General features: G+C 41.0%; 10 protein-coding genes and 13 non-coding genes across 34 annotated transcripts; 20 read left to right on the top strand and 3 right to left on the bottom strand.

Annotated features, from left to right (window-relative positions):
* Nucleotides 1-16,814: 16,814 nt before the first annotated feature.
* On the bottom strand, nucleotides 16,815-23,367 carry mtfr1l (mitochondrial fission regulator 1-like). Of its 2 annotated transcripts, none has more exons than XM_034575977.1 (8): nucleotides 23,232-23,367; nucleotides 21,673-21,794; nucleotides 21,435-21,542; nucleotides 21,235-21,344; nucleotides 20,769-20,980; nucleotides 19,932-20,304; nucleotides 19,362-19,523; nucleotides 16,815-19,191 (listed from the first exon to the last, which is right to left on the bottom strand). In XM_034575977.1, exons 2-7 carry the CDS (start codon nucleotides 21,685-21,687, stop codon nucleotides 19,406-19,408), a joined length of 936 nt encoding a protein of 311 aa, XP_034431868.1. In that variant the 5' UTR covers nucleotides 21,688-21,794; nucleotides 23,232-23,367; the 3' UTR covers nucleotides 16,815-19,191; nucleotides 19,362-19,405. The 2 variants fall into 2 exon arrangements, with proteins under 2 accessions (XP_034431868.1, XP_034431869.1); XM_034575978.1 differs by having other exon boundaries at nucleotides 18,971-19,191; nucleotides 21,435-21,521; nucleotides 23,232-23,351.
* Nucleotides 23,368-24,238: 871 nt separating this feature from the next.
* Nucleotides 24,239-38,898, top strand: si:ch211-15d5.11 (oxidation resistance protein 1). 6 transcript variants are annotated; one of them, XM_034575968.1, is made up of 16 exons: nucleotides 24,239-24,378; nucleotides 25,492-25,700; nucleotides 27,279-27,475; nucleotides 27,753-27,832; nucleotides 30,028-30,138; nucleotides 30,611-30,796; nucleotides 33,116-33,247; nucleotides 33,323-33,507; nucleotides 33,822-34,171; nucleotides 34,261-34,420; nucleotides 35,379-35,577; nucleotides 35,761-35,877; nucleotides 36,229-36,381; nucleotides 36,551-36,646; nucleotides 36,795-36,868; nucleotides 37,673-38,898. In XM_034575968.1, the coding sequence occupies exons 2-16, from the start codon at nucleotides 25,600-25,602 to the stop codon at nucleotides 37,806-37,808; spliced, it is 2,277 nt and encodes a 758-aa protein (XP_034431859.1). In that variant the 5' UTR covers nucleotides 24,239-24,378; nucleotides 25,492-25,599; the 3' UTR covers nucleotides 37,809-38,898. The 6 variants fall into 6 exon arrangements, with proteins under 6 accessions (XP_034431859.1, XP_034431860.1, XP_034431857.1 ...); XM_034575969.1 differs by having other exon boundaries at nucleotides 25,470-25,700; nucleotides 30,614-30,796; XM_034575966.1 differs by having other exon boundaries at nucleotides 25,470-25,700.
* Nucleotides 38,366-46,727, bottom strand: selenon (selenoprotein N). 3 transcript variants are annotated; one of them, XM_034575973.1, is made up of 13 exons: nucleotides 46,608-46,720; nucleotides 46,296-46,504; nucleotides 44,525-44,642; nucleotides 44,277-44,407; nucleotides 43,337-43,549; nucleotides 43,129-43,253; nucleotides 42,775-42,912; nucleotides 42,614-42,695; nucleotides 42,142-42,330; nucleotides 41,943-42,048; nucleotides 41,113-41,225; nucleotides 40,911-41,012; nucleotides 38,366-40,532 (listed from the first exon to the last, which is right to left on the bottom strand). In XM_034575973.1, the coding sequence occupies exons 2-13, from the start codon at nucleotides 46,482-46,484 to the stop codon at nucleotides 40,365-40,367; spliced, it is 1,674 nt and encodes a 557-aa protein (XP_034431864.1). In that variant the 5' UTR covers nucleotides 46,485-46,504; nucleotides 46,608-46,720; the 3' UTR covers nucleotides 38,366-40,364. The 3 variants fall into 3 exon arrangements, with proteins under 3 accessions (XP_034431864.1, XP_034431865.1, XP_034431863.1); XM_034575974.1 differs by having other exon boundaries at nucleotides 46,612-46,720; XM_034575972.1 differs by having other exon boundaries at nucleotides 46,296-46,727.
* A 1,875-nt stretch (nucleotides 46,728-48,602) lies between these two features.
* znf593 (zinc finger protein 593) lies at nucleotides 48,603-50,383 on the bottom strand. 3 transcript variants are annotated; one of them, XM_034575980.1, is made up of 4 exons: nucleotides 50,298-50,383; nucleotides 49,739-49,953; nucleotides 49,177-49,239; nucleotides 48,603-49,028 (listed from the first exon to the last, which is right to left on the bottom strand). In XM_034575980.1, the coding sequence occupies exons 2-4, from the start codon at nucleotides 49,936-49,938 to the stop codon at nucleotides 48,902-48,904; spliced, it is 390 nt and encodes a 129-aa protein (XP_034431871.1). In that variant the 5' UTR covers nucleotides 49,939-49,953; nucleotides 50,298-50,383; the 3' UTR covers nucleotides 48,603-48,901. The 3 variants fall into 3 exon arrangements, with proteins under 3 accessions (XP_034431871.1, XP_034431873.1, XP_034431872.1); XM_034575982.1 differs by having other exon boundaries at nucleotides 50,219-50,324; XM_034575981.1 differs by lacking the exon at nucleotides 50,298-50,383 and adding an exon at nucleotides 50,011-50,244 and having other exon boundaries at nucleotides 49,739-49,980.
* Nucleotides 50,384-51,258: 875 nt separating this feature from the next.
* Nucleotides 51,259-65,194, top strand: rlf (RLF zinc finger). Its single transcript, XM_034575965.1, is given in 9 exon segments — nucleotides 51,259-51,533; nucleotides 54,529-54,683; nucleotides 56,247-56,328; nucleotides 56,903-57,038; nucleotides 57,167-57,369; nucleotides 58,808-58,944; nucleotides 59,180-59,321; nucleotides 59,860-63,210; nucleotides 63,212-65,194. Coding segments are annotated over 9 exon segments (5,619 nt in total). The 5' UTR covers nucleotides 51,259-51,353; the 3' UTR covers nucleotides 64,445-65,194.
* A 1,243-nt stretch (nucleotides 65,195-66,437) lies between these two features.
* Nucleotides 66,438-71,845, top strand: zmpste24 (zinc metallopeptidase, STE24 homolog). The gene is made up of 9 exons (XM_034575976.1): nucleotides 66,438-66,980; nucleotides 68,073-68,219; nucleotides 68,384-68,587; nucleotides 69,010-69,162; nucleotides 69,275-69,416; nucleotides 69,527-69,702; nucleotides 69,921-70,025; nucleotides 70,169-70,312; nucleotides 70,444-71,845. Exons 1-9 carry the CDS (start codon nucleotides 66,873-66,875, stop codon nucleotides 70,666-70,668), a joined length of 1,404 nt encoding a protein of 467 aa, XP_034431867.1. The 5' UTR covers nucleotides 66,438-66,872; the 3' UTR covers nucleotides 70,669-71,845.
* Nucleotides 71,846-72,505: 660 nt separating this feature from the next.
* atp5if1b (ATP synthase inhibitory factor subunit 1b) lies at nucleotides 72,506-80,301 on the top strand. 2 transcript variants are annotated; one of them, XM_034575985.1, is made up of 4 exons: nucleotides 72,506-72,657; nucleotides 73,341-73,453; nucleotides 73,636-73,782; nucleotides 80,210-80,301. In XM_034575985.1, exons 1-3 carry the CDS (start codon nucleotides 72,589-72,591, stop codon nucleotides 73,775-73,777), a joined length of 324 nt encoding a protein of 107 aa, XP_034431876.1. In that variant the 5' UTR covers nucleotides 72,506-72,588; the 3' UTR covers nucleotides 73,778-73,782; nucleotides 80,210-80,301. The 2 variants fall into 2 exon arrangements, with proteins under 2 accessions (XP_034431876.1, XP_034431874.1); XM_034575983.1 differs by lacking the exon at nucleotides 80,210-80,301 and having other exon boundaries at nucleotides 73,636-74,024.
* Nucleotides 75,702-75,771, top strand: LOC117756872. The gene has a single exon (XR_004612936.1). It is a non-coding gene; the product is annotated as a small nucleolar RNA Z195/SNORD33/SNORD32 family (small nucleolar RNA).
* Nucleotides 75,796-79,419, top strand: LOC117755847 (60S ribosomal protein L13a-like). The gene is made up of 6 exons (XM_034575979.1): nucleotides 75,796-75,907; nucleotides 76,628-76,729; nucleotides 77,163-77,248; nucleotides 77,457-77,516; nucleotides 77,863-78,107; nucleotides 79,146-79,419. The coding sequence occupies exons 1-5, from the start codon at nucleotides 75,811-75,813 to the stop codon at nucleotides 78,061-78,063; spliced, it is 546 nt and encodes a 181-aa protein (XP_034431870.1). The 5' UTR covers nucleotides 75,796-75,810; the 3' UTR covers nucleotides 78,064-78,107; nucleotides 79,146-79,419.
* Nucleotides 75,948-76,031, top strand: LOC117756869. Its single transcript, XR_004612933.1, has one exon. It is a non-coding gene; the product is annotated as a small nucleolar RNA Z195/SNORD33/SNORD32 family (small nucleolar RNA).
* LOC117756868 lies at nucleotides 76,202-76,285 on the top strand. Its single transcript, XR_004612932.1, has one exon. It is a non-coding gene; the product is annotated as a small nucleolar RNA Z195/SNORD33/SNORD32 family (small nucleolar RNA).
* LOC117756866 lies at nucleotides 76,459-76,542 on the top strand. Its single transcript, XR_004612930.1, has one exon. It is a non-coding gene; the product is annotated as a small nucleolar RNA Z195/SNORD33/SNORD32 family (small nucleolar RNA).
* LOC117756876 lies at nucleotides 77,312-77,391 on the top strand. The gene has a single exon (XR_004612940.1). It is a non-coding gene; the product is annotated as a small nucleolar RNA SNORD34 (small nucleolar RNA).
* On the top strand, nucleotides 77,594-77,663 carry LOC117756883. The gene has a single exon (XR_004612947.1). It is a non-coding gene; the product is annotated as a small nucleolar RNA SNORD50 (small nucleolar RNA).
* LOC117756515 (60S ribosomal protein L13a-like) lies at nucleotides 78,307-80,191 on the top strand. The gene is made up of 6 exons (XM_034577062.1): nucleotides 78,307-78,327; nucleotides 78,467-78,526; nucleotides 78,879-79,022; nucleotides 79,123-79,269; nucleotides 79,481-79,540; nucleotides 79,877-80,191. Exons 1-6 carry the CDS (start codon nucleotides 78,307-78,309, stop codon nucleotides 80,072-80,074), a joined length of 630 nt encoding a protein of 209 aa, XP_034432953.1. The 3' UTR covers nucleotides 80,075-80,191.
* Nucleotides 78,321-78,400, top strand: LOC117756875. Its single transcript, XR_004612939.1, has one exon. It is a non-coding gene; the product is annotated as a small nucleolar RNA SNORD34 (small nucleolar RNA).
* On the top strand, nucleotides 79,335-79,414 carry LOC117756877. Its single transcript, XR_004612941.1, has one exon. It is a non-coding gene; the product is annotated as a small nucleolar RNA SNORD34 (small nucleolar RNA).
* Nucleotides 80,302-80,926: 625 nt separating the features above from the next.
* On the top strand, nucleotides 80,927-84,847 carry LOC117756514 (60S ribosomal protein L13a). Its single transcript, XM_034577061.1, has 8 exons — nucleotides 80,927-80,960; nucleotides 81,559-81,668; nucleotides 82,343-82,415; nucleotides 82,668-82,733; nucleotides 82,940-83,041; nucleotides 83,905-83,990; nucleotides 84,198-84,257; nucleotides 84,592-84,847. Exons 1-8 carry the CDS (start codon nucleotides 80,927-80,929, stop codon nucleotides 84,799-84,801), a joined length of 741 nt encoding a protein of 246 aa, XP_034432952.1. The 3' UTR covers nucleotides 84,802-84,847.
* Nucleotides 82,526-82,597, top strand: LOC117756870. Its single transcript, XR_004612934.1, has one exon. It is a non-coding gene; the product is annotated as a small nucleolar RNA Z195/SNORD33/SNORD32 family (small nucleolar RNA).
* LOC117756867 lies at nucleotides 82,775-82,859 on the top strand. The gene has a single exon (XR_004612931.1). It is a non-coding gene; the product is annotated as a small nucleolar RNA Z195/SNORD33/SNORD32 family (small nucleolar RNA).
* LOC117756880 lies at nucleotides 83,723-83,799 on the top strand. The gene has a single exon (XR_004612944.1). It is a non-coding gene; the product is annotated as a small nucleolar RNA SNORD50 (small nucleolar RNA).
* LOC117756874 lies at nucleotides 84,054-84,133 on the top strand. The gene has a single exon (XR_004612938.1). It is a non-coding gene; the product is annotated as a small nucleolar RNA SNORD34 (small nucleolar RNA).
* Nucleotides 84,321-84,390, top strand: LOC117756881. The gene has a single exon (XR_004612945.1). It is a non-coding gene; the product is annotated as a small nucleolar RNA SNORD50 (small nucleolar RNA).
* Nucleotides 84,848-101,566: the final 16,719 nt, after the last annotated feature.

Genomic DNA, 101,566 nt, shown 5'->3' with positions numbered 1-101,566 from the left:
CACAGTCTTTACTCATGTAATATTTGAAGATTAAATAACTATAATCTAAGAGTAGAAAGAAGGTACACAATCTATTATGATACTGACTTGTTAAAAGCAGTGGTTCCCAAACTAGGGGTTGGGCCCCATGGTGGGGTCGCAAGACACAAAAACAGGGTCGCAAGGTGATTTACAGATACAATTTAAAAGCAATTCATAGCCATAATTGTTTAAAAAGCTAAAAAGCACAACATTAAATTTTAAATAAAAGCCACTTAGTAATCATCAGCCTTCTGATTTTCTTTGTCCCCTTGTAATTATGACAGCATCAATTCAGCAGGTTCCTTTACAGCACCGCAGGAAACAATGCAACATGTGCCACGAGGGATTTTTGTCAACTAGCTTAAATAAATTAGGATAATATGTCTCTGCTTTTGTTTTTTTTGGGCGTCGGGGGCTGAGACGTCTTGGAGCCTCCGATTTAAAGGGACAAATCAAAAGTTTTGAAATAGACATTCACTTACTTGACAACTTTAAAAATGGCAAGTTGAATGCCACTGAGCTTAGGTTTAGCATTAGCATGATCAGAAGCTAGCCAACAGGCTGTAAGCTTCGATTAGCATATATACAGTATATAGCATATAGCATATATTAGAATATATGTTCAATACAAAAACAAGTGTAAAAACAAAAAAATTTAAAAGATTTATTTTCTTCTAAGAAAAAAGATACATGTTCATTAATGACATTTAAAGATGTGTATGAATGGGCTTTATGTTGTCTTTTTGTTTAGCTCTCGACAAAAAAGAGAATGATGCAGTATTTACCTTTATTAGTTTTTTTAATCAAATAATTTGCTGGCTGTATGTTCAGGTGTTCTTTGAAAAAACAGCTAATGTGTGTGTCTTTAGTCTTTAGACGACTGGAATCTAAATGTCTGATATTAGTTAATAATATTCAGTCAAAAATTATAAGGAAGTATCTGAATTAATACTTTCCGGGGGAATAAGCTCACCAGTCAGCCAAGGAAACGATGACTCTTTTGTATATATTTTCACGTTGATAAGCCATTATATTGGAAATCACACTTTAAGATTTTGCGGTGATATAAGGCATCTCGCCCACCTCTGATGGGATAGGTGTGATGGCCGCTGCAGCGATGCATCACGCTGCTTCCCTCCAGGCTCCCCTGTGATGTGATGTCCTTGAAGCGATACTGTGGGACGAAGGAGGCAGGCACCAGACTGCAGACTCCTCACTCTGACAGGAAAACAGACTCCCACACATGTAGTCCAGTCTACATAACCAGCTCTCCTTCAGATCAGCAGGGAATTCCTCCCTAAGAAGATATCTACATCTTCTGAAATGAGACAAATGTGTCAAAAAAAGGGGCTTAAAATAACAAGGAAACAACCAAAATACACTTTTATTTGACAGGCCAGTCATCAGTCTGTCAGACTGTGGGTTTGTTATTCTGCGTATCCTCTGCCACTTGTGAAAAACAAGCTCTTTACAATTCGTCAGCCTGACAGGCATTCAGGGAGTGAAGATGCATGCAGTGTTAAAGAGCCACACATCAGAGACAGCACTGCAGGATGGAGGAAGTGCAGTGATGTATGTGTGGTGATAAATGTCTGGGCAATCACATACATGTATGTCTGCAGTAAATCACTGATGGAGCCGAGGTTACAGGTTGTTCACACGGTGTATGGTGAGATTTAAAAAGTGCTATTTGTCCACAGGTGGTCTGGATTTAACAAGGAAGAGAAAACTATGCATTCAAATTCATTTTAGAGAGATCATTATCAAATTCAGACTCCATGCTCAATAGAGCGTGGATACCCGACCTGATGGGCTGGGCCAGGCTTGATTTTCTAGGCTGCATGTGTCTTACATGAACTGCATCAGGCTCAAGTCGAGTTTGGACACAAAACAAGCCTGGCAGCTTTGAGTCGGGCTGGATCAGTTTTGTATCAGGCTTGGACGGGTTCAGACAGACAAATGGGGCCCGAGCCATGCTCTGATGTTCAAGTGTCCTTGGGTAAGACACTGATCCTTAAAAGTTCTGAATGCAGGCGCTGTATGAATGTGTGTGTGGATGTGTGTTTTGATTGTCTGTCTTGATAAACCAGAAAAGAGCTGTATAAATGCAAACCATTTACAAGGCCCAGTCCATGGGCATCCCCAAAAAGCATCGGGGTGACACTTGTTTGGTGCGCTCCCTATATTGCTATATATGAAACTAACAATTAGCAGATCAAATGTAAACAATGTAAAACAGACTTTGGTTCAGACTTTCAGATGTGAAAACGTCTGTAGAGAGTCGACCTTGGACTGGGATCGATATTTCTTGCTTACTACTTATTTTCAAGGTCAAAGGTGAACTGTCAAACCACCTAGTTTACTTTGTTCATTTTAAATAGGGATGCACCGATATGGAAATTCTTGGCCGTTACCGATACCGATATTTAAAACAACAATCTAGCCGATAGCCGATACCGATATTTGTTTATTACTTGAATACTATGAAAAACAGAAAAAGTGACAAGTGTAACTTTAGATGCCATGGTGTCAGGGGTAAATGATGTATTCTCCAAGCAAGCCTTTAGCCCCCCCCAGACTGAAAAAATCATTTTTCAGTCTGTTTCCGCGATACGCTCGCTCGCACGCCGAAACCATTGGTGAAGGGCGCTGGCGCGGCGCATCGCAGCCCATGTGAACCGCACAAAGGTTTAACAGGGGGGTGGATGGGAGGTGCCTGGCTTTCCTTGGCGCTGCGCGGCGCGGCGCTTCAGCGCCCGGTGTAAACCCGGCGTCAGTGTACCATAATCTGGATGCCAGATCGGCAGGCTGCAGAAAACATACCAATGAACATCGGCCAATGTTATCGGTGAAAGTCAAGTTTATTACCGATACGCCGATGGCAGTAAACGAGGCAAATATCGGCCGCTACCGATATACGGCCGATACATCGGTGCACCACTAATTTTAAATGTTCCAACCAGGTGTGAAAAGTCATCACAGGATGTTTTTTAAATGGTCTCAGTGGTGTTAACATAAAACTGTAGCAAACTGGCGACCACAAATGAGGTGAGGCTGCACACGATAACCCAGCAACAGAGAGGGGGCACAAGACAATACCCCAAATTAGTCAGAGTCAGCCAATCACAGGGTGAGTCAGGGAAGCATCCGTGCATGTATGTCCATGTGTGTGTGTGTGTGCGTGTGTGCGTGGGTGTCTGTGTTGTTACTGTGAATCATGTCGGCAGAAAAAGCCAAATGTATGACCAGTTGTGCGAAGAAGCAAGAGAGCAGAGTGTGAAAGAGAGACAGAGAGACAACAGCATCATTTCCTCTGTCTCATCTGCTCTGGCCCATCGCAGTGGAAGGAGGACGTGAAAAGAAAAGAGAGGCAGTCGAAGCGATGGAGGAGAAGGAGAGGATAGAGCAGAGGATAGAGAAGCGACAGGGGTTGATTATTCCAGATGGAAGGATTCAGCAACGTGAAGACCTGAGTTGTGTGGTTGCTGATTTTTAAGACTTATTGGGTCTGAGCTTCTTTTTAAAGAAAGTACTTTTATATTTAATAAAAATTGTTATGATATATTAACCAGAGTGACCTTTGACATTTGTTCTTACTAATTTTGGTTTTTGTGGTCACATTACCATCAAACCTGTAGGAGTGGTTCTGGATGCTGACTTATTAGAGTCACATTAACAGCAAAACTGTCACTGGATGTCTGTAATTCAGTGCTCACAGGGAAAATCCCAGAAGTATCTTGAGAGCCTGTATCTACTCTTCAATTCAGCTGCCGGAGTTTTAAGTGGAAAAAGGAAATACGACCATATAACACCTATAACTGTACGGAGGTCGTTACATTGGCTTCCAGTAAATCTTAGACTTGATTCTAACGTCTCAATGCTTGTTTTTAAGGGCCCTACATGCTCTGGCACAGTGATATCTCTCCGCCATGCTTGTGAGCCATGAACCAGCTCAATGCCTCTGGTCAGCTGGAACAGATCGTCTGTGTTATTCCACAGATCTCAACGAAAAACGTTAGCTTTTGTTCTACAAACCACTGGAATATGCCTTAGGGACCATGACTGTTGAACATATGAATGCCTGCAGATGTGGTCTCAAATTACTCCCAAATAGTGTACATGATCTGATCACCACCAAATCAACTTTAACATGAATATATTTCTTCATAAATAAAAGATGTGCATAAGACAGAAGCATATGATTCCATATTTAAAAGTTGTTTTAGTTTTTATACTAATGTGAAATGCTGAAGTTGACAATAACATAGTGATGCAGAAATGTAACACCATTCAAATATTTCAGTCAGACAACTCACGTTTGAATGTTTATTCAACAGTAGAACAGGTTTAGTGTTTGGCGTCTAGGCTCCGACTTAATCACTCCCCCATATGATACACAGGAATGATGGGAGTGATGAGCTAATACTGTAACCCCCCGTCGGAGCCTACAGGTGGATGCTGGGGTGGTGGAGGGGCTGAGACAATTGTCTGTGATACTGCGTAGCAGTTAGGAAGCAGAGAGAGGGATGGGAATTCCCTCTGCTTAAATAGACCGCCTAATGAGGTGGATGAGTACTGTAGATGGTAGTGGCGAGTGAAGTATGTCACATGATGTATGTCACATGATGTGTGTCACATGATGTGTGTCACACGATTGAAACAGCGCAGCTCGAGTTGCCTGCCAGAACTAGCTCGCCGGCGTCGCTCCATAAAATGAAATCATAATGTCTATTTTCCTACAATAAACCTTTACATGATCACACCCGGAGTTACATTTGTGTGACAGACTTGTTGATGAGAGTCTGTATTTTGGGAAGTGCTGAGTATCTGTCTGTGTGTGTTTGTGTCAGAGTAACTTCCTGGTTCACTTGCTGCTTTCTACCACTGAGTTTTAAATGGATGTTATACAGTTTGAGTGCCTCGCTGCATATTTAATGATTTCACACATAAATGTGTTGCATTAGTTAAAAGAAAACTATCACTGCAGCTTATTTCTGCCTTTGGAGGATCAGAGGAATCTCCAGATGTCTAAACTGCTGCTGACTGAACTCAACAAACCCAGAGAATCCGAAGACTCCAACTAATCAAGACAGTTTATTCATTTGTATTCAATCTAAACCTTTGTTTTTGAGTAAATTTCAACTGTCTGTCAATTTATCTCATTTGTTCGCTTATTCTAATTAATAATTTTATCTATAGAAGCACTGATCTAGAATGTTTAGATTTATTTATTTAATTCATTTCTGACATTGTATTTGATTTATTTTCTTCCCTATTGTACAAGGACTTTGTTACCATATTCTGAAGGGTGCTCTATCAATAAAGTTTATTATTGTTATCATGATTTGTACACAGGATTATGTACAGTATCAAGGCTTGGATTTGGGGTATTTTGTCATTGAAGAAAAAGGTATTATACAAGCTGAATTTCTGACCTGACAGTGGTGCTTGATTCAAACTCAGGCGATCCAACTGGCATCGCTTAAATCCCATCACTGGCCTTCATGACCAAAAGCTAAAGAAACCCTCAAGACAGTGAAGATATTTTGTATTATTACTCAAATGTGGAATCTGTGCAAAAAAAGAAAACATCAATGGCACACAAGATTTTACATAATGGAGCAAGTTGCAAAAAAATTAAATAACAGTTAACCTCTTAACAACAAAATATATGCCCCTGCTCAAAGACCAAATGCCCTAAATGAATAGGGTATATCTCTGCAACTTCATCGTCTATATGAATAATCCAGTTATCTGTATACAGGTAATACTTCTGGTAGAGATATCTGCAGACATACAAGCATCGGTATAGATGTTAGTGAGTCAGATTAAATGAAGATGGAACACAACAGAAAGAAATGAAAGAAATGACACATTTAAAGTGAACATCCCTCATGTAATATTACAGTTGCGGCACAACACCTGCAGCAATTCGTAGCACCATATCTGAACATTATCTGTGCCAAATTTCATACTAATAAACTAAAGCAGAGCAATGTGAGAGGTTTTATTTGAGATATCGTCAGGTGGAATTTCATTTCACTTTCCATCTAAATGCAACTGTGACTACTGCTCTCTGAATAGCAGTCTGCGTAGTGCTGTCTCATGACATCAATAACTGTCAATCCTGGCGAAATATTTTCAGAAATTCACCAAAACTTAAAGAAAAACAAAAGTCGCAAAAAGAAATAGAAGTGGATGTAAGTGAGTTATTATTTGTTGTGAAATCAAGATGATTTCTATGAATGTGATCAACACTTCTATAACAACTTCTACCAAACTCCACATGCTTGAGCTGTGATTTGTTCACTTCTCTGAGCTGAGTTGTCACGTCCCTGAGAGCTAACGACTGTTTACACTGTGGGTAAGAGCGGATCATGTTTTCTCTCAAACAGCACATAGTTGATCCGTTGGTGCCGTTTCCGCTCATTGTGTCTCAAGTCCCGGGAGGTTACGAAATCCCGTCTCCAACGTTGTCACACTCTCACGTGCCAAACCAACTCCGCATCATGCCGCTTTTCTGGAGAGTTAGCAGCTCTCGGAGAATCAACATGTCAGCCTGCTATTCTTGGGAGTGTAGTTTCCTGCTCACGCACACGGCGCTCGCATCTGTTTCTAGTGCCGACAAGACGTGACCCGTGTTGAATCCTGTCATCAGCGTTATCGCATTCAGGGCAGAAGTGAAGGGCTGACAGAACGAACGTATTGCAGCAGCTATAAATAATGATGTGTCTATTTTTTATTGTTATTGCTCTCCTCCAGATTGATTACAACACTGACTTTTTAATAGCCCCTGTGGAAAATTGATGGGAGGGTGACTTTCTAGCTGACAGATGTAAGATTATTGTCATTATTGTTATCAGTGGACCATTTGTGGCTTGAAAACTTTTTAATTTAACACTGCAGCGGTTCTGTCATTTATATGGATCACAAGGCACCGCAAAGTATTTCTGTGGAACACAACAAATAAGATAATTTCCCAGCAAACAACAAATATGTGGAGCATAACAACAGAGACTCTTATATGATGGATATTTGCTGCAGATGAGTGGAGGGGTATAGACGATCAAATGATGTGAAATGGTTGGAATGTCTCTTTAAATACCTGTCATCTTAAAGTGTACACCATGAATTTATTCTTTGTGTTCTCAGCTTAAAGAAAAACTGAAGATGTTAGCAATTACCAATGACCCGGCCTGACATTATACAATGCACACACACACACACGCACACACACACACACGCACACACACACACACACACACACACACACACACACACACACACACACACACACACACACACACACACACACACACACACACATTTACAAACACACACACTTTCCCAGCATGTGATACAGTAATTGGCAAATGGATTCCCTAAGAACCGAGGCTAATTAGCCCATATTATTTTGAGCCAACCCAGGGATAGTCTCGGCAGGGTACACGACAAAGTAATGAGAGATGGGAGTATATTATATACGTGTGTGTGTGTGTGTGTGTGTGTGTATGTGTGTGTGTGTGAGGAGACTTTAGAGAAATGTAATTTAGAGATGATTAAAGAATTGACATTGACGAGTATAGTTTAAAAAGTAGATAATTAAATCATGGGGCGTCCTGCAGCCTTGGGGAAAGACGTACAACACAACATGCACAGTTCAATGCCTGGAAAGAACCTCGTCCTTGTGCCGTCATCTCATCATTGAGGCATCCAAAAAATATAAGGTTTCTGAAGACCATATACGTACTGAATATTTTCTCCCAAAATGACAACATTAATTCAACCACTTACACTGATGTTACATTCGTGCAAAAACCAACAGCCACCACTTTGTTTACATTACCACAGAGATGGTTCAGTATTTTGTGGCTTTCTTACCAAGAGTTATGGGACAATATTATCTCATTTCTGTGTTTTTAACCCTCTTAAAACTGATGTTACACAGTGGAAGATTGCATTAGTTCAGTTATGTATTGTTACGTGCGGTGGAATACATGTTGATAATGTGAGGTGGCACCAGAGAGTGGTGGGAGAGGAGCAGAGAAAAATATCCATATCTTAGAAATTTTAAAATGTGCACAGTTCAGTGTTAAGAATTATTTAGTTTTGGGTTGGTGTGTTTCAGCTGGAGTCACTGCCGAGAAATACTCTGACACATGAAAATTCAGAAAAGCCTGAAATTGTCATTTTTACTTTAGAATTTTTGTTCAGATTAAACAAAGAAAATGTACTTTATCATCGTCAGACATAATTAGCTGTTGTGTCAACATCCCAGTCATGTCTGTTCCTCTGTGTCAGCAGATAGCAAAGCACAGTGGAGGAGAGCAACCACGTCTTAATCTCACAAATTAATCAATTATGCCCCATCCAGTGAACCAGATGTAAAAGTCACTCACTGTGGCTTCGTGGGGCAGAGCATTGGGTTATTTCTTGGCCGAACAAGAGAAAAATTGTTCAGTCTCTCTCACAGGAGTGATATTGATCTTCTCATCTATATCTAGATTGTCGATACATTTCTAAAAATAAATAGAATCCCTGAAACACGAACCAGTTGTGTGTCAGTGCATGTATGTATGTCTCTGTGAGCAGGTTGATATTAAGGTTTAGATTTTCTCCACTGACCATTTCCACCTCTCTGGATTTCCACACTTTGAAGGTGTAAAACAGATTGAGATGTTGAACACTCTCAGTCTCAGAGAGTGGACACTGATTGTGTGACGTGAGGGAGCTGCTGTTCCGACTGGAGGATCCTTCTTTCATCACTGCGTTTGATCCAGTGACGCACGACTGACCCCCCGTGACCACGTAACTGGTCTCCAGCTGGTCGTTAGTCCTGCTCTGTGCCAATCAAAGCTAATGAGACGGCAGAGACTAAAAACAGCACAGAACAGCAGCTGATCCTCTGCCTCACCGAGAGCATCACGTCTCACTGAGAGGGAGAGGAAGAGCGACGCAGAGTGACCCACGGTTACAGTGGTTTCACTTTTATTGGCTCTACTTTTCAACATGGATATGATAAGATAAGATAAAACTTTATGATCCACACACTGGGGAAATTCAGTTATTACAGCAGCAGGCAAGTCAGGATGAGGGAGACAAGAGAATAAATAATAGGCAAAATAAAAAATGCAGAATATGTACATAATATACACTTTTCACTGCAGAAGTGGTTCGTATAGAAACGTTATTGAGTAAATTGCAGTGGCACAGGATGATTGCACGTAAACTGTTTGTACATTATGTGGGGATATTGGGATAGACGTGTCCATATGTATGCAGGATAGACCGTGTATACGTATAAAGGCAGATATGGTATACAAAAAGAATATGAGTATAGCATGCTATTAATTGGTATATATATAATAACTACTATATATATATATATATATATATACACATTTATACCAGAGGACACTAATGTTCAAACTGACATTTTCCATTAGAAATAGTGAAAGTCATAAGTAGAGGGACATGAGAGAAACCAGTGCTGTATTTCTTACATTCCGGACGGTCAATCAGGCTTTGATTCATATAGGCAATAGTTGTTACATCAATTCATGGTTGGTTTTGGTAATTTCATGGAATTTGTTGTCAATGTAAAAAAAAGTATAGACTATAACCTGTTTTATTCTTTAAGTTCCAGATAAAAATCTGGAAAGACACAGCGATTTTACTAGACGTAACATTTCGAAAATGTGGCCAACAAATGCGTCCCTTTATCCCCAAGAAGCCGGTGGATCCTTTTCGGGGCCAATCTGTCCCAGGACTAATTGGGCTTCGGTAACTTACCGTTTTTCAAAGAAATAATGGCACCAGCAAGAGATAACACTTAGGCTACACTTAAAAAAGCAAGTATCACACTTCAACTTTAACTCAATTGAACAGCTAAAGCTACACATGTCAAAAAATCAAGGGACATTAAAATCTTTTTATCGTGTGCAACTGCAGCTCTGTTTAAGATTTGGACAAGCTGGCCATGCAGATCATGGTGATTGTCCGTATGCCAGACTGTCTCATTTCGGTCTTCACAGTCTAGGTTGTAGACCACATCCTCTGAAGGAGACAATTAGGGACGTCTCACAGAGAAGTGCATCTCTGAGACAATGTCAGTCAACCACTTATCAGTAGTTGAATGTCTTGGATAAACATGATATAAAAATGACATTAAAAGACTCAAATGTTAGTGATGTCCCTCAAAGATATTTCAGCTACCGTACATGAAGAATAGAGCTAAAGTCCTTCTAATGTACTTCTTGTAGAATTGTTTAGTTTTTTTATCCACACAGTTGGCCTGAAGTGAGATGATTTATTTATGCCATGGGTTGGTTCAGCCAAGAAATCTGATTTATTAAAGATGGCTTCCAACCGTGCTGTTAATCCCCATAAAGCATTGGCTAGCTGCGCCTTATTGGTTGCCATGCCAGTTCCTGTAGTAAGAAGGGAGTTGGTTATCAGCCTCTCTGTCTTTGATTCGTATGTATTTTTCTCAGCTCTGAGGATACTCGTCGTACACTTGATGACGCTTCCTCACTGTATCTACGAACACTGCAGCGCTGCCAATCAGATGCAATTAGAATGCAATACCCATGATCAGTCTTTGAAGCGAAATGTGCAAATGATGACGACACACTCGAAGCCGTTTCCATGGTTTCCACACATTCCGTCTCTCTTTCATCTGTTATAATCATACGTTATTCACGAGCTGTTTCATCTCAGCTTGTAGCTGTTCGAGCACTACACTCAGATTTATCTATTAAAATGTACAGTGAGGAGCTGAATATTAATATACCAGGTGGGAAAGCACAAATTCATTCTAAAATGGCTTCACTGGCTTGAGACATTTAAGGCTGGAGCACCAACCAGGCAGTGTTTGAATTACACAGGGGCTTTCTGGGGAGCGCCACCTTGTGACCTCGACAAAATTGAAACGTGAGACTAAAGTGGCCCATTTGTGAAATAGCAAATGTGGCCCAAATATCACAAAACAAATGTGGGCCTATTTTGGCAAACATGCGATGCTCTAGGCAAAGTGTAATCTGGATGTGAACGTGATGTGGCCCATGTCCTAAATGGTGAGTATGGCCCGAATAGCACAAAACAAATCGGAGCCACCTTTGGCACCTTTGGATGACAAGAGGTATTGCTGTGGCTTACTTGTGGCATAAATCTGGCAAAGAGGAGCAGACCGCCCCAATGCCATCATTTCACATGGTACGTGGGCCGGATGACAGTGTAAGCCAAATCTGGGCCAAAACCATTTTGCTATGTGGGTTTAATTAGATACTGACTAAGATCCCTGTCTCCTCACTTAATGATTTACCATTTAAATATCGAGGCTGCAACAACTCAGTGAGAAGCTCAAGATGCGATGTAACGTTAAAGTGTATGTGATTTGTCGGCAGTGCCATGACGCATGGATGGCTACAGCAGGAACAGACACAACATTGTGTCAATTAGTGGAGACATGTTTGAAAATGGTATTTAAATGAGCAAACAACACACATTGACATATTTTGTCAATGTGTAGGAACTTCATTTCAGAGAAAAAAAGCAGATATCTTCAGGCCTTATGTGGTTTTCTCTCTTATGTTTATTCCCAGCTGTGGTGACTTGATTGTCACTATTGCTTCGTAATTTTGCTTCATTAAAAAAACTGAAATTATAACTGTGTGTTTGGGGTGGGTGGGGCTTAACAAGACCCTGTGGGTTGTTTTTCTTTTTCCATTTGACAGGTTAACCAGGCCCGGGAGACATTAATGATTTCTAGTAGCTTCATAATTTATCTCAAATATTTAGGTAAATTGGTCCATAAATGTCTTAATAAACTTACTCAGCTAAGAAATATCATCAACTGTAAAATCATCAGTGATATCAGCTGTAAAACTTAAAAAATGTATTTAGTGACAATAGCTCTTGTAATCATTTATTCTGTGTAATCCATTTTAGGCTATTTCGAGGAATGTAATGTTTCAATATTTTCTTAATATATGACCAGCTCACATTTAATCAGATTTCCTTTTGTTTTGACCATCAGTATTTTGCAAATCCATCATGTAAACTCTAGTGTATCACCAATGTACATGTACAGTACTCGGAGCGAATACTGGCGTCTGTGTTTTAGTTTTTTCCTTCATCTACTGAATTATTTATAAATGACTGCCACATGGGCCATAATTACAGTGGGACCATCTGGGACTCACAAACCAGCTCTTATCAATTTCTTATCTAAACGCGACGTGTGAGCTGAGCGGGAACGAGAACGAGGAGGAAAGAAAAGAAAAGGAGAACCAATGTTCCCCACTCCACCTCCACCTGTACTGTGCATCCGTCTCCCTTTTAAACAGCCTCATACCTGGTATCGTATTTCTTTCTTTCTGTATTATTTTGAATTGACATATAATAAATAAAACTGATTCTGTTCGATATTTTCCGTCTGAGGTAGCTGATGAATGCTGTCAGCCATGAGGAGCTGGCCGGCTAAAACAAGGCCGTGATGACGACTTGCTCCACTTAATGTTGTAAAATGATGAATTTGAACACATCACAGACATCAGGGGGCTGCTCTGTCCTGATCCAGATCCCTTCCGCCTCATCTGCCTCCTCATTACGCCATTCCTCTCCTCCTTTTTCCCATGTAGCACTTCTATCCTACACTCACGTTACTTTAAATACAACTCAAAGTATTTCCCAAAATTTCGATAGAAATTGTCAGGGTTACACAAGACTGAAGAGTTTATTTTGTAGCTGTTTGATCGAAAACATTCAAACCCATCACTGAAACAGCAGCAACAGGTTTTAGCTCCTTGTTACAGTGCGACGTCACCACACTGATTGCGTTTTAATTTGCATCACAAAGCAAGAGGGCAGGCGCGCAAACAAAATAGAAACACTACAAAGACCCAAAAATAGAAACAGCAGAGGGACTTCAATGGCCATGCAGCCGCTCGTCAGGAGCAGCTCCTGTTGTGACTCATAAGTGTTAGCTTTGTGTCTTGATGACGCGGGCAGACGCGTGGGTGACACTGGAAGGAGGGTGGGTGGATCGGTGGGTGGGTGTCAGCGGCAGATGCAACGCTTGTGTTCCCAAAGACCTTTGTCATCCACTCAGTCAAAGCTTGGTGCAGCTGGTCGTTGCTACGATACGACATGGGAGATGACACTCGAAGTGAACACGCAGACAAAACACACGCAGAAGCTGTTCCACATTTTACACATTCCGGGAAACCTTGTTTTATTTCACAACACGAGTGACATGTTTTGCCCACATCAGGTTGGTGTGAGGTCAAACTGAGGTTGTGAACACGTGACATATTCCTGCCACTGTTAACGTAAATCCCACATCAACCGTGTTGGACAGAGTTACTGGAGGAGGTTTTCTGTCCAGTGAAGAGGATGATGAGAATATGAATTTGGATGAAGAGGGGAGCTCTTACGTTCCCGCTGTGCTCTTCCTCTCATGTGTAGATAATGAGCTGTTCTGGTCATCATGAACCTGACTGCATCTGGAACTTCCTCTGAGAACCACAGTGAACAACAATTGAACAATTGAAATAGAACATTTTGAGCTCTATTCAGAAAGGGTGGTGCACGGATGATTTTCCAAAACCTCCTTTGAATCAACAGCAATCACAGTTGAAACTAGAATGGCTCTCAGTTGAGCACGTAGCTCTGCAGAGGCCGAACAATCCCACATATGAATGAATGAAGAAAAAAGGAAAATGGCCTGATCCGGTAAATTATTTATTCGTCATGGTCCTTAATCGTAGACATTAAAACCAGAGTATGTTCTGTGCATGAAGTATCTCAACGTATTCATCTTGTATATTCAAATATGTCTGTACCTATAAAATGTCATTGTCTAATGGATGTTGATGGGTGTGATCTCGTCAGCACTTTCACCAAATGATGATGACAGCCATGAAACTTAGCTGCTAACTTTTGTTTTGAATCAGGTGATAATCTTGAGATATGAATAATAAATGAAAGCATTTCCCGTCCCTCCCAGAAGGCTGCGACTGTGCCAATAAATAAAACCTAATGTGACACGTTCTCTGTAACACCTGCTCGAGAGTGATCGACTGTCTTCCCTTGATTTTGCTTCAGCTCATCTGTAGCTCAGAGTTACCCTCCCCGCTGCGGCACTGCTTGACACATTTGTCAGACGGATTCATCAAAACCAGAAACCCTGACAATGCTTCTGACCACGAGTCAAACTCCATCCATCCAGATGGCCCGAGACGATTCCGGCTCCACGACAAGAAACCGAAAAGCAATTCTTTTAATCATATCTTTCAAGTAACAAATGGGCTTGAAACCTGACAGCCTCGGGGCAACATGGGAAAACATCTGGAACATTAGGGGGACGTTTCTGTTTCCAATGACAAGCCTCCCTATGAAGAGCTCTCAGCCACGTAAGGAGACAGTGATGAAAGGCTCTGAGGTTCAGGGAGATGGATGAGCCTCGCCAAATGGTCAGGATGACAGATCGTCTACCTCTTGGCGTGTTTGCTGCTTCGCTGCCACTTATCACACAGAGGGATCGTGACCGGGGCTTGGTGCCCAACATGGTGGAATTGGAGTCGGCCAAACGACGTAGGCTTTGCTGAAGAGACACATCCAGAAAGTCATAGTTTTGATTGAATGTTCAGTCTTAAGTGAAGTCCAACATGTCCCCAGTCAATCCTAATTAAGTCACTGAAAAATGATACAACATGTGGTGACATGTTGTATCATTTTTCAATGTGTGATGGTATGATAACTCTGGTGTTTACCTAACTGGAGTACAGGAATTTTTAAATACTGCAAATAAATGACTGCTACATTTTAAGCCCTTTCCAGACAAGTTAACATAATGATTAATACTTTTTTGACCCAGGTAAATTTCTCTGTATAAGTTGAGTTCTAAAACTAGTGTCTTTGGCGACCTTCCCATGCTAGCACATGTAGCAAATTAGCTAAGTTTGTGGAACGAAGTGGAGCATTATAATGGCTCCTGTCCCTCACTGGTTGGAGGTGATGAAAGTCACAGCTACAAAAAATCATCTGGCCAGAGAAACAACGGCAATTTATCAGCCATAATGGCTGGATGTTTAGGCGAGCAACTCAAGTTCAGTTTTAAAAGGTGATAAGTGTTGTATTAACAACTTGTCTTGGCGGCCCCTGGTGGCCAAAGAAATCTGTTGCTATAGGTTTGCGGTTTCACCGCCACCATCACCATATTTAGATTTTTTTAAATTTTGAAACACAAATTTAATGACCAAATAACTAGAGGAAAAAAACAGTGATATTCTCATCAGCCTCAGCTGCTAACACGCAAATCGTAAACACAGTAAACATAAAAAATCTGCATTTTAGTTTTGCCATTCTCAGCATGCATATGTTCGCATTTGATACTAAATCCCAAATGTTGCTTAAAATTTGTAGCACTAATGTTTTCGTATCGTCTGCTGTCCGTTATGTCAGATTGATTTTAAGAAGTATTGATGACAGAGATAGAGTGGATGCGCTGCACACGGTTTTATGGTTTACATTTTATATTTAGGCTTAATTTGAGTCATTCCCACTTAAGAAAGTCTAATTGAAGCCTCAAGCAATTGAGGTTAAAGTCAAAGTCTGGTTTTAAGTTTTTTGATTCATCACATCACTCCAGTCTGAATGCATACAACCTGATTTTTTATTTCATTTTACTTTATATTTTACTGGGACACCGGTTTTTATTCCACAGTCAACAGCCTGGTTCTGAGAAACCTGTTAACTGCTGCAGGGAACGTCCCGAAACTGTTGATTCAAACGTGTGTTAACCTGCTTTGAAATTCTTTTTTTAGTCTCGTAGTAATGAAAACGTGTCAATGTCACTTTGAACTAAGTAACTGTATTTATAGTTTTAACAGAGCCTCATTTTGACACTGAGCCCTATTAACGGAGCTCTCCACAGACGTCTCCCTGTATCTAAAATAGGCAGGAAGTCCATCACGGGGGTGAAGAGGGACAAAGTAGGCCAAGGTCTCGCACAGGAAATAGACAGTGACTCACTGAGGGGGCCACGTCGTCTTGGGAAAGAAAAGGAAATGACAGGGAATTAACATTTTCGAAATTAGGATGGTGGTGTGACGTGATGTGAGAGGGCTGGTTATTCCAGGCACATAATGGCTGGATGCTGGATGTTGGCTGAGGTTGCAGCAGGTAGCCGAGTGCAGTTACTCAAGTACTGTAAGTACTATGTTGAGGTATTTGTATTGATCTGAATATTCTCCTTTTATCGAACTTTATTCTTAACTTCACTCAAATAAATCACTATTTATGTTATTAGTAACTTTAATGATATTACATGTAGAAAATGTGATCATTCAGTAAGGTAGTATAGCAATAAAATTGGATAAAAGTACTTATATCACATTATAAACTGTGTTACGTGTATACACACAGGATTCAAAACTGTACTGATCTAAATTACAAATGATTATCAATAACATGTCATGTACTAAAGTAAAAAGTACAATATATGAATCTGAAATGCTGTGAAGCTGAAGCATTAAGTGGCCTGAAATTTAAATATTATATCAACACAAATCTTGAGATGACAGAACTTGTGTAAAGGTACTTCATTTCCACTAATCCAAACCCTTGTCTTCCGTGTGTGATGGATGTCGTAGTTTTGAGAGGAATTAAAGGTGCTCAATATTTCATATGGCAAAAGTAAATAGTTTAAACAAAGCCCAAGGTTTGTTTGCCTGCACTGCCCCACACTGGACATATTTCTTACTGCATGGTGATCTGAAAAGCAACAGTCATAGTTTCAAAACCTCAGCCCATCTTTATTTACAAGTCCATACATAATAATAAAAAAAAAAACTAACATACAGGTGGTGGGTTGAACCCTACAGAGGTACGATGGTGACAAATGCTCAAAGTGACACACAGAAACAGTCAAATCCTCAATTTTCCCTTCAGTTTTTGATCTGGAACAGAGATGCAGTTGGTTGCGGTTGTCACCATCTCAAGTACAGACATAGGATGAACAAATTTAAACTTGCATTTTGTATTTCAGCTCATCGGTTGTTAACTTTCGCCACTTTGACTGATCAGGAAATGAACGGAGGAATTATTGAGGGTAAATTCCAGCAAGACAAAACAAAATTTCAACTTCACGGAATACAATGACACACAGATGGGCACCTTCTTGCTCAACACATACATAAGTAGTTACTTTTCACACTGCAAAACTAAACTATAAGATTCTCAGTCGTGTAGGAAAACACATGATAAATGAAACATAGGAGTGACATGGGTTGAAGTAAACGGAGACAAAACAGCAAGTAGGTTTTTTGTGAGTTGTAATTTTTAACAAACTTTTTTAAACAAACACTCGCAGCTGATTCTTAACAAAGTCGTTCATTGTTTGGATGAAGACATGTGGAACTGGAGGGCACATTCAGGAAAAGAAAAGAAAAAGTGTCAGGCGTTGACGGGTGGGCTTTGACGGGTGGGCTGATTAAAACAAACCCTTGGCACTTGGAGCTAATAAGGGAATAAAATGAGGCATTGGAACAGGCAATAGATCTGCGGTAAGGCGTCAACAACAATAGTCATTGTGACACACACACACACACACACACACACACACACACACACACACAAACACACTGATGTGAAAGCTTTGTAAAGCTGCTTTCACACATGCACTGAAATCTGGACATTTTCCTGAAGTTTTGCGAGGGGGCTGCGTGTGAGAACACACTGTCAAAGTCAGTTGTTCCAGATATTTCCTGGAACTTTCCCTGCCAGTCCCCCCAGTAAAATGTCTGCAAAATGTCAGAGTGAGAGTGACACACAAAAAATTTGACAATACAATTATCTTATGATGAAAATTAAGTGCCATTCATGTAGAAGACGCCACCAAAGATAACAAGTTGGAAAGACAATGAGATTCGAGAGCGTCTGACCCACACAATCTCCTGCTGCGTTCTTCATATGCGAAAAAGGCAACGTCTGAAAAAGTCCGGAGACAATTTTCCCGCACATTTCACAGAGTTCATTCTGAAAACTGCTTATGGGCACGGTCTCATATACGCAAATGCGGAGAGAATATCATGGGTCACCAAAGCTGAACCCCACACGAAGCCACACATGTTTTAATCACCCCCTCACTCGCACAGATCGGGGCAGACTGGAAGTGAAAGGAAGGCGAAGGTTTGTCACATTTGTGTATGTGTGATCGCACCTTTGCAAATAGCTCATCTACCAATTAGCATGTTTTAAACACAAGAGGAAGTTACTATATAAAAGACCTGCGGATGCTTGTATCCATTGTTGCCTTTACTGGAAATACAAAAAAGATGCAAACACAAGTGGGTGCACTGTTAAATTACACACATCCATTGATTTATACACAACAGAGTTCACACCTCAAACTATATCATCAATATTTTTTAGTTTGGGATTAAAATAAAAAATAGTGCCCTGTAGTTTGAGTGACTGTCACTCTATATGCTATTCACACACAAGCAGACAGGCATAAGAGGTGCAGTGGAACAAGCGACGCACACGATGCTGTGCACATTTGGAAACTCAGCAAAGGTAAATATAACTTGTTTTTCACACACACACACACACACACACACACACACACACACACACACACACACACACACACACACACACACACACACACACACACACACACACACACACACACACACACACACACACACACACACACACACACACACACACACACACACACAAGACTGGTTTCATCTGGAGAAATATGTTCAAGTATTTTTAGAGGACTCAACAACAAAAACAACTATTTGCATCTTTCAGCGCATCCTTCAGCACCTTTTTATGACACGACACCCCACATTTGCACAGACCACATGACTGGACAGCACTGGCACCAGTCTGTTGAGTCGTTATTGAAAATAGGTTTGAACATAAGCCTTTTTTTCCAGGGGGAATTACAATGAATGCAGTATGCGATGCAGTGCTGAAACAGATTATTGTTATCAAGAGCGGACTGTTCCCCCTCGTACTGCACTGTGAAGTTCACATTTGGTTGTGAAAGTCTGGGACAAAGTGTTTTTTGTCTTATCTCTGGCGGACAGCTATTGCCTTGGGTTTGAGGAGCAAGGTTGTGGATCCATGGGTACATACTCCACAGGCAAAGGCCTAAAATTAATGAGGGAGAGGAGGGGAAACAAAGCAGAACGACAACTAAGAAACCACAAGTGAGCTTCAACAGTTTGGCACTGAAAACAGCAACCGTCAGTTACAAAGGTTTAATGTTAAAAAACAACTCAAAAGAAATAAAAAAACTCAAATGTCCTGTCCTGACTTACATTGAACAGCAGGATCGGGTGGTGATGACAAACATGCGATCGGGCTACTTCCGATTCACAGCAGCTGAATCTTCTTCCTTCAAGACAAACTTTTTCCTCAAAGCCTCTGAGATCAGAATTGCAGAGTCCTCCTCTCTCAGGGACGTACAGCCTCTGTTGTACCTGCCGTGACGAGCAACAGAAAACACAAGCTGACTTAAGAACTGTTTAGCATCAACAAAATGCTTTCACGATTCTAAATAATAATCCAGTTATATGCGATATAAGTGTAAAATATTATTTTAATATAACATTTAGGAAAATATGCCAATTAATTTTCTTGCAACTTTTGTATTGGTCTGTTTATATGAAGCTGCAGCTAGCTGGAGGTTAGCTCCCCAAAAATGAAGCCAAATTATCTTGAACGCCCCCTGGTGGCTCGCTGCAGTATGGGTCATAAGTCCAGCCCCGTCCAAGTTAGTTGTGTCCAAGTGTTTTTTCAGCTAATTAGTTTATTTGATGCTATAAAAAAACACTAATTAAGACATTATATGAAAGCTTTGGGGTGTTGGGCTCAGTGGCAACACTTACCTGTCTTTGCTCATCTTCATGCGGTTCATGTCCTTCAGAATGTCCATCACGTCAGCAAAGCTGGTGGACTTTGACAGCGACACCGTGTCCTCTTCAGCCTCCCGGAAGTCCATGCTGGGCCTGTCCAGGTCAAAGGTTGCTGATGCCGTCATGGAAGCAGGTGGGTCAGGGACCAGCTCTGACACCACAGAGACCACATCTTTTTCATCTTCATCTTCCTCTTCCTCTTCTTCCTCCTCGGTGACGTCACTGATGACAAAGGAGGCAGCAGTGGTGGCAGCCGGCGGGAAGGATGCTGTCTCGAAAGGCGCCATGGAGAAGCTCATACTCGTGTCGTCGGGGGAGAGCAGATCAGGAGTCAGGGGGTTGGAGCCTGAAATAAACCAGCAAAGCAGAGGAGGGAAATAAGTGGATCTGTAATTATTAAATTGGGTTTGGGTGGGACAGTGTTACGAGAAACATATTGAGTCTAAAATGATGAAACTGATCCTATCTATAATTTCTGTTTAGAGTACCTCTCCTCCGAGTCCAATAATATGATACCTTCTCATTGCGTCCCTGTTGAAATATTCAATGAATAACAGCCTCCACAGAACGAGAGATTATCTTAAGTCACTGACCTACAAACCGATGCCACGGCATCTTAGTACCAAAGAGCTTAAGGAGAATCAAGGCAGCTGACTTGGCAACAAAAGGAATCACAGCCACATGAAGTCAGTAACTTGGCTGAACACACTCACCTAGCCACAGTAAAGCAATCCTAAATCTATATTACTCAAAGCAGCTTTATGAGTAAGGGGAGTGTTAAGTTAGATAAGTAACCAGTCTGCCACCTACCAGAATCGCTTGACACAATCTTGGCAATCTGTGATCGGAGTCTGCTGAGCTCGTCCTGCAGGGCTGTTGTTCGATTTAGCGCCGTGGCCCCGGGCTTCTTCAGTCCCTCCATCCTTTTGCCCTCACGGCGGAAGTTGGGCACAGATGAGTTCCTGTGGAGCACCAGCAGGGGCGTGGGCCGCCATTCATGCTTTAGAGGACGTGAGTCGCTCCTGAAAACAGAAGGTTGGTGTCATCAAGCCGAATCTAAATAAATCTGAGTCCATCATTTACTTTGTGCTGCATCACCGCTGATGCTTCTTTCTTTTTACCTGCTGCCCAGAAAAAGCCCCAGCACCGACTTTATTTGGTCAATTTGTACAGTGATGCAATCAAACACATCAGGGCTACAATAACCAATAATAGTGCAGGTAGAGAAAGGTGAATTGGCGCTACAACAAGGTGTAGTAATTAACTATTTACACACCGTACTCGAGCATAGGTCTCCTCTTCATCTGCAACAATCCAGGCTATGTCTGCCAACGTAGGAACCATAGGGCCAGTCATAGGCCGAAGAGAGGGCAGGCCTGGTAGTTCCTATTGCAAAAAGACACAAGTTAATGTCCACGTTAAGATGTTTATATCAGTTTATTGCTATTAAAAAAGGGTCACATTGGATATATGTACCTGGAAACATGCTCTTTGTGGAGGTTTGAGTGGGAGAGTAGAACCTATTCTTCTCACAACACTACGGGTGGATCCATGGGGCTTATTCTGCCAGATGGGAATGACTTCCTGTGAAACATAAAACACCGTCAGTCACTATATGTGACGCAAGAGTATAATTAATATCAATACATACTTTAGTTTAAACAATCATTCAGGGGGATACTTTTTTAAGTTAAACAGTAGGAAGTAAACGTACTGTTTCTGTTTCCATGGTGGTGGGGGGTCAGTCTGATTCGCTGGGAAGTTGCACACCAATGTTTGGTGCTAGCTGTGGCTTAAGGCGGACCAGTTCAGCAAACAGATGTCATGTCTGTCTCACTGCCAACACATGGGATAAAAATGAGTGATTAGTTGGAGCATCTGTTGAAAGAAACAAGCAGCAACAACTTAAAAACTGTTGAAGTAGTGGATCGAATGCCACAAGTAAATCAAGATTTAGATAACTGATAAACTAGTTTAGCTGCTTGTGTGAATCTTTTTCTTGACTAAAATGCATACAGTCAGTGCAGCCTCTGAATTTGTATAATGCTGTGTTTTTACTCATCAATATTATTAGAGAATATATAACATTTCTTTGTACGATTGGGTAGGGCTGGGCATTGGGCAATTATAAAATATCGAAAATTATTCCAATGTAATATTCATCAATCAAGTAATTCTATTGACGGGGGGGGGCTGACTTTGACTGGTCATATCTCTGTCAATAACATAAAAGTTCAATACGTAAAATAATCATATATATTGTTTGTGTTGTACAAGCACAGTGAGGAGGTGTAACATTACTAAACGACCTCAGATTTGTAAAATGTTGTGTGTTTTTCCAAGTGTTTATGATACACTGCCCATGAAGAGGAGTTTAAAACCACAACATTCAAAAATCAGTCATTACAATTAAAGGAAATAATGTGACATTTATCGTGATAATTATCGTTGTCGACTGATATGTACATTTTTATCTGAATACAATTTTTGGCCATATTGTCCAGCCTTTTTTTCAGGTGATTATTATACGTAGAAAGATTATTTAAAACGTAAATAATCTATCAAATAACAAAATAACTTCTATAAAAAACATGGCAGCCCCCGTAGAGAGGACCCGCTCCTGATGTAAATATAAAGTATTTAAATATAAAGGGCCCATTCTAGGGTAAAGAAAACAGCGATTTGTACAATTTAGATATAACACACTGTGAAAACATCATTAGGATTATTTTATATTCAATTTCTGCCAATAGATCCCTTTCACCTAAATCTTACACACTGAACCTTTAAGTATTTAGTACTTAGGTAATTTGTACTTTCCATCACTGACAAAAATACCACAATATCTTAACATAATTGTGGATAAACTAAAGTTAACAGAGGTAATTTAACTTTATTATCACCCTCTCATTATGAGTAGTTCAACATAAACGCAATAATCCAGGCTAACACAGCTAACACGCCACATTTTATATTTGAATCCCGCTAAGCTAACTGCACTGCTACCGACTGTTAACGTCTAAATGAGGAGATAATAGAAACCAGGAAGGAGACAGAGACGCCTCTAGAGATGTAGTTCGTGATCAGTTGTTCTCTGTCCATCTTGAACCGGTTGCCCCGGGCATCGAACACACACACACAGTCAGTTAGCTTTAGCATCAGCAGCAAACAGCGGCCCCCGGTGTGACCCTCATCCGCAGACCGACATGTTCCTCTCTTCTTCGCTTATAATCACGAAATGCAATTTAAAAAACACACCGACGTGCAACTTACGGTAAATTACAGATGAACGTAAGAAAGCTGCGACGGTGAATAGTTCGTGAATCTCCGCTTCTTCTCTTCGTCTTTCAGTCTTCAGCTGTGTTTTCGTTCATCAGGCCGGAAACTGTGCCTCGCTTTCCTGCGATCTGATTGGCTGGAGCCCCGTGACCTCACTTTATCAGACCCGGCCCTTGAGCGCCCCCCAAAGGTGGAGGTGAGCAGTCAAGTTTATTTATAAAGCATTTGGCCTCATAACAGAACATGACAGAAAAAAATATTATATTTTTCACAATAATTTGATCATACTCGCCAAAGTTTGAGTGCCACTAAATGTTTGTCAGTACTATCCCATAATGAATATAGTCCCCGGAAGATAAATTCGTTTTTTAATGTTATTTACTTTTGAATCGTTTCAATTGTGATGTTTGTGCCGGTGCATATTGTTTTAGAACATAGAATTCAAGATGGTGAAGGTCCCTTGTACGTTTGAATGTTTTCTGCACAATTCAAGTTACCAACTACCAGTAGATGTTAGCAGTTGTTAGCTGCCACCAGTGGATGTTAGGGACATAAACTCAGTTGTGCGCCTTAGCGTCATCAAGTTTTTTGGCCTTGTAATCGACCTAATGTATATTTGGAAGTTGTTCGGTGTTATATCGTTGTTATTGTTGTAGATGGATTTGAATGCTGAATTTGTATTTTGCAATAAAATGAAAAAAGCACACAAACGTTTATTTATAAAGCACATTTGTACACTACAACCAGAGTTGACCAAAGTGCTGTGCAATAAATAATCACCATTATGAACAGCTTTTAACCCTTTATTTGTTATATTGTAAGTTACCACTTATAAAGGATGAATTGGCTGTAATCAATTAATTTATCTTTGGTAATTAGTGCACTGTGGATCAGTTATAAGCCATTAACAGGGAATCTTCTATTTTTGCACGAATAAAGCACAAAGATGGTTGGCCAAGAGAACAAGATGGTTCCCTCCCATCTACTTCCGTCTCCCGTCCAATCCCTGGCCGCCCGGGCAGGAGGCATCTTGACAGTCGGTGCGTCAGGTCCCTCGGGCTCCGGGCTGGTGTCTGCAGTGATATCATAACACTGCAATATGAAGACACGCTCATCTGACCGACACCCATCTCCATCTCAGGTCAGTGAGGAGCACACAGCTCCGTGTGTCTGCTCCTCTCACTTCCTCATCTCTGCTCAGCTGAGGATCTGATGGGGTTTTTATTCTCTTCCTGCCATAGCCGCTATCTCCGTTATTAATCCCTTATGTCGTCTGAAATGCCCACTTCTGTCACGGCGATACACGGACCTGCTGCATTTACAGGAGGCAACGTGTTGTCGTTTTATCCGAATGACGCCATGTGTGACTGACTAATGTTGGGAGCTGTTGCAATCTGCAGGGCAAAGCTAAGCTAGTGTCGTTGTTGCTGTTCATTCAAAGAGAAGGTGCAGCAGTGAGGCTTTCATGAAGCTGATGCGTTCCTGTGTCATGATATGAGCAAAGGCTGAGCTCATTACATTTTCAAACTTATTCAAACCCTCTGATCCATTGTATTATATTTAACTGTCTTATAGAAATATAACAAATAATAAAATAAAATAATAAAAATGTGAAACTACTCCAATTTGCTGTTTGATCTACAATAAACTTCGAATTTGTAGTTTGGTCTGCTAATATGAAACTACTCAAATTTGTAATGTGTTCTCTAAATAAGAAAATTCTCAAATTAGTAGTTTGTTCTCCAAATACGAAACTACTCAAATTTGTAGTTTGGTCGGCAAATCTGTAACTACTCAAATTGCAAATGTGAAACTATCAAAAAACAACTCAAATATGTGGTTTGGTCTACAATTACGAAAAACTACTAAATTCTGTAGTTTTGTCCACAAATATAAATCTACTTAAATTTGTGGTTTGGTCTACAATAATGAACTAAAATGCGTAGCTTGGTCTGCAAATATGAAACTAGTCATATTCTTAGTTTGGTCGGTTCCCACAAGGTCAGATTCATTGATTGCAAAACACATTTAAAAACCAATAATATGCACTGATTGACAGTTTAATTGAATTTTAGAAAGCCGGCTCCATTATCCTGCTAAGTGTGTAGTTCATTTCCTCATGGGGTCATGTTGCTGCAGGTACAGTAGAGCTTTTAACCCCCCTCCTTATCCTTCCCTCCATTCCTCCCTCCTCCTGCCCAGCTGATGTTTGTAAAAATCCGTCCTGTGTAGGTGCTGTAAACTGGGCCAGTAGGCAGGCATGGGGAATAAAAGGAGGAGGAAGGATGCCAGCTGAGCCCCCTCGTCCTCTCTGCATCTGCCACTAAGTCTGCCAGCTTCCCACTAAAGAACGGAGAGGAAAATGGCTCAGTCTGTGAGGAGGCCCGAGATTTTAGGAGCCGCCGACAACGAGCCCAAGAGGGACAAGAGCAGGAGCAGCTACTTTGGCAACGTCAAGAGCAGGTCAGTGCCTCTATAAATACCAAACACGGATTACTGGAAAGAAAACAGAGAAAGCTCCAAGCAGCCATGTGACAGGTCTGGCTTCTCAGGTTTTAGCACGCCATTATTCATTCTTTCATTAGAGGGTGGAAAGATTTTTTGCGATTGACTACAAAACAAATATGAAGGCTTTTTTTTTTTTTTGAACAAAATACACATTTGTCATCAGTTGGTTTCACCCACCATCGCTGAATGACGCCAGGCTCCATCACAGAGCCTCATGTGGGTGAAAGGTGCCGCATCTCGCCAGGAACACACTTCCTCAGCCATCGCACAAACAACTCCCACTTCCCTATAAATAACTCTGGTCAGACTGTGAACGCTGCTCTGTACAGTTGTTCACACTCGAAATGCCCTAAACAGTAAATCCTTGAATCCAAAGGAAAACAAAACAATTCATGTTTGAGCATGGAAGTTCAATCTTGAGCTGAAGGAAGGATATCTGTGTAGAAACATAATAAACAACTGCTTTTGTTTCATAACCTTCTTAGCAGAAGTGACAAGCAGGAAATGCCATCCTGAGTTTCCACGATATTTTCTGACATTCGTAGACCAATCAACAATGAAAGGATTAAAGTATCTACAAATAAATCGATAATCAAAATAATCGCCTTACAGCAAGAAAGTTCCCAGTTTGAATTCCAGTTCAGCCCGGGTCTGTCTGTGTTGAATTTACATGTGGGTGGCATGTGCACGTGGGTTTCTCTGGGTATTCCGTCCAAAGACATGTTGATTAGGTTTAGGTAAATTTGTTTGTGACTGTATTGGTGTGAGTGGGAGAGTGAATGGTGTTTGTCTCTGTGTGTTGAGACACGCTGCGATACGCCGGCGACCTGTCCAGGGTGTTCTCTCTCGTCCGATTGGCTCTAGCACGCCCCGCGACCCTCAAAGAATAAGTTGTTTAGATAATGGGTCGAGGAACCAGCGTCTCCTCAAGTAGTCTCCAGTAGAGGAGACTGTTGAGCTCATTAGGAGCATCACGGGTTTCTTTATAGACCCTGAATAAAAGCATAAATCCAGTGATTTGTGTGAATATGACATTTTATGATTCACGGCTGTGAAGTCAAAGTCAAACAAATGTTCCTTGATTCTACAATAATTCAGCATCTGTAAACAAGTCGCTTTATGACAAATGTTAACTGAGAGTAAGGCTTGCCCCGGACAACTGCTGTAATTCAGAATCTTAAGCGAACTTTCCTTTTTAACATCTTCAAAACCGTTATTCCCAGCTAGTTGGGCGACTGTGTGTCAGGAGATAGAGAGGGTGGTCCACTAACCAGAAGGTCGTTGGTTCGATCCCCGGCATCTGTAGTCTGCTTTCCAAAGTGTCCTGGGGCAAGATACTGAACCCCAAATAGTATGAATGGTTGGTGATAGAAAAAGTGCTGCATATAGAAGTGTGTTAAGTGGTCGATAAAGACTGTATAACGCACTGTATAAACACAGTCCATTAACTCACCAGGAGTGTGTACTTATCACATGCTGTGAATCCAACTCTATGTGTGTGCTGTGATTAGTCTTTTCTTCTTCATCTTTCAGGCTGGGTTCCAAGCTTCCTCCTGGCGTCTCTCAGCCCCCGCAGTTCGCTAAGCGTCCCTGGGAGACCCAGCCCCAGGCCCGAGTGATGCAGGAGGCCATAGTCCGAGGCCAGCGTCAGCACCAGGCCATTGTGGGCCGGCCTCTCAACCACATCCCCCACATCAGAAACCCCAAGCTGCGGCAGTACTACCTGCAAGGTACCCCTGAACGGTTGGATATACACCTCCAGGCAGGGCGCAGGCTGGAGGGAAAGTAGCTGTGGCGTCATCTTGAATTCACATTTTACCAGCCTGATGTCAGTTTCATGTCATTTTGCGTAAAGTTATTTTCACGTGACTGGCAGTCTTGTGAGCTGTAGACACTTCTGTTAATCCTGTTAGCAAGTGATGCTGAGGCCTTTTCATTGTGTGATGCGCTGTGGATGTTTTGTCATAAGGTACGACACAGAAATAGTGTTTTTTTTTTTATTTACAGGGACCTCATGGGATCTAAACAATCCTGCAGTGAAGCAACAACACATGGCCGAACTGTCAGATGACAGCAGAAGCAGCAGGGTGAGTCACATTGTTTTTTTCACTTGATTTTACTTCAGCTGTGGGAACCTGCAGGGAGAGGATTGGGGAAGTGGCAGATAACAGCTTTATCGCTGCATGCATATATATGTCAGCTGATCAGGTATATCAGAACAATGCTGGTTTGGTTTCACAGTTTATGGTCTGGATAGAGTTTGATAAAGAGCGTCCAAGGTTCAGAGCCGCGTGTCAGAGCCGTCACAGCCGTTTCTGCGGCACCATGGGGAAGCAGAGTCTGTTACAGAGCCTCTTCCACAAATACAGCTGCAGGAATCTGTATTCAGATGTTAACTCAAAGGTATTTGTCAGCTTTTTGATTTTGCTGCCAAGCCGTTAACTCTGAGTTGATTTTAAAAAAAAGAAGCAAGTGTTGTTTTGTTTTGCATTATCATCGATCTGGAGAGTGCGATAGGGATAATTACGAAGTGCTCTATTCGGATTTGTCTTTATTCATTATTATGCTCCTTTTACACCTTTTCTTTCTTTTTTAATTTCTCTTCTTCCTTCACATCATTTGCTTCTTTTGAAAAAGTGGCTTTAATAGATGAGCACACTTTATCCAGATTTTGAAGACAGACATTGGATCATGTTAAATCACGCTTTTACCCAATTCATTATATTCTACATTAACTTCAGGCGTAAACTGAATTGTTTAATCCAAACCACAGACTCTATACAAGCCTCTCACCTATTTTCTTAATAAGATGTGTGTTTGTTAAATTATTTAAAGTCTATTCGATGCATTTTTTTTCACAGTTTTTACAATCAGTGACCAGTTCATTAGATGCACCAGTTTTAGTTTTAGCTTCATTTCAATGCTCATAGAGTTTGTGCTGTATATTGTTGCTGCTGTTGAATGTTATTGTGTTATGCTGAGAGGTGTTTCTTAAAATCTAATGGTAGATAAACTATTAGAAACATCCCTCAAGACGTATATTGAGATTAAAAGTGGATTTTTAGCAGCACATCAACCTTTTTTGTAATTTTGTTTTCAATAGATGTTTATCCAGATATACAGTTCATGTGTTAATGCACACAATTGCGCACACACAAACACACATAGCGATCCAAAGATGCATCCACACGCTCACACTCACACAAAAAGCACACAATTGTTTCAGTGGTCACACAATCCGTCAGGCGCATGAAATCTAATTTACGTCAATGGATCCATCTGTCAGCGGACGACAGTTGCGGAGATGATTCTTCACTTTAGCTATTTCAAATATTCAGCTGGCAAACAATAATATATTTTATTCACTGGTGAAGATCCAGCCTGATGAAGCAAGAGCTTTGTGTTTAGATTTTAAGGTGGAAGGAGAATGGAGTCTATTCGTGGTCTTACGGAACTGGTCCTTGGAACGGAAAAAGAGCTTAAGACAAACAAAAAAAAATTATTCTACGGTAAAATCTTCTGAAACTTGACTCACAGACAGTGGGGGTCACCGTGAACAAGAGGTGAAATATCTGTGTCACCTCTCAAGGATTTGTTGTTAACTGTCGTAAGTCTGTGTTACAAAATACTGCTCAAACTACAATGTCAATAATAAACTTTATTTATATTGCACTTTTTTAAACAATGTTAAGAAGTGCTTAACAAGAAGAAATAAAAACAATAAAAGCCAGACAAGGCAGTTGACTAAAAGGCCATCGGCCACATCACATAAGAGATAAATAAAAAATGCAATCATTTGCAAAACTTACAGAAAGAGAAACGTTTTAAGATGAGACTTAAAAGAAGCTAGAGAGGTTTTGTGTCTGAGATCAGGCTGAGAGCTTCAAAGTGTGGGGCTCTAATAGAAAAAGCTTGGTCTGCCTTTGTCACAATAAGAGGTTATAAGGTGATTAAAACGTCTACATAATAATATATAATAATAATAATAATAATAATAAGGTCAGAATACTGTGTCTTAATGTGATTATTTCTTTTTCAGTATGATTGGTAGGGTATTATTAGAGTATTATTCAGGTTAAGATGTCAGTGTTTTATTCAGACTATTGTTTTAATCGGGTTAATATTAGAATATTGCTGTCCATGTGACATTTAAAAATAAGCCTGATTCACACAGAAGTAAAACATTTTCATCTCTGGTCTTGGCGGAAGTTGAGATCTGATCATCTACCGAAAAACAACGTTCAAAGATTTTATTTCTATTTTTAATATATTTGTGTTTTAGGGTCTCCATGGTGACACAGTGTTCAGCATCTCATCTCAGTTCAGCAGCAACGGTTCATCCTCTGCTGATTCTAATGTATCCTCTGCATCTGCTGCCCTCATCACTAGAGAGGTACGAGTCAACTGTAAGCACATGATGGCAGCTGACGTATGACTCACATGTTAAGTGTGTGCATTAGGTGTGTGTGTGTGTGTGTATATTTGCGTACTTTATTTGAAATGCAAATCAACAGCTTCTCCAATTTAACTGCAAGTATTTAGCTTGAGGCAGGAAATCTTTTGCCTTAAATTCATAGAACAACAATCACCCAAAACCCAAAATATATGAGCGAACTGGGAATGGTCCATGATATATGATCTATACTCACTGTCATCTTTATGTCGTGAATTGTTATATTATTGTGGTAAAAGGGTAAAAGCCTCCAGCCCCTCACGCACAGCCCTTATTCAAAGCTCTAATGTGACGACAAACAAAGAGGAGAGGGGAGGTGCAGGCCTGTAGAAAGAGGAAGTGGTCACTCCTGTCCCCGGCTTGTGTCTATTTCAATGTCAGAGCTATTCTAATCATGGCTTCCATTCTGAAGCAGCTGGTCGCAGCGAAGGGGAGAAACACCAACTCCACCGAGGACCGAGGATCGTCCACACCAGAGCTGGACTCAGGCTCCGGACCTAAAGAGAAGCCCCAGGGAGAGACGGACGTGGACTGTTTGGATCCACACCCTGCTCCACCACTCTCCCCCTCCCCAGAAGCTGAATATGACAAACTGCTGGTAAGAAGAAGAAATTCGGTTTATAAAGTGTTCATTTTGCAGTATTTTAAAACATATATGTGTATATTTTCTTAAGTACTGTATTATCTCTTTCCATTTCCATTATTTTATATTTCTATTCCATTACATTTCATTGGGAAATATTGTACTTTTTACTCCATTAATTGACAGTTGTAGGCTCTAGTTACTTTTCAGATTAAAACATAAAAATTATGATAAAATATTAGTTGTTTTTAAAGATTAAAAGACAAACACCAAAAAATGAAGTGTGAGTTGTTGCTGATGTTCTCCCCTAAACCTCTCAGACGGTTTAATTTCAATAAATATTCAAACCGGTCGAGTGAATCTATTATTTCACAGTAAAAAAGATTAGAGAAACGTTTGTTTGTGTAGCTTGTCTTGTTTTCTGCTCCGTTAATTATCTGACGACCCCTCAGATTCATGTTGTGGTTCTATGAAAGGACCTTAGGTTGGGAACTGCTAAACTACTTAACCGTAAATAAAATGGTAAAAACTTACTCCACCAATAAACTCCTGCCTACACATTGGTTTTAATAACCTAATGATGAAATGTGTAATAATACATCAATCACTGAGGCCATTTTACTGCACAACAAGAACTTGTATGTCTTATGTACATTTTGCCAATAACACTTTGACTTGAGAGGGATTTTTCACATTCAGGACTTTGTAATGGAATATTTTGAAACTGTGGTATTGGTACTTTTACTTACGTGAACGATCGTCCAACCCTTCCTGCGTTACTGCTCCACCTGTTTCTGTAACTAACCAGACAGAACCAACACATAAAATCCACACTGCTGCTGCCAAAATGAAAGATCTCAATCTCTCTGAGCTCAATTCTAAAGCCATTACTCACATCCCAACGTTTACAGCACTCGCCATCACTCACTCACTCACCTACCACTTCAACATAACATTAAGGCATCAGGGCACAGGCTCAGTAAAGTGCAACGCTTCGGCAAAATCATGGTACCTGCCATCACATGATCCCGCTGTTAACCCAGCTCTTTACTAACAGTCAATGTTTCATGATAATATCCTTGTTCTTACTCTTGTTGTTGTCTAATGATGTGTACTGTTTGCTGTGACGCTGTTGTTTTTTATTGTGAATATTTTATGTGAAACTTAATTTCCCACGTCTGGGACGACTGACTGACTGACTGACTGACTGGCTGGCTGGCTGGCTGGCTGACTGACTGACTGACTGGCTGGCTGGCTGACTGACTGACTGACTGACTGACTGACCGACCACTCCTGTGGATTAAGGTTAAATAATATATTGACCTCTAACTGTAATAGATCAAGTTATAACCAATGATTGTTCTCCAAACAATGCAACTTGATAGCAACCTAAGTAAGGCAGTGATACTAGCAGCTGTATTTACCTTACATAGCATGACATGACAATAACAATTTGACGCTTAAATTCAAACACATTACTCCTTATGTTAAGTGAAAATAAAGGTAAAACTCTTTGCTTCTCTTAGCTTTTAACAAAACTATTTTGAACATGAAACAATATGAAGAAGACGCCACTAAAGAATAAAAGATAAATTAACCGTGTAATTAAACTGATTTGATCACAGTAGTGGTCGTTCATCTTCATAGCTGCACTGTGCAGGTTTTTCCAGTTACATGATTCCTCTCCGCTGTGGTGAGAAAAAAAACAGACGAAGAATTTTAATAATTGGTCAGATGAACAGAACGTTGCCATGGAAACGTGCAACAAAACAAGACACTGTAACCCAAACATTAATCCAACACTTGTCACATCATTCTGTGCTCTGTGGAGGCAGAAATTATGTTTGTGATGATGTAGAGGGCGAATAAGCAGAAAACACAAGAGGGAAAAATAAGATTGTTTTGTGTAGATTAAATTCTATTTAGCAATTTTATTGACGACTGAAAATGACCAAAAAATTTCAATTTCTTAAAGACCAAGTCAATTTAATTAAGATATTCTTTTATAACCTTATATATATAGACAGCATATAATGAAACAACATGAACGCTCACAAAATGTCCAGCCAAATAATCTCGATCGCCCCCTGTTGGCTGGCTGCGGGATAGGTCATAAACCCTTGATGGAGGTTGGAGGAGATGGATTTTGGCTTAATTTTTGCATGATGAAGATGAAGGTAGAGATGTGTCGTCCTTCTGTATTTACAGTCTATGCTTCACTGTCGCACATAAAAATCTATATATTTTTGCTTAAAAATTGATTATCGATGTAGCTCACTTATTGTTTTGGTTCAAATTTTATTATAATGTATTTTTATTCGTTGACACTGACAGGATGTGGAGGCGGTACCGCTGCCTGATGGACAGCTCTGCTTATTGGCTCTCCCACCAGAGTGCTGTCAGGGGGAGGGACCGGGGGCCACGCCCTACCTCAAACTTTTCTGCCGCTACATCACTGATCGCAAGGTGGGTGGAAAAAACATTTGTCGTAACAACAAACGAAATACACGTCTGTCAGCTAACACATTTTCTGTCTCTCAGGGTGTCGTTTCTGGGATCCTGCTGGTGACTTCTAATAAGATCTTCTTTGACCCGTGTAAGACTCTCCCTCTGGTGAAGGAACACGGCTGTGAGGAGTACCTCCTGTCGTGTTCGGTCGACAATCTGGCATCCGTCTCCTTCTTCTCCGACATCTCACACGTTCACTTCAACGCCTCCCAGCAGAGGTCAGCAACGGTCCACTGCCCCTAAACAACACACACATTTGTACTTCTATCTTAGTGAAGACACTCATTGGCATAATAACCATCAGAACTAAATGCCTAGCTCTAACCCTAACCTAAACCTAATTCTAAACCTAATCCTTAAACCAAGTCTTAACCCTCAAACAGCCCATTGAAGAAGTGAGGACCGGCCAAATTGTCCTCACTCTGTAGGGTCTATGCTTAAAATGGTCATCACAAAGGTATAAGTACAGAAACACGCACTCAGGTTACATAAGAAGTCAATCTCAACGTTTCTTGTTCTTCTCTTTTTTTAGGAGAAAAGGAACGACATTTCTCCAGAAATTGAAAACTACCAAAAGCCGAGCAGGCAGCGACCCAAACCACAAGGGGGAGTCGGTTCCAGCTTTGGTGTCTACCGCCTCTTCAGATTTGTCCAGTCTGGCTCTGAGCCTGACCAAAGAGGTTTCTGGAGATGAGGAGGCCGAGAGCAGAGACATGGCAGAGGAGCTTGAGCGCTGCCCGCTGGAGCTGCTGTCTGAGGCGTCGGTCGGTGGCCTGGGAGTGGGTGTCCTGGGCAGCGCCACCTCCTTCTGCTGTGGAGGTCCAGAGGCGGCGAGTACAAAACTGATGCAGGCTGATGACACAGAGAAGAGTCAGAACACAGGTACGAACGTGATTTATGTTCTGTGTGTATTATTTCTATTAATTCCCGACAGCATGAGTCAACCTTTGTTTTTTTGGGTTTGTTTCCAGTGCCTCGTAGGCCATCAGCAGGTGGTGCTGGCAGTCTGATGTTTGTGCGCCTGCGGGTTCACACGTCTGCAGGAAAGAAACGGGGTGTGGGAGATCTTCACCTGGGGTCAGCCAAAACCTTACCCAGAAGAGACGCCTGGCTCGCCCTGTCACAAGAAAGGTACAGTAATGGCAGAGAGTGGATCTGATGTCCAATCATCAGAGATTTTAAAGGGTACAGAACATTCTGTGCAGCAGAATCTGAGATTTCTCAGTCAGTCTCAAATCCCCGCTTCTCCTAATAAGGTTACTACTGGTCTCATTAAACCAAAATGCCAAACTCGAGGCTTTAAAGCGACAGTTCTCAAACCAAAGAGTGATGTAACAGTGGGTTGTCATCAGAGTGTGGATACTTGACCTGAGCCTGTTGGGACTCATCGGGCCGGGTTCAGACAAAATGTTTGAAATGGTTTTTGGTTTGTGTCGGGTTCGATCATGTTGGCTGGACTATCTGCTTCCTTTTTTACTCTGCATGTGCCTGTAATCGTTCAAAACGTTGGGCTCGGGTGTGGAACTCAAGCCCAATATAACACTGTAACACGTAATATTTTCAGAACCACAGAAGCCATCGTACGACTGTATGTAGTTTGTGTAGTTCTGACATGTATAAGTCATCAGCTTTGTTTTGCATTTCTACCTCACTTCAAAACTGACATCCATTCATTACTCTGTTCACCTGTGAGGCTTGAACTCGTCACTGCTGTTGTATATTAACCCGCTCCATCCGTTCTCTTACCAACTTTATAAAAACACTAACGTTACCGTGAACAAACAAAGGTGGCTTATGAGAAATTAATGAGTCAACAGTTAGTTAGGTATGATCCCAGTGAAAGGCCTCCACAGTAACTATTTGACAGGTTTGGGAGAGGTAATTACATGTATTTAGAGTATTACAGAGTTTTTCATTTCAAAGGAAAATTCTGTACTAAACTCGCTTTATTCATTATTTATTTTACAGTTATAACTATGAGCTATAGTTACTTCATCAATAATCTTTCTCAGCATGTTGACTCACTGACGGTGTGTGTTTGTCATTTCAACATCTCTGAGCCACTGCGTTCTTCTCCCCCCCCCTGCAGCTCAGATGAGCTGTATGCCTACCTGACACACTGTCGACCGGACTTGTGTGTACTTGAGGGAGAGGGGGTTGAGGAGGAGGGGGAAGCGGACCGTGACGAAGAGGAGTTTGTACTAATCGAGGACAAAGGGGAGGAGGAGGAGGACAAGGAAGAAGAGGAGGTGTTCCAGAGACACCGCGGCTCGGGGGACGACTGGGAGGTAAATGGGTTCACTTCGGTCTCACGAGAGAGGGGTGGTCTCGCCAGGGTTAGTTGGGCATTTGTGAGAATTCTGGAGGATAACAGATATGTTTGTGTGTGAAAGATGAAAGTCACTTTAGTCGGAAATACTTGATTCTTGATGTTCTAGAACAAACTAAATTATCAGGTTTTTTTTTTTCAGATGGTGTTGATGGAGGAGAACGGGGACAAGCCGACCATGCTCATTGACAGGGAACCTGAAGGACTCAGTAATATTGTAGAGAGCAGCCACATTTTGGAAGCGTCTCACGTTCGAGAGGTGAGTAACACTTCCCACGCTGCTTCACGACAAGCTAGGTCTTTTTATTGTTTTGGTTGAAAGACCCCTCCTAGTGGCCGAAGTTACATATTGTACAATCTAATTAAGCTCTCAGTAAATCTCCAGTTCGTAAACATTTACACTTTAACGTCTGGAACAACTGGATCCAGAACCAGAGGAGGCAGATTGTTGTGTGGATAAAAATTATGTTAATTAATCTCTGGATCATGAAAACACACTTCTACATGAACACACAAGTTATCTACCGTATCTGTTCAGCATTTAAATGTCAGGATGTGGCCCTACTTTTATTGTCAATCCCTCCTTTACTTTTCATTTTCATGTTTGCAGTTATGTAAGGAGCTTCCCCCCCGGACAGTGAGTTACACCTGGCAGCTAAAGTACAGTACGTCCCGTCACGGTTCCAGCCTCAAGTCCCTCTACAGAAAACTCAGTGGCACAGACTCTCCTGTGCTTATTGTCATCAAGGACGCACTTGATGAGGTAAAAAAGAAAAGAAACCACACATCTCCATTATCAGTCTCTTCAAAGAACAGCAACAAAATGTGTTTCCTTTCCCTGTAAAGCACTTTATAACTCTGTGCTGAATAAATAAAGTTTCCTAGCCTGCCTTTTATTTTTGATAACCCCTCTTGTTACTTTTCTTGGTCAGATATTCGGGGCCTTCCTCTCTCATCCTTTGAGGCCCAGCGAGAAGTTCTACGGCACAGGAGAAACGTTTCTCTTCATGCTGCACCCTCGCTTCAAGGTAAAGCTGTCAACAAGTACACTGAAGTATTTCTCTTTGATTTGGTTAATTCGGGTAAATGACTAAAGGGTGAGGATGTTGAGCAGCAGGTTTTGAACTTTGCACACCTTCAGTATTTGTGATGCCTCCTGTTACTGTGTCCCTGCAGTGCTTCAGATGGACGGGAGAAAACTCTTTCTTCATCAAAGGAGACTTGGACTCTTTTGCCATTGGTGGAGGCAGGTAATGTCTCTTCCCTTTACTTTCTCACTTGCAATCAGCTTATATTTCAATGAGGAGGGACTCGGATTGAAAAGTGTATACGAGAAGAAAGCGTTATGGACTATCATTTGTTGCTTCTACCCCTCGGGAAGTCATCAGGGTTGCAAGGAGGCGATTGGTGGGTGGTTGAGTGGTGGTTGAAGGGATTCAGAGAATACTGAAGACCTAAATGAGATGAGTGGACATTGGATATGGAGGCTGGAGGTGATTGGAGAGGAGGGTCGCAGCGAATCACTGAAATGACAGCTTACATTGAGAGAGAGAGAGGGGAATAGATTTTAAATCTGGCTTCAACAACAGGATTGGCTGATTGCGATCATGCCAAAATCTGATTGGACTAACACAGATAGTCTTCCTGATTGAACTTAGGCTGTGCTTCATTTGTATGTTATGCAGGAGCGTTTCAAGGGACTTTGAGGGCCTCAGGCATAAGGGGCCTTACATTGACATCTACTCAACCCACCCCCAAATTAGACAGTTTAATCTTCAACCAAACCTCTGAAATGAAAAAGCGTTTAGCAGAAAGCTGATGGCATGAGGACTATAGCTTCGTTGCAGTCTCCTATACGTAGCCGATCATAGAATTAACGTAGTAAGCCATTCTCTGGGGCTCCTCTCAGCTCGTGTCTCCAGTCAGTTTCCTGCTAAGCCAAACCAGTTGCATCGCCCCTGATGTAGTGTAAAAATTATTTCCATATTCAGTCCAACCAAGCTGTAAAAGAAAAGTCTATTTTTCCCTCACTTCCTCCTCTGTCTCCTCCGCAGTGGTCACTTCGGTCTGTGGGTGGATGAGAACTTGTACCTGGGCCGCAGCAGCCCCTGCTACACCTTCAATAACTGCTGCCTCTCAGAGACGGACGACTTCCGCGTCATGGAGCTGGAGGTGTGGACGTTCAACTGAGGGAGACGCGCGAAGGCGAAGATTTCTACTCGACTCACCACGTCGCTGCTGATCGGCTTCATCAACGCAGCATTTAGCATAAAAGACAAGCAGCTGCTCGCTCATTTCAAGGTGACGTCCATTTCAAACATAAAAAAACTAACCACAGACTGCTGGATGTGTCCGTGTGATCGAGTGCTGTGGATTCTCATGAAGTGGAACCGAACAATTGCTGAGTGGGATCTCATGCTGGACTGTTTTAATGGCTGACTCATTCCTTTGGGTTCAAACGGAGTCCTGCAGTCGTGAGTCGAGCTGGATTGTTTGAATCCTCATTTTTGAATGGAGCGAGTCAGGAACTGCACTTTGCTCTTAGTGAGAATCAGTAACTTTATTATCTCATTGTGAAGGTACACCTGTCATATGCATGTCCCCACATTCATACAGCTGAGTTTAGTTAATGCTAAACCTCTCAAACACTTGAGTCCTCGAGTACATTTCTAAACTGCATGTGTACAGTTCAACAGCCACATTAGTCCGATCATTCTTTCAGTCACTTTTCATTTCTCCAGGTTTTCATCATTGGCGTTATTAAAAATAATCACGAGAACTGAGAAAATCTTTCCGGTTTTAAAAAGGTCTGTACTCACAATCAATCTTGTAATCCTCATTAATGACTATTCTGAACTCTTTTCATTTCAAGTGATGACTGCAGATTAATGCAGTTTTGTTATTCAGCTCTTTCTGTCACTTCGGTACCGCAACCGACTTTGCTTACATTGTACAGTATTGTAGATTAGTTAATAAAAATCAGCACAATGTCAACAATGATAGAGAGAACAAAATTCAATGTGTAAAAAAACAACAACTTTTATTTCACCTTCAAAAAATAACACTGGTAGAATAACAGGTTTCCAACAGTCAGAAATCTCACGCTGACAGGACCTTGTATGTCTGTGTTGTACTGTTACAATGTTATTCTCATTATCAAAATCCACTGGTACTAATCAGATGAGTTTTTTAAATCATTAAGTTCTCCTGTTTCACACTTGTAACCGAAATTGAGGAGGTGAAAATTAGACATACTGTGATAAACAGCTAATTTTGTGTCCATGTTGACTTGTTTTTTATGCCTCTGCAGTGGCAACAGCTGTGTTTTCAGGTTGTCTGTCCATCCGTCACATTCTTGTGAACATGATATCTCAAGAACTTTCACTTGGGCTCACAGATGAACTGATTTTGGTAGTCCAATGTCAAAGGTGACCTCACAATACACTTGTTTTGCCTTGTGAAAGTTTTATTTTAATGATGCCTCGAAAGAATCCTTTCAAATTTGGCACAGATGTTTACTTAGATTCACTGATTAGATTTGAATGGTCAAAGGTTAAAGGTCACCGTGGCATCACAAAACATTTTTGGCCACTTGATAACAATATTTGCCTTTAGGGAATTACTTCAAAGTCCAGTTGTCACTTGGACTTAAAGATTAACAGATTCGATCTCAGAGGTCAAAGGTCACAATGACCTCATATGAGTCGGGAACAAATGTATGTTGACTTAAATTCACTAATTGGTGGATTAATTAAACCACAGGGCGGTAATTCTTGTTTCCCCTTAAAATATTATAATTTTTCTCTTTGTTTAGCTAAAGACACGAGCAAATGTAGTAGTTTGATTGGAGTGTCAAAGAGAATACAGCACTGTGTGCCTTTCAGTTAAGGGATCAAACAATTCTGCAAAAGAAATGACCATTTGGATCCACTGAGTTACATAAATATGAAGTAAGTGGGCAAATGCCCAAGCTGCGAGCCATCTACTGTACATGATAAAAAAAACTTCTTTGGTGTGGTTACACTTTCCTCTGAACACAAAACCTGCAAAATATCTCAACATTTGGTTTTAAACTCAAAGAAAACAAGTAAACTCATCAGTAAATCATGTGGCGCTACCCTGTTAAATTTTTCCAGCTGTGATTGTCCCCTGAGACAGCGAAGGTTGTTTCCTTCCAGCAGCCTCAGCAACAACATCAGGCGTCACCCGGCCCGAGAGAGCTTTCAGGCAAAGTCTTCACAAACTGCTGAGACACAGCTGGAGGTGGCACCGGCGCCGTCTCTGGGTAGAATCAGCAGCAGGAAAAACTCATTCAGTCGTTAAATATTGCACATGCAGCACCGGGATATAAAAGAAGGATGATCAAAAAATATGTTGATGCACTTCTGATTTGTCTTTAAGATGACATAAGCACTTGCACTGAAGAATGACTTGGCAGGCCTCCGCCTGCGTTTTATATCCACATTCATCAGCAGAGAGAGCAGATCTAAATGTGTTTGGTTGTTACTGCTCAGTGCAAGGCCTTTATCTTTCATTAAAATGTATTACATTGACAGTAACAGTATATTTACTTTTTCTCACAATATAAATACTGTATATAAAACCATTTTTTAACCAGGAGAGACATTCAAATAAATGGTAATAAACAGGATTGAAGGCAAAAACGTTTCTCAGCTGCCAACACTGATGAGACGGCTTCTCTACATGGAGGGGTTTTCTTAACTCTCAGCCTCTACCACACACACACTACTGTGCCAGGTACTCCTTGGCTTTCTCCAGCCCCTCTTTCAGGAAGCTGATATAAGTGGATGTGGACGGGTCCTCGAACCCCGAAGAGAAGCTGAATGTTGCTCCTTCCTCCTCTGGCTTCATGGCCGTCTGGTCCAGGAAGAAGTTGGCGTTGATGTGGTGGACCTAAAACCAGACACAGAACATGGTAAAAGCTTTCATGAGACTTATTTCACAACAATAGTTGTTTGGCTGATTATTATGAACAAATAAATAAATAGAAACAGCTACAGTGAGTGTAAGCCAAAGTTGGTAGGAGATTTTAAGCTTGTGATGCATTTAATGTTAGAATTTTTAATCACACCGAATTGTTTTTACACTATGGGTGTCATTTTTTTCTGAAACAGCTATTAATATATTAAGAGGATCTGATTTTGTCTCTTTAAAATAGTTTTTGTTAGAGACAAAGTCAACTATTCCTGCACCAATTTATAACTTGAGTTTTAATTTAATATTTAAATTTCTTGATATTAACAGGATACATGATGTTACAGAAACACTTACAATGGTTCCATTGGGCAGCGCCACCATCATCTCCACAGGGAAGTTGTACTTCTCCAGATGTAATCGAGCCTTTTCACTCAGCACAGAGTTCTGCTCATCAGCCTGATAAAAGAGAAAACGTCACTGCAGCAACAGTAGCAGCATGAAACAGCTGAACTGAATAAAAGTAAGTCACTTGTCAGGGCGTCGTTCTCTTGCTCACCTGCAGGCTCTCCAGCTCTTTGACCAGAGACCAGCTGCTGATGAAGCTCTGGTTGAGCAGGGCCAGGACGGGCGAACTTTCCAGGACTGTCTCCCGGAGAGTCCGCCCCGAACCTACATACAAAGGAGAGGAGAAGAGAGAGAGATGTTAAACAAAGCCATAAAAATACACAGAAATGTTCAATTCAAAATGCTTTATTTCAATGACGTATTAGCTTTGCTTTCAAAGTGAGACTACGTGGCTTTTGCTGAAATGCAGAATAGGAGAAGAATCATAAAGCCAGTGCAGCAGCTCAGTAATGTGAGCTATGCAGCGATATTTGCTCACGTAACATACAACACCAAATTAGGATAAAAAAGTTAAACACCTGAATGCATAAGACTGAGGAACAGTGTGTTTTATTGCTTATGAATTCAACTTTTTGTTTGTAAGAGAAGGATTATTTTATTTCTTCTTTCAAAAGAAAGTTAAAAGTGTCTATGATATGAAGCCAGTGTCCTAAAACTTATTTCCATTGACTGTGGCTCCTCTTTGGAAGCAAAGTTGAATCTTTCTTGCATAAAAACACAATGTTTCACAAGTTAAGTTGTTGTTTGCTGATACTTTTACTGACTATATACTAAAGTAACTATATCAGGCTTCCAGACTGTGCAACACTCTGCATGAGAAACTGAACTTTGGTGGCATCATTTTGATAAATCTGCTTTTATCTCATACTTTTCTTTGCCTGTTTTCTTCCATTTATAGCCTTGTATCTCAAATCTTACTCCTCTTTGATGTCACTAACAGTGTACAATGCTGTGAAATGAACCGCTTGTGAAGGATCTGACCTCAGCAGGACTGGTCGTCTAAAGCTCCCCAAAGCAGAATGGAATGCACCAGCTTCCTCTCTGCTTGGGCTCGCTCGAAGGCCTCGGAAAAAGGCAGGTAGGACACCTGGAAACGAGAATAATGAGAAACAACTGAGTGAGTGCTACACACACACTTCATGCCAAACAAAGAGGGGAAACGTGTGATGTGGGCGTTTACCCTCTTAAAGGGGTAGAGGGTGACCTCCAGACGCCGAGTGGCTTCTTGCTGACTGATCTCTGAGGTCCAGTGGATGTCTTCGAAGACAAACTGGATGGGTTCGGAGCTGCCGTCCCGACTGTCTATGACGTTGCCCTCCTCGTCCATGATGATGGAGGGAGTGGAGGGGCCCGTGGACTGCAGCTCTAACTGTAAACACATGACACAATTACTCTGACAATCTTATCCTAACTAACTAATCCGAGACGGAGTAAGGTGGGTGATGGTTTTGCTGTCCTAGAAAAAATTGGCTTGCAGGACACAAATGAATGATGCGCACAAAAGGCGATTTAGAAGTGGGTATATGCAATGCTGATTGAAAAAAGAAGTGGGTACCTGCCAATGGCACTCCATCATGTGGCTGCATAGTACAAGGTGAATTATATAATCTAAATAATGTAATAGTGGCCTAAGTGCATTACTGCAGCTGTACCTGCGGGAGGTATCCAATGTCCACCTCCATGTTGCTGCTCTCGCTGGCCCCGTACAGCCACTCCATGTCCACATTCAGAGACCTGAGACGCAACAGGACACGTCACACAGGCTCTACAGGAGCTTACAACAGCACTGGGACACTGAGTCCAATGGTCTTACCTGTGGTTAGGGACGTAGAGGTGGAAGTGTCGGACATGAGATGCGTCTTTAGAGAGGACGATGTTACCAGTGAACTGGCCGGGGGTGAACCAGAAGGGAAAGTCAGGAACATCGTTGAGCTGGAACTCTGCATGAATCCTGCAGAAGAAAACAAGTCTCTGGTGAAGATTCTCATATCCTCAGTTCCCAAGAGGCTCAGTCTCTGAATGCTGATTTTAAAGAGCAACCAATGGCTGCCTGCCAGACATTAATCTACAAATCTGTGATTTTCTGTACATAAGTCAGCACTAATGTAGAGTGTAATTTCTAAGTTTATAATCATATAAGAAAAGCCCCACTGGAGTCGTTCCTCACCTGATAACAATGTCATAGTAATAGTCGTTGCTGGCACGGATGCAGGCGACTGCGCCCTGAGGAGCGAAACGTGATTTGATGAAGGGCCGAGGGTGGAACATACTCAGCAGGGAGTGGATGAGAACCTGCGGCGGGAGAAGAGCAGCTGTCAATATACAACACAGGTTATGACCTAATCATTACTATATAGGAGTGTTTATTGGGATACCTCTTTCCCTTTTGGTGTGGGAGGGTGGTAGCGATTGTTGGGCAGGTATCCAGTAAAGATGTTGAGCTCACTGGGCATCACCCACCACGTGTCTCCCACTTCAGCCTTGTTCTTTGGGGGCAGGAAGACTCTGAACTGGCTGGCGGAGTATGAAGAAGAAGGCACTGCTGGGCTTTTCCAAGAGCGCAGCCCACTCAGAGAGCTGTGAGAAACCTGAAAGAGACGGTGGCAGAAAACCAGACATTTAAGTTGAATTCATTTCCCACTGGTAATGTCTTCAGATATAAAACTAGATTGTATGCCTCCATCAACCGGTGCAGTTTCAGGCTACATACATTTTTTAAGTTAATCAGTGAGTCTAAGTGAACATTTGTGCCAGATTTGGAAGGACTGTCTCAAGGTATTCCTAAGATAAGGGGTTCACAAGGCAAAAGGGGGTTTTGTGCGGTCAGAATGACCTTTGTCCACCAAATTCTAATCCGTTTATCTTTGAGTCCAAGTGAACCTTTGTACCGAATTTGAAGAAATAAGAATTTATTCAGTCAAAGATTAGTGCATTTCAAATCACTGCTATTACATTATTTATTCAATTCTTGGTTGCTTGCTAATTTTGAACGAACTGTGTTCACAGGGAGCTTAATTTAAAATGGAAATTTACTATATACTAATATTTATTAACAATAACTGAATTTTTTCTAATAATCTCAACTATCTTGGGGCGGTGCCTCTTTATTGACGTCCGAGCAACCTCTCAGAAATCACTGTGAACATGTTTCTGTATTTAAAACCTGTGGTGCAGCTTCTTCTGTGATTATATTTTTGGGGCTAATCCGTGACTTTCATCAAAGCAGTTCTACATAGAGCCTGTAAAGTAGTAGAGAGGAAGGAAACAATAAAGCTCCTGTGTGAAAGAAGCCTGGAGAACTTGTTCTAATCTCACCCCGAGAAAACCATCCTTGCTTTTCGTCATAGAGTCGAGCAGCAGTGGCTGCATTTTGGCCTCCAACGTCAAAGTCTCTCCGCTGGGATCATGGATCACCTCCTCCTCAAAATCCACAGGGGCTGAGATCCCTGCGAGGGAGCAGTAGGAATCAATGTGGAGATAAAATGTACATGACCAGTGATACTGAGGTTTTGTTAGTGAGCAAGGAGAAGAAAGACGGGAAGAGAAACGATAATATGATGTACCTGTGAGTTTCTCAGCAATTGGTTTAAACTCCTCCGGGCTGAGATAGAGGTCGTGGTCGGTGTCCAGGGAAGCGAAGAGAAAGAGCCCCTCGGCACCTAGAACTCGAACACTCTCCTCCTATCAGAGAGACACAAAGGCATTGGACAGACACTTATTGTCGTTGCACACGCTTCAGAGATTTTCAATGCAGCACCGAAATTGGGCCAGCGAGTCCTCGTATCACAAGAGAGTCAGAAAGGTTGGCTAATTGAAAGAAAGAGCCGTAGATACTGGCTTAGTTATGCTGTCTTTTCATGATGATGATAAGGAAACATCCTTCTGGATCAATTAGTTGATTTATGACGGCGGTTTTGGAATTTTTCTAAATTGGGGTCCATGAAGGGGTTAACACGGGGGGAGGCAATTATATTTTAAAACGTCCATGCACAATTCCTGTGTAATTTAAATTTAAAAAAGGTTTTCAAGACTACTGACAGGACAGGGGCACTTCAGGGGCCAGTCAGATTCCAGCTTGCTTCGCCTCTGCATCCGCCCCTGATTTATGAGAATATTGAGTTTTTGCTAATCAGAATGGAAACACTAAATCTTTTTGAGCTATAAGTTGAGTGGAAGGTCTGGCCAATCCATCTGGCCCTGCAGAGTGTCAGAGACGCCGCCTTCCGTGAGACAGGTTTCTTAAAATAGACAGATGTCTGATTTCAATACTTTCGTCCTTTTTGCAGAAGAGCTGATTCCTCACTTATATTCGAAGGTGTTATGTTCAGAGTCAATGTCATAGTGCTGTTGATGATGAGAAGGTAAATGCTACACTGTGTTTTTGTTTGAGCAACTGCTTCTTACAATCCTCTCTAAACCCAACAACATACAGTACAGAACAGGAGATGTGTAAAACACCCTGCTGCAGATGTGTGCGCTATTTTTAACTCCAGGTAGGATTATCTACTTTGAGCACATTGCAGGACTTGTAGTGTTTAGTCTGAGCGTCCGTCCGTCCGTCCGGCCTCAGCAGTTCAGTCTGGATAGAGATCAGCCCAGAGGCCACAGATTCCTGGCGTGTGTTTTAGAATCAGACCACCCTCTCTCTGACGGACAGATGCGTGCCTACAGGCGTATGCACAATGGAGGGAGAGAGAGGGGGGAAGGAACAATTTGGAGACCCTCTGTAGGCAAACAAGCCTGGGTTTACAGGGTTTTAACAGCTGGGACACAGAGCCACAGCCCACTAATAAAACACTATGAGGCGGAAAGTCTGCACATGGGCTGTTTTAAGGCGTCTGGTGTCTGGCAAATCATTTGTCTGAAGACAAACTAAAGTAAAACATAACTAAATATTATGGCCAATCCAAACTTTGGTAGGGATTGATTTGGACAGGCGAATACTTATCACAATAAATCATCAATAGCAATCCCCTAACCCTAACGAAGGTTAAATATATTTATCAATAATTAAGGTATAACAAGTAATTGATCTTCCTGTTACTCAGGAGCAAAAATAAGTATTTACCCTTAAAATAAATAATAAATAATGTGACGTTTATCGCGATAATTATGGGTATCGACCAATCAGATTTTTTTTTTAATCACAATATAACGATGGCCACATTCTCAAAACCCTATAATTGATACTACTCTGGCACATATCTTACAGTAGATTGGCAGATATGATCTGACTGAATGTGCCTTTATACATGTGGATTTCTGTCCTGGTAGTGTTTACAAGGTTAAAACATAAACCCCCAGATGTTATGAGACGTGTAGAGTATGTCTCACATGACGTTTGACGAGCTGAGCGTCCTGGTAGCACTTGATCCCCAAAGCGAGCAGAGGAACGGCGCCGAGCACCAGCAGCGTCCACAACGCCCGGTGCACCCACGACCCTGAGCCCGCGCTCCGGCGCCTGTTCCGCGGCGGACTTCCTCCCTCATCCTCGGGGGCTCTGTTATCCACGTCCGCCGCCATCCTTCGATCCCGCACCGAGGCTATTTGGAGGAGGAGGGGGGCATGGTCGTCGGGCTGTAAAGCGACGGTAACGCCTCGGTATAAAACTTTGTCCTGAAAAAAAAAAAGTCTGTGGAAATCTACCGACAGCTCTTGGGTCCTGTAGCCGGCGGCAGCGCGTCCTTTTCCGGGCGTTACAGTCTCAGCAGATGTCTTGTTTCCCACATCCAACCACAGCCGTATGGATGTGGACGAAGTGCGTCAGGTTAGCGAGTGATAGCCGGGTGAAAACCGGATATCAGCCTTTAGCTAGATCAAAATAAAACCACTCTGTATTTATATGTCTTCAGGACGTGAAACAGCGGTCCCAAATAAATCCTTAGAGGAAGTGTAAACAAACTATATTTTCTTAACAGTTTGTTGCATTTTAAAATGTTTTTTTCATCTTACACGTGTCTATTTTCTGTGCAGAATGCTAACACATTTCTTCCGGGTTGAAACCACGAGCTAATCATTATTATTTTGAATCTTTCCCGAATTAAATACATCTAAAGCTGCTTCCTCTTTGGTTTTCCTCGTGCACACACTAGTGCACATCTTTCGTCTTGGGCTTTATTTTGAAAGGGATGACCGGATGTCTTAGGTTGACATTGAGTCCAGATGGCAGAAGTGGTCGCATTTAAAGGGGCAGGGTCTCATCGTTCGTCACAGGAATGTCTGCAAACAAGCCTCAATTACATGTTTCCCTGCCAGAGGGTCTGTAGTGTCTGTAACTTCGTGCTCCTACCAGAGGAAGTGAAGACAGTTTCTGCTGGACCACTCCCTTGGATTTTAACATGTCCACAATGTTAAAACCACAACACCATAGATTTAGGCATATTGCAATACAGATCACCATAAGGACTCAAAGTAGAAAATATCAGTAAATCATCAATATGTAACTTAGCAAATTTGATTTCACCAACAGTGCTAAGGGGTCCATGAAAAGTCTCCAGTCATCCATTGAAATCACATGTTGAAAATATCTCTAACACGTGCCTAATATCTTTCTCAGACATTTCTTTGTGTTTTTCTGCCACATAACTAAGTAGGAGTATAAAACAAGGGCAATGTCAAATTATTCAAAGGGACAATATTTTCTATTACCCTCGCTCTTGCTAAAATATAGTTTCTCCCTTTAAATAAAGCAAAATCTGTGTTTTATGCCTGACATAGGTTTCGACAGAACGGTGGACATGAGTTGCATATATTTCCGAAACATTCCGTCTTTTTCAGTTTTTTTATATCAAATTAAATCTTGGATCAAATCTGCATACAAATTTTATAGATTGTTCCAAGTTTCGTGGTAATCAATAAATACATACAATTTTGCGCGTACTTGTTTACAAACAAACCGACAGGGGTGAAAACCTAACCTCCTTGGCAGAGATAACAAAAGTCAGTTCAGTTTTATAACGTGCTTTTCAAATGAAAATGGGCCAATGGTTTATTTGTAACGAGAAAAACTTTTTTCTTAAAACAAAACACTTTTTTATGCTTTAATCTTGCACTCATCTCTTTGTTTTCACAGCTCAGCACTTTGCTTCATGTGTGCCTGGTACAGTAGCATTGTAACAGGTGGACTGCTTTACCTCTTAGTGGTGCAAGTTATAAATATCAGCTTCACCGTGACGGAGCGGGAGGCTCAGCTGGCTCTGAGGAACAAAACGGGCCAGAGCCGCCTGTGGGGACTCGTCATCGACACAGGAGAGTATTCTCGTGGCTTGTCAGAACTGGGTTGAGTTCCTCACCATGACAGATGCTTCAGTCTCTCCTCACTCCAGCCTCACTGACTTGGTTTAGTTTCACTTTATACTTTATCCTGATCACAGACTGTTAATGCAGCATGTCTGAAGAACTTCATCTCTAGTATTTCCTTGGAAATGACTTCCAATGCTCACGGCATTCCACCCTCTTTAATATCAAACATCACAAACTGTCTTTAACTCTGAAATAAGTTGCAGGGGAATTATCAAGTGTTGGTAAGTGTTAACTGTTTAAAAAAGTACACACTACATGTTTGTTTAGCTGTCTGTATAGCTCAGGTTGAGAATAAACTCCATTGTGCTGTACTTTATAAATGAAATCTGACTGAATGCACTCTGTTGTAAAGTTTATTATCATTTCCCACAGTTAGGCACAGTCTGTATTTACATGGGTGCATGTTGCATTAAAGCACCCAGTGACGGGTGGGGCCTTCCTGATTCTGGAGATACGCAGACATTTAAGAGCCAGTTGTATCACAGCTGGCTGAAAAACAAGTATGAGTCGTCACAGACAAAAAGCATTTCACAATGCATCTGGAATTTGTGACAGCAGGAACAAACAGGAGCATCATTCATTCCGTCAATGCTTCTGTTACTGGGTTGATCTGTCCATCGGTTTAACGTGGGGGTTTCTCAGTCCATGTCCTCCTCCACAGGCTGTGTCTTCACTTCCACTGTTTTATGAGGGATATAGGACCCCATACCTGCCGCTCTGTCCGCCTCAGCCTGGGTGTAGGGCTCGTCTCTGAGCTTCTTCAGCCTGGATGGAGAAACAAGAGGAGAAACTGTAACTTAACCATTGTGGCCATTATTGTCCTGTATGATGTAAGACATAACCCAATTAGAATAAGAAGTGATTTGGCGAATGAGTTTATATAACATGCACATAAGAGACACTGGTGTCTTACCTTTTTTTGTGCAGTTTAGTTCTGAAGTGCTCTTTCAAGGATCTCATATCCACAAAATATCTCCTGCAAGACATAAAAGTGCAACTGTGTTAAACGATTTGAGACAAAGTGGGACTGAGCAACATGAATACACAATTTAACCCCAGTGTTGACAGAAGAGCTGAAACAACCCATTGATTAGTCCACTGGCAGTCCAGTGGTCCAAATGGTGCCTAAACAGTTTGAAAGGTTATTAAATGTAATTTAGATCATTATCTGATGCACAGAAATGTGTCTTTTCAAGTTATTTATTTAGTTAAATCTGTAAAAATGTACAAAGTAAGAAACCATAAAATTGTTAGGAAATGAAACTTCACTGATAATCTGTTGTTTACACAGAATTTAATCTGTTTTTGTTCAGTTAGAAAACAAAAGAATATTCCATCTTCTTAAATCTTTCTATGTGATCTGTGATAAAGTTGTGTAATACTTTTATACTGATGCTTCTCGGTTGTACTCTCCACTTTGCTGCTGTAACACGGCTGATTCCTCTGCTGTGTGTGTAAACAGGGCCTGAACTCACGCGCAGTGCAGACAGTAGTGTTGTGCACACCCCGTCACATCGAAGTCCACCTCCTGCTTCAGTAACTGCGCTGCGGTCTCCGGCTTCAGGTCCGAGTGGATCTGGTCCAGGTCTTTGGTCTTGTGCTTCGTCTTCCACGTCCTTGCGATGTGCTTCTTCTTGTCGCTCTTGTGGTTTCCCGTCTGTGTGGACTTGCCCATGTTGGATCCTACACGCTGCAGGGATCACCACAAATACAGGTTGTTTACAAAAGGAATATCTGACCGGGGCGGAGTTATGCTTTACTGATTCTTTAGAAAGTATAACAAACGTCTGGCCTTAAATTAGGATCAAATCTGTGGTTGCCTCCCGAGTAACAACAAGTCAAGTGTAGTACAGAGGATCACGACGTTAGCTCGGAGTTTAAAGACTAATCTGGTCATTTAGTATCTTTATCACCAGCTCAGATTTTACGATATGAGCAAACTGGTAACGACCTACTGTTCGTCAGCTGAAGACAAGTCGGTGAAACAGCAGATTTCTTTCTAAACAACCTTCGCAGATCCAGAGATGTTTTTACCTTCCACACGCGTGGCCGAGAGAGATGAATGTACTTCCGGGTCGCACAGAGGGCTAGATACACATGCTCACCTGTAGAGGGCGCTAAATACCAGTGTTTTCGAAGAGAGGCACACTTCACTCAGATATTTTTAAGTACATACAATTTGAAAGAATCATTCATTAGTTAAGATGAAATAATACAACTACATTGTAAAGACATTTAAAGGTAAGCATTAAACATATTACAAACAAAAAATCTGTAAATAAAATCGATATGAATTTCCATTATGTCTGTCGTCTGTCTTTTTGTACTTGCACTTGTACATAACACATACATGTACATAGCAGAATATTACATTATGATATAAATATATATAATTCAGTAGCATTCTGAAGGTTGACTTTTTTTTGTGAAATTATAATATAATTATCTATACTGCTGCTTCATTATGTTTATATATGTTTTATAGTAACAAAACTAATTGTACTTATAGTATATTCATACGTATGTACTTTATTATACATGTACTCAGCAGGATATATGATTATAATGTAATCTTATATGATTAAGTAGAAATTTGAAGGCTGACTTAATTATATAAAATTATTTTATAACTATATCAGAATCAGAATCAGAAAGTATTTATTGCCAAGTAGGTTTACACCTACCTGGAATTTGCCTTGGTATATATACTGCTGCTTCATTATGTTGTATATTAATTTTATGGTTACCAGTGATTTATTGTACTGATATCATATTATTACTTAATTACTGTATTATACTTGCAGGCTTGTACATGTATTCAGTAGGATATATAAAAAAGATATGATTAAATATAATTCAGCTTTCTGAAGGCTGATTGAATCGTATTTCGTACCAATTTACACACCAATAACATATAATATAATATAATATAATATAATATAATATAATATAATATTACTACAGACACCCACTCCCCCTCTGTGTTGTCAGGTCACTCAGGTGAAGTTCAGCTGACACAATTAAATATTCCGACGGCACTTGAAGGCAGCGCTAGTCTGCACTGCATACGCGCCGTGGCGGAGAGCGAAGATGGCGGCGAGTAACGTCGAGCCAGAGCAGGAATGGAGCGACCGGGGCCTGGACACGGCCGAGGAAACCCTGGTCGCAATGGAGACCCTGCTGGCCACACTGAGGGCCTTCGAGGACGTCCTCAGGCAGCAAGAGACATCCACCGCGTCCTCCACGGAGTACTGCGACAACTTCTGCCAGGTAATGTGTACATGCAGCACCGCAGCTAGCGTTAGCCCAGCGTTAGCTTCTTCCCCGGGATTGTTTTTCTCGCAGCCTGCGAGCTAATCTGCGTCGGCTGCTGGCCCCGCTACGTGCCGGGCCAGGTCCGGGCTGTGGGTGGTTAACCAGGGAGCAGCAGCGCGGGGCGGATCGTGTTTTCATATTCCCACATGCACACGATTTCACCTCAAATACATGTTTATCTCCACCATTCGACTAATTACGTTGGCTGGCAGTCACGTTCCCCGTCCACTGCTGCAAGTTGCACAGGACGCTCGCGTTGCTTTCATGCACATAGCTCGTTTATCATTAGATTATTTTTAACACTAGAAAACAGGAAACGTATGGCAGGTTGTTTGCATGCACGTGACATGTCCACAGTTTGCACAGTACGCACAGATGCATGTGTGTGGGGTGGGGCGGCATCGCAGTGTGTTTATCCAAATGTTCTAACCAGCTCGGGGCCACCGATAAGCAAAAGAGTCCCGCTTTGGTTTCACTATGGTATTCACTATGCGACAGTTTACCGTGTTAAAGCAGACATAACGTTTTGTTTTTGCAATCAGGACTTTATTTTTTTTTCTAGTCTCGATGACACTTGTCTTAAGGTTGTGCATCCAAGTTTGTTTCATGTTCAAATGCACTGGTCGTGGTTTTGATCTGCCACCTTGTATTTAAACTCATCATCAGTGTAGATGCAGTTTCATTTATATATATATATATATATATATTTTTTAATGCAATATAAAAATACACGCTCTGTTTTTAGCTGGAGAAACAAAATGGGGAAAGGTCCATTTGGATTCCGCCCCCTAGGATCGCAAATTTCACTTTCTGAGTCTCTGAAGTCATGTAACATCACCGACAGAGGATCTGTCTGTGAGATTTGTTTACCAGCCTAAATGGATTATAGCTCAGAGTAATTCATTAATGGGATTAATGTAATTTACAGTTTGGTTTGTTTGCTGTCAAAGCAGAGATTAAGGATTTTTTGGGGGGGGGAATCATTTTAAAGCTAGACTCACATGCTCATCTATGTACACTGATCTCTTTGTGATTGTTCCTCCTTTTATTTTGTACCTGTGACAAGCAGGTTATGTTTTCGTCTGTGCTTGTTGGTCTGTTAGTTAGCTGGATTATGCAAAAGCTGGTTGATTTATTACCACAAAACTTGGCAGAAGATATGGTCTTGGTCAGTGAAGAACCCATGAAATTTTGCTGCGGATACAGACCAGGATTTAATTTTCAACATTTATGTTGATTTCTCAGAGAATAATTTATGGATCTTGATGAGAGGCATATTTAGGGGACTGATATTAATGAGTGTTTGCAATTTGGTTCAATACAGAAGTCCCTCTTTGTGTTTTTGTGGACAGCATGTTTTACCTAAATTGTCCTAAGCTGCTTTCAAACATGCACTGACATCCGGACAACGTCCTGAAATATTTTAGAGGGGTGTTTGTGAGAATGCAAATTGTCAAAGTCAGTTGCTCCAGATATTTTAGGAAAATGTTTGGAAATTCACAGTGAGCGAGTGTGTTGAGGACATTTCTAGCATGCAACAAATGCAAAACTGGAAAAAAATTATTCAAATTTCTCAGGGTCAAACAGGTGTCAGACACATAGTTGTCAACTTGGAAAGATGAGAGCTTTCAGTGATAAGAGCCAACACTGGTAACGATGTGGCGGAAACAAAAACACAAGATTTCTGCAGCAGAAATTCCACGTCGTGTCCTCCCATCATGCTCTACCCAGACGACATTCTTCTGTTTTAGTGAACACGTCTGACCCAGAGAATGTCGTGTTGCATTCTTCAAATGTGAAAGGCAAACTATGTCTGTCTGAAAACGACTACAGCAGGAAGGTAACCAACAAGAGGGAGTTTTGTACTGAAAACTCACTAACTTTAGTAACTAAGATACCAACCTGATTGGAACTTTTCAAAGGGTATGAGCACTGGTGATTTTGTGCCTTATCTCATCTGGCCATTTTGGAGAATACAAGTGATCACAGCAACCAGTAACTAACTCATTGCACTATGAGCATTTAACTGCTATTGCTAAATATAAACAACATTCCCTTTTTAATTTCTACACTGGGTAAATAAAGTGTTTTTTGGGTAGTTTATATTAAACAAAAACTGACAATTTTGCGGCGATGGGGACTTTCTGTTCCAATCGGAAGTAGTCCAGATGTAATCAGTGCACTGATGGGAGCCTCCAGGGTTGAGAGTTTAATCTTGGCTCCCTCTGAGGGTGTACCTTATTTTTAGGGCTGAGGGGAATTAATTTAGTGCCTCTGTAGACACAAGCACAAACCAGCAAGGTTCCTGCTGTCTGACAAATAGGACTCCTGGGATGTTGATAGTACTAACCCGTGACTAAATGTGTATGCCCTCCAGCTACATACAGGTGACACACATATGTTGACTCCTCTAAAGCAGGGAATAGACAATATTACATTGAAATAACAGTTTGAGGATCAAACGCTGTTCTCTTTAATTTCTTGCATTACGGGGAAAAGAAAGCGTCTCAGTCGTGTAATTCTGAGAAATCTTTTATCTTGTTTGAATGAAGATAAGGACGTGAGAGATCATATTTAGGTTAAAGCTTCCCCCAAGCTGTAAAATATTGAAAGTAGAAAACTGAAAAGTGTTGTTCAAAGGTGGCCCATTGTGCTTCGTGCTCCTCCTGGAGTGGGATTTTTATTGTTTTTTTTTTGTTTTTTTGGGGGGGGCTCACCATTAAAGGTTGTCATATGCTGTACAATGAAGTCCCCTAAGGCCCAATCAGGAGTACCTCCCACCAGACAGTGTCAACTGGGATCAATCATGTATAGACTGTTATCTCCCCCAGGTGGAAACCCCCTGTTGTCCCTCATGTGATCTTCTCTGACCAGTTTTTGAAAGTATTTAAAGTCATATCAGTTTTTTTCCAATGCTAATATTTTAACATTTGTATGCATGTTTTTCTAGGCACTAATTCACTACGCTGGGAGCAGGAACTCTATGGAGCATGGCCTCCCTCTCCTGGAAGTTTACTGTCTGTCCATCAACTGCTTCGCTGCAGCCCGGTCCCACCTCACAGCAGAGTCTGACAAAGTGGCCCTTGTTTTGAAGAGACTAGCTTTGTGAGTACTGAACATCTTCTGGTAAAAAAAAAAACACGAGAGAGATAGATAAGACAAATTCCCACCATTCTTAAATACAATAACATGAGTCTGTAGAAGAACGAAAACACAGTTTTAATGTTTCTATGCTCTATACACTTGTTGTCTATCTTATCTGCATACTTAGCATTTGTGCTGGTTACTTTATGGACTTGAGGTGATAAGGTCAGCGTCCTATGTTACTTATTGGGACCTTAACGATGTTTGTCAGCCATTGCGGACTGTCTCCGATTCTCTGACCTTTCAGCAGAGGCTCTTTCACAATAAAATATCGAAAGACAAACCTTGTTTCTATGATCTTTATTTACGATTTTCACCACACCTCCAAATTCAGTTTTTGAATTTAAAATATGCCAGGCACTTGGAAAATTACGGAAAATGACAGAACCGATATCCATGACATTTTTTTGGAGGGGTGGTGCATGACCGAAGGAAGAACTCATTTTGGAGCAGATCCCCCACCCAAAAAATGTTTTCACTTTGTTTAACATGGCGAGATAAGCCGTTAGCCTTGACGGAGGTATGCAGCCTCCAAAAGCCCTTCTAGTGTATTTATCATCTTTTGAAATACGCTTCTGCAAGATAGTCTGCATTATCTAAGTGAACCACCTATAAAATGGTGTATAAATATAAACAGAGAATCCTGTTTTAATAACGTTTGTTTGCTAAAATAGAAAATCTTCAGTAAAAAAAATGGTCTGTGTAATATCTTTTGTTTGTAGCAAAGAAACTATGAAAGACAGAACTGAGGCTGTGTCCTGACCCAAAATGTCAACTGTGTGTTTAGTGTGTCCATGCACTTGCAATATATGATGTGGATGTGCTACAGGTCCTAGAACAAATTGCCTTTCCTTGCAAACAAATCATTTAAAAATTGAATCAATTATAACAATTTCAAGTCGTCAAACTCTGCTCTTTATGAACCCACATAAAGACACGACCACTGTCGACCAGTGGTCATTACTTTGGATTCCAACAGATTCTTGTTGTACTTTCAGGTACATTAAACAGTTCACTCTTAAGACATTTACTGTTAATACTGACGTGACTTAAATTAGGTCAGTTAGAGACTCATCAAGTCTCTCTGTTAATCGCACTACGGCTCCACAGAGACACCTCCTATCTGCAAATGATCCTTTACGAGAGATGGGGGTCGTTTCAGTCCTTTGAGCTTAATAGAAAATCTTACACGAGATCTATTTATAGTTAGATTGTAATAGTTAAATTTAATACTGTGAGGTGTGGTAGAGCTTTTCTAAAAAAAAACATTTCACCACTTTTCAATCTATTTTTAAACGAACATTTTTGACATCTTAATGTATCTAAGTGTAAAGCTGATTCTTCTAAAACATAAATGCAGAGCTGCTGTAAGCAACAATCACTGACATGTATTGAAGTTTGGGTCGTATCACAATCCGTTCAAAGTTTTTATATGTAGTATGGATGAAACGGCTTATACTCAAAAATAGACCTGTCCAGTATCATCATTGTTTACTGAAGCAGCGTTGCGTTGATTTCTTTCAGGAGCTGTTTTGAATTGTTGCTGTCAGTGCCTGAGAATGAAATCCCCTACGAAGCCTGGGTTCAGTTTCACCACTCTGTTCAGGTAAGACGACCTTGTTTCAAAACACAGAAGCCGTTTTCAGACTTTACCTCCAGGTGAAATCCGGAGAGTTGGTTACTGAGTTTACCCGTTGTCGACCTTTCACACACGCACAACGCAGCAGGAGGTTCTCTGCACAGATGCGTTCACAACAGGAACAAATCCTCCATTATTCAGGCAGGAGGTCGAGCAGCCGGGTGCAGTAGGCAGAGGAAGGAAGTTTCACATTAACGGGGCTGCGTAGATCACATGGTCATGTTTACAGCACCCTGGCATTGGGTTGTCTGGCTCTCCCATTCTTTTGAACACAATATCTCAAGAACACTTGGAAGGAATTTCTCCAGACTTTGTAGAAATGTTCAGTTGCACTCAAGGTTGAACTGATACGATTCTGGAGGTCAAGGTCTCAGTGACATCACAAACACATTTTTTCTCCTTATGAATATGATATCTTGAATCCGCCAATTGGGCATTTCTTCAAATTGTTTTGGTCATTTGTAATGCATTTTTCTAAAAGTTGCTGAAGAAATCTATATTTCCATTTAAATATGATTTTTTTTGTGTGTGTTTATTGCAGAATGCCCATGATACCTTATTACGGTATGGAAGTACAGACCTCCAAGCTTTACTCCAGATCACGGGAGAGGGAGGAGCATGGAGCAACCCAGTCCTCGCCTCGCTCCTCAGCGGCCAGCTCACCAGCCAAGAAGAAGGTTGGTAGTCCCGTGAACTTATTAAGCTCATGTTAAATAGAGACAGGTATTAATTTTAGTGCTTGTTGTCACATCAGCCTTGTTGTGGTAGTTTGCTTCAACAGGATTTGTTTTTATTCTATCTCTAGTTAATGCATATATCCACTTGGAGGGCGAGGGCTTCATGGAGATGCGGGTGAAACACCTGGAGAAGATGGGTGAAGTTGCCAAGGCTGTGGTGCTGGCTAAATCCTGCACCGAATGCAGCTTCATCTCCAACCAGGCTACTTTTCGCCAAACATTCGTCTCCCTGCTTTGTCACCTGCTGCCCAGTGAAGAAGCCATCATGGAGGTATTGCTACATGTTCAGTTGTTGGCATGATCTTGTTTTGTTCAGTGATTTATTTGTATTTGTGCCCCTCATGTCAGTTGCATAGTGCTGTCAACACGTGGAAGGGCTAATTCCTCACAGGAAAACTCAAATCAAAGAAACAGTTAATGATGCTCTGCACTGGATGTTGACAGTATAATTGGAGGATCCAAATCTTTGTCTTCAGTTGCCATATTTTAGTTTGTAGTTAGGTTGCTAAGTGTTGTTATTGTGCCTTGTCTACACTTCTGCAGATATTTTTTGAACTTATATTTACCCCTTCATTTTACAATATCACTCCATCCAGACAAAAACATAAACGACTACAAACGCTCAAGCAAGCATGTCGGGGCAGAAGGTGGTGATTAATTCAACAACGATCAGAATACCAGAAGAATATTGAGAGAATTCTCAGTGAGCTTATTCTCCGAGGGCGGTATACATTATATAATTTTGTTTCACCCCTACAAAAAATATGATCTCAATGCAGTTAATTCTGTTTCAGTTAAATTTACTGTACATGGATTCAGGGTTTTGTTTTAGGTGCAACTCAGTAGAAGATGCTGTGAAACCATTGATTTCACCTTTGTTTGAGATGGAAATTTAAATTAGTTCATGAGTCTGTGACTCAGACAATGGTTGCACATTTGTTTTCCTTCTTGACCAGAGCTACACACATTCGACATTGCTGTGCATACTCGTGTTTCCTTATTGTTTGCTTCTGGCTCAACCTCCATTCACCCACCTGTTCTTGGTATGCTGTCTGTTGAAAAACCTCTATTTGGGGTTTTGAATGCTCATTCCTTCAGAGCTGCTGAAGCTTTCACCCGACTATAGGTTGAGACACTTTGGGTCATAAAGCTCTTCCAAAGACATCTGGGCATGTGTCTTGTTTACCAGCTGAAACATGGCTGGTTTCTTACCTCATAAATTAACATTGTCATAGGATTCAAATTCTGTAATTCTTGTTATAATTTTTTGCAAGAAGAGAAAGGAGATGACAGGCACCAAAGTGCCCAGGTCGCTGTGGTACTGACTCAGTCTTTATGGTCGGTGATTAATCAGATGAGCCACCGCCGCACCTTTTTGAGTCATGTTTTAAATATTTACACAAAATCAAAAGATCCTCACGTCAGATTTGTTTGCCGTTGCCTTTGTGAGAGACTTGGGTGTCAAGGGCGACACGAGATAAAGTTCCTTCACTGTAATCAAACTACTGTCACACAATGTGTCATAAATGCTGGCCGCTGTGTTTAAGATCAATTTTGATGACAGAACTTTGATCCTGATTTTCATTTGGAACAATCGTCAGTCATGTCTCAACTGACTGGTTCCTTTTCCGATTGCCCATGTCTAAATTTAAAAATGCAGCAGATGTGTTGTTTTCTAAGTATTCACATTATGTTTACTCTCCTAACAGATATCCAGACTTGACTGCAAGGATGTCCTGGAGATCACATGCAACTTGGAGACAGAGGGGGAGGAGAATACGGCCTTCATCTTGTGCACAACTTTCCTGACTCAGCAGCTTCAGCAGCAGAGTCATTACTGCTCCTGGTGAGTAGTTCCTGCTAAGGGCCCAGGGTTGGGTGGATTGCTCGTGTAAGGTTAAATTATTGATGTTTTGAAATTGTTAGCAGCAGTCAGACTAGATGTCTAAATCGCAGGTGATGATTAAATAATTAAATTTACCTGATTTCATTATGGTGGTCATCAGAGTCAAATGTTTGTTTTTGTGAAAGAGATATTGGACATAAAACATTTTTTGCATGTTTTTTTTCTTCTCAAAAAGGGAGTTGACTCAGTTGTGGAGTAAACTACAGAAGAGGATCGACCCCTCGTTGCTGTCTCTTCTGGAACGATGCCTTCAGCTTGGTGCAATTGCCAAAACGGTCCACCATTTGCTTTACCTAGTCCGTGTGATTCAGGCTGAGGTGAGCATGAACAGCCAAACTGTCCACATGTGATGATGAATTGGAAGATTGTTCATATCATGAAACTTTTCATAGTTCAGATGTTCCAGGGACTAAGGAGCCACAAGAACAATTTTGATGTAGAACAGTGTAGATTAGGCAGGAGAACCTTAATTAATTCCCTAATAGAGTTCTACTAAAATACGATTTATTCATGCATTTGCAAGATGGTTCTTGGCTCACATCTGCTAAACTGTTATTGCTGTCTCCTAACTGCTGTATTGCTGAAGTTATGGTAGTGTTTTTGGAAGTTAACAGACAGCTTCAAGTCCATTACCACCTCCATCTGGACTACAGGAGGGCTGACTGTTATTTGAATATATCCTGGGAAAACCAAATGGGGTTTATTCAGATTTGTGATCTGGCTGACAGAAATGCATGTACAGGATTTGGTCATGTGTAACTTCTTCTGGGATTTACCCAGATGTTAGATATTTGAAGTAACAATTGTAAATATAAATAGATTAAATGCTAATGATATATATCCCTCTATTTTCAGGCAGAGGACATGGGGGTACCTGCTTCAGTCGAACTGTGTGTCAAAGCCCTGCAACTTCCAAAGCAGAAAGACTCAGATACAAGGATATCTGTCTGCAAAACAATGTCCTGTCTTCTTCCAGACGACCTTGAGGTGTTGCGTGCCTGCCAACTCACAGAGTTCCTGCTTGGCCCCAGTCAGGAGGTATTCAGCTGTCTTGAGGAGCTGTATTTACGGCCAGACCAAAAGTTTGAACAGGAAAATGAAGTCATTCCCAACTCACTACGCTGCGAGTTGCTACTAGCTCTGAAAGCTTACTGGCCTTTTGATCCCGAATTCTGGGACTGGAAGACTCTGAAGTATCACTGCGTCTCACTTCTTGGGATAATCCCAGAGTCAGAAGAGGAAGAGGAGGAGTTGGTGGACAAACAAGAGCAGGTTAAACAGGAGCCACGGGAGGTAGCTGTGAAAGTAGAAACTGAGCAGAAGTGGATAAATGGAAATCTTGATGGTTATGAGCAACAGGATACAAAGCCGATGTCTAACTTAGCAGAAGTCCAAGGGGAATCGGAGGCAAAGAAACGCAAGTTCTGCTGTAAGATTTGTAAGAGGTCGGTCACTGACACTCAACTGGTTCATCACTCCATAAGACACACAGAGGACAACAGCCACCCCTGCCCTGTGTGCCTGGAAAGGTTTGAGAGCAGAAAGGAGCTCGTTCCTCACGTGAAACAACACATTCTGAGTGAAACACATCTTAACAAAAACAACGTAAAGAAAGAGGACGAGCAGAAACATATAGATGAGGAGGATGACATTGAACCGGGCGAAATCACCATTGACCCTTCTTTAATGCTCTATTACAAATCCACACATGATCCAGACGTGCTGGACCACATTGTGCAGCAAGCTAATACTGTAAAAGATAAGTATCTGGACGACGATGAGCATGTAACCTTCGATTACATCGAGCAACACTTCAAACTGCAGAACCGGGATGAGTATCCGTGCCCAGGAACTGGGTGTACTCGAATTTTTAAACATTCCAAGTACTTATATGTCCACTTAAAGTCAGAACATAAAGGCGATGAGAATGTGAAATATTTTCAGCAGATGAGAGACAAGCGGGAGAAGTGTGTCTTCTGTAGGCGCCATTTTGTCTCTGCTTACCATCACCGCAAACATCGAAGGGTTCACTATGGTGAGCGACCTTACATGTGTGCGGTTATAGATTGTGGCGCTCAGTTCAAAACTTCCAACGGACTTGTCACACACAAACAGACCCATGGATTTCAGCTCAACTTCCAGTGCGAGCTCAAAGGTTGTTATGTCACTTGCTCTGACTTGGGACAAATCTATCACCACGAAGCACAGCATTTCAGAGACGCAGCATTTACCTGCTGCAGCGCTGAATGTAGTAGATATTATTTATCCAAAAAGGAATTTATAAAGCATTTATCCACACACAACATCACCTTCTCTGAAGATGACTTCGAGGCTCAGAGGAAGGCAAAGCGGAAACTTTTCAAGACTGTTAGTGAACCGCTAGTTCGCCTTAATAAGTTGCTTGATTCAGAAGAGATTGTAAGCAGAGATATCCTGAACTCTCCCTCAGTGAGTTGTGCCTCCCCGATGCAAGAATCTGACCACAAAGAATCCAAACCCACAATGACCTTGGTGGCTGTGTGTTTCGATGGAAGCAAGTTCACCTGCGGGTTTGAGAAGTGTGGCATGACGTTCTCCAGGGCTAGAGACGTCCAGCGACATCTGAAATGTGCCCACCCAGAGCATCTTAAACTGGAGAACAAGGAATACAAACATGAAAAACAGCAGGGCTCAAAGTCCAAAGTGGTAAAGACTGAAACTGAGCCAGACGATGAGGAGAAAGGGAAACATGAGCTCTCAACACCATTTCAACCTGTGGAGGCTGGAAAAGAAAGAAAAACACCTGATCATCCCATAGACAATGAAACAAACTCTTCAAGCCTTCAAATAAATAATGATGATTTAAAAGAGATTCTCATCGGGCTTAGTAAACTGGACCTGAATTCATCATCCCCTCATAGCGTGTCGGTTGAGTCCGCTATGACCAACCCAGAACCTAATACATCACAAGTATCTCTTCATCAGGCGATCATGGCGAAGCCTCCTGTTGTACTGCTCCAGAAGAGACCTCCACATCTGCCTGAGGAAAAGGTCCAAATCAAAACTGAACAAACATCTATAACTGATGAAGACAGTGGTGCTGAATCATTAGCTAATGCTAAGCCGTACATCTGTCAGATAGAAAAATGCGACTTCAGGACTGCTCAGAGTTACAGCTTACAACGACACTATAAAACCAAACACGGTCGAACCGAGGAACAGGCCAGAAGGTTGACTTCTTTGAAAACCACATGTTTTAAGCCCTACGTCTGCCTTCTCTGTTCCAAGAGTCAAAGACAAAAAAATGGGTTGCTAACCCACTACCTTCACATACATAAGATGAGCGCGGCACAGGTGGACAAACTAAGCTGTGGATCTGTGTCTGAAAATCAGGAGACGACCCAAGATCTAAAAGTGAAGAAGAAAGACAAGTTGCAGCTTCACCCTGAGAAAAAAAACTCAACCACGACAAGTGAAAATGGACAAAACATTGACAATCATTCTCCATCTGAAGAGGAAGGTGAGGACGAAGCAGAGAGTCGAGAGCAAGAAACTGAGGGGAAGAATACACAGAAGGTCAGAAGTACAAGACGTTTGGTAACTAAAAGTAATCTCTGCTATATATTGGCTAAATTCAGTAAGCCCTTTCATTGTGTAGCAAAAAACTGTGATGCAGCTTTCTCCACCCAGGGAGGCCTTGTGCGCCACCTACAGTTTGTGCATCATTACAATCGCTCTCAGCTCTTGTTGGAAAAAGATTTTGACGTACAGCACAGTCCAGAAGTCAAAAAAGAGCCCGCCAAGAAAAGGCCTCTTCCAAATTCCGACGAGCCTCAGCCCCAATACAAATGTCACTTTGTCAATTGTAGATCCTCGTACCACCTGAAAAGCAGCCTGGTGCGTCACATTCGAGACTACCACTCTCAGCCACCTCAGCTGATAAAGTGCAAGTACCAAGGCTGCACAAAAGTATTCAGCCACAATGAAGCACTGAAAAAACACACACTTTATAGTCACTACGAGTACTACGATTCACTGGTGGTACGTCTACAGAGCACTCACAAAAAGTCTGTATCTGGATGCCAAAAGAAGCTCATCGTCACACCACAGAGTCCTGAGAAAGAAGCACCGGGTTCCCCGACGGCACAGGCATCCAGTCCCGAGCCGGAAGGGACCCCGAAGTCAGAAGAAATGGCAGAGCAGAGTCTTGAGGGGGAAATAATGTCTGGAGAAAAAAAAGAAAGAGAGGAGGAACCCTTTGGTCTATAGGTCTTATGAAGAAGCGCTACAGATGTGCCAAGACCGCTGCATGCGTGAGGCGTACCCTTGTATGGTTCAGAACTGCGATTCTGTCGTCACGTACGTCAAGAGTTTACACCGCCACTACCTGCAGGTTCACCGCATGGGTCGAGAGCATTTTTTAAAGAATCAAAACAAGCTTGTTTTTAATGCTGAGAAGCTGGAGGAACTGATTCAGAGGAAGTCGGCCAGGCTAACTGTGGCAGGATCATGTGCCCCTAATGTGGTTCGAAAAATCGAGTATCAGGCAGAGGAAGAAAACCCAGGGGGGCAGGCTGCACCCATGAGCCTGCTGTCCATCAAGGCAGAAACGTTGGATGAAGATATTCACCATCCACTGGGAATTCCAGAGGATGGGGAGGAGGAGGAGGTGCTGCCGCTACCCCCTGTTGAGAGAAGTGGCGTCCTTGTCGGTGCAGATGAGGTGCTGTATGGTGAACCGAGCACCGGGGGGCACACTGAAGACTCGGCTGCAGCTGCGCACATCAGTCCGAAACAGGAGGAGAGATTAAGCTGGGATAAGATCAAACCACTGCTTCGTCCCGTCACTGTCGACCTCTCGCCACCATGCTCCTTGCGCTTCACTACTGAAGAGGGCTTCCAAGATGCATCGAGCAACAAGGATGGCGGTAAAATGTTAAACGGCTCAGCAACAGCGGCCACTCTTATCCGTCAGCCACTTAAACGTAAAAACGAACTGTCCGAGCAGCCGTCAAACGTGATAGACCCTCAGCCTCGTAGCCCTTCTCCACGCCCTTTTGACATCGCTGCTTATAAGCCTATTGGCTTTGAGTCCTCATTCCTCAAGTTCATACAAGACTCCTCCCCGAAAGACAAAAACCCAGGAGCAGTGAAACGGCGAGACGCTTTCAGACGCAGCTGTTCTGTTAAAGAGAACAACCAGCTGGGAATCTCTCACACCCGCAGCAGACGCACACATTCCCTGCTGCTGAAGCCCCACGCTATGACTGGGGACTTCACGTCAGTCCAAAACTTGAAGTCCATCCTGGACAAAGCTCTGGCTGGGTGTGGGGACCTGGCCATTAAGCAGCTTCAGTACCTCAGACCTGTGGTGGTCCTGGGTAGACCTGTGTGCACCCCCACCCTGCCTGACCTCTTCCCATCAGACCCAAACAACAGCAAACTGCTTCTTGGAAGTTAGTTGAACTGATCACCTATTTAACATGGCTATTGCAAATAACGCTTTCTTTTAACAAACTGTCTAACAGTATTTCTTTGTCCTACAATGATAGTATTGTGGGCTTTTTTGTTCTTTGTTTTTTCAAGTTGCCAGATTGAAGCATTATAGAAATTAGAATAAGATAAATCAAGCTTAAACCGTGCACATCAAATCTGAGATTGTTTTTTTGTTTTTTTTAGACATCTGTTAAGAAGGCATTCAGATAACACATATGTTAACTCATCCTCACAACTGTATATAATATACTTCTCCGAGATAAATGTACAGATTTTCAGATTGTTAGAAATGGTCAGTAGCGTAATGCAAAGCCTTTTTACTCATTTGAAAATGTGACTGTAAAAACAGTTCCTGACTAAAAACATCTTGAGGAATATGTTTGGTTATTTTTCACCTCAGTTTGTATTAAATCAGTGTTGGGAAGCAGTGGACAGATGTTGGCAGACATGTATGTAACACTTTCTTAAAAAAATAAATGTGGATATGAAATAAAGTCATTAGCTTATTGGTTTCTGTAAATGACCCTTTATTAAACCATGTTTGTAAAGTCACGGTGAACATTTTGTATAAGTTTGCTGTTTTGGGTACGTTCTAAAAACAATAGTGAGGCAGATCATAATGCAAAGAAGACTCGACCTAAATTAACAAACAGCAAATAATGTGTAACATATATTGTGGTGGCTGAAATGTATATTAAAGTTTACTGACAAAGTATGAACGTATCAGTTATTTCAGAAACATCTGGAAGATTATCAGTATTTAAATATTTATAAGATGTGTATAGATTGTTTTATTTAATTTTAGCATATTTGATTGTCACAATTTATTCTCTTTTTCTAAAAAAAAATGAGCATTGCAATTTACAATCTTGTTAATTTGGGTTTGGGCCCAGACCACAAAAGTCCCGGTTTCACTGTGTTGCGTTTAAGTTTGGGGAAATTTGACTACTTGTTAGTTTGTTGAGCAGCACGTGAATATGCTCCACGGAATGAATAGGATCCCTTTGCTAAAATCTAGTTTTAAAACTAACTGACATCAAAGGTTATGTAAATTTTCTTAAATTAGTTGTCATATTGGACATATTTAGTTCTTTGTTTATAAAATGAAGGAAAACTGTTGGGCAGCTTATTTTTGCTTTATTCACATTTCACTTTACATCATCCACAGTATCAATTCAATTTTATTTGTGTAGAGATAAATCGCCCCATACATTATCTCAAGGCACTTTACGTAGTAAGTTTGAAACCTTACACTATAATAGAGAAATTAAACAGTTCCCGCAATGATGAAAACACGGCGACTGGAGAGAAAACCTTTCAACGGGACTTGAACATCTGCCACGACCGGCTGGGTGAGACGAAAGGAGAGGGTCCAGGGACAGTTGTGTAATTGTCATGTTTAATCAATGTCAGACAAGTTGTAATAGAGAAAATAACAATAAGGATAGTAATAATAAAGGTGTATTTCTTTAGCACATGTCTAAACAAGTGTCTAATATTGATACTTACAGATGTCACTGTGTTTTTAATTATACCAGCATTAGTTAATAGGAGAAAGGATAGTGCTAGTAATACATAATTAAGTAGTAATAAAAATAATCACTCATGATTAGCTGCTGACTGATAGACACAGGGTAAACACATACTTGTATAGATACGACTGGTTTTCCATCAGAACACAGTAGCACACAATGGCATATGTACATACTACATGTTTGACTCGTGTTCTTCATAAGCTGGGTGTTTTTCCCCCAGAGGTCTGAGTGTAGAACACTTGTATTTGACTTGTAGCTTCTGTTGTTTGCTATGATCACAGTTTATCATTCACAAGCTGCAAACTGAAAGCCCCAAAGATAATGAGGAACTATTTTTTCCACCACCCTCTCTCCAGTTCTACATCAGTTGGCTGGTTCATTCACTAGAGTGGTTTAGAGACACTCGAAGTGATCTTAATGGATTTATTATTATTTTGTTTCGTGACCACTAAGCTGTGAATTAAATCTCACAACAGAAGTGTTGTTGTTTATTTTCCGTGAGTCACTCAGCGGCGGAACTCTTGTTATAGTCGACGTTTCAGCAGGGGCACAATTCGTCGCCGCACTTTGCCGACAGGCTCGCATATTCTCGCATGAATGGAAAGATATTAGCGGTAAAAGCCTCGAGCCAGGAATGAAAAGTGGATGCGGACATTTCCCGAATTAACGTCCGTCCGTGGATTTAACGTGGAGACGCTTCTCCCTGTTTTCAGCCTCGCTGTGTTTCTGTTTGTTTGTGTGTAGAGCGGGAGCCAAGTAGCTGCTAGCCTCAAGCTAACAGTCAGTAAGGCTAGGTAGCGTTAGCCTGCCGAGCTAGTCAGCCCTGCTCCATCAACACAGAGCCACAGCAGAGCCAACATGATGGAAACTATCCTCGACCTCCCGGTGGAGAAGAAGATCTTTTATGCTGTTCTGGGCTTTTCGTGGACAGTGTATCTGTGGGAGGCGTATCTGTCTTACAGACAGGTGAGTCCACCGTTACTGTGGGGATCATGTGTGTGTTTGAGTTCAACTTTAACATGTAAAAAACCAGCAGACAATAAAAAATAAAATAAACCAGTGACATAGTTAAACGATGGTAGCGTGTGATATTTGATGTGACAGGCAGCTCTTGGAAACAGGAAGGAAATTGTATTAAACATTTACATAACGGCTGTTACATTAAGTATTTTATTATGGTTGTAAAAGGCCTCTCTGTTGTGCATTATCTTCTCACAACTATCTTTTGAGGAGTATGTTCTGTTATCTACCTCAGTAAATATTATATCAGTGAATAATAGAATCTCAAACTAAACAAGAATAAAAACAATGCTAATATAAAGGTGCAAATGAGCATTGATAAATATGAGTTTGTTGTTATTCTACAGCATGTACAGCTCTCTACTATCTTAATTGCACAACTGACTTCTTTTTGGTTTTGGTTGTTGAAGCCAGTGAAATGCAGCTGAGGAAGAACATGATGCAGACAAGTCTCAATGAAAAGTCAGAATCAGTATCAACTTTATTGGTCAATCATGTCAACACAAACAGATGTAGTCTAGTTTTCAGTAGCTCTTAATGTAGATGAGACGATGCAGACAATAGGTTTACTGGAGAGGAAAAATCCAGCTACACACGGCTGAAACAAAAAGCTAAGACATACACGTATATGTAAATGATTGTTGTATCCGATTAGCATAGAGAGTTTGACCGAAACAAAAATTAACCTGAGAACAAATTTGTCTGTGACAGGAAGTTGGGTGACTAAAACATCTCATTTGATTTGATGGGCATCATTGTCTTGCTGTTGAAACAGGTTTTAGAAAAGCAACACAGGTCAAATAAGTTGGAGCATACACCCAGACAAAAGAAACTGAGAATGATGAGAAATACAACATTAGGTATTTTAGTGTCAATGTAATGATTCTTAAGGGCATTTTATCTGTTAGGTCTCCTGTTGCCTGATACTTGACAACGTCTGAATTCAACAAAGGACTGTGTCTGAAATACTGTTTCCCCTTGTTTGTACTGTGATAACCTGTTAACTATGTACTTACACTGGATTGATCTGCTCTACAGAGGAGGATATACAGATCAACAACACATGTACCGCAGGAGCTCGGGAAGATCATGGATTCTGCAACATTTGAGAAGTCACGTCTTTATCAGCTGGATAAAAGCAACTTCAGCTTTTGGTCTGGACTCTACTCCGAGACTGAGGGGACGGTACGAACATGCAGTAGATTGAATTACACAGATCATTCAGTGATAGTAATTCTACCATTTGATCATACAAGTGGATTGACCTTCAGTGCCAAAAAGAAGGATGGGACAAAGGGATCAACTTAAAATTAGAAATGTTTGATTGGTTTTCTTTGTTTTTTTTATAGTTGATCCTGCTCCTTGGTGGAATCCCGTTTCTGTGGGGCGCCGCTTGCTCTGTGACAAGTCGCATTGGATTTGGTTCAGAGTACGAGATCACCCAGTCCCTCGTGTTCCTGATGCTTGCCACCCTCTTCAGCGCCATAACTGGACTTCCCTGGAGTTTGTACAACACATTTGTCATTGAGGAGAAGCACGGCTTTAACCAGCAGGTATGGTGACTGAACAGCACTCACTCAAATCTGTCAGTTTGTAGTTTCCTGCCTCCTGCAGACACATTGTCATCCTCTTACAGTCTTCAAATCGACAGTGGAAATAGTTAATTTACCCCTGTTTAGATTTTGGCAAAAAAGACAGTTTGAAACAAGATAAATGTGAAGATGGATATAAAAGAATGAATACATTTTTCTAAAATAATTCTATATATGCCACAGTGAAAGTTTGTCATTTCTAGAATCTGTCATAAATTATATGAAATCAAGCAGACAGTGGCAGCTTATAACTGCAAACTTAAAATATAAGCCCCTTTAAAACCCAGGCTGCCATCAGTGATAACTACAAACACAGACATCCTCCTGACAGATCCCTCTCTCTTTCTGTTTTTATTCATATTAATGTCTGCTCTTCCCCTCAGACGTTGGGGTTCTTCCTCAGAGACGCTGTGAAGAAGTTCGCTGTGACCCAGTGTATCCTGCTGCCTGTGACCTCACTGCTCCTGTACATCATCAAGATAGGGGGCGACTACTTTTTCATCTACGCCTGGCTCTTCACCCTGGCTGTCTCTCTGGTTAGTGCCATGTTCTCCTCGCCAGCACGTGATACAATGTGTGAACGTGTAGAAAAACGTGTAAGCACCACTCATTCTTTATGATACATCTCCTCTTCTCCTTGGATCTTAGGTACTTGTCACCATCTATGCTGACTACATTGCTCCGCTGTTCGACAAGTTCACTTTGCTGCCCGAGGGAGAGTTAAAGACGGACATTGAGGTTATGGCCAAGAGTATAAGCTTCCCCCTCACTAAGGTTTATGTCGTAGAAGGTAAAGTAATAAGTTGCATATGTATTTATGTTTTAAAGATACGTTGAGCCGTTCTACCAGATTGTTACAGGTACAGCATTTCTTAACTGTTTTGAATGTCGTGTTTTCAGGTTCCAAGCGGTCATCGCACAGCAATGCATACTTCTATGGGTTCTTCAAGAACAAACGCATCGTGCTGTTTGACACTCTTCTGGAGGACTACTCTCCTCTCAACAAGTCTGGAGAGACACAGCCTGAGCAGCCAGAGAGTGACGAGTCATCTGGTGAAGCCAAAGCCAAGCTCAAGGTGACACAGCCATGATGAAAGATCATATTGCTCTGATATAACCAGAATTCATCTGGTTGACACAACCTGAAAGTCAAATTCAATTGTTTGTCGACCACACTTTTCCTAATTTGAATTTGATCAGTCAAGACTGTGTCTTAAATGTTATTAGTAGTGATGATGATGAATTATCTTTCAGTGGAATCAGGTTTGTCTTTCTCATTTAAATATTTTCACAGAACAAGAAACAAGGCTGCAACAACCCAGAGATCCTCGCAGTGCTGGGTCATGAGCTCGGTCACTGGAAGCTCGGTCACACTGTAAAGAATATGATCATCAGTCAGGTCGGGATCTCATGAATTTTCATATTTAATTTTACTGACTGCACCAAGAGCATGACGTTGACCTCTATACAAATTGACCAAATGTAGACATAAACAAAGAAAAGCATTAAGTCAATAACCTCTGCTGACTCTTGTTCCTGCAGATGAATTCCTTCCTGTGCTTCTCCCTATTCGCTGTTCTGATTGGACGTAAGGAGCTGTTTGTAGCTTTTGGCTTCAATGACAGTCAACCCACATTAATAGGCTTGATGATTATCTTCCAGTTCATCTTCTCCCCGTACAACGAGGTGACTATGAGATTCATCAGTTAATCATCAGTTAAATTGCTTGTTTTTTTTTTAGAGTGTTTATTTATACATTTCATTATTTACAGATCTACTTCCTCACACTAATTAACTTTTGTCTTGTGTCTTTGCAGCTCCTGTCCTTCTGTCTTACGGTTTTGAGTCGCAGGTTTGAGTTCCAGGCAGATGCCTTTGCACAGGGCCTGGGCAAGGCCTCCGAGCTCTACTCTGCCCTCATCAAGCTCAACAAGGACAACCTGGGTTTCCCTGTGGCTGACTGGTTGTTCTCCATGTGGCACTACTCCCACCCTCCCCTCCTGGAGCGCCTCAGAGCACTGGGCAACGCCAAGCAGGACTGACGGGGCTGGAAGGGGGAGCGGCGCCCGCTGCCTCCTCCAAAGGGCCTCCGCAGACCGCTCCTGGCCCTGTGATGCATCCCGGTCTTTCTTTACCCACCTGCAGCCCCTCATCTTGTTTTATCTTCTTTCTCGTTTTTCCATTTTGCTCCCTTTAAACTTTGTTTTAAACAAAACCAAAACATATCAGCACAAGGCAGCCTAAAAGAAAAAATCAAACGCCTGTACTGAAGTCTCTGCTCTTTTCTCTAGAGACACAATGCGCTTGTAGAGAAATACTTCAGGGCAATGTGTGTTTTACAAATATATTGTCAGAGCACAATTTGCAGACAGTTCAGTTTTTGAAATAATACCTATAACTTTATTTTTTTTATCTTAAAATTAAGAAAAAAAAACTTGGATTTTCACTTGTAAAACAGTTTTTGGTGTGATAGTAGGAAGAAGGTTATAAAGCAGTATAACACAAATAAAACGGGGAACATGTGGTCAAGCTAGGTTTGCAGACGGATGACTTCTTATACAACCCATGACAATACTTTTTGCAAACACACAGGCCAGAATTTGATTTGTCCCTCAAGTGCAACTGTAAATTTTATTTAATTTTAATTTCAATGCATTGTCCCCAAGCAAGCTCAAGAGAACACGTGTTAATTCAGTCTTCAAATCCCCAGTTTTGTAAGAGGAATAATGTAGATACTTTATTACAGTAATACAATGTGAGTGCCTCTAATTGTTGCTGTTTGTTCAGAAAATGGAAACATTGTGAACAGCAGTGCAGAAGAAATTTTCATTTGAAATTCGGTTAGACTTGTGGTTTTTATTTTCTACATGCATTGGGGAGGGTCATTTTACTTTTTTCTAAAGCACTTGCTCGCCAACAAAGGGTGCAACCATACCTGTATATATGTAACTTTGATGAGTAGAGTATTGACGTATGAAGTGAATTGTGAAAAATGTTGAATGTGGATTGAAATTTTAAGTTGATAGCTGGTGTTTTTTATTTTCTTCTCTTGGATTTCGGGCCGGAGTGAGCACAGAGTTGCCTGGAAAGTAAAGTATTTATAGGCAACTTCAGGGACGGTGTCTGCGAGGTTCCTTTCACCAATAAGCCAGTGCTTGGTTTGTTCAAAGAGGGGACTGTATACTTCCTTTGCAGCATTGAATAAAGTTCTTCAAAGCATTTGTTGATCTGGGTGTTTTTTTTTTGATAGTTGTGAAAGTTAAATCGAGCTGTATTTGCAAGAATGTATTTTATAATGCAACACATTTAAATTTTTCTATGGAAATGTCAAATACACCATAATACTTTTGGTACTATTTTAGTTTGGAGTTATTCTTTCCAATTAAATGTGATATTGTTCCAATATTCTTCACATTATGTTTGACTTAAAAAATCTTTTTTTAAACTGATATAATAGCATAAAATAAGCCTTTATGTGCCCAATGAAATTTTCAGAGTAAGATTTCTTTCATTTGAATGTCATTATTTATCTCTGATTCATTTATTTCCTTCTAATACCTTTAATACTGCACATGTTGCTTATTTGTTAAATAGTTTCTTAATTTAAGTGAAAAACTATTTTAACAGCGTAATGGTACAGTCCCAAAGAACATGCGAGGTGAGATGTCCATTCTTTGAGACCATACCATTACCAAAATGGGGGACGAGTTTTTTTTTCTTCACGCCATACAACATTACTGTTTACATTCATACAAAGTCAAACGAAGCAGTGTGTGTATTTAAAAAAACCTCTTTCAAACACATTTTTATCTAACTAATATTAGTTTATTTTAAGGATTAACGTGCAGCTCGTGTCGTCGTCACACACCCCCGGTCTGTGCGAGTAATGGCGCCGCCCTGTGGCGTTGTTTAAGGACAAGGACACCGTCACTGTCAGTGTTGTTTTCACATGTGAGTCCAACATGGCGAGATTTCTGAGACCCAACGTCAGGACTTTCATCAGCTCTCAGCTCAGGATGTCGTCAGACCAGGTAAACACATGTTACACGCGAATAAACCGCTGCTTCGTGTGACTCAACAAACCTAAAATCCACCTTAATGGAGGCAGATAGACAACTGTTGACAGGATTACATGTCAGAGGGGGGTGGCGGTGATGTGGTTTGAGTGGGTTGTTCAGTCGGGCAGATGTGAAACAAGGACAACTATGAATTAACACGCTTTCACTTTAATCATATGAAGTTTAAGTGTAAATAAAATGCCAGTTCTTGCCCGAGAGGCCATTTTAATCAAAGTGAATCAGCCCTATGTTACGAAGCTTTTTTTGTTTTCAGCTCTTTATTGTCTTGTTTTTGCACAAAACAGTTTCCAGTGTGTTCCAAGTACCTCTGTGTCTGTCAACACCTGCCAAACAAGAAGCCTCCATTTTGAAATAAACACAATCTTGACCTTCACAGGGGAGTTCCTCACAACTATCTGGTCCAACTACTCTAATATCACAGATACATGTGTAAATATGATATTAAGGTAGTTGAACCCTGTTGAAACCACATAGAAATGTCTTAATAATAAATACCCAAGCGAGAAATTGACTTTAAAACTTTGTAATTTGATGCCCATGTCCTCTAAAGAGGTGCCCATGGAGTAAAATCATAACAAGGCTTCAACTCAGTACTGATTATTTGACACTCAACATTTTGTCTTTGGATTTGTCAGCTGGGTGAGCTGGGCAAAGGTGCCGGAAAAGGTGGTGGAGGTGGAGGGTCCATCAGAGAGGCAGGTGGAGCCATGGGGAAGAAGCAGGCCGCTGAGGAGGAGATGTACTTCAAGTGGGTATTTCTGTACTTTTAAAGCAAACTAATGTTGACAGGGGGACTTGGCTCTAGTTAACTCATAAGTCACCACATTTTCCTTTCATTGAGTTCTTCTCTTGCCGTCCTAATTTCCCTCCGTTCCCCTCGTTTGTTGTCTCTTCTCTGTTGTCACCTGTTGCTGTATCTATCCACACAAGGCGTAAAGAGAGGGAGCAGCTGGCCGCGTTGAGGCAGCACCACCAGGAAGAAATTGACCACCACAAAAAGGAGATCGAACGTCTGCAGTGTGATATCGACCGTCACAAGGGAAAGATCAGGAAGCTGAAGCACGACGACTGACTTCCCTCTCGCTAGAAATAACTCTTCTTGCTGCATGCGCCGTCTCACCGGGCCTGACATGAATGTGTGGTTGCCTGTTCTGTAAATGCTTGAAAGTTATTGAAGCTGTTCATTAAATGATTATTGTTTCAATTGCATGCTGAGATTTGAGTTGTATTCCTTGGGAAAAAGCCTTAAAACTGAAACACTTCAAATGGCAACATCAATGCATCTTGTGTGGTGAATAAATAAATTTGGAATGTAAACGGCATTGGAAGCTCTTATCTTTTATTGTTCTTTCAGAAAGGTCTATAATTTTATACATTGTGATTATTATTTTAGACAAATTACTAATTATTAGCTTAAGTTAACATTGCAAGTGTGAGGATTTGCTCCTTAGTGTTTTATGTCATTGCAAATTTAATATCTGTATGTTTTCAACTGTTGGTCAGACAAAACCTGCCGTCTGAAGACAGCACCTTGAACTCAAATCAACATTTTTCACAATTTTATGGTATTTTACAAACTTGCTAATTAATCATGAAAATAATGGACATATTGTTAACTGCTAAAACATGTCATTTTGCAGCCCTTCATATTTTACAAATGTAAGGGTACAAGACCTGAGTTTCTGGGACCTTGAGGTAGATGATAATTTCCCCTGTAATCCAGCCTTGAAGCAGAGAGGTCACATTTTATGTATTTCTATTTGGAATCATTAGTTTTATCTGCTCAGGAAGAGTTTGTGAGCCACAATATGCTGCTATGATATTAGTATTAGGTATGACATAACTGAGTATTAATATTAGCTGAATATTGGCAAACAGGAGACTATGCTTCAATAAGGATATGTACAGTGTATTATATAATATGCTAGAATATATGTTAGAAGTTTAAATCTAACAGCAGAAATTATACAGGAGGAAAATCTACATTACTCATCAAAAGAGCCTTAATTTATTCAAAATAAAAAATTGTTATTCGACATGTAACCAAACTCCTTCCATCCAACAGCAACTGTATTCATCAAGATGAATTTACATTTTATCCCTTAAAGTAATAAACATTGTAAATGGAAATAAGTTTTATGAAAGAAAAAATCAAACAGTACAATTACAGTAAACGTAAAATACAGAAAATGAGTGGCTAAAATGAAGGCAAATCGCAAACCAAATTGTAAATGTAGCAAAACTAATCAGTCGTGTATTTTATTATGTTTTTACTGTATATAAATGTTCATATATTTACAGATAGACTATGTGTGGAATCAGAAAGGAAAAAATTTAACTAATGGCAATTTGCTTGATAAAGAGTATTTTTGAACAGTAGATTTTTCCATTATAATCATTACATTAAAAATATATCGTGAAATCTTTCACACATAAAGTAAAAAATAAAAAACACCACGTCTCGCGAGAAGGAACTCATGTTGTCGTCACTTCCGCCTAACCCTGCTTTATACTCTGAGCAGCCCCGTGTCTCTTTCTTTCCGCTCATCATGGCGGACTGGTTCAGTAAGGTACGTAAACGTTGAGGATCAATTTCCTCCTTTTTGCCTTTAACGGCGAGTCTAGTCTTCTCCTTTACTCTCATACTGCGGGGGATAATCTCAGGTACACTTGGTGTAATCTTTGTCCTGCTTGGTGTTTGTTTTAATACTAGATTTTAACACGTTTGAGGCAGCTAGCTATAGCCGAGTGCCTCCATCATGGCAGCTTCCCTGACGAGTCAATGCTGTTAACAGATAATAGTTTCGCCTTATTGAATTAAAAATCACTGTAACCGTGTTAACATGCTTTGACGTTAATGCTAAGCTAACGATGCAGCTCCACCTGTAGTCTTGTGTCCATGCGGCCTTCAGAGCTCTTGGACGAAACGTGCATCTTATTGAATTTATTGTCAACACTGTAAAGCAGATACGTGCCTGAATAAAACTTACTCTCAATCTGTCTGATCTACCTGTTTCGAGTGTAACGACCATGAGAAAACTCACATGCACTACCATCTGAGACGCATGCAGCTGGATGTTGCCTCAACGGGTTTGTTCGTTTCAAATGCTTAACTTGTGTTTCCATCTCTCTTCAGGTCACAGAGTGGTGGTTGTGAGATGTGAGGGCATCCAAATCTCTGGCAACTTCTACCGTAGCAAGCGTAAGTCACGCAATTCCATTTTGGCTTTTTGAACATGCTTGTTGTCGATGATGATGATTTATCACTGTAATTCGAGTTTAAATGACCATGAGAGTACCTGACATGCACTACCATCTGAGACACATGCAGCTGGATGTTGCCTCAACGGGTTTGTTCATTTCAAATCCTTAACTTGTGTTTTCATCTCTCTTCAGGTCACAAAGTGGTGGTTGTGAGATGTGAGGGTATCCAAGTCTCTTTCTACCGTAACAAGCGTAAGTCAGGCAATTCCATTTTGGCTTTTTGAACATGCTTGTTGTCGATGATGATGATTTATCACTGTAATTCGAGTTTAAATGACCATGAGAATACCTGACATGCACTACCATCTGAGACACATTCAGCTGGATGATGCCTCAACGGGTTTGTTAATTTCAAATGCATAACTCCTGTTTTCATGTCTTCAGGTCACAAAGTGGTGGTTGTGAGATGTGAGGACATAAAATCTCTGGCAACTTCTACCGCAACAAGCGTAAGTCACACATTTCCATTTTTGCTTTTTGAACATGCTTGTTGTCGATGATGATGATTTATCACTGTAATTCGAGTTTAAATGACCATGAGAATACCTGACATGCACTACCATCTGAGACATCAGCAGTACCAGACTGAAGTAATGGTTTTCAATAAAGTACTTGTAACCGGTACTAAAGTATATCTGTACCTTGTGCCCATTTACAGTGAAGTACCTCTATTTCCTGCGTAATTGGATGAACACCAACCCCTCTCGTGGACCGTACCACTTCAGGGCTCCCAGCAGGATCTTCTGGAGGACAGTCAGAGGTGAACATCTAATTCATTATAAACTAGCCTTGGAAATTTGTAATCAACATAAGATGGTGCTCAATTTGCTGAGCTCTGGTGAAGTTCAGTGAAAATGCTCTGAATTTTAATGTGAAGTAATTTACGTTGTTTGCCTAGGTTGTTCCAGTTGTTGGTCTTAAACCCATTGAAAATTGAGGTCCTATATGAAAATGTTCTCCAAAGTCTACTCCAAGTGTTTAATAAGTTCAATCTTTACCTCTGGCATGCAGTGATGCTGACTCATTTATTTAAACTCTCCACTCGTGCCGACTTAGCAGCAAAGTCGAGGTGTCTGAATACTCCCCTACTTAGGTCGTCTGCATTTGTGCTTGGACAAATTTACGATTTGTAACGGCTGCCGTCGATAGTATTTTACATTTTATTGAACTTCAGTTTTTCTTTTTGCTATCAGGCATGATGCCCCACAAGACCAAGAGAGGTCAGGCTGCTCTGGAGAGGCTGAAAGTGTTTGACAGCATCCCCCCACCCTATGACAAGGTGATGAGCTGCAACAAAGAACCACATCCATATTCCCTATGGGCCACACATGGCTTCATCTCTGCTGTCTGTGATGTCAATCTAAATACCTTACCTACCTTGTTTGAGTTACCTTTGAAAATAAACAAATATCTGAGACATGCTGCCCGAGCAGTGTGTATTCAGGCCCCTTTTTTGTTTTATCTGACTTGTGAATTTTGTTCCACAGAGGAAGCGCATGGTCGTCCCAGCTGCTCTGAAGATTGTGTGCCTGAAGCCCACTCGCAAGGTGAGCCTTGAATATTATATATGTCAAATTGGCACAAATCAAAACGCTTTAGTTCACCTGCCACAACAGTTCCTACTTGACATTGATGAGATCTTTATTCCTAAACTGATCTATTGATGAGACAATTACGGATCTGATTACTGAGTTGAGTCTGGGACAAGTTGTGTTAAGTTGAAGCTTTGAACATTAATTTGTTAAATGCAATATCAATATTATATCTTAGGGAAATCAGTAATCTTTAGCATCTGCAGTAGTCATTTTAGAGCTGCTGGTCGTCTAAACCTAATTTGGTTGAGTTGGTGTTTGCAGATGTTAACTGTGTGAATCACTTCCTTTCCCCTCGTAGTACGCCCTCCTCGGCCGTCTGGCACATGAGGTCGGCTGGACGTACCAGGCCATCACAGCCACCCTGGAGGAGAAGAGAAAGGAGAAGGCCAAGCTCCGGTACTCCAAGAAAAAGACACTGGTCAAGCAGGCGGAAAAGAATGTTGAGGGGAAGATTTCAGCATATACAGCCGTTCTGAAACAGTATGGAGTCCTTGTCTGAACTGGGAGACAAGGACAGTGTCACTGTCTGTCGTTTTCTAATGAGTCCAACATGGCAAGATTTCTGAGGCCCAACATCAGGACTTTCATCAGCTCATGATGTCGTCAGGCATGTTGCCCCACAAGACTAAGAGGCCAGGCTGCTCTTGAGAAGCTGAAAGTGTTTGACGGCATCCTCCCGCCCTATGACAAGGTGATGAGCTGCAACAAAGAACCACACCTCCATATTACCTATGGGCCGCACATGGCTTCATCTCAGCTGTCTGTGATGTCAATCTAAATACCTTACCTACCTTGTTTGAGTTACCTTTGAAAATAAACAAATATCTGAGACATGCTGCCCGAGCAGTGTGTATTCAGGCTATTTTTCTTCTTTTATCTGACGTGTGAATTTTGTTCCACAGACGAAGCGTATGGTCGTCCCAGCTGCTCTGAAGATTGTGCGTCTGAAGCCCACTCGCAAGGTGAGCCTTGAATATTATATATGTAAAATTGGCACAAATCAAAACTCTTCATTTCATCTGCTACAACAGTTCCTACTTGACATTGATGAGATCTTTATTCCTAAACTGATCATCTATGATGAGACATTTCGGATCTGATTACTGAGTTGAGTCTGGGACAAGTTGTGTGTTAAGTTGAAGCTTTGAAAATAAACTCCAATCATTAAATGCAATAGCAAAATTATATTTTGGGGAAATCGGTATTCTTTAGCATCTGCAGTAGTAATTTTAGCGCTGCTGGTCATCTAAACCTAATTTGGTTGAGTTGGTGTTTGCAGATGTTAACTGTGAATCACTTCCTTTCTCCTCGTAGTACGCCCTCCTCGGCCGTCTGGCACATGATGTCGGCTGGAAGTACCAGGCCATCACAGCCACCCTGGAGGAGGAAAGGAGAAGGTCAAGCTCCGCTACTCCAAGAAAAAGACACTGGTCAAGCAGGCGGGAAAGAATGTCGAGGGCAAGATTGCAGCATACACTGCCGTGCCGAAACAGTATGGAGTCCTTGTCTGAACTGGGAGACAAGGACAGTGTCACTGTCTGTTGTTTTCTAATGTGAGTCCAACGTGGCAAGATTTCTGAGGCCCAACATCAGGACTTTCATCAGCTCAGGATGTCGTCAGGCATGTTGCCCCACAAGACTAAGAGGTCAGGCTGCTCTTGAGAAGCTGAAAGTGTTTGACAGCATCCCCCCGCCCTATGACAAGGTGATGAGCTGCAACAAAGAACCACACATCCATATTCTCTATGGGCCACACATGGCTTCATATCTGCTGTCTGTGATGTCAATCTAAATACCTTACCTACCTTGTTTGAGTTACCTTTGAAAATAAACAAATATCTGAGACGTGCTGCCCGAGCAGTGTGTATTCAGGCCCTTTTTCTTCTTTTATCTGACTTGTGAATTTTGTTCCACAGAGGAAGCGTATGATCGTCCCAGCTGCTCTGAAGATTGTGCGTCTGAAGCCCACTCGCAAGGTGAGCCTTGAATATTATATATGTAAAATTGGCACATCAAAACTCTTCATTTCATCTGCCACAACAGTTCCTACTTGACATTGATGAGATCTTTATTCCTAAACTGATCATCTATGATGAGACATTTCGGATCTGATTACTGAGTTGAGTCTGGGACAAGTTGTGTTAAGTTGAAGCTTTGAAAATAAACTCTGATCATTAAATGCTATATCAATATTATATCTTGGGGAAATCAGTATTCTTTAGCATCTGCAGTAATTTTAGAGCTGCTGGTTGTTCTAAACCTAATTTGGTTCAGTTTGTGTTAACTGTGAATCACTTCCTTTCCCCTCGTAGTACGCCCTCCTCGGCCGTCTGGCACATGAGTCGGCTGGAAGTACCAGGCCATCACAGCCACCCTGGAGGAGAAAAAGAAGGCTCTGCTACTGCAAGAAAAAGACACTGGTCAAGCTGACCAAGGTGGCAGAAAAGAATGTTGAGGGCAAGATTGCAGCATACACAGCCCTTCTGAAACAGTATGGAGTCCTTGTCTGAACTGGGAGACGAGGACTGTCAGTGTTTTCTAATGCGAGTTCAATAGCACCACCAGGAAGAAATTTTCCACCACAAAAAGGAGATCGAACGTCTCAAGGGAAAGATCAGGAAGCTGAAGCACGATGACTGACTTTGCTCTCGCTGACAGACACCTTTAGAAATAACTTTGTTGCGGCTGTAAATGCTTGAAAGTTATTAAAGCTGTTCAATAAATGATTGTTTCAATTGCATGCAGCGATGTGAGTTGTATTCCTTGGAACAACCTTAACACTGAAATACTTCAAATGGCAACATCAATGCATCTTGTGTGCTGTATGAATAAATTTGTAATATAAACGGCATTGTAAGCTCTTTTATTGTTTCTGAAAAAGTCAATGATTTTAATATATTGTCAGTTACTTTTAGACAAATTACTAAATATTAGCTTAAGTCAACTTAGCAAATGTGAGGATTTGCTCCTTAGTGTTTTATGTCATTGGAAATTTTAAATCTGCTTTTGACTTGGTCAGACAAAACAAACGGTCTGAAGACAGCACCTTGGACTCAAATCAACATTTTTCAATTTTAGTGTTTTACAAACTTGCTAATTAATCATGAAAATAATGTACATTAACTTCTAAAACAAGTCATTTTGCACCCCATATTTCAATGGATGTAAGGGTACAAGATCTGAGTTTCTGGGGCTTTGAGGTAGATGATAATTTCCCCTGTAATCCAACCTTGAAGCAGAGAGGTCTCATTCAATGAATTTCTATTTCAAATCATTAGTTTTTATCTTCTGAGGGAGAGTTTGTGAGCCACAATATGCTATATTAGTATTAGGTATGACATTGATATTAATATTAGCTGAATATGGGCAAACAGGAGACTGCTTCAATTATGATATGTACAGTGTATTATATAATATGCTAAAGTTAGAGGTTTCACTCTGACAGCAGAAATTATACAGGAGGAAAGTCTACATTACTCATCAAAAGAGCATCAATTTATTAGAAATAAAAATGTGCTATACTGTTACTCAACATTTGACCAAACTCCCTCCATCCAACAGCAACTGTATTCAGGAAGATGAATTTACATTTCATCAAGTAACACACATTGTAAATCAAGTAACACATTGTAAATGGAAATAAGTTTTATGATAGAAAAACAAACAGTACATTGAGAGCAAACAAAAAAGACAGAAAATGCGTGCCTAAAATGAAGGCAAATCGCGAATAAAATTCTAATTGTAGCAAATCTAATGAGTTGTGGATTTTATATTTTTGTTTTGTGGATGTAAAATCCCATTTTACTGTAATTAAATCTTCATATCTTTACAGATAGACTATGTGTGGAATCAGGAAGGAAAAATAACGACAATTAGTTTGATTAAGAACATTTGTGAACAGGAGATTTTCCCATTATAATCATTACATAACGTTTAAAATATATCGTTAAATCTTGAATACATAAAGTTTTAAAAAACACGTTTCTACACCAAGTCCCGCGAGAAAGAATTCGTGTGTCGTCACTTCCGCCTGCCCCTGCTTTTCCCTCGGAGCAGCCCCGTGCGTCTTTCTTTGCGCTCATCATGGCGGACCGGTTCAATAAGGTGTGTAAACGCTGCGGATCATTATTCCTCCTTTTTGCCTTTAACGGCGAGTCTAGTCTTATTCTTTACATGTAAACTGCGCGTGATAATGTCAGGTACACTTGGTGTAATCTGTGTCTTGCTTGGTGTTTGTTTTAGTACTAGATTTTAACATGTTTGTGGCAGCTAGCTATAGCCGAGTCGACATGCCTCCATCATGGCAGCTTCCCTGACGAGTCAACGCTGTTAGCTTGTTGGCTTTAGCTTGTGCCCTCGTTAAGTTACAATCCGAATGAAGCATCGTCCAAATCACTGATATAAGATGCTCATGCGTTGTTAACAAATAATAATGGTGCTCTAATTCCTGGTTGCGTTATGAAGTTAAAATCACTGTAACTGTTGGCATGCTTTGACGTTAATGCTAAGCTAACGATGTAGCTCAACCGGTGGTTTGGTGTCCATGCGGCCGTCAGAGCTCTTGGAGGAAACGTGCATCATAACGAATTAAAATCAACAGTGAAAAGATAATCTGTGCAAATTTTGAGTCTGAAGTTTTAAGTCCTACTTTATTAGCATTGAGTAGGTGTGTAAGACGTGTAGCATTATTCATAGCATGCATGTGGCTAACCTTATCTTGTTAGCTGACTAGCTTGTGTCAGAAATATAATGGCAATATCTGTCTTTTTAACCTGCAGGTTCTGCTGCTTGATGGCAGGGGCCATCTACTTGGTCGGCTCGCTGCCCTCGTGGCGAAACAGGTTCTGCTTGGTGAGTTTTTATAAAGTATGACATAACATGTGAATGTTGGTTAAAGTTGTATCTAGAAGCTGCCTGAACACAACTTCAGTACTAAATGGCACATCGGAGTATCCCCTCAATCTGTCTGTGATCTACCTGTTTCGAGTTTAACGATCATGAGAAAACTCACATGCACTACCATCTGAGACGCATGCAGCTGGATGTTGCCTCAACGGGTTTGTTCATTTCAAATGCTTAACTTGTGTTTTCATCTCTCTTCAGGTCACAAAGTGGTGGTTGTGAGATGTGAGGGCATCCAAATCTCTGGCAACTTCTACCGTAACAAGCGTAAGTCACACAATTCCATTTTTGGCTTTTTGAACATGCTTGTTGTCGATGATGATGATTTTATCACTGTAATTCGAGTTTAAATGACCATGAGAGTACCTGACATGCACTACCATCTGAGACATCAGCAGTACTGAAGTAATGGTTTTCACTAAAGTATTTGTAACCTGTACTAAAGTATATCTGTACCTTGTGCCTATTTACAGTGAAGTACCTCTCTTTCCTGCGTAAGAGGATGAACACCAACCCCTCTCGTGGACCGTACCACTTCAGGGCTCCCAGCAGGATCTTCTGGAGGACAGTCAGAGGTGAAAATGTGGCAAGAATCTAGATAATGAAACTTCCTTTTTAATAGTGTTAGTTACGTGCGGAGTAGATTTTTAGCCTTAACATAACAATTGAAATCGACATTTAATGTGAAGGAAACACGCATTGTAAACGCACCTGGGAAATTTGTAATCATTGACTTAAGATGTTGTTCAATTTGCTGAGCTTGGTTCAAGTTCATTAAATATGCTCTAAATTATGTGAAGTTATGTAAGTGGTTCATATGGACAGTTGTGGGTCTTAAACACATTGAGACTTGAGGCCCTACATGTTTAATCAGATCAATCTTTACCTCTGGCATGCAGTGAGTCTGGCTCATTTGTTTAAACTCTCCACTCATGCCGACTTAGCAGCCAAGTCAAAGTCTGTCTGAATACTCGCCTGGCTTAGGTCGTCTGCATTTGTCTGAATTGTGACTCCAAACTGTCTAGTGGGAAGACTGCAGAAAAACTGACCAATAAATGTCTGAATTTAAGCAAATAAAGATCAACCATGTTAAAAGAAGCATTTCATAAAATGGGGACATGTAATCAGGCCGCTATCGGAGAAACAGACACTGACATTGTTAAATTGTCCGATCAAAATGTGTTATATTGATATTAGGTCATATTTATTGTAGAAGAGTTTCCGTTCATTTGATCCAGCACAACTTGTTCCTCATTTGACAGTGATCTCTTTATCCCGAAGCTGATCATTTTCTGATGAAAGAAAAACCTTTATCGGATCTGATTGCTGAGTTGAGTGGGGGTGAACATTTGTGCTTGGACAAATTTACGATTTGTAACGGCTGCAGTCGAACGGAATTTAATGTTTTATTGAACTTCAATTTTCTTTTTGCCATCAGGCATGTTGCCCCACAAGACCAAGAGAGGTCAGGCTGCTCTTGAGAGGCTGAAGGTGTTTGACGGTATCCCCCCGCCCTATGACAAGGTGATGAGCTGCAACAAAGAACCACATCCATATTCTCTATGGGCCACACATGGCTTCATATCTGCTGTCTGTGATGTCAATCTAAATACCTTACCTACCTTGTTTGAGTTACCTTTGAAAATAAACAAATATCTGAGACATGCTGCCCGAGCAGTGTGTATTCAGGCTCTTTTTTGTTTTATCTGATTTGTGAATTTTGTTCCACAGAGGAAGCGTATGGTCGTCCCAGCTGCTCTGAAGATTGTGCGCCTGAAGCCCACTCGCAAGGTGAGCCTTGAATATTATATATGTAAAATTGGCTAAAGTTCATCTGCCACAACAGTTCCTACTTGACATTGATGAGATCTTTATTCCTAAACTGATCTATTGATGAGACAATTACGGATCTGATTACTGAGTTGAGTCTGGGACAAGTTGTGTGTTAAGTTGAAGCTTTGAACATAAATTCGATAAATGCAATATCAATATTATATCTTAGGGAAATCGGTAATCTTTAGCATCTGCAGTAGTCATTTTAGAGCTGCTGGTAGTCTAAACCTAATTTGGTTGACTTGGTGTTTGCTGACGTTAACTGTGTGAATCGCTTCCTTTCCCCTCGTAGTACGCCCTCCTCGGCCGTCTGGCACATGAGGTCGGCTGGAAGTACCAGGCCATCACAGCCACCCTGGAGGAGAAGAGAAAGGAGAAGGCCAAGCTCCGGTACTGCAAGAAAAAGTCACTGGTCAAGCTGACCAAGGTGGCGGAAAAGAACGTCGAGAGCAAGATTGCAGCATTCACAGCCGTTCTGAAACAGTACGGAGTCCTTGTCTGAACTGGTTCCCTCTGGCCAATAAAGATAAATAAATGTTTATAAATGGCATATTGACTTTCGTTTGTTCATGATTTAGAATTGAGCTTTGGGTGAAATGGTTATTTGCAGTAACATGCTAGTCAACAATGAGTATTTTGTTTGCAGCACTTCAGCTGCTAATACAGATGAAACTATACTGAAGCATTTATCTTACAAAAATGTTTTTTGAATAATATATGTACGTAGGTAGATCCTGCTGCAGTCACATTTGCATCTATGACTGATCCAGTCTAGAATAACTGCTGCTTCTATTATAGTACGATAAGTGTTTGTAAAAACTGAACAGAATCTTTCTGCTCTCCTGGAAAATTAAGTGTTACGTTGTCTAAGCTGAAGGCCGCTTCACCTCAGGAGCCTGACTGAATCCTAAATTAGAAGTGTGCGTGAAGGTTCTTTCAGCAGTGAGGTGTTAAACTTTAAATGCATGTTAAAGACTAATGTATATTGTGGATTAGTAAGATTACAACCTGCTGTTTAATGTGCATTGACACCTCGGCTATAAAACTTTATTTGAGGTAATGAGCAAAATCTAGTTTCGTAATTTAGTTTCGTCGATTTGTTTTTCTTTTCTAACCGCATTCCAAGTTCTCTACCAGCAGAGAGCAGTGTTTTACTTTATATGTAAGAATTCTCTGAAGAGTGATTGAAAGCATTTCAGCTGCATTATTGAAAGTATAAACTCTGGGTAAAGGTATTGATAATCAATAAGCCAACAGTTTTTAATGAAAAATAGAAAATTAACTTTGTAAGAAAATGGATGTCTTAGAATCTAATGATTGAAGAGGAAGATAAAGAATGATTTCTCCAAATTTATTTTCTCATTCTTTCATTACTTGTCTTAAAAAAACCAAAAGCAACAATCAGTTTCTTTCCCTCCGTCTTACCAAAGTCAAAGCCGAGACATAAGATATGACTTTGGGCAAGTTATATTGTTTTAGTGAGTATCTTTTTAAATATGTCTGGAAAATATGATGCACTCTTTCAATAATCTACTTAATTTTCATTTTATAATAAACCTAGAGAATCTGTTGAAATCCTCATATTTAAGTTAATCAATAAATCAGATAATACAAGACTCTGCTTCAGTGAACTTTATAAGCTGCTCATCAAAGTGTTTCATTACCTGTACACTGATATTGATCGAAGGATTTCCAGCTAAATCTTCTTAGGACTTAATCACAGCCAACAGATCTTTGTTATTTAAGATCAGTTTGTTCTGAGCAGTTTAGCTGAACTTTTGTCCTGAACCAGCTGAATCTCCTGGGCGGCCTTCGGTGCCCTTCTCTACTTAAAGTAGGACAGATCGTGACGTTTTTTTCTTCAACAAAGTCACTTTCTCTTTTCAACAGCACTTTTCCCATCAGACTTGATCCAACCCAGAAAAAAGAGTAGCACTTTAGCTCTTAGCAGACGGAAAGTACATGACGACAGATGATTGACGTGGTACATTTTATTGCCCCACATGGGACCTATCTGCATCAGTTATATGCATCCGCCGATGTGTGTTTTTAAATGGCAGCATTCACTACAGCAAACTGAACGGACACTGACTGCCTTCCAGTCGGATTCAGCTGCAGGTTAACTCGATGAGCTCTGGTAATCCCAGAGTCACGTCCCTGCAGGGATCCGTCTCCTTTATCCTGAGATTTCACATTGTTTCGTTTGAGAGAGTTTTACACCTAAGGAGGGAAAAGGCTACAAAGAGAAGTTTCTACTACTTTGACGACATGCAACTATGGCAGGGAGTTATATGTACAGTATATGACACGGCAAGTCACAACTCTGCAAGCATTCTTAATACAGTGGATGTAATAACACATTGAGTATACAGCAGACATATTGTCTTTTTGTGCTGCAAAGTTAATAAGTGAATCATTATTTTTGTGAGAAGAAATACTTGTGTATATATACTGTATATATAAAGGATGGTCCACTAACCAGAAAGTCAGTGGTTTGATCCTAAGCTCCTCCAGTCTGCATTGTGAAGTGTCATTGGGCAAGATAGTCGACAGTGTGATGGTAAAAGTGCTGCGTGTCGAAGTGCTGTATGGATGTGTGTGAATGAGACTGTAAATGCGCTTTAGTGGTTCTTAAACATTCTTTGGACTGGAAACCATCTGGCAAAACTGTCCAGAAGTCTTTTTCCCATCTGGACTTTTCAAAGTATAATTTGGCTAGCTGAATTTAAGGGGCTCAAAAACTCTGCAGTTGTGTGGACGCAAGGTGTAAATGTTGCATAAGTGAAAAATAAAGTGTTGATGCAGCCTGAGACGAATGCAGAACGCTTTCCTTTAATGTAAACCTCTCCACGCACCTGCCTCAACACTTCCTCCAAACCCTCTTGCAATGTCTTAGAGTGATTAGTTATGCGTGTGTGGGCATTGTATTAGTGTCATATGGCATTTCTCCTTCTAACTGACTCAGACTAAGGCGAATCTTGGCTTATCTTCCTGATTAAAGCGTAAAGAAAAACTGCCAAGACACCCCATACTTTCTGTGTTTGTCTTATCCCCCTCTCTCTGTGCTGGAGATTAACAGCCCGCCCCCCCCCCCCCTCCTAAAAGCAGGGCCCACTAAGGATCAGGCAGGGGGCCAATCTGACGCCTGTCTCCCTGCGTTAAGGGCGGATGTCGTTACTCCAGCAACCAGATGGAGAAATCACAGTGACGGCTCCAAAAAGGACATTTTTGGAAAATGCCGTTGCAGTAACTCGCTCTCTAATCACAGCATCTGAGACAGATTGAAAAAGACCATGAGTGTCTGAAACTGCTCTTGCAGGCCCAGCCTATTATGGGCTCCAGCAATTATAGACATCCTCCTCCTCCTCCTCCTCTTCTTCCTAAAACTGGCTGGTGTTTTAGTGTTTGGCTCCAGAATTGGGAGTGCTCATCTGTGTGGGAGCCATAAAGTGGTTTCCCACAAATGGAAGAGATTTCAACTTGAATAGAAATTTGAAATCTCCAAACTTTTTGAGTCAGGAAATATGAAGTATTTTAATGCAACTGCGACTGTTGTGCATACTTTTCCATTTTAAGCAGGTGGATGAAATAGTTTCGACACATTAGTGGGAGGTGTTGCTTGGTGACACGCTGCCAAAATCTGTGGTCTAGTAATGAAGATTTTCTTCCCCTTTTTCAGCAGAACGTTTTTTATATATGTCTGATTAGTGATCATAGACCTGGCTGGCTGCAATTTAGGTCATAGACCCCGCCTCCTTCATTTTAGTGGATGGGACATGGATCAAACTAAAACGTACATGCTGAATACATTTTAAGTTGTTCTTATTAAACAGATGAATGTGGAAGTTTGGTTGTTATTAGTTATTTGATGATATAAAAATGGGCTTAAACGTCATGATTGACAGCTGAGACTCACTCGCCACCCGTGTCCAGGATATTTTGGCTATTTGGCTTCATTTTTGTAAAGTAGGAGGAAGTGGGTATGTGACCTCCATCTTTTTATGCACCTTCAAAGTCACTGACTGTATAATTTGTTTAGAGTACAATCACTTGCAGGTGATCAAGGCAATCTACCATCTCACTACTTCTGTTTACTTGCGCGTGACGCCCTCCATTAACAAGGAATCCTTGATTACGATGGAAATAGGAACTGGTTCACTGGGTACCACTAAGGTTCCTGAATGGAGCCTGTTTGAAAGCGAGAGATTTTGAGTAGATTACTTTGATCAAAACTGTACCACAGGAACCAAACCCCCCCGATTTCTAATTCATTCCTGATGAAAAATGCCTTTGGTATGTGAGTCGATGCAGAAGTGCCACAGATGAGCTGACTCCCTTTAAACAGTTAGTCTGGATTGTCTCCAGTCCCTGTTGATGTCACCCTTGAATGGGAACAGATTTATTCCAAGTCTCAAAAGACTGGCTTTGAGAAGTATAAGAAAAAGATAAAGAGCGGGAGAAAAAGATAGAGTTTGAGTTTGGTCAGCCATGAGATCTAACAGAAAAATCTGAAACCCGCGGACCTGACTGAAAGGCAAAGGGCAAGCATCCATAAATCAATGGCTTTTATACAACAACTGCCACAATAATTGAATATAAGTTATTACTAGTCCACACAGACTGGCCTCTACACTCAGATTAATAGTTTTCATTCTTCTCCTCAGAATTGCATTCTGAAAATCTATACAACTTATTCCTGCTATTGATGCACAGTGCATGTCCCGTTGTGCTTTCCCACACAGAACGAGACCGAGAATCCTCCTCATGGGTCCATGAGGTGCAGCCCTTTGTCATTCTGTTGTATTAATGTCATCAAACAAACAAAAAGCCAGATACATAGTTCCAAACCTTTTCACTAAATACACTGGCACTACCACAACAATGTTAATGTTGGTTTGACTAAATGTATTTTATGTCATAAGTGGCAGAGTGTTTCATGGTACATGTCCCATCCAGTAACATGGAGGAGGCAACCATTTATTTCTAATGGTTGAAATCATTGACTGTATATAAAGACTTGACAATAGCTCTTAAAAAGTGAAGCCAAAGCATCTCAATGGCCCCCTGGTGGCTGGCTGCAGTAGAGGTCAAATACCTGGCCACCTCTTTGTTAGCGAAGGGGACATGGACCAACATCAAAAACAAACATGAAATATTTTCCCCAAAGATGTTTCTGCCATTTTGCACTATTGACAGTTCAATCACTGACTTGTGATTGGTCGAGTGCATGTTTCGCACCTTGAATTTAGCTGATAGTTGTTTTTCAAATAATTATCCATAGTTTTTTTTCTTTAAATATTTAACCTTATCCAATATATTTAGCAAACCTAACAACAGCTACAATATGTGCCTTTGCCTGGTCTCTCAATCAGAACGGAAGACTTGCTCATGTCGTGAAGTGGCGTGGGATCATGGGAGTTGTTGTCTTCACCACCATTGCTGATGAAAATCTTCTTGCCGCAAATTATGTTCATGCATGTGGTCACGTTTTAAAGTTTTATTCACAATACGCAGCAACGACAATGAATAATCATGATCCATTACAAGTGACTAATACAAACAGTGGAAGGAACAAACAGCCGACTGGCTAACTGTGTGTTTTTCTTTCGTCATACGTCATTTGCCCTGGAAGTTATATCAGCCACGAGTAAAGTGGATATGACATTGTTGGACACATTTTGGATTATATAAGTTAACAAAATGTATAACATAGGTCAAGTTATTTACACATTTTAATAAAGAATCGTTAACAAAATATGAAACCATTCTGCACACTTACTTACCAACCACGCTTTACACAGACTAAATCATATTTACTTGTTCAAAACTCTAGTGCAGAAGAAAATGCAGAAGTATAACTGGGGTGCAGCTCTTCTATAATGTACTGTAATGTATACACTCGCCTATGCAAAATACACAAACACACCTACACCGTTCAACCCACACAAAGGTGTTCACCATAAGTTGTAAGTACCTTTCATAAAAACCTATTTACATGATGTATGCGCTCTGTGACACATTTCTATTTACATGAGCTGAAGTGCAGACATGTCCAGGCCTTGTTTGTATTCAGTGACCTCTGAGTGTAATTGAAAAGATTCAGAATGACGGTGGAGCAACTCCGTTCATTCAGTCAAGCTGAGGTCATTATATCTGTTTATGGAAAAGAGCAGCTGCAAAATTCAGACAAGAGACGCTGCGGCGGTGAGGGATCGCTGTTGGCCGCGCAGAGTCACAAATTGAATTCAGAAAATTGAGATCTGGGAAGAGAGAACGACCAATCACAGAAACCTTTATCGACTTCACTGTAACGAGACCCCTCTGACGCAAACACACACGGGACCCACACCTTCACTTATGCTTCCAACACAAAGTCGAGTGAGTGTTTTGTGAGACGTTGCATTTTCCTCCATTGTGACAGCGAATGTACGTCCACGCCAAAGTGTCCTTGAGCAAAAATAAAACCCTTACGGTTGCTGCAGATGGTCGAGCCAGCACTTGTTCTCCCTGGTGAGACTGACATGCACAAGTGGCTCATGGGAATGCATGAAGAACACAAATCCCTCGTTACACAGTGCGTAACACAGTGTGACTAACAACCAGCTTTTTCTTTTTTCTAATATAAAACAACTCTAGAGTCTCGCGGCTGTGATGTATCACCTGTGCATATTTGTAACAACTAGTCAATAACATGCTAAATTGAGCATGTGGCCTATTGCATGGGAGTGAATTACTGTATGCTGTGTGTGCGTGTGTGTCGGTGAAGCAAATGAGATTAGATGTACCACTGTCAGCAGACTCGCATTGTTGAGGCCATGTGGTTTCAAATATTGCTCACTTGCAATGTTTCACTCGTGTTTCACCAGGGACGGGGGGGGGGACCTTCAGCCTCTGAACCGTATGCAGCCCACTTAACAATCCATAGATACAGAACAAAATGCAATGGAAAGAAAATAACATGAATAGTAAACTAACATGTCCATCAGGATGATCCCCTCTGGCTGTTTGATCCTCTGGTCACGGTCAGGGCACACTCACGAGGAGGATCATGGTTACTGTCAGGAAAGGAGAAGTAGATTCAGAAGGTTGAGCTTTGCAGGAGAATGAAACGAACGATAAAGACGAGACAGTCTAGTTTGCAGAGATGTGCTGCGATGAAGAAGGTCCGATCTTGAGCTTCACTACAGCAGAAACACGTAGATAAACTGTATGATGAGATAAGACAAGGTAAGAAAATCCTTTATTAGTCCCACAATGGGGAAATTTGTAATATTACAGCAGCAAGGGTCAAAATAGGCATCAGTAAGTAATAAGTAACATCCAATTCTTAAGTGAAGGATAATAATACTTAAGTTTAAGGAATATAAAAAATATAGAAAAATATGAATGGAATAGAAACTAATATATACAGAGTAAAAACAAGACAAATATGTGCAGTGTGAGAATATGTACGGATTGCACATGAACCATTGTATTGCACAGACAGAAGGAATATAGCACGGTGAATATTTCACAGATAAGAGAGTTTAAAAAGGACAAAACAATGTGGATAAAGTTAAAGCTCTTCGGCGGAATTTGGTAGTGAGCTAATGGCTAAGAAACATAGGTACGTAAAGGGATTTTTATGCCTCTGCACATGCAGCGACAGCCAGTGGCCAAAGGCATTACGTTTTCACTTTGTTGTCTCTCCCATTCTTGTGAACACAATATCTCAAGAACACCTGGAGGAAATTTCTTTAAAATTGGTACAAGTGTTCAGTTGGACTCAACGATTTCAGTTGTCAAAGGTCACAGTGACCTCATATTATTGTGAATGTAATATATGTCAGGAGGCATATAACCATAGGATGATGTTCTAGTTGTGTCACAATTTTCACATATGAAAATAATAACTTTGAATCGACACAAAATACATTATTTAAAGAAGCCAAAGTTACAAAATCATAGTAGAAAATATGTGTTCAATAATCTTGTTTGGCTCATAAAGGAAAAGGGTGAATCATGGGCTTGGAGGACACACTTTTGGATCAAACACTGGATTTATTATGTATACAACTGAATTCAGTAGATCTGTATATAAATAAGCATCAGACGAATCTTGGACCGTCTGTGTAAAATGTTAATATCTCCAGGTCTTACTTTGCACTATTTGATTCTTGACTCATCATCCTGGTACAGTACAGTAGTGTAGTACAGTGTTTAGTATTTAATAACTTGTCCTGTAAAATAACCTCATATGTTTGAACCCTGGAGGGATCTGCTGCCTCTCGTTCCTCCACCAGCTCTGAGGCACGCTCCTCTTCTTTTGAATGTAAACCCATTATGACTGTAGCAGAGGGGGAATATACTCTGAGTCCTCACAGTATATTACTTTTCCCAGTTGCTCAGGGCTGCAGGTTTTTGCTGCTTACTCCAGGTTGTGGGGGTGTTTGCCTCACTCCAATAAGTAGTAGCTTTTGTGCAGTGCTTTTAGTGGAGACCCTCACAGAGATATCGATTCAATTCTCCGATAATCTCTCAGGTCTTCAGTGCTCCTTGATTTAGATGATCTGTGAGCTTTGGCTTGAGCCGAGTCATTTTAATAATTTAAGTTCCTTTTAAAGGCAGTTCAGCAATTCAGTTATACTGTCATCGGCTGCCCTGAAAGTATCGACCTGCTGTCGGTCACTGACAGTGTGTAACCAGCTTAATGGTTTAACATGTAACATTTTTTTGTGGTAGTAAAAAGCAAGTTTTTTCAAATGTCAGTTTTCTAAGCATGAAGATTTCATATTCAGCTTTACCTTGTAATTTTAGTAAACATCTTAAGAGGTCAAGCGTGGATTTAATAATTGAACGCCATTTGAATTGCATGAGAGGTGGAGCTAGGAAACGCTTACGTGACAAACAGATCTCGCTTTTCTTGCAGTCTGGACCAAAGATTTGACCTTCGAGGAACATGATTAATAATGCACACTTTATCTTCCTCAGTAGATCTATCCCTTAACCTTATATTCATAGTCAATGGGGGTTATACTGCAGGAAGGAATATAGACCCCAAGATTCCACATGGGCTCAACCTTCTCTATCAATGATTTAAAACAAAAAAGCAAAGTGACACATTGGAAAGCAGCTGGAGAATGAATCATCTTCTTTAGAAGGAAAACCACTGAAATGACTTCTCAAGTTAAAACAACACTGTGCAACTTTTACTGAGAAACACCGCCCTCTGCAGCCACACATGGGGATTACCTCTGCCAAGCAGGTTATGTTTTCATTGTTTGTCTGTTAGACTTTATGCAGGACTACGCAAACAAAACGCAACCGATTTTAAACCTGGGGCAATTAGCTTTTAAACCCATTAGCTTTTGGAAAGGATTCAGGGGGCAGATCACCCCCACTTTCTTAAACATTGCGAAATAGGGCTGAATCAGAGGAGCTGCTGCTGTAACAAATGCACCAAACTCTGTTTAGAGTTTTGATTCTTGGAAATGTTTCCTCTCTGAATATTGGAGATAAATGCTGGTTTTTAATGACTTCTAAGTCTTTATAATCGACCTCTTATATTACTCTTGAAATTGCTTGGTGTGATTCCGACTGCCACTATGTGTCAGTTCCACACTTTGAACAGGAGATCGTACCTGCTCTCCAAAGTTACTTGGAGCAAGAACAGGTGTTCAGGGTGAGCAGTGGGAATGAAAGCACCATTCTCCCTATTCCAGGTCAGTGGACCATCAAACTCAATTTAAAGCTTATATTTTAAGGTAAGAAAGTTGCGTAGTGTCACTTTAACTTTCACTGGACCAGTTCAGTTTCTGCCAGAATTGGATTATATGAAATTACCTCAAAAAGGTCCATTTCATTCCCACGCACCAACTGACCCCCCCCCCCCCCCCCCCCCCCCCCCCACACACACACACACACACACACACACACAACTAATGTGGAGTTAATGCTTTTGGCTTCCATGCAGCCTCTTTCAGTCTGAATGGGGCTTTAAAACTGGGATTTGAAGTCCGTTGGTATGTATTTGTGTTACTGCACAGCGGACCATTCAGCAGCACAGCATGGAAGCCATTAGGGCTCCAGATGCAGCCGCCCACCTTGCAGCGCACACATGAACCATGCACGAGCCGCCCCGACTGACAGAGCTCATCCAGAACAAATTCCGTCTCCACGGAATCAATCTCAACCTCGCAATGTGAACTGTTAAATTATGAATCCTCTTTCAGTTTTGAGGAGGCTGTTTTGTGTGAAATCACCTGTGATGAGACAGATAGTGAGCGAGCCTGTAGACTTCAAGGACAAATTTCAAACAAATATACTTTATTACCTCACGCTCCCAGTTAGAGTTACAGTTTATGCAGAGACACAAACGCCAGAATAAAATCCCTGCACATACAGTGTTATCTGGTGTGGTATGCATTGTCCGTGGCCCTTGTGTTAACAGTCTTGAAATTTCTGGGATAAACAAGCACAAATTTGCATTCATCTCCTCCCACAACTCAACATATTCACACACTTGGGGATAAAATGCTCTGAGCAATATATGGAACTGCTCTAAAGAAATCTGTCAATGCAGGCATCCCCTTGAGTGTGCTGGTTATCCACCGCTGCGAGAGCACGCTGCAACGCAGACAATCCAGCTCTTTTTTTATACTCCCCCCTGCTCACTGGGGTCATAATAAGCCGCAGGAAATACTTAAGTATAATATTTGTATTCATAACTTCGAGGCATCTGTTTGCTAACCGAGCAGCTCATATCTGTGTCCGCTGGCTGGGATGGGGGGGCTCAGATGTTTCTGTGTTGTCATCCGTCCATATCGTCCGTATGCTGAGTATTAAGAGTCAGGCTGGAAAGAAGCTTAACCCCCCCTTTAAAAAAAAAGATCAACACCATGTGAAGCATGTAATTTGCAAAACACATCAAGTGTGTGATGGATCTCAGGGGCAGATTGTCGATATATATGCTGTATATTAGTTCATACATTTTGAAAAGCACAGATGGCTAAACATCGCTGCCGAAAACTGTATTTTGTATTCTTTCAAACCATGTAATGATACCTGACCTGTGTTTGTTTCAAATGTGTCAGACTGTAACACACCTTAAAGGAGACACGTTATGCTCATATTCATGTTCATCATTTTGATTGGGGTTGTTGAAAAGACATCATCACATCACAACACAACACAACACATCCTCTGTCCATTGCTGCAGCTCTTCTTTCCAGCCTCTGTCGGAAACACTTGGTTTAAGCTCCTGTCTCTTTAAGGCCCCCCCTCCCGATAAAGTCCAGTCTGCTCTGATTGGCCAGCTGACTCCCTCTGTGGCGATTGGTCAACCACTTCTAGCACGTGTAGGAAATCTCTGGTCTCACTTTACCTGGATTTGTTAAGGGCTGTGCCAGACTAGCCGCTAAGCATGCGTTTTGCAAATGTAGGTCACAGTGATACCCGGAAGTAGTGGGCGGACTACTGACGGGGCGTTTAAGGAACTTTAGGATCAGTGTTTTCTGTTGGAGGAGAGGATCTCCCTTTACATTGGACTCTGGGCTTTTTAACTCTGCAGAAATTTTACATAAACAAAACCCCTACCTAACACACAAGAAGAAAGAAAAACTGAAAACGTCTCCTTGAACAAATGAGGTCTTCCCCTACTTTCTCAGTTGCCTATATGAGCCTGTCGACTGTTTCCCAAAGGATGTGACGTTGCAGGATGCTCTCTTCTGCCTACAGCGCAAAACGTTAGCTTAGAAATGGAGTCAGCAAATGTCAACAAACGACGACTCAACACAAACTCCAACATAAACTGGAACATCCCATGGAATATGGCCAAATGGGACCGTGATCGATGTCATGAGACAACGAGGGTCATCAAGGCATAGAATTCATTGAGGACCTTCGTTTGGTTTTGGATCAAAACTGACTTTGAGCCTATACCTCCACTTTGCTACGTCAAGGATGGGTAGGTAGGCAGATAAATACTTTAATAACATTTAATTCATTTATCAACACAATGCCGACCTATCACGTTCAGTCTCTTGTATGTAAGATCACTGTTTTGGCAAATGACACAAATGTGTGAATGTACATGTGCACATGCAGTTCACTTTAGAGCCACTAGTGCCATTAAAAACAAGAGGTTTCTGGATGTCAGTACATTTCAAACGTATTTTCAAAAGAATCCATACCAGTCTGTGAAATATATCTGTATTCAAACCTGGTATATGGTTTTAATTAGATTCGATACTGAGGCACCAGAGGAGACGAGACACATTTCATTAACAAACCAAATAAAGCAGAGAGAGCTTTTCGCTGGACTTTTGCAGTTTAATGAGGAGAGTTTAACTGACCTCAGGCTGCTTCTTTTTTAGTTTTTTATGTCTGTTCACTGGATAAAACTTGTCAGGGAATCTTAGAAAGTATACATACAGAGGCAGAGAGTGAGAAAGGAAGATGGAGGCACGCCGAAACCCCAGACAGATGAACCCCTCTAATGAGGATTTTCAAGCTGGTGCGCTCAAGTACAGTGGAGCACCTGTGCGAGCTGGAAAAGTGTGCTTTCCTCGTACATGACAAATGGGAAGATGATATTCACGAGGAGCAGATAGGGAAGAGTGAAGGAGCTCCACTAAAATTGTAAATTGATCATGATAAGCAGTAATGAAACTCAGTGAGTGGTGCAGTCAGTATTGATTCCCTCTCTTGTAACACGGTGTGTGGAGCCGTCTCCAGTCATATCTAAGCCTCTCCTTGACAATCATTGATGGTTGTACCAGAGAATAAGAAGTGTCTCTATCGCCGGTGTAGTCACAGGGGACCCTCTGCTTTCCCCGTGCTCTCACTAGCTCCGTTAATCAATTCTTGGATAAGCACACGGCCAGTCTTGCAACAGCCTTCGAGCTCTGCTACTTTGCTTCCACCTTTCTCCCCTTATTTAGTGTCTGTTTTTCTCCGGCTTTCATCGTGTGCTTTTCTTCACTTCGACTTTTTAATGATTCAACTTTTAGAAAATAGGGATACTGTTTAACACTCGGGTAATTTTGCCGCACAACTTTTTGAAACCACACAGACCGAGCCCAAATAAAAGAACTGCTCTTTTGATCATTTACTATTAAAAGCAAGGACAGCACAGGCCTTTTACACAGACCCGAGGATAACCCACGATTATCCACAGAGATGTTGTTCTTGTTTTCAAAGCACTGGTGGGTTAACAGAAAGAGCACAGCAGGCTGTTGTTTAATGAATGATCCTCTGGCTTGTACCTGGCATTAAAGAAAACACATCGCACTGCTACTGCCCAACTAAGTGCCTGTTTTCTGAAAACATAACCTGGAGTTAATGTCTTGAAATAGAAAGAAATGTGGTCCCGCTTTCACACAAGGCGTGCTTTGTTTTTATGTTGTAGCTAATGGCTTCTGATAATGCTTGTTAAATGATTGACTAATGATTTAGAGATTCATTCAAAGCGGTAAACAGGAACAACATCTCGGTTGCCAGGTTGTGAAGAATCCTTATTTAACGATGTTTTTAATGTGACTCCATTTGATGATTTTTGTAATACATAATTAAACATATAGGTTTTTAATTTTGATTCAGTCATGCAGTCTGCAGTTCTAAATGTAAATTACTTGTATGTATAAATAAATAATTTTCTTAAACCTCCGCTCATGTCCAGATGGGTGCCAACACTGTCAATAGGAGGCGTCTTCTCAATGAAATGTTCAGACACTTATATCAGTGAGTTCGTGCAGCCTGACAAAACTTGTTTTTATTAATGCTTTATCTTAAAAGTATTGACAAAGAGTTAACCATTAGAAATCAGTAGGTACAAATTGAACACTCTATCTTTTTTATAAGTGATTGGCTGCCTTTAATTCAAACAGAAATGCATTTTGATGTGCATCATTCAGAGATGCGGCTGGTTGTCTGGTCAGTTATTCAGTCCAGATACAATATCTCAACTACTGCTGGGTGGATAGCCTTGACAGACAGGTGCAGACATTCCTGTCGGCCTCACAGTATATTGACTTTTTATTTACACTGAAAAAGGAAAATTGTTGAAAATTCATATGATGGGTAAGTTTGTTTGAATTAAACAAGTTCTATTAAGACAATTAATACATTTAATATTAAAACAACTTCAGTTTTTTCTTTCTTTTAGCTCAAAACATGCAGTAGACTGCAGCCTCTGCTGATGTGGCTGTGGACTGTCAGTCAGTGGTGGGCTTCTGCTATCTCTTACATTAATCATGTTACTTTGGCTTGTATGGAGCTAGAATTTTTGTCTCTATTAATAAAAAACTTCTTTTAATGGTCGTTTTATTGTTCATCATTTAGACTGCAGGCCATCCAGAGCTCTCTGACCCAATCTGCATTGTATGAGTGGATGTCAATGAGTGCATCTATGAGGAATATTTGAAGAATAATAAGTAAGTACCTGAGACAAATGGTGTGTCATCACCAGCCTGCTGCACTTTAACACCAATGTAACTGATGAAAACACAGGTTGTTAGCACAGATGGCACAGATTAATTTCTACGTGACATGAAACAGGGGGGACATACAATAAATCTGAATGTTTGGCAGTTGATTGATAAATGTTACCATTGTTGTGTGATTCTGACAAGTGGAGTTCCTCAAGGATCCATTCTCAGGCCTCTTTTATTCAATATCTACAGGTTTCCCCTTCCTCAGATATGGAATATTATAAAATGCCTTAGCATTATGCAGATGACACTCAACTCTACATAGCAGAGAACTCACTTACAGCAACAGCACATTAAGCAATCCTAAAACCCATATACTTGTCTATAAAGTACTACATGGTCAGGCCTAAAAATATCTCTGACTTACTTATATGTTACAAAAGATCCAGACCCTTCTATATGCTAGTTTTTGCTTTGAGATTTTGTCTTTTAAATGTAATTATAGTGTCCTCTTAATGTCTAATATTTTACATTATTTTTGATTAATCAATTAATTTACTTTTAATTGAAAAAAGTTATAAAAATTATATCTTGTCAACGAGGAGAAAGAGTTTTCACAATTGTTTTGGCATTCATTTCAATCCAACCCTATTCATGCATTAATATAGAAGAACAGGAATAATTACATCCACCTTGTAAAAATAGCAAAAACAATGTACAAGTGATAAATAATATTGAAGGTTCATTTTGTGACATATGTACAGTAAAATACAAGCTGTATTATTTCCTTGAGTTACTCCAATTATAAAACATGCGGACTCTGCGAACAGTCTCACCCCTCCTCTCGTTTCTCCACGGGGACAAGACGAAACAATCACAGAGCCATGTATGAATGCTTAGCTAAGTCTGAATTTATTCATGATGTTCCCCTGGAAATGCCTGGGAATAAATCACTTTCTTTTCCAGAGATCTTTCTCCTTCACCCCCATCGCTCTTCATTTCTCTGGAGTTTTAACTTGGAGCAGGAGGAGCTCACCGAGAGAGAGAGAGAGAGAAAAGTGCAGGAGAGAGAAACCGAGAGAACTCATTGTGCTGGGGGGGTGGAATACGTTATTGAACTCAAAGAACAGTACGTTTGCACAGAGATTCATTAGCATGAAGATGGTGTATTACTTTGCTTTGAGTTAATGACATGGAAGAGGACAGTCATTCCTGTGGAGATGGATTGCAAAAAAGTCTTACCATTCCTATGCCAATTCCTATGTTTGTTAAAGAATTGTAAAACAACAACCTGACTTTTTGTCAGGGTATCATGAGCCAGTTTGCTTCTTGGCACCACTGCTGGTTGTCTCGGTTCCGGCAAATAACGAGTCCAACACATAAAAGTATCTACGTGTCTTTGTTGTACATAGTTAGAGCCAGTGTAGCTGTTTCCCGCTGTTTCTAGTCTCTATACTGAAGCTAGGCTAACCAGCAGCCAACTGTATTTATTCACATGAGAGTGGTATTGATCTTCTTATCTAACTCACAGCGAGAAAGCCGACAGTGTTTATCTTTGAGATTGTGACTATAGCCATGACAAACATAAATTATTATTTGTGAATCATTCTTATATATTACATTCTATATTATTCTACAATTTCCCTGTTGCAGTTGTTTGAGATGGAGTTCATCCATTCGTTATCTATATCGCTTTTCCTTTGAGGATCACAGGAGGGGGCTGGAGCCAATCCCAGCTGACGTTAGGCGAAAGGCAGTTTACACCTGACAGGTTGCCAGTCTATCACAAGGCCAATATAAACTGTGGAAAAGGTCCTGAACATTAGGTCTGGACATTTTAATTCGTCTTTCACATATCCACAACGCAGCAGAAGATTGTCAGATACGTTCACAACAACAGGAAAATGTCTGGAACATTCAGAAGAGGGGTGGCGCCCGGGCAGTGGCGGATTTAACAATTTGGGGGCCCAAGGTTGAACTCAGGGGGCCCTCCGCATCCGTTGTTCTCCACCTTTTTCAATCCTTATTTATCTAAGAAACTAACTTGTAACTTCTTCCCAACCCAACAAAACATAGTTTAACAAATGCACTCAGTTAAATCTTATTTTCATAAACAATATAATCTCTGTACAATAAGAATGTACCGTATCTGTCATCTATTACCTTGGTTTTCAGCAGGATCACTGATAGAAGTTAACTTGAATTAAGTGATAAGATAACACACAAAACAATAGGAGGTCAATTATGGAGTTACAGAAATAATAACAAAATATACTTTTAAAAATGATTACCATTTCTCTTTGTCCCTGTTTTCTCTTTCTCTCCCTTGAATCGAACTAATAACTAAACACATGATCGTAAGTTTGTCATCTACATCATAACGATCCCAATAAAAAGTTCAAGAAAATGAACAGCCCCTCCGGAAAATGTGTGGACATCTGTGTGAAAGCAACTTTACAGAGACAAACAACCATTCACACTCGTATTCGCAAATGCGAGCAATTTCACCAAGCTAGTCACCAATTAACCCAATCTATATGTCTTTGGACTGTGGGAGGAAGACGGAGTATCTGTAGAATACCCACGCAGGCACAGGGTCATTAAACTGAAACTTTTTCATTAAGGTTTTAAAGCTTTATCTCAGAGTAAACCTTTTAGTAACTCCATCTGGGGAGGTTCATGGGTTCAGAGGGTGTCAGATTGACTTGTGCCCCCATCTCCATGACCCATCGGTGTCCTTCGGTATATACCTACAATAGCCAATTAGGAGGAATCAGAAATGCATCATTAAGTCGGTTAAAACCCATCTGTGTGACTGTCTCATCTGTCCGGGGCCATGTTGGGTCCAATTACCACAAA

Source organism: Hippoglossus hippoglossus, chromosome 22 (assembly GCF_009819705.1).
Source record: "Hippoglossus hippoglossus isolate fHipHip1 chromosome 22, fHipHip1.pri, whole genome shotgun sequence".
NCBI lineage: Eukaryota > Metazoa > Chordata > Actinopteri > Pleuronectiformes > Pleuronectidae > Hippoglossus > Hippoglossus hippoglossus.
Note: the sequence above shows the minus strand (reverse complement) of the source record. Positions and strands in the feature narration are given on the sequence as shown.

Excerpts from the sequence above, each read along its gene's own strand:
- mtfr1l (XM_034575977.1), bottom strand. Across the intron at positions 20,981-21,234 it reads GAGACCTATGCTCGAGTACG|GAGCGACTCACGTCCTCTAA; the intron begins GTGTGTAAATAG and ends TTCTGTTTTCAG. Across the intron at positions 20,305-20,768 it reads GATTGTGTCAAGCGATTCTG|GCTCCAACCCCCTGACTCCT; the intron begins GTAGGTGGCAGA and ends GGTTTATTTCAG.
- si:ch211-15d5.11 (XM_034575968.1), top strand. The coding sequence starts at position 25,600 with ATGGCTCAGTCTGTGAGGAGGCCCGAGATTTTAGGAGCCGCCGACAAC. Across the intron at positions 33,248-33,322 it reads GCTACATCACTGATCGCAAG|GGTGTCGTTTCTGGGATCCT; the intron begins GTGGGTGGAAAA and ends TCTGTCTCTCAG. Across the intron at positions 36,382-36,550 it reads TCAAGGACGCACTTGATGAG|ATATTCGGGGCCTTCCTCTC; the intron begins GTAAAAAAGAAA and ends TTTCTTGGTCAG.
- znf593 (XM_034575980.1), bottom strand. The coding sequence starts at position 49,938 with ATGGGCAAGTCCACACAGACGGGAAACCACAAGAGCGACAAGAAGAAG. Across the intron at positions 49,240-49,738 it reads CACTACTGTCTGCACTGCGC|GAGATATTTTGTGGATATGA; the intron begins GTGAGTTCAGGC and ends TATGTCTTGCAG. Across the intron at positions 49,029-49,176 it reads ACTAAACTGCACAAAAAAAG|GCTGAAGAAGCTCAGAGACG; the intron begins GTAAGACACCAG and ends TTCTCCATCCAG.
- zmpste24 (XM_034575976.1), top strand. The coding sequence starts at position 66,873 with ATGATGGAAACTATCCTCGACCTCCCGGTGGAGAAGAAGATCTTTTAT. Across the intron at positions 68,588-69,009 it reads AGCACGGCTTTAACCAGCAG|ACGTTGGGGTTCTTCCTCAG; the intron begins GTATGGTGACTG and ends TCTTCCCCTCAG. Across the intron at positions 70,026-70,168 it reads AGAATATGATCATCAGTCAG|ATGAATTCCTTCCTGTGCTT; the intron begins GTCGGGATCTCA and ends TTGTTCCTGCAG.
- atp5if1b (XM_034575985.1), top strand. The coding sequence starts at position 72,589 with ATGGCGAGATTTCTGAGACCCAACGTCAGGACTTTCATCAGCTCTCAG. Across the intron at positions 72,658-73,340 it reads TCAGGATGTCGTCAGACCAG|CTGGGTGAGCTGGGCAAAGG; the intron begins GTAAACACATGT and ends TGGATTTGTCAG. Across the intron at positions 73,454-73,635 it reads GAGGAGGAGATGTACTTCAA|GCGTAAAGAGAGGGAGCAGC; the intron begins GTGGGTATTTCT and ends TATCCACACAAG.
- LOC117755847 (XM_034575979.1), top strand. The coding sequence starts at position 75,811 with ATGCTTAACTTGTGTTTCCATCTCTCTTCAGGTCACAGAGTGGTGGTT. Across the intron at positions 75,908-76,627 it reads CAACTTCTACCGTAGCAAGC|TGAAGTACCTCTATTTCCTG; the intron begins GTAAGTCACGCA and ends GCCCATTTACAG. Across the intron at positions 77,517-77,862 it reads GCCTGAAGCCCACTCGCAAG|TACGCCCTCCTCGGCCGTCT; the intron begins GTGAGCCTTGAA and ends TTCCCCTCGTAG.
- LOC117756515 (XM_034577062.1), top strand. The coding sequence starts at position 78,307 with ATGGCTTCATCTCAGCTGTCT. Across the intron at positions 79,023-79,122 it reads GGCGGGAAAGAATGTCGAGG|TCCAACGTGGCAAGATTTCT; the intron begins GCAAGATTGCAG and ends TTCTAATGTGAG. Across the intron at positions 79,270-79,480 it reads TCCCCCCGCCCTATGACAAG|AGGAAGCGTATGATCGTCCC; the intron begins GTGATGAGCTGC and ends TTTGTTCCACAG.
- LOC117756514 (XM_034577061.1), top strand. The coding sequence starts at position 80,927 with ATGGGCAAACAGGAGACTGCTTCAATTATGATAT. Across the intron at positions 82,416-82,667 it reads GGCGAAACAGGTTCTGCTTG|GTCACAAAGTGGTGGTTGTG; the intron begins GTGAGTTTTTAT and ends ATCTCTCTTCAG. Across the intron at positions 84,258-84,591 it reads GCCTGAAGCCCACTCGCAAG|TACGCCCTCCTCGGCCGTCT; the intron begins GTGAGCCTTGAA and ends TTCCCCTCGTAG.